The sequence below is a fragment of the Oryzias latipes genome, chromosome 11 (genome assembly GCF_002234675.1).
Source record: "Oryzias latipes chromosome 11, ASM223467v1".
Classification (NCBI taxonomy): domain Eukaryota; kingdom Metazoa; phylum Chordata; class Actinopteri; order Beloniformes; family Adrianichthyidae; genus Oryzias; species Oryzias latipes.
Window position 1 is genome coordinate 21547458 of NC_019869.2, and position 117536 is coordinate 21664993.

Consider the following 117536-nt stretch of genomic DNA (forward strand, 5'->3'; position numbering starts at 1 on the left):
AAGAACACCACCGGCTCAAGTGAAATGTGAACCCCCCCCCCCCATGGAAAGAGCACTACCGGGCCCAGGAAACCGGCACCCAAGGGACACGGCCGCCGTTGCCGAGGGCCCGTACCCCCCACCAGGGAAGGGGCAGGGGACAGATGGTCATATGTCCCACCTTCCTTGCAGAATGTGTGTGCGTGTGTTGGAGAGGATGTGTGTGTGTGTTTATGTTGGGATGTATATATTGAGGGGAGAGGGGTGTGTGTACTAAGGGGGGTGCAGTTAAAATTGGCGGGTCGGGCACTAAGGGGACATCTCCTGATTACTCACAGTGATGTCCCCTCACCCTCCCCACCAAGGGGCCCTAAATGTCTAAGGTGCCGTTAAAATTGGCGGGTGGGGTGCCAGGAGGACATCTGCTGCTTGCTGGCAGTGATGTCCAAGCACCCCCCCTACCAAGGGCCCTACATGTCTAAGGTGCAAATAAAACCGAAAGAGGGGGGGCCCACTCTCATACGGTAACCATAGGAGGGGGGCCACTGCCAAGTAGCCCCCCCAGGCGTATCGCAGGCTAAACCCCCCACCCCCTCACCCTAATATGAGGTTATATGAGGAAGGGGGTAAGTTGGGGACAGCTGGTAGACTGTCCCCCGGTGGTCGAACAACAGTCCCCCAACCCCCCCCCCCAGCATAGGGGCCAGGTCCACCCAGCCCAGGGGCCCCATCCCCGGGGGCGCCGACACCCCAGCACCACCCACCCCACACAGAGAGAGAGGAGCCAGAAAGCGCCGCCCCCCACGGAGCAAGTCCAGGCCCCCACCCCAAACGCCGGCCCTAGAAGAGCTCTGGTCAGGCCTCGACGGGACTAAGGCAGCCAACCGGCCGGGACAACCGCCAATTGCCTCAGCGGAGACCCCGACCCGTCAACCCCCCATGTCCCGTACCAAAAGTGGGCCCCCCCTCCCCCCCAGAAAGGCCCCCCCCAGGACAGGGCCGAAAAGCCCCCCACCCCAGACCCCGCAGCCGAAGCGGATGACACCCAGAGCGACTGGGGGTCCCAAGAGGGTTGTCCCGTCCCGTCCCAGAGCCAGGGAAGGGCTGATCCCAGCCCCAGGTGTAGATGGGCCCATCCAGCGCCGCTGCCCCCCCCCCCCCCCCCCCCGAGCAGGGCCCCCCGCCAACCCCCCCCAGCACAGGCAAAGGGACCACCCCCTCAAGCCAAGCCAGACCACCACCCCACAACCCCACCACACAGCCCCACACCCAAGCCCAGAGGACCATGCAGCGCCCCAGCCCGCCCCACCCAGGCACCGGACCCGACCCCCCGACCAACGGAGCCCCCACCACCCCCCACCAGGCACCGGAGGCCCAGGCCCCCACCCCGAACCGCGGCAGAAGGGCAAGGAGCAGCGACGACCAGGCCCCCCCACCCCCTAAATCACGGAGTTAGCTATGGGAGACCAGAGAGACTGAATTCTTTCAAAGTTACTTGAACTTTGGGCTGACATTTTTTCCAAGCTGATATGATCAAGCAGCAGATTTCTGTGTTGACTTATATTTATATTTTTCCAATTTAATAAAATAGTTTTTATAGCAATACAAAGAGTTATGAAAATGATAGATAGTAATCCTCTTTCTACATCGATGGCACTCATGTCACCAAGCACACAAAGTGATGGTGAAGCCGTGATTGAAACCTTAAGCCAGACTGATAGATCGGCACATACCTGCTGCCAGAGAGCCTGGACAGGCGTGCAGAACCATAGTGCATGCATGTAACTGTCGGGTAGATTACTTTCACAGTGCTCACAAATGTCTGAGTTACTGAAACCCATCTTGACCATCCTCTGTCCAGTGTAGTAAATTCTGTGAAGAGTTTTGAAATGGATTAGCTGCAGATTTGGACTTTTGGTCAGTTTAAAGGTGTTTAGACAAAGTTCTGACCAGAAGCTTTAATCTGTGCTGATGCTCAAATCCGCATCCCATTTTGTTGTCGGAAGTGAAATATTATTATCTAAATTACATAAAAGTTTGTATATTTTGGAGAGAGTTTTTTTCATTGAGAAATTAATCAGAGTGGTAACTACGTCTGGTAGCTTGAAATCGTTGTCTCTGTATTTAAACTTTTTAGTAATAATTGATTTAAGTTGCTGATATTCCAAGAAGTTATTTATTCCATGTTTGTCTTGAAGTTCCTGGGGAGTTATGAATCTACTATCAATAATTATGTGCTCTAGTTGTTTTATGCCCCCTGCTTGCCAATTTATGTCGATTTAAATAGGCAAGCAGGTTGTTTTTATTTTATCAGGTTGTAATTTATTTTTAAAAACCTTGTTTAAATCTAATTTTGTCTTGAGGCTGTGGGCAAAGATATAAATACGGATTAATTGCCTTGTGTGTGAAACTGGAGGCTCAATTTTTTACAGATCGGAATTTAATTACAATTATTTGAGAGGAAACTGCAAAAAACTACATGTAGATATGCAATTGTGGCCAGAAGTACAAACAGGATTTACCAGGAAAAGCATTAATTCCTAGGAAAAATAAAGGAGGCTATTCAATTAAATTGTTGCCAGCTTGAATACTTAAATGCAAAAGCTCCCAGGTGAACTGATAATTCCTAAATTTGCTAAACATCTGAAATTATTAGAAAAACTCAATAATGAACAATGCCACAAATGCAATATTACAAGATAATACTGCTGTGAGAAATAACAAAAAAACAACTAAATATGTTGAGCAACCAAAGGAATTTGATGCAAGCTAAGTGCTTAATTTGCTAAATACATTTTAAAATTATTTTTTTTAAAATAATGGATTTAAAAAGACAGAAAAACCATCAAACATTTGCGAGAAAGGAAACAAAATGACATTTATTAATTCGATTTTTGGCTAACTGAAACATTAGAGGTGAAAATATCTGGATTAAAACACACTTATAAAGTTACAGTAGTCTAAAACCTTCATATAACTTACAACAGTAGTAAGTGATGAATTTATAAGAGTCAACTACGAATAAATAAGGTCTTTTGAGTTGTAAAACGTTGGAACATCCTTAAAATTTAGGGTCAAATGAAGGAAAACTACAATGGTGTCATTCACATTTCTGTCCACTACGAGGCGCTCGTGTTTACGTGACATTACCATCTTCTAGTTAACATGAAGAAGAAGAGCGCACAACAACACCCAATGCGGGCGAGGAGAAAGTAAATTATTGTCTGTTTTTGTGCAAACAGCCATCGATCAGGTAATTATCCTCAAATCACTCCTCCGAGAGCCCGCGCGCGCCCACCCACGTGCCTGCAAGTTAGCATGATGTGTTAGCTATCTGTCTGTCGGACTGTTGTTGTGTCACGTGCTCTGAACATAGCCGCCGCGCTTCCTCAGAACCAGAGCAAATGTCTTCAAACGGCCGCGACCCCAACTTCTGTCAGGATTGTGGCAGCGTCCTGCCGTTGCCAGGACTGTCCGACACGGTGCGCTGCCCTCGCTGCTGTCTCTGCACGCCCGTGACAGGTAAGCGGTCCACGCCGCCATGAGAGTCTGCCTGCTCTGCTGCTGGTTCATGTCCCTCAAGAACCGAATGGCTTTTAAGCACCAAGAGTACAGTCAAAACTACCGGTTTACTGAAAATGAGGCACTCAGTCTGACATTTCCCTCCATTTTTTATTTGTTTTTGATCAGCAACTACCTTTAAGTTCACATTATGTGTAAGTTCTTCCTTGATTTTTTAGTTTCTCTGATTTGACTGCCCTCCTTTCTTAATGACTAGTATGCTTTAACAAGAATGGGAAATAAAAAGCAACCACCTAAAACTGCTCAAATGAAACATTTCAGACAAATCAATTTAGCATATGATCAACATCAGTCATTGAATTTCTTCCTCAGCCGGTCTGTGGAGCAGTGATGAGACAGTAACCTCTGCTGGGCTCACTCCTCCTCCCTGGGAAGGCCTCATATTGGGGTTGGAGATCCACTGGCAGCTCATACATGTGTCCTTTACCACGTGACACTATCACAGGTCATGGGAAGGATGTTGAGGATTCAGAAGAACTCTGTTGCTGAAAGTTACTCTTAATGCTTTCATGAAATTATTTGAGCCAGTCTGCACTGACAAAAGGGTTCTCCTGATGTCTCTCTAACAGGTCTAATCTGTCCAATCCTCTAACTGTGCTGCTTTTGCTCTGCAGAGTTCTTGGGAAGAGAAATTCAGTCTGGGGTTATCTTCAACCCCGCTGAGCAGACCTTGCTGGCTCTGGAGGATGAGGAGAACTCAGAGCTGAAGGGCCCTGTGGTAAAAGCAGCCGTCCGCTCAGCAGTGGAGCGTTCGTTGTCGCGGTAACGCCTCACGGTTTGCTTCTTGCCTTGCTTGCAGATTGACCGACGCTGCACTCGCTGCAATAAGGAAGGCATGATCTACCACACTAGGCAGATGAGATCTGCAGATGAAGGACAGACGGTCTTCTTCACCTGCATCCACTGCAGGTAGGTGGCGTCAGCGTGACCCTCCTGTCCTGCTGTACGGTTCTGGAGCTGACCGGTCTTTGTCTTGTTTCAGGTTCCAGGAAAAGGAGGACTCCTGAGAAAAGCTTTTGCTTACTATCTGATCACAATCACCTCAACTCTGGTTCTGTTTTGATCCAGGGAGCTGCTTTTTTGTAGTGATGAGCTGTTTCTGTTTGTTAAACTGAACTTGTGCATGTTCTGGTGCACGTGTTGGTCCTCTCCACCTTTGTCACACATGACACTGGTCAGTTCATCGGGACTCTACAAGAAAAAAAACAGGAATCGATGTCTCAGATTTAAACTGCAGCCACGGAGGCTCAGGACAATCAGGTATACATTTTACACAAGTCAACTAAAGTGAAGGAGCAGGACAGCAACTCAGCAAACTAACCAGAAACAATAAAACTGTATCAGCTGTTTATATTTATTTTTCCTGAAGCATACCCTGATTCTCAACTGGACAGCTGTTAGTACTTGCGCGCATTTTCTCAGAAAATGATCTCTTTATAGTTTGATTAATTTCTTTAAAACTCTTGTCAAAGACCAGAAAACTGTCATCCTATGTTTTTATAAAGTATTCTACCAAATTTGAACTGTTGTATCCAGTAAGGCTTCAACTTACATCTCACATGGCTGTTAAATTGTTCTTTAAATGATAAAGAACGCTCTTGGTATCTGACATGTTCTTTTTGTTGATTTATTGAAGCAGAATGGTAAACGGCGTATACTTATTTAGCCCCTTAACTATCTTCTTGGAGCATTTTACAGTCACAGTTCCATTCACCCATGAACACACACACTGATTGTGGCTCAGCTACCAAACCATGTTGCCAACCTATAACCCCCAGAAGCAAGGTGGGGTTCAGTGTCTTAACCTTGGACACATGGGCGGGTAGGGTGGGAATTAAACCTGCAACCTCTTGATCAGGGGTTGACCGCTCTACTTCTGCACCACAACTGCCCTGTTAAGTTGCCAGCAGCATTTAGAAAAAAACAGTTCAACCTCCTTGGTCTAGTTTGGTCCTCCTGGGCCTCAGTAGCTCTCCATCATACCTATACCCCCCCCCCCCCCCCAATCTCTCTCTAAAGCCTTTTTAATAACTGCCCCCCTCATCTATTATCCACAGGAGATGCACAAGCAGGCAAGCTATTTGGCATAAAAGTAAACTCTTACAAAAACTCTTCATCTGCAGTGATGCCATAGAGGTAAATGACCTTTGAGTGACCTTTTGAGTCAACATGAATGCTAAGGTGATAGGCCATAGTAACAATTGTATTTTGTTGACTGATCCGGCTAAAAAAAAAAGTGTGTTGATGTCCAAAAACCAAGTTTATTTAACCCCCGCCAATATCATTGAGATTTTTTTTATTTAATTCTGGTCCAGCCCAGGCTTTCAAGCAGTTTTACACAGTTTAAGTCCTGGCTTGTGGGAGACTTAACTTTGGAAAAGAAACAAGTTTGTTTTTTTTTCTTTACATTTTTTATCTGTTTTAAATGATTCTGAGATCATACAAAAAAGCCACAAAGCTGAAGGGTGAAAGCCCCATGTGTTTGAATATGCATGATGTGATTCTTTAGGTTTTAAAAAAGGCTTAGTGACCTCGGCTAGGTAAGAAAGTAGCCTTGAGAGAGTAAACGTTTGGTGGCGCTGTAGAGGCATCTGTGGAGCTGGGTCAAAATCTTTTAAAAATGTATATTTTTTATCAGAGAACATGACTTGTGCAGGTTTTTTGCTATATCTTGTACATGTTGCACTGAAAAAAAACAAAAGATAATTTTCACACCAGCACCAATGAAATAAGCAAACCAAAAAGGTGATCAAATTGTAATTTCAGGTAGGAGAAGAGATATAGTTTACTATTGTGAATTATTTTTTCTAAGATAGTAAAATTTGCAACTTCCGTTTCAAAGGATGGAAATAAACTGAGCAGAAACGCACTGCTGCTACAAACCACCAGAGGGCGCACTATAGCTGCCTTACCAACAAATAAAAAAGATTTAGACCAATGAAAGCTCGCTTTGTTGTTACGTCACAACAACATGGCTGTCGACTAGCATCCGAGTTTGCTTCACTGATGTTGTAATGAATCTTAGTTTATTGTGACTTTGTTTTGAGATCCAGCAGCTCCCCACAGGTTCGGTCCGCGTGCCTGAGTTCTGTTTTATGTTTCCTTTGATCTTTTTTGCTTCCTCAGAATCGGCGAAGATTCAGAACCTGCTGTGATAAGATCAGAACCGGAGTAAGTAACTGGATTCAAACACAACAGGATCAGACTGAAATGTTGTTACTTTGCAATAATAATAACAATAATAATAATAACAAAACAATCGTATTAGTAATTTGTAATAATAAACAACAGTACATTACTTCTAAGTGGAGTATTTATTTTGGCACCAATTAAATGCCTCAAATTCTGACATACTGGATTGTTAACTTTGATGTTTTAAATGCCCCCCACGAGCTTGGGTGCAATTGATTAAATAAGGTATTAAAAACCTTATTTTAAATGTTTTTGTTGTTCATTTTTTCTGTATTTTATAGCAAGCAAGAGCAGAATATAAATGATAATGTAGGAGGAACGATACAAGATGATCACCTTTTCTCCAATATCTGCAGTGGGTTTTTATGAGATATCATAAAATCAAGATAATTTACAGACAATTAAGGCCTAGTCTGTTAGAATCTGTATGTTCCCTTAAGAGAACACACAATATCTCCACATTTGACTAAAGGTTTTGCATTTCTGTTATAGTTTGACACAAAAAAGCAATTCAACATCTTTATATTTTCTTATGTGTCTGAGGAACATTTTGGGCACATAATCAAATCTGAGGAGTTATCGTCCTGTGTCTGACAGAACTATTCAGTCTGCCAGAATGTAACTGTTTGAATGTCTCATGTGGTACAAGTATTTCACAGAACAACAAACTTGGCAAAACCTAATTTGCATATCTGTCCGTCTATCTGGTGACATGCCAATCAAATGATCCATCCGTCTGTGGTCTTGGTGTCTTGTTGCAGGGATGAAGCTGCGTGTCCAGCTGCAGTGCAAAAACCTGCACGAGTACCTGAGAGAGCTGGGCCCGGACGTCCTGGACCGCCTTTACAATCACCCAGCTACCTGCCTGGCTGTGTGCAGGTACCAGCTCCATATCCAAAAGACGGCGTCTCTCTTGAGCACATTAAAATTCCTGCTGGAATGCATGATATTTCTAAACATTTCGGACTACCTCCTGTTTGCAGTTTGTAGCGCTATGCCTGATAAGGCTAGAAGATGCATAAAAAGAGAATAAAAGTTACCTACCACATCTGTATTTTATAAACATAAGTTTCAAATCCACCAAATGCCAAGATTGAACTTTACATTCTCATAAAAAAGCAATACCTAACCTCCTTGACATTTTACTTTTATTATAAAATTTTACATTATATATAATCAGGGCTCTAGATTACCACCTGCCCAGAAAACCAATTTGACTAACCACTTAAAAAGGTGAGGCATTGTTCTGCATCTCTGACAGGGTGGGTCAAAGTCACAACTATGACTTTTAAGTCTCTGCCTCACTCCACACTTAGCTTCAACAAACACCCATCTCAAATTGGTTCAAACATTTAATTCTGACTTTTTTTGCGCAGAGTTAAGTCACATGAGCCGCAACACAAATGACCATGACTAGAAATAAACATTAGAAATTTGGTGCTTTAAAGAAAGGAATGTGTTTATAAAAAGGTTCAGAGATCAGAAGTGTCTTTTGTTAAGATTCAGATTCAGATTCAGAGGGATTTTTATTGCCATGTCAGTGAACGGAACACAACAGTTTCACAGACTAGGAATTTGCTGCAGTGCCAATGTGTCACATACAACACTTAAGAATAATAATAAAATAAACAGTAATGAGCCAAAAACATAGACACAGTGATCAGAACAAGTAAAAAGAAATACAATAGTGCAACAGAGGTGCATTACATTTCGGTATATTATACAACCTGACATAAGAATACACTTTTAATTAGTGTTTTCAAGAGAAAATTATCATCAACTGAAACTTTATAAAAAATGGAATAAATGTGTTTCTTTCAAATACATAACTTATTTTTCCAGAGAAATGTTTGGCTAGTAGAAATCTAACTTGGCTGGTAGACTAGTTACTGGGGACCCCATCTAGTAACCAAAAAAGGTCATTTAGGGCCATGATATATAATAAAATTAAGGATAGTCTGAATATTTACCACAGGGTGATCTCATCTGCTTTGTGTTGGCCCTTTCTCTGCAGAGAGCTCCCCTTGCTGGCTAAGAACTATGTGATGCGGATGCTGTTTTTGGAGCAGCCCCTCCCTCAAGCAGCTGTCGCCCTGTGGGTGAGGAAGGATGGACAGAGGTGAGGCTCCCATGTTCTCCCTGATCTACAATTTTGAACGGTCAGGAGCACAAAAGCTGCTTTTAGGAAGCTGCTGTTGCAGCGCCTCCTGCTGGCGCTTTAAGTGCTCAGCAGCCATCACTGCTGTGGTTCAACGAGAGCAAACTGAGCAAACCGACAGAACCAGGGGGATATTCCAGGAAGCATGTTTAAACTAGCCAGACTTTAAGCCTGAACTCTGGCTGAAATCCGCCTAAACTTGCTTACTCTGGGTATGTCGGTTCCAAAAGACCGGATATGAGTAAGTGTAATTACGCTCGACTTGGTAACCCTGGGTTAATGCTCGTGCACAGGAGGTACATAAAGACATTCTCAATAGATGGCCGATTTCTGGAGTCACCATGGAAACGCGTGGAGAAAAAAAAAGCGGTACACTTGAGACGGAAGTGAGACGGAGTCTGAGATTTTAATGACGGCGGATAGAAATTATAAGTCCATCAAAAAAGTAACACGGCTGCATCAGCAAAAAAAAGAGTTTCTGCTTGGAGAAAAATAACAAAGTTTCTGATCTTGTTTCCATTTTCCTTGTGACGCATATTTATATATAATCTTAAATAAATTTCTTCTATTAGTAACAAATAAATTAGTTAAATGTATTCAACCTAATTTCTTGCGTCTATAAAACTCAATAATTGTTTATACAACTCAATTTTTACGTATTCATCTAGCTAAATATCACATTACTCCATTAATCTTTTTTCAATCTTAATTACTTATATTTCTTGAACTTTCATATGTCTAAGTTTGAGCCGGCAGATATGCTCATTTTTATAACAATAAAAAGGACGGAAAAAAATACACGGAGTGCAAAAGTCCAATAAAGAATTTTCCATCATTGTCATTACAAGCGTGAGTCGTAGGGGTGCTATATAAACTCATCATCCTCTCCCTCCCTCTCACTCATGGTGCAGAGACGTAAGCAGAGTAGGACAAAATAACTCGGCAAAACAGAGTAAAATAGTTAGACAACTAAACACATTCTGTCAAAAACCCACACTTAAACCCAAATCCGTCCAGACAGGCAAAGGGAATGATATCCCAGAATACCTTGCGGTGCTGATCTAACGGCAGCACCAAAGTTACACCTACTTAATTGAATTAATTTGAATGAAAGGAAAATAATTGTTTGAAAACTACGTGTTATTTTTATGGTGACCTAACAAAAAACGATTTATCTTAACTGAAGCAAATAATTAAGTTAGATCAAAGTAAAAATGTTTCTCTTTCCAACATCCATATGTGGTCTTATCATCCTCTCATGGTGGAAAAAGTATTATCTGAGCTTCTTCATCCACTAAATCATCTTCAAATGGACACGTCATGCTGCTTCACCTCTCTGTAAACAAACTAACCTTCAACTAAACCTGCTCCAGACCAGGTTATGTTCAGAGCATGAGTTGCCATGGCAACTTGACCTACCCTGAAACATACCTCCATTTCTGGAACCGAAAGCTGAGGTTATCAACTTCCTTAGCCTCAAACTTATCGTGGGAGCTAGCATAACCTGCTTTCTGGAATACCCCCCAGAGAAAACTCCTCTAGAGATAGACTTATTATTTATAACAAAGAAAGCCTGAAACTTCGGTGCTGTTTCAGGGTTTTTATTGAGCGTTTCTTGGTTTTCTCTTCTGCTGCTGCTTGTGCCGAGGCTGATTGTGTGCTAAAGCCTGGATCTGACGGTGCAGCTGCTAAGTTTGGCTTCTTTTTTCAGGGATCATGACGAATGTGTCTCGGTTCTGACGGGCCTCCGTTTGTGGCACAGTCAGCAGCTGCAGGGGGGTCTGCAGGGATACATCCTGAATCCAGTCTTCAAAGATAACCTGAGGATAGCTCTTCTGGGCGGGTGCGTTCCCCTCACCGCCCTCCACGCTGTCGGAATGAGATCAGCGTGGTCAACAAATCGGAAAGAAAAAATGAACGTTGGCACGTGTTGTGACTTTTTTGTGCATCGCCCACAGGGGTAAGGTATGGGCAGATGAGGGCATCATTCTGGGCCCTGACCGTCATGCCAGGGACATCGAGAGCCTCGACCGCTATGCCATGGAGCGCTGGGAGGTCATTCTGCAGTTCATGGTGGGTTCTCCCAGCGCCGTCAGCCAGGACTTGGCCCAGCTGTTGGTCCAGGCGGGCCTCATGAAAAGGTACAGAGTCGTTTCTTAGCCGCCTTCCCACCAGGGTCTTCCTCATCTAATACGCCACACTTTATAATGTGCTGCCATCGAATGCACATCTCCTCTGCAGCTGATGAGACGCACTGAAGCTGAATACATTTAGAAATGTCAATTTTAGACCAAATAACAAATTACTCAGAGAAGAAAACAAACCTAGATATTAAAAAACAAAAAGAGAAATAAACAGAAGAACCTCTCCAGTTCACCAAACCTGGTCAAAACCTTTAGGATTTAATTTCTTAAGGGTGTGGATTTTGGTGCTTTTGCAGAGAAGTCACTGATGTGTGTTCATGCCTTTATGTGGCTCTGATGTGACCATAAAAACAGAAAAATGCTATTGTTTTTGCAGGATTTTGGTTTTAGGGAGGAATTTGTGGAAAAATCAGCTTTGTATCTCCTCTTAGATATGTCAGTTGTGTCATGTCAGCATATTAGACCTGATTGTTGGCAGAGGCTGTGGTTTCTGCTAAATCTGGAGTTAAAAACGGGAAAAAGGTAATGAAAGTAAAGGAGATGGGATCACAGCAAAGACTGCATTCACTGACATACTGCAGAACAAGAGGAAGATTTACAGGAAACCTGTGTGTAGGTCTCATTTTTTACCTGCCTCATTTTCTCCTAATTGGCAGCGAGGCTGGGGAGGCACCATACATCACCTCAGCTGGGTTCCAGTTCCTGCTGCTGGACACCGCCTCTCAGCTGTGGTACCTCACCCTGCAGTACCTGAACACTGCTCAGGTACTTTGACTAGATAAGTAATGTTTTTGTAATGTAAATAATTGATTTTAAAAATCGACACCCCCCTACTCCCATACCTCCCTCCCCTAGAGCCCATGGAGGTAAACATTATACATCCGGCTGAGCACGGAAAGCCAAACTAAGTCAGTGGGTGGACATGCTAATAGTTGAAACCTCCTTCTCCTCTGAGAGTTGATGCACAGCCAGTGGAGTGCAGCATCCCAGGGGGGAAACCCAGTGTCCCCCACGAAAAGGTGGTGATCCAGGTAGATTTACAGCAGCCGACTCCAAGGGAGACGATCCAACTGTGGAAGCACTGCAAATAACAGTGATGGGGAAAAAAATAGATGAAAAACTAAATGCAGTACAGAAACAAACACTGAGGCAAAAGATGGAAAGTGCAGCTTTCTATCTAAAGCAGTTAAAATGAAGGGGAGAGGAGGAGGGAACTACATTCACCATTTAGGTCTGTAGGCACAGTTCCCATTTATAGTTTGTACATTTTTGGGTGGAAGTTCCCAATGTTGTGGTTGATCTTAGATTCAAGTGTGAAGGGAACAGAGCTGAAGTTAAATGTAACACAGTTTTAGATATTACGGCATAGAAGGCGTCTGTTTCACAGAAGAAGAACCAGATGCTTAAAAGGTCTGCCTCCTGTATTCTCTGGAGCTGTTTATGTGCAAAAATGATTGCAGTGAAACAAGTGTATTTTTTTTTAAGTTGGGACATGATGGCACTTGTTCTGTGTTTTTCAGTCTCGGGGAATGGAGCTTGTGGAGATTTTGTCCTTCTTGTTCCAGCTCAGCTTCTCCACGCTTGGCAGAGTGAGTGCAGCACAGTCGGCGCGTGGAGACATGAACGTTAGCAGCGTTACAGCCATGTGTCTTGTTGTGTGTTTGTCAGGATTACTCGGTGGAAGGCATGAGCGAGTCTCTACTCACGTTTTTGCAGCATCTGCGTGAGTTTGGACTGGTCTTCCAGAGGAAGGTAAGGCCACATAAAACCCCTACCACCCTCCTTTAGAAGAAATGCTCCTTTATTGGTAAAGTAGCAGTTCTGACATGACGGTTGGATTCTGTGTCGTCAGAGGAAGTCCCGGCGCTATTACCCCACCAGACTGGCCATCACACTGGCAGCTGGAGTCTCCAGCAACTCCCCCTCCAACATGACGAACACTCCCGGAACTGGAGACGCGGGGTTTATCGTTGTGGAAACCAATTATCGGATCTACGCGTACACAAGTACTTAAAACTGAATTGCTCTGTGCTGAATGAATAGGATGAGGATTAGGGGTAACCGATCTGAGGGGAAGGATGGTAGGAAACTAAAAACTTTGGGGAGGCAAAATCAACTAAGTAAAAGGTTTATTTTATTAATGCTACCAGAAATACATCCTTCCAATCAAAAATTAAGTATCTCAAATGGCAGCTCAAACATAGAGAAATTTTGTACAAATGATGTTGTCCTAAGTCAAAGTTGCAGAGAAGGCTCTTTAGCACACTTGTGACCATTAGTCTTTACGTGATCAGCTCAGCCCTGCGCTCATGCGGGCTTCCCGTCCTTTCTGTCGACTCGCGACCCTTAAGTTCTGACCCAATTCTGTTCCCCGCTCAGATTCCGAACTCCAAATTGCTCTGGTGGCCCTCTTCAGTGAGATGCTCTACCGCTTCCCCAACGTGGTCGTAGCTCATCTGACGAGGGAGTCGGTGCAGCAGGCGATCGCCAATGGCATCACAGCACAGCAGGTAACGGCGAGAAGCAGGGCGTAAAAACCTGCCGTCTACAGGTCTGAAAGCTAGTACTTGATTCAAACGGTTTGGACTGTGACTTAGTTTGACTTACTTCACATAACGCAGTGTTTTTCAACCTTTTCTGAGCCACGGCACACTTTAACCTTAAAAAAAATCCCGCGGCACACCAGCAACCAAAAAAAAAAAAAAAGAGAAACTCATAGGTCTGTATTGATCTACAGTCCCTCCACAATCTCACATGCATTTTTGAGAAAATTGTGTCAGAAATAGCTGGAAACTGCAGCTGTTTTTTTTCTAAAAAATGCAATAAAAGTTAAGTTAGAAGATTTAAAAACAGATTGATGTGTGTTCGTTGTTTCAAGACGTTTAACAACAAATCTCCTTGTGCGCTGTCAATCTCATGACCCAATGCATCATGGGAGATGTAGTGCATAAAACGGCTGGAGATCGGTTTTCGGAGCTTCATTGTTTTGTTCACTTGTTCCACGGTCTGATACCGGATTCTGTGCAAAGCTACACAGCTAAAGACGAGCTTTAGCTTGTATTTTAGTTAGAACTGAGCGACTTTACGAGCTAAATCGGGACAAGGAAGTGAAGACTTTAACCACTTCTGATTGGTCAGACTGATGACATGTGATTAAGCTCCCCAAGAATGATTGGTGGAGACAGTCAAAGGGACGGGACTTTTCCCAAATACAGCCGAAGGTGCAGCTGAATCGCGGTACTGTACCGTCATTCTTATCAAAATGTCTTTAATAAAATAAAATAAACGCAAAGAAAATGTATTTTACATCTTTTATATTCCTAACTACTCAGTGTTTTATCAGGGCCTGTTTGGATGAACACTGGATGACTGTTTGGATGAACACTCCTGGAGATGGGAAATGTTTTTAGATCAGTTAATGAGGACAATTTCCCACGGCACACTTGACCATCTCCCACGGCACACTAGTGTGCCGCGGCACACTGGTTGAAAAACACTGACATAACGAACTCCTAATCAGTCTATTGCATCCTGTTGTCAGTCTGATTTTTAATAAAATCTCCCCCCAAAATTGACATTTTTCTTAAAAAAACATTAGCCAGTTTTGAGAAAAAAAATAGTTCCTGTTATCTTAAACTTATATCCTAAACTATTTGGATGACATAATACCAGGGTATCTAGTCTTTAAAAAGTGTGTTTTGGTTTGCAAAGTAGGCTGGTTCCTTGTTTGCAAAGGCTGTTTGTACCAGATAGCAGTGGATGCGGTTTATTCCTCGCAGACTGAAAAACAAAGCTGAGCAGAATTTTTTTTTTTTTTTAGCTCGATTTAATAAAAAACTGCTTCTGGAATGAGTTTCAACTGTCCAGGAATCTTCATCAATTTTAGGTGTTTTCTGCAATCTTTTCACTTTTTTTATATAACACCAAAAGTCTTTCACCTATGTTCTTTCACGCAATTTCTTTTTGTGCCAAACAAGAAGCCCACTTAAAAAACTGGCGTCATGGAGACCTCCACCTCTGCTGTGCTGCTTTTACTGCATGTAAGAGGGCCTTACTTTAGATTTAGGCCCATTGCGCCTTGAAAGGGTTTTACTCCTGGGTGTTGGCGCCACAGCACTAATTTATCAAGTGGGGGACTCTGTTTTTTTAAAATTATATTTAAAAGGTTACAAACCCTCTTGTTTGCCTTCTGTTTTGACTCTTGTCAAATCAGATTTACTTGATTTACATTAAATTTGGTTATTGTGATCTTTTGTCAGTGCCATTCTGGTTTAGAAGGAATTTAAACAAGGAGATGTTCCTTCTTGAAGGACACTTTTGCTGAGACATTTTAATGAGACATGTCTATTTATGTACTTAAGTTCAAGTTCTTCTTAAACAAGATGACATAAATATAATTATGGTTCAAGATTATGAGCCGGTCCAGTCTTGCTGTGCACCTATGACCAATAACTGTGTCTGTTGGCTGTCCTCCTCTGTTCAGATCATCCACTTCTTGAGGACCAGAGCCCACCCTGTCATGCTCAAACAGGTACAGCCTCACCATCTGTGCTGCCCTTCCTGGGGGGGATCTGCTTAATCTGACGAAAGCTTCCTCCTCCCTTAACTGTTGTCCTTCAGAGCCCTGCTCTGCCTCCAACCATAACTGACCAGATCCGGCTGTGGGAGCTGGAGAGAGACCGGCTGCAGTTCACCGAAGGTGAGCAGCTCCGCCGGCGGATGTGAGCCTGGCTAAACGTGTGCATGGGGGCGGGGTCTTAACTCTGTTCAAAAGGAATTTTAAGTGTAGGTTGCAATTAAATAAATATCTCAATTTTCAGTCTATGTGTTGAACGTCGGAGTAGAATCAAAGGAAGATGGAAGGAAAGTTTGTCCGGAAATCCTTTGTAGCTTTGTCCCTTCAGCAGAGGTTCTGACCCGTCAGCAGGGCGCCTGTGAACTGGTGTCCTGCTTGTTCTCTGCCTGGTGGTGAGGGTGTGGCAGCGGGGGAGCCGTGACATCCATGCTTTGGCCGGACCGACAAAAAGAAAACACAAAAGCAGAGCTGAGTCTCATATTGTGTCAAACACCTGGCTATAAAAACGTTTTTAAACGAGATTTCTACAACAAATCCATCACAGACTGGCCCAGTGAAAAGTAGTGGATGACCACTGAAGTGTGAGTTCCGCTGAAATCCAGAGAATGAGGGGAATGAAGCGACCTGAGGGGCAAAAACTCTCAAGACGATGAGGAGACCAACAAATCTGTCACAGATTACAAGACCAGTCAACTAGAATTCTGTTCTCCTAAGGGTGGAAGTGAGTTATTTAAGAACAGCATTAACCATTTACATGCCAGGAGTTGGGATCCTCTATCAAGTTTACTGTCATCTGTGTAGCAACACTGCAATGAAATTCTTACTTGCGAACTCCCAAAGCTAGCTACAAAAAATAAAAAAGATGTAGGCAACAAAGATTTAAAAAAAAAAAAAAAAAAGAACTAATACTGTTTGTGAGTTTTACTGATTCATCTCTATCGCATCTGTAGAATATTGTTTGAAATGAGGAAAAAGGATTTGTGACTCTGCAGTCTGGTCACCGCTCCGAGTCTGTGGTCTGCTTTCTTGTCATCACGGTTCTCCTCTTTGTCTCCTGCAGGAGTTCTCTATAACCAGTTCCTGTCCCAGGCTGACTTTGAGGTGCTGCGGGACAGAGCCCAGGTTTGACTCTCGTTATTACAAAAAAAAAACATGTCTCACCGAAACCACTTATGGTTTATTGTTCTGCATATTTTCATGTTTAATATGTAAGCTGATCCATGTGCGCTGCAGATCATGTTCAGTGTATTTGGGGACTCTGAGGGGAGCAGCTTTAAACTGGGGTTAAGAAGGAAAAGTCTTGCTGCAGTAATGCTGCTGAATAAGGAACCTATTAACAGGCTGTAGGGGTCCGTAAAGAAAGTGTGCAGCAGCATTTGTGGCAGTTTGAGACAGTCTGTTGCCTTTTTCAAAAAAGATGGCTAAATTTAAAAAAGTGCAAAAATATGTGTCATGAACAACCAATCAAAGGACGGATGACCGGAGATTAGAAACGCAGATGTAACCCTCACTGCTGCTCTGCCTTCATCGATGACTGTTGTTGTTGGGTCCCATGTTTTACTGAAATAGTATCCACTTTGTTTGTTGGTGCTGAGCAGAGGCTGTTCCTTCTCACTAAAGTGGCTCTTGCTTTGGCGCAGGGTCTGGGCTGCCTGGTCTGGCAGGATGCTTCTCATCGAGCGATGGTGGTGACGCCACAAGGACACAGCGAGGTCAAGAAGTTCTGGAAGCGCCAGCGATCTCACACGTAGACAGGAGGCAACCAGCAAGACACGGGATCAATTCCCTGTCAGCAGGGGAATGATGTTCTGATGGCTCTCAGTTCAGGATGAGCCCCATCTGACTTGAACTTAACGACTGAACTCTGAAAAAGCCTGTGAGGTCCAGTCACAGCAAAAAAAAAAAACAGGAAGAGTCCACATTATTGCACATACTGACGCAATAATATCACAGCAACATTATCCAATGTCTTGAGGAGAACAACAGAGAAAAGGTCTGGAATCTTAAACTTGTGAGTTTCACATTAAGGAGGTTTTTCCAGGAAAATCTGGAGTTAAAGTCGAACTTTATAGTTCTTTAACCCTTCAATGGATTTCCAGCAATGAATAAATCTAAGACTGTCTTTTGAATCTTTGCTAATTAAATATTCTGTCACAAGTCACCCATGGTGAATGAAACTATAAGTAAAGCGTACAGCTGCACTTTCTCATATTTCGGGAACATTTGTTGGCGAATTTAATTTAGACATAAACCTTGGACTTCAAATATGGAGGAAGTCTTAGGTTTTTGATACACTCAGAGGACTGTTGTCGTTTGTAAGATGAACAAGGGAGGGAAAAATCAGGAGAAAGGCGACGATAAACATCATTAGAACAATCCCAAAGCTCTCTGTAACACAATTATAACAATTGTAGTGTAGAATTGTCAACTTTAAAGGGTGGGTAACCCCTTAATGCTTAATGGGCATCAAATCATCTCTGCTCCAAAATTACCTTCATTTAGCATATACATGCTAGCAAAAACTTTTTTTCATAGCTAGATAGAAATTCAAGAAAGAAAATAAACTTGTAAGGCTACAACTGATATGACTGGACAGATTTACCTGATAAAGTGGCCGTTTGTGGTTGTATGAACACGCAAAGAAACATGTAGGTGTGTTATGATATGACAGTCGGTGGAGGTGGAGTAGATCACCTGGTCATCTACACCCAAACACTAGATGGCAGTGGAGCATCTGCATTGTTTCACCATTGGTTATTATTTGACTCCTCACCATATTCTAACACAATTTACATTTGTCCGTCCCCCCCTGTTTAAAAGAACCAATAATAATCCAGATGTTCTATTATTTTATTTGAATTTAAATACCAAAGCAACTTGCACCTTTACATCTATCCTTGTAATTACTACTTGAAAAGTATCCAATTTAAGACCACTTGATTAACAGTTACGCATTAAATAATGGGGTACAGGCATTTAGTTACAGCAGCTAAGTACTAGCCTGAGCGAGTTTAGTGACGATTGTGAACTCTCAGTTGTGTTTGTCTTTTTTCCTCAAATTTGATCTAGACATTCACTTCCATGAACGCTTCTCGTCTTCTCCGTTTATCAAATTATCAGCCACGTTTGCAGCACTCAGCTGCGCAGTGTGTCTTCCTGCACGCTCATTAGAATGACTCCAAAAGCTCTCTCATCTAATCTGTTGGTCACTTGTGCAGACCGTTATTGAACATCTCTAGACTATAACAATCTGTAACCATCGGGCATTCATAGGATGGGAATACTTCCTGCCTTTCTGCCACAGTGAATGCTGAATTGGCACCTTTTAATTAAACTGAATTACATTTATTTTAAGGTAAACTTTTAACTTGGTGTTGGTTGCATATTTTCCTTTTTTTTATTCATATTTGTCCTGTCCAGCAGCTAAGCAAACACAGAGCAAGAGAATTTTCTCAAACATTTTTTATTTTCACTTTTGTCGATGTCTTTTTCTTAGTTCACTTTTTCTCTTAACCCACTTTAATTAAATAATAAATCATTTCTAAAATATTTTTTTTCCCCCTTTGGGTTCTGGACTGGATTTAAAAGAGAAAGGATGAACCTGATTATAATATCAGGATTTTTTTTGTTGATTGCTTGAAATAAACCAATTCCAAGCTTAGGGAGAAATGTTCAAAACTGAAGTGGGAAAGGAGATAAAAGACGAGATGAAAATACTAAAATGGACATTAAAGATTCCCAGAGACTTACTGTTGACATTGTTTGATTAACTCAATTTTGGTAATTGTGGCAGAAGTACATTTGTTTTCATTTTTGTGCTTTTTAAAACTTATTTCTCCCCCCCAATTACATTATTAAGATCATTTACATACAAGTTTGACAAAGTTTTTTGCAAGCATTTCTTACTTCAATCATTCTATATAGTTCGATGGTTTACATGACTTTTTGCAGAAACTGCTGCTATCATTGCAGATTTGCCAAACTAATTTTTCATTTAATTCTTTTGGTTAGAACTCTTTTAAGAAAGACAACACTTTGGTTATGTGTTTTGATAGCATCCCATTCAGTTTAGGGTATGTAATCAGTGCCCCCTCACTGACCTCACAAACACACACACACACACACACACACACACACACACACACACACACACCCACACCCACACCCACACCCACACCCACACCCACACCCACACACACACACACACACACACACACACACACACACACAAAAAGCAGTCCTGGACTACACAGCCCAAATCCTCTTGGTGAGGGTGGTGGCTGGTAAGGGCCAGCTCGCAGGGGCCGCCTCAGGCAGGGCAGGAGTGGTGCCGCCGCCCTCCGCATCGGGTCAGACGTGTTCTGGGCGGTTCGAGAGAGAGCTTCAACAGTTGGCTCGTTCAGCGTCCGCAGCTCTCACTGTCCGGATGGTGCTTCAGCTGGACCCCAGACCGGTTCCCCGTCGGACAGCAGGAGGAGCGCATGGAGCTGTCTGCTGACCGGACGCTGCGGCTCATCTCCTGCTGTGGAGCCGGCATCAGAATGCTGCAGCCCGCTGCCCGGTGCCTCGCCGCTTCCCGGCTGCCGACTCAGGAGCCTGGCACGACTCGGCACAGAACCGATGTCCCCTGAATCCAGGTAAAGTTGAGTGGTGTGAAGCGGTCGGCGTGCGCCGGCTGTCATTGTTTTTACGCATGACGATGGCTCGCGCCTGTCTGCTCTGTGTCTTGCTGAGCCGTTGGTGCCGCAGCTGATGAGGGAGGCTTGTCTGTGGCCGTCTGGTCGGCTCCACCTGCCCCCGTCGCTGGCTCCAAAACACCTTTTTATTGCGATCAAGTGACAGACAACTTGTTGGTTCCAGGGAGCGAGAGGCTTTGGGGAACAAGGGAGCCGCTCATCTGCATCTGCAAACATGAGGAAGGTTCTGTGTCCAGCAGGTGGAAGCCATCCGCATGCGTGGCCCCTCTGATGCTGTCAGTGTTTGGTCAGCTGGAAGTCAAAGTTGGCTCACAGCCGCGGAAGCAGAGCTCTGCCGGGCATGCTGCTGCTTGGCCAGGCAGAGCCCACCACGATCCAGCTTCTCTGCGTGCCCTGCATACAGATCACCCCTGACAGAACACACCGTGGATGCTTGAGCATCATTTCATAAATCACCCCCACCCCCATGTTTATTTTGAAGGGGTGTCAACTTGATGTGGATCAGAGGGTCTGTGAAGGTCAATGTGAAAGGCACAGGTTTTTGTGAGAGCACAAATACTGGGGGGTCAGATTTTTTCCAATACTTTGTTATCCGATTGGATTGAGAACAAGCAAGGAGACCAAATAAATTTACATTAAGCAAGGAACTTAATGTTTTTATGCACACTGTGATGATTCCTTGGTTATGATTGCAATCTAACAAAATGCAGTCATGTCACATTATTTTTGTTACAATTAATGTAAGCCTGCTCGTTTTAAGAGTCTTTTATAGTTGATCTTTTATCTACAGTCAGATTGAAATTTTTAAAAATCCTGTTTTACAGAAATCTTGTGTTTTTTGTGTGCATCTGCTTTAATCTGTTCTTTGTTGCAAAATTATTCTCATGATTCTTGACAAAAATATTTATGGGCTTCCCTCTATTGGGTTGCAACAAACCATTGTCCCTCTTTCTGCAGCGTATGCAGAAACATCACATTTCCCTGTTTCAGGCTTCTCATAGAGGCGCAAACACAAACTCTGGAGAACCCATGAGCAAGTTTTAACCTGAGGTTTTATGGCTCAGTTGGCTGCATGCAGAACTGATTGGTGGGAAACAAGGATTCACTTCCCAGGGGGCGCAACGAGCTTCATCCAGTGTGGGTCCTTTGGTAAGACCCTTTTGCGCTACTGTCTACAACTATGTACTCACAAGGGGGCCTGAGTCTGGGTCTCCCTGAGCCAGTCCCCAGCCCGGATAAAATACGGTGTTGTGTCAGGAAGAGCATCCGGTGTAAAAAAAAATCTCTGCCAAACCAAATGTACTGATCGGTTAAAGCTGATTCACTGTGGCGACCCCTGACAGGATATGCCAAAAGGTGAACAACAACCTTTGAAGAAAATTTTCAACATTTTGTTTGTTCATTATGGGTAGCAGCATTTAACCATAGCCAGAAAATGAATATTAATTTGTAAAAAAAAAGAAAAGAAAAAAAATAGAAATTTATATGAAAAAACTGTGGTCAAATTTGACTTTGTAGGCTTTCAAGGGTTAAAAATGTGTGAATGAGGCAGTGAAGAAGAAGCTGAAATTAACAGCACAGCAAGTATAGCTGAAAATGATAAGACTTTCAGGTTGTCAATTTATCTGTTATGTCAGTCATCGAACAATTTTCGCTCACAGCGGATCAGTGAGCTTTACTAGGAAGTTCTCAGAAGGTCTTGCTCATTTTAGCATGAAAAGCCTCGGGCAGAGATGCATGCAGCAGTCCAGATCTGTCTTGTTGATGGTACATCCAGAGCATAGTGGTTAGAAAAATGTGCATTAGTTGAATTAGTGGATTTGTTTTGAGTCATTTTTGTCTTTTTGATGTTGAGATTTTTACCTGCAGAACAGGAACTTGGTGGTGTCCAGCCGCTTAAGACGTAGTCAATAACTGTGATTAAATTAAACTCTGCTTCTGTCTGCAGGCTTTTGGCATGACTAGACCAGCTCCACAAAGTCTTGAATTGTTTTGGCCATGAAGACTGAAAAGGAACCAAGAGGAACTGCGGGAAAAACCGCATCTCGCAAGGGGAGATCCCTACATTTTTTATGGGGCAGAAAAAAGAAGAATAGGATGATTAAAGGCAAGCTGCGTATGCGTTCTTTGCCGGGAGCGTTCTTAGTGCTCGGGATCATGGTTGTGGCGGTTGGAACTGCCCTGGCTGTTGCAAGTTACTGGCCGTACAGCTTATCCAATCCCCCTGTGATGGGAACAACAGAGGGGGACTGCCTTCCGGGGTCACAGGATTCTGGTTGGAGTCTGGGGGCCAAGGGGCTGTTGTCATCAAGCAACTTCTTCTACACTGAGCGCATGAAGATGCTGGGGCCTATCATCATAGGGGTGGGGCTTTTCATCCTCATCTGTGCCAACACCGTCCTGTATGAGAACAGGGACAGAGAGACTCAGATGCTCCTGGCTCAGATGCGCAATGTCATCTGCTCCGTGTCTGCAGCCGTGCCTTCAGCTGGTCTCAGGGAGATGGCGGCCGCCAACTCCATGGCCAAACGTTATCAGTGGGTGAGCAGTCTGCCTGCTGCTCATGTCAGCCTCTGTGTGCAGCATCTGGCCAGCTCTGAACCCTCGCTGCAAACCAGAGGCTCCACAGCTGGCGCTGTTCTGCAGGCTGAAGCTTTCCACCACTGTGAGACAGAGTCTCCTCCATCCCTCCAATCCTTCAGTTCAGACTTGTTGAATACCAGTCAGACAAAATGTATCGGTAAACCCAAGGAGCTTGCTGAACGAGCCGCCTCCAATCTGCAAGCTGCCTTGCTCCCCAGCTATGACGTCTGTCTTGCCTCCACCAACTCCATGTCTATGCTGGAGTGCGATGGGGTGAACGTCTCAGCTGTCCAGCCCAGGCGCTGCCACAGCATGAGCTGCAGGACTAACCCTTACAGAGCCTTCACCAGACTGCCCCCACTGCCAGTTCCACTGCAAAAACTGGAGATGAGCAAAGCAGAAAGCAGTTCTCAGGTTTGTGTGACCATCACAGAGGAGGCTCAAACCCACAGCAGCTGGCCTTGTCTGAACCTTGGAAGTGGGAGACGATACCTGAAACTGGAGAACAAAGAGGACTCCGTGGACAGGCTGCTAGATCAACAGTGTTCTTCCTGGGATAAGAGCTTTGGCTCTGGACCTTTCCAGTAATGTCTTCATTGATGACCTGCCTGACTTGGATTTTTGATTTAGAATACTCGTAGACTCCACAAACTACGGTTTACAATCAGAAAGCAATATTTCACAGTGAATCTGTCACTGCGACATTCAGGGGACTGAACAGCATCCATTCAAACAAGGTGGAATCATCTTAACTTCTGCAGCAGTGCATGAAATAGACCTATTCTATGGAAACATCAGCTGCAGGAGAATGAATCTTTTTTTTCCTCTGAGAAATCACTTCTGAACTAAAACATCTGGTCGTACAGTGTAGTGACAGCTAACAGCTGATTCACACTCAGTCAGAAGTGTCTTGCGAACTCCTTTGTGCATGACAAGCCATCTTTTTCCGCTGGGACATCATATACTTTGGGTGAGGCTCATCAAAAACCTTCTTGCTGGATATTCTCACTGCTGCACATTCTCTAAGCATTGTGGTGTATCTTCAGTCACAACAATGGTAAAAATGACAAGATTCCTCAGCTCAGATGGTTTGACGGATTTTCTTAACGATTTGCTGGATATTTGAATGCACTTCTTATCAGACCTTTCAATGCCAGTAGATTGGTCTATTCCACCTTCTACATCACTTTCCCTTCCATGCAGATTGTTACCAATGACACAATAATGCTACGTTCACACCTGGCATGTGACGAGTGTTCTTGTGCTTTGAATATGATGTTCACACTGGACTGTCACTACCTGAAACAAGTGCATATCCACCTCCTACAGTTGGAAAAGGCTTGGCGCAAAATGTCAAAGCAGTGTAAATCTTGTGAATCTTGCTTCAGGCTCTTTTCTTTCACTGTTCTTTTCCCATTTATAAAAGATTTGGTGTCATATGATTCTGGACAGGCGCAAATTGCAATTATTAATTTCTCCTTCATGTATAATTTTCAAACAGTTGGCACTTCTGTGAATGAAAAGGGATCCACACATCCCTAGCAAATTTGAGTCCCTGATTGCTTAAAGTTCAACCTGCTTCAACTTTCAGCTTGCATTCAATAGACTCTCATTTTGTATGTAGAAAAACAGCCTTTTAAAAAAATGTATGTAGCGATGCACAGATGCAAGAGTTTTGAATGTGGAAATGCAAAATGGCGTCTATTCTTACAGAGGATGAATCAGCTTTAATGCAGCCACTACAGACAACTATGTCATTCTTACTCCAAATGCAATAAATAGCAACTTTAATGCAGCTTAACACTTATGCAAACTTTTTTGTTGTTGTTTGTGGTGACTCTCCAGTAAATGAATGCATTACAACTATTTCTTCAGAGTTCATGCGCTCAGCACCAATCATGACAACACTGTGCTTTCCTGTCTGCCTGCATGTTTGTCTGTACTGCACTCTAAACATGCTTGAACTTGGTCTCCACTGCATCACATTTGTCTCTAGTGCAGGTGTCTTTGCGTCTACTCACATCAGAGAATCTGTTGTCTTTACTCCAAAGTGTGGTTTGTTTGGCTGCTGTGATTCCTTTGTTTTATATTTGGACTTGTTGACTGGACTCTGAAACAGTACAGATCTGGTATGATTTCTTAAAGGGTGTTATTTGCCAATGCCGTGACATAACTTTTGTTATTCTTGAGTTGCTGACAATGGTTTAGATCTGAAACCATTATTTTTTTTCCATTTAACTCTATATAAATTTTGCATGTTGTCTCTTTCTTTCCATGTACAGACCGATGGTAAACCAGTGCATAGTGCCACCTACTGTTTGGGGGTGTGAGAAACAGTGTCATGTATCATCGTTTTGGACAATGCAAACTCTGGCTAGAGAAACGTCAGAAAAGCTAATTAATTGTGCTCTAGCATAGATATGTATGGATAATGTGGTAGTGTCAAAGTCTTTGTGATCTGTATTTTTTTTTGTCCATCATGCTCAAAGCGTTCATCAGCCCAGTTTTTTATTTCCGCTGTTTGAAGGCCAAACAAAAGTCAGATGGTAAAACCAAAGCAGAGTGTACAGGACTACAGTACAAAAGCTAACAGATACATTATAAATGAAGCATCAGCCATAACAAACAGCTTTGTAGCACGTTCAGCTCGTCACGAGCTAAAAGCTGTTTGTTTCTTGTTTTTCTAGGGTGGTAATTGTAATAAATGTCTCCAGGCTTTAAAAGCTTTTTTTTTCTTCTGCTCATTAAAGTGTGAATGGAAAAGCAGCTGGCTTTGCAGAGGCAGTCTGTGTGTCTCCTTACAGATTAGAGGTTTAACTGTAAACAACTGAATTTAGTTCTGTTTGGTTTATTCCCACAGTAAATAGCCCATTTAATGTCACCTTGAGGCAGACAAAGCAAGCAGATGTTCTTCAAAATCAGGTTAAAATGTTCAAATTCATTCCATTACAAACCAAAGTGTTATAACAAGAAGTTTCCATTTATTTAGTTGCTAGATGAGGAACCAGTAGACTGTGTGAAGCATCGTCATTGCAGCCCCCCTGTGCTGTCTAATCTCACCAATGATCTAATAACACAGTGAGCTTGTTGTGATGTTCAGATAGTTGCCTAAAAGCATTGAAATTTTCGGTTTATGGATCTGCATCTGCAGAAGGTCGACCACTTTCCTGTAGTCCATCATGCAGTCTGATGGCTGCAGAACTGAACACCACCTGTCCCAAATTGCGATTCCTGCTGTTTATTTCTGGGTAGTCTGTTTATGTCAATAGCTGTTGTTCAATCCAGGTACAGGTACAGTTAGCTTGACAGTTTACAACAAATATTTCAATAATTACGGGAATGTATTTGACTAATAACATGCAGACTACTCTCAGAAAAGCCAACCTGTGGCTCAAACTCAGTACTAAAGCAGTGCCAAACCCTAAAAAGAAACTTCCTTCCAAAAGGTATAGTTCAGCGTTAAAACTCCATGAAAGGTTTCTTTTCGCTATAGGGTTGTGTCTGAAGGTGGGGCTTTGTGTCTTTATCCCGTGATTAATGAGGCATTTAGCATGACAAGCTGACTATATTCTGATCTTTAGCGTTGTTCACTGAATGTCAGAAAAGGTGCTGCTACAAACAAGGATAATGAAAATTGTTCTCCAGAAAGCAGTGATGCCGTAGACGGGATGATGCTTTCAAAATATCTTTGGCTCCTCCAAGTGTAAGGGTGGCTTATCACTAATGTGCGTCAGTTTTGAGTATGACCAAGGGTCTTTTTCCTTTCTGAAGATTCAGATTTTGCAGTGTGGGTTTGCTTTTAAAATTTGCAAGTTATTTTTTATCTAAGCATTTCTGCAACACACCTCCATATCCCAAGATCTTCCTTCTATGGTAACAGATTTGTTTCCATGGTGAAAACTTGCCCTTCAACTGTTTTCTTTAACCTTTAAGTCTAATCCATGTTAGTACAATTTAGACAGATTTTTGACCTACTTTTGCTGATTATTTCTATACACAAATTTTTCAAACGTATGAGTTTCTTCATTGAAACAGAGTTATGAGAAGCCCAACAGCTCCACTGTGACTTCACAAGGTCACCAACATGTTTAGTCACCTCTAGTCTGAAGATTATTCCTATTCGATAAATGTGAACTCGACATTTGTCATTTTTCCTTTCTCTTTCCTTTCTTCTCTCTTTAATGAACAATAATTCCTTAATCTGCTATGCCTGTGTTGTGAATCTAATTCAAGGCAAATACAGCTCATGAAGGCTGCCTTTTCAATTATTTGCTAAAATAAGCTCCTGGTAGGTAACATCATGTAACCAGCTGTTGCTCAGTAGACGTAGACGTCAAAGAAGATTTTGGGTCTCACAACAAGCAGCCACCAGGACCCATTCTTAAATAGCATGAAAACAATTTCAATTCCTCTATTGTTCTACAGTGAAACATTTTCAGTTGTAATCATCCCTAGCAGCATGGTGGAGTGGCAGGGGGCAACTTCTCTCATGGTAATTATTCTCAGCAGAGCCTTCTGCGCATTTCCAAACTTTTCCCTTCTTATTAGGTTTTGTGGTCCCCTCAGGGCTGGTATGCAGCTCCTCTTGATTTCTTCTTGTTTAATTGGTCGTCCAAGACCTGCAGGGTTTCTAACAGCTCATAAAGCTGGCAGACTGAAACTTCTCCCCTTTGCAACAGGAGCGAAGGACTGTAATTCACAACAGGAGGCCAAGAAAGGGCAAACATATACAAACTGCTCTGCTTGCTGGTCTAAAATGTTTAACAAAGCACAGACCAGAAGCAGTATATTTAAAGTCCCTCTCTGACCATCTTTTATTAAAAAGTTCTTGTCATTATCATGATGTCGTTTTTTAGCCAATCTCCAGAAACCTGTGTTGTTTTTTGGACATAGTTTCTGCAGAGCAGAAGCTTCTTAGAAATTCCCCTCTGAAAGCACATCCCCATTTCCCATCATCCCTCTGTTTACTGACTCTCCTGCTAGCTTGCAGCCCCTCACAACCCCATGCTATCATTAGCAAACAAAAATATAGGAGCTATCCAGTCGATCCGTTTTAGCCAAATGCCAGCTCAGGCGAGAAAAATGAAGACGTGCATAGATCTATTTGTCTGAAAGAGGATGCATCAGAAAGGAGCGGAGCACGGAGCTTGTTGCCTGCTGACTGGAGCACCTACATCACAACTACAACCTTTTTCAACAACATTTATTTGTCTGCCCCTGATCCATGAAGATTTGAATAAAGAAATATTCAGAAACGCAATTTTAAGCTTAATATTCTTATTATATGTTCTCCATCAGGAAAATGCTACAAAAAGACCATAAACCATTTTCACTTTAAGAAAGTAAGTCGAATGTGAGGACATGGAACTGTTGTCTCTACTGGGAATACCATTTTCATTATCACACTGTCAATGATTTTCCTCAGAAAATATGCAGTCGTGCCAGGAAAACATAGGCTGCTACAAAACATGCTGCAAATCATGATATAAGCCGGTTAGCTGTTACCCCATCTTATCTTTGTTTAAGAGTAAACCTCATATAGTACTTTTTCTTTTTAATTAGCATTTTGGTTTAAATTTGGCAGGTTTTCCTGCTCACAGTTTCAGCTCATTCTTTAATGTTTCAGAGTCCGTGCTTCACAATGTGTTTTACTCACTCACCTATTGTCTTAACTTTGTATCTTTCAAATGAAAAACTCTAGAAACATCGCCGGCTGTCATAAAAATTTGAATCGTCCTAGCTGACAGAAGCAGGATGCGCGTCCTCTCACAGCAAAAGAGTTCCTTGTTCGACTCTTAGGTGGATGCTTTTAGCACGTGTGACGGGGTTCTTCTTAGCAGTGAATAAATAAATCACCCTAAAATAAGATGACCAAGCCAGCTGACTCCAAATTTCAAACAATCGGATTTTATTGATTCCATTACAATAATCAAATAATTTATTCAACTGATTCTGGCAGAGCCTGTTGCCACCACTGCAACCCAGACTGGTCCCCCATAACTGGGAAACGTTCACCCATTATAAAGGCTTAGCCCCTCCCACAGGCCAGTTCACCAAACACTTCCTTAAAACAAATTTCTGCCTTCCAACCTGGAGGATTCTTGAACATAACACCAAAATTACAAATATTTAACAAAAAACAACAGTAACAATTGAAATACAGAAATAGGTTAGAAAAAAAATAATTAGACAGGGAAACAAAGCAAAAAACAATTCTGAAATATGAAGTCACTTCCTGTTTGCTGTGGATATGTATGCTGATTTGCACAAATACTCTGGTTTGGCTGTTTGTGCAGAGAAACTTAAATGGTGAGTAAGATTCTGTTTAAAACCAAGTGTGCACCCTTAGAATCAAACAAAATATGAAATGTGAATGATTTTTTTTTTGCCTGGGCGTGTGCATGTGTCCAGTGAGACAACAGAGACAAGACAAACAATTGAGGCGGGTGTTCAGGCGCTGTCCTGCAACCTCTGACGCTACTTTGTCACAGCAAGTTTTCCCTGTGCATGTGTGGGTTTTCAGTTCAGTTCGGTTTCCTCGCACGGTTCAAAACAAGTGTCGTGTTAAATCAATTGGAATCACAGTTGTCTTTCTCTTTTTACGCCCTGTTATGTCTAGGTGTTGTAAGATGACTACACAAAAAATCACTCAGAACAGATTAAAATGGCATATTTAAAAGACAAATGACTCCAACAAAAGGATGTAAAGCCAAAAAAAAGCTGGCAGAAAAATGACAGGGCAATTTTAGCTTCTTGAAGTCTAAAATATAGGTTTTCTATTGTCAAGAGTACAGGCAAATGGATTTTGACTCAAATCTTAACTGTGCTGATTTTGAGAAAAGCTTGGACACGGCAAAGATAAGTTAAAACAACTTCAAAGGTAACAAACCCTGAATGTCTAAAAATGAGGTTTTAAATCTTTGCAAGTATCAAATAGTTTGCAGTGTGATCTGTTTTGATTGTTCTATATCTGTCCTTAACTGTATCTTAAATCTATCCGCTCTCTCGGCATGATGTTTTCCCATTTTTATGGTCCCAACTTGGATATTTATGAAATAAATCCTGCATTTGTACCTCCTTAATTTATTTTGAGAATGTCTTCAATAAAGTTGTCTGTTTCCCTGATTTCTGGGACCCAAATGCATCACTAATGGCATTAATTCTTTTCTAAGTTACTTCTGAACAGTTTGTGGCGGCCAGATTTATGATAAAAAAATGGAACCACAATTCAAAGTTTTACAATAAGGACTATTGCAAAAGATCACCATGCAGCAGAAAGATGATTCTAAGACTCTTCTTCAGTTCTGGTTAAGACACTTTCTAAGATAAAGGTTGAAAGAGGCTATTTTACCTAGCGGCTGATATCAGCAGCTCTTGGCCCCAACCCCCCGGAGTTCCCAAGCTGGTGTATTGTACTCCATATACTTTGTTTTTTTTTTGTTGTTTTTTATAGCTGAGTTCCATTTTGTCTGCAGCCACGTTTTTGAATTGCTGCAGTTGGCTGTCATCCAGAGCTTTCTAAATCATCCACGTAGAGGCCTCAGAGGATCCGTTTCTTCAGATGGCCAGACAACACTGTATGCTGTGTTTAAATAAGCTCTCCCGGAGGAATGTGGTTGGCAGACTGCTGGTAAACCTCCTCTTGCAAAAGTGAATTTCGTTGGAAAAATAAACACGAAATGCTTACAAAGGACTCCTGGGAAACTGAGGCAAGAGCTAGAACCAGAGAAACCCTGCAAAAGAGGCCTCCTTCATCCGCTCGGGAGTCATTTGAGCCAATCTTTAACATTTTGCACTTATTGAAGTATATAAAATTTGTTAGGCATACATTTTTATTATTTTATATTGACATTCTAATTATAAATTAGAACACAGCATTTTCCCACTGTGGCTGCCCGGTGGCGCGGTGGTTAGCGCTCTTGTCTCACAGCAAGAAGGCCCCCGGTATAAGTCCCAGCTGGGGGACCTGAAACAGGACATCAATGGGGGTCCATTCTGTGTGGAGTTTGTATGTTCTCCCCGTGCATGCATGGGTTTTCTCTGGCTTCCTCCCACTGTCCAAAAACATGCTTCATAGGTAAATTGGTCACTCTAGGTGTGAATATGAGTGTGTATGGGTGTGTGATTGTGGCCCTGCAAAAGACCGGCGACCTGTTCAGGGTGTCCCCTGCCTTTGCCTGCAAGTGGCTGGGATAGATAAGGGAATAAACAGATTATAAAATGAATGGAAGAAAAAATGTTTTCACATTGTGTGTGTTTGGTGTGACGGAAGACAGGGAAAAACATTTTTAAAGGAAGAAACAAGCACTTCTTTGACCTTTCCTGTACCACAATCAAACAGAGCAACAAAATCCGCACAGACGAACAAAAGAAACTGACAAATGAGTTGTGAGTAACTGTCAAATTCTCTACAGTGGTGCTGTCTGTTACCTTTAGCAGAGTCACAGGTGCTGCTTCCTGTGTTTTCAGATGCTCCATTTTTTTATGCAATCTTTCATTGTCATTAAATTTGAAGCCGCGACATGTTTCCTCACTCACAAATCTAGGCTAACAAACATGGCTTGTTGCAAACGCAGTCATCCTAGATAGATTCCCACACAATTATTGTTAGGATACTCATTTTTTAGGATGTAGTTTTGCAGTGAAACCATCATCAAATAATAGATTCACTTTAAAAGAATGGAAAAAAAGTCCTTTACAGCTGCATTTCTTTCTTTGGAAAACAAACTTTCTTCCCCATTGCCTCATTAAAATACTGAAATTATTATTTGCAGCTAAAAAACATCTTCATGATACTAGTTCTTATAAACACTCCATTATCGAAAAACTAAAAAATATCACTTAAATATCCTTTATACTTGGGAATGCAAAAACAATCCCTACTACTAACTGTTGTCAACCATATTTCCTGCCCTCTTTGATGCTAAAAATCCTGGCAGTAGAAACCTTATCATTAAAACAAAATATGTCAGGGGAGAACGTTCTACCTGTTTTGACAAAGACCTTCTAAGAGCTCAAAATGAAGTGGTTCAGTAACTGCAATGCAAGAAAAGCAGACCGGACGACTTTCGTCGGCGCAGCACGCAATGCTCTTTCTGAAGTACCACTGTACAATAGACGGGGGAGATCTATTAACCTTTTTGCATTACCTGTTTAATTGCGTTGCACCCCACCCATGAGTGGCGTGTTGACCAAAAGGAGATCCTCAAGCCTCCTTTTTGGAAGTGGGCAAATGAAAGGGAAGAGTGCTTCTTGTAAATGTGCTCTGTTTACAGCTGTTGTTTGAATGGTCAATGTCTATTATAAGATTTCTATATTAATTGTAACACAAATGAAGTCCAGAAATATTCAACCCCAGTACAGTTGTCATGTCAAACGCAACCAAAGATGAACTATTTTGAAGGCATCTCTGAATCAGTTCATTTTGAATGGTTTTACACTGAAGTTAATTCAATATGACTTAATTGTGCAACAGTGTGCTAATCTGATGTACATGACTTTTCTGCAGATACTTTTTTTTTTTTTTTTTTAATAAAACAGCCTAAAAAAAGAAGTCAAAGTGCTGCCTGGTTTGAGTTTGTTGTGGAAACACTCTTTTATTAAAATGTGTTCTTTCACTCTCACATCTGTTGCTCAATAACACAATCCTAGACTTTGTAACTTTGCTTGGAAACGGTCAAGGTTGGAAGAAAAAATAATCCCTTGGACTCTAAAACAAGTCATGACAGCACAACTTCAACATTTGCTGTTGAGGAAACTGGAGAATTAACTTTAATTAGAATTAAAATTTATTCTAATTTCTAATTAGAATTTTTTTAAACTGGTGCATCGTTAAGGAAATAACTCTCTGTGCTTGGAGTAAATGAGGCAGAATTGTCTCTGAATGTTATTAATATTGAACAGCTGCTATATGTTAATTAGGAGGAACTCAGCTCCATCTTCTGAGTCAGCTTTGTGAGCTTTTGAGTTTGTTGTTTCACTGGGTTTTTGTCTACTCTGAGAACAGTCAAAGTTATAAAAATTGTGGCTAACACTTCTTATTCAGTTTGTGTAAAACATGATATACAGCGATAAATTGAGAGCTACGTTTTCATGCCATAACTGTGAGGAACAGGAAGACACTGTCGCTGAATTGATGACCAGTTTGAGTGAAGTGGAAGCTATTTTCTTTGTGTGTGTGTGTAAGTGCTGCACATTTTTCACAAAAGCTATGTTTGCACCATTTACCAAAAAAGTTACCTAAAAAATGATCATGCAGTGTTCCTGCTTTGAGCTGCAGGAGGTCCAAAAGCAGGCCTCCTCTGTCCAGCACCAGGCTGGTAATGAGGAAGCATATGACATCCATTTACTGCCCTTGCAGCCTTTACTCATAAAAATGGTGAACTATGAATTGCTTGGTCCTTTGTGTCTATTTTAAAGCCTTTCAGAAAACAGACAACTTAAAAAAAACTCCAGGCAGTTCGATTTCGTTTCTGTTTTGAAGGGAGAATATCCACAGTTGCTGCTCTCCAGATTTACTCATTTGTGAGGCAATTTTCTGGGTATCCAATGTTCTGGTGTTTGGAGACACAGCAACTCAACCCTGCTCAGCAAGCTTAGAAATTATGGCCTAGCATGCAATGGCATAAAATAAAGAGACCACAAATCATTGTCGAGCCTATCTGACACTCTTCACCTCCAAAAAGGTCAAGGTCTCTGTCACTCCATTCCTCTTTGCATCCATATCGTGATAAAACAGGTTGAACTCGCTCCCAATCTGTGAGCTTTACTTCCTTTTCATCTGGTCTTTTAAACATGATATTCTGGTAAAAGGCCAAAATGCAGGAGACCAGATTTAATGATAACATGAAATACATAAACCTAAATTGAGCATTATTTTCTAAATCTTTGCTATCACTATAGAGCATGGATAATCCATCCATTAATCTTTAGAACCCACTGAATACCTTTCAGGGTCAAAGGGTTGTTGGAGCCACCCCAGCTACTGTCTGGCAAAGCCGGGGTACACCCAGGTCACCAGTCTTTTCCAGGGCCTCACATTCACATTTAGAGACTATTTAGAGCCACTAATTAACCTGTGAGGCATTTTTTGGGGAATCCGGAGTGCCTGGAGAAAACCCACGCATGCACAGGGAGAATATGCAAACTCCATAGAAAGAACACAGTCAGGATTTCAAAGTTGCTGTCAGATAATTGCATATAGACATTAAAGAAAAACACAATTAGACACAATAGACCACAATTTCCTTCACAGTTGCTCTTATGGATGTTGGGTTTTAGTGTCCTCTTCATGTTCTTAGAGAGTGCCTCATGAAAAGGTTTAGGCGGAGTCCCATGGTGCAGAGATAATGCATGACTCGCAGAAGACTGAGGGAAATCTAACTGATTATTTCCTTTTGAATGCCAGGACGGCCTCAGTGCTCTTTCCTAGTCCACCCCTCCCGTTCTATTTTGCCTCAACTGTTAAATCTTAACTGGAGATCTTCATCACTCGCACTGGACACACACTCTCTAGTATATTACAAATCAGACAGAAATGCTCAAAAACCACATTTATCTCAATGTACTCATTTACGGTAAGTATTGATATGTCTATACTGGGTGGGAGAGATATTTTATAGTGTGATCAGTCTTAGTGGGACATTCCACGTTCCTTTAAAGTGATGTCATGAATGTTCAGATCTTAACAGACAGCCTATTAGAGCAGAGCTGAACATGTGACGGGACATGTGAGACCATAAATTCTCTCTACGCACATGAGGATGACCTTGTCTCCAATAATTATCCCCGCCTTGCATGTCGGCGTGTATCCTGGAGTCAGGAGCGATGGTATGGTTTCAGACATAGAATGGAGTGTCTTTGCCTTCCCTGGGGGCATTCAGAGGACACCGCGCTGGAGACTAAGTACATAGCCGGAAGGTAACTTAGATGAGAAAAAGTAAATAGTCACATACATTTGATAGCGAAATTGATATGGTTCAACAGCAAACTAACTAGACAGCTGACACAGAAACCACTGCCCATAATGGAATAGAATGGAATAGAACGATTCATGATACAAGGAGCGCGGCAAAACTAAAGGCAGCCATCATGACATAAAGCCTTCCCATCTACAATATTTATCCTAATAGGAATGTTGGTGTATTTTCTGCTCAGATTATCTAGAAATTTTCAAAATTTCCTGAGACCCAGCCCTATGCATTTTACACTGTCAAGAAAAAAAACATAGCCCTGGATGCAGACTCAGATCTCTAGGAGATCCCAGAACAGTGACATCCAAAGACTGATCACCTTTGGCTCTTCCTGCAGAAGGCAGAGTTTTAACAATTTTTCTCTTGGAGTTCCAGCAAAAACTTGAAATCTTTAATATGCCAACAGTGCAAAAACTCAGTGGATGACTATGTTCTTCATCATGAAATAATGCATCAAAAGAGTCATTTGAGTCAGCTAGGATGATAGTACAAAAACTGAGTAACCCATTCTAGGACAGTCCATAAACAAAGATGGTGATCAACCCTTTTAATAAGTGTTAACAATTAATAACCTGAAACCAGAGAAAATATTGAGCTGAAAAAACACATTGGACATAATTTAATACTTTAAAACTCATTCCTTAAATCATCAATCGTTTGCTCTGCAGGCGGCTGATCTCAATCTAGTCCCAATCTTCCCAAACAGCTCCATCTCCATGAGCACTAATAGACTCTGGGATGGCTAATGCCTAATGTATTTTGTGTTGAATCGGCTGTGCCCCAGTTAATTGTGAATCAGTGAGACATATTTTACAAAACTTTCGCTTATTTTTAACCCGGATTTTTATGACTTATCTGTGCGTCTTATCTTTGCATGTTTCTCAACCTGTCTCCCACAATCCTAAAACACGTTTCATAGGTTGATTGGTTAAACTAAAGTGGGAATTCTTCTGTGTGGCCCTCACAATAAACTGGCAATCTGCCTGGGGTTTACCCATACCTTCACCCAACAACAGCTGAGATAGGCTCCAGCAACCCTATGACCTCAAAAGGGATTAAGCTTTTGAAAATAGACTGAGGATTTTCAAATAAACACTGATTTTGTTAATTTTCAGAAAATCTCTTCTCATTGATTTATACTTCTAACACCTGTGGAAAGCTATTGTGTAGTCTCATTTGCACATTTGTGTGGTTTTGTGTGTTGCTTGTGATTCTGGTAACACCAAGTTGCTGCCTGGTCGGATCCATTGTTAAAATCTCACAAATATAGTGACTATTTAAAATAAAAACATATACTTGTGCCAATATCTCTTTAAATGTCACGGAAATAATCTGAGTGTTTTGGGGGTTCTGGGTCTATGATATGTCCTGCAAAAGCAAAATAATTTCATTTTGATAAGAACTATAAACTTGTGAGGCTTCATCTCCTACAGCACCAGCTTCATAGCTCCTCTGGGCTTTGCTATGGATTTTTCCTCTCATATCTCATAGCTCTTTGGTCTCACTGAAAATGTCAACCCTCTGAGGCTTTGGAGTGCTTGTTTTTAAACTAGGAACAGGTCCAACCAACGAGGGTAGTTTTCTTTAGCGTGCTTTCACTCTCGCCTTGCTTTTCTCTGTACTTGTGCTCTCACCCAAGCAGAGGAAAGCAAATTATCGAACTGCTGTCAGACATTTCCCCCCTGCTTGAAGGGAGAATCATTATCCAATGCTGCCAAGTGTTTTTTTCCTAAGGGAAATGACAGAAACTGCCTTTCCTTAGTCATTTTGACTGTAAATAACACTATAATGCTGGCCTGTAAGAATGAAAGCAACTTTTTGTGAGACACAAGTTGTTAAAGCCAGGAGAAACATCACCAACTTCAGGAGGTAGACTTTTTCACCAACATTTCACACTACTCTTCTTTTTTTGTCTCTTTCAAGAAAATTTTAAAAACTGTTAATCCAAAGCTACTTTTGGGGTGTTATTGGGTCTAGATAATACATGTAACAGCCTTTAAGTCTTTAACTGCTAGATACTGGCACCTTCAATGTAAGGACACACAAGCCATGTGATGCTTTACCTTAAAAACCCACTTTGTTTAAAACTAAACACTGCAAAAACAAACCTAAATTGTTGTTTGGTCTAGTTTCTTGTTTAAATGTCTTATTAAATTTAATTAAAGACTAAATTAATTTATAAGTAGCTTTTATTAAAAATGTAATGACTTGTTTCTTGTGAATAGATCTCAGAGAGAACCCACGCATGCACGGGGAGAACATGCAAACTCCACACAGAAAGGACCCCCATTGATATTCTGTTTCAGGTCCCCCAGCCAGGACTTCTTGCTGCGAGGCAAGAGTGCTAACCACTGCGCCACCGTGCAGCCCATTTTTCAATTTTTTTTTTATATTTTATTATATTTTTGCTAACAAGCAGTTCTACTTCAAAAGCATCGTTATTTAAATAAGAACAGCAGTACAGCTTTAAACAGTCTGAAGTACAGAGTCTACATCATTTAGCATAACAGCATAATGTGAACGTGCAGTGGAATATTTTCTCTGCAGATATTCACCTCACGGGCTGTTCTGTCCTTTACTGCATGTTCATTTATTAAATGTTGTGTTTCCAGTTTTTGCATCACTTAATGTCCCTCTAAAGTTCTTTGTTCTCCTTTAAACTGTTTCCACATGATGAGTGTTTTGCAAATGACAAGGCATTTATTTTTTTAACAGAACAGAAGTTTTTGTGAAAAATTATCTTACAGTTATATAAGATTAAAATCTGTTTTAAAATTTAGAAGCACAATGAAAAATTCTTTAACGACCCACTCAAATAAAAATGTGTGTTTTTAACATGTTTTTGTGGCATTTTTCACATGATGGTACATTTTAAAAAGAAAGTTGAGATTAAAATAGCATTTCTGGGTATTTATTTATCCAAACTGTGTTCAATCAGGATTAGACAAAATAAAAGACAGTTTTAAAAAGCTTGTAGCTGTTGCGTACAAAGTACAATCGGCCACAAGCTCCCTACTCTGCTCCATTCTGATGCAAACAAATAGATTCATGAAGGTCTTCGTTTTCCTCGTCTGACCTGGCATCTGGTTCCAAACTGTACGGCTGGACAACTCCAATATTTTTTGCCATTTTTTGTTGCACTAGTAGTTGGGGTTGTGAGGGGCTGTAAGCTAGCAGGAGAGAGTGTAAACAAAGGGATGATGGGGTCTGAGGGCAGGCTTACTCCATGTCAGAGGTCTTGGCCGCAACTCCCAACTCAGAGGCTTTTTTCTAGTGAACTACTGCCGCTCTGCAGAAACTATGTCCAAGAAAACAACACATTAAAAAAATTATTTTGCTAAAAAACAGCATAATCGTAAATAAAAGACCACTGGGAACACTTTAAAAATAGATTCAAATATGATCAGAGTGGGTTTTTATAATTTTCAATTAAAAGAAAAAGAAATGGGCAATTATGTAGAAATAAACAAATGTGGATAAATATGGCGCTCTTTCTGCTTTTGGATTTTTAACCCTTCCACTTCATGTCAGTTTTCTGCCACATTGCCCAGCTCTGTGTAACCTCTGGTTCTCTTGCTTCTGAAACACCAGCTCAGCTTCTGGTTTCACTTCTACTGCAGATCCTTTATGGAATCTCTGGCTCCTTTTAACACTATGCAGCTCAGATCCAAGCTTGAGCTCTGGTTCTATGAGAGAAGCCATGCAGAACAAAAGGAATACTGCAAAGCTTAACACTGGTAGATGACAATGAAGCTGTGGGTTTCATTTAAAATTCTAAAGAATGGCTGGTATCAATACCAGAACACTGTTAACGACTCTAAAGAATAGCTGTTATACATCAGCAGAACAAATTTACTATTTAGGAACTTTTTTCTTGGTATTCCAGTGCCTATATCAGCCAGGAAGCACTTTGGACTTCTTAATTGTCAAGGTCACTGAAATAACCTTGTCAGAGCAGCTACATCAGCTCCTGCCTCTGAATCTGTCCATTTTTCAGCTGTATTTAAAAGGTTTGAGCCTGCAAGTCTTATTTTTAGAAGATGTTGTGAGCCACTTTAAGTCATCACGCCTTTCCCATAGATGCTATACCCCCTCCCCTTACTTTTTTAAGCAGATCCTTTTAGGTATGAAGCTGTCAGTTCTGGACGTCTTTAACACAAGTGTGTCTTTTGGTGGAGTAGCTGCAAACTTTCTTTTCTGTGGATTTAGCCGCTCGTCCCTCCAGTGACTCCAGCTGGTCCAGAACATTGCTGCTCCTGAAAGAGGAACCACATCACACCAGTCTTAATTTCCTTTACGCTGCCCATTTAGAGTTACTTAAAAAATCTGTAACCTGATTTTCTCTCTTTCCACACTCTACCTCAACTCATCTGATAAGCTTCTTCTGGAGGTCCATGGAGAAAATCCTCAGATCAATTAAGCCTTTTTGGAAAGGTCTGGACTTAAGCAAATCATAATTGATAAAGATTGATATTGGTCTGTCTTTTTGAGACATCCTCAGATGTGAACTGGTGCTTTAATAATTAAGTAAAATGAACTGAAGACGAGCAACAGAGAAACTCCATCATAAAACCAACATTCTCTTCACGCAGAAAAGTTTAGTGATACTTTAATATAAATATTCAAAATATTTGCTCATCATACTGGCCGGGACAAGGATAAATATTTACTTGTGTGTGTGTGTGCTGAGAAGCTTTCAAGTGGTTTATCTTCTTTGGAGTTGCGTAGCGGCAGACGTGTCCAGAGGCTCTTTTGGACATGCTTGACGGGAACTGACTGGCTGGGTGAGGCAACATAACAACCTACATCATATTTCACAGGTGAGAGAGAAGTTGGAAACTTCTTGAGAAAACGCCAAAGAAAAACACAACTCTATCTAACATGACAAATATGTCAAAGAAGAAGCTTTAAGATGTAAAATGGCAGTAATTGTGTGTTGCAGTAACAACAATGTCAACCTTGCAAGATACTTTTTAAAGGATTAGGAGTAGATATTTGTGTTTTTTATTAGGGGGAAGCCGGTTTAGCTTGTGCTGGTTTGCGGCGCCTTCCGTCCGTGAAACCCAGGCTCGAATCCGGGCTGCTCCCTGTTCCCTTCTCTACTTCTGTGCCGGTCCCAAGCCCGGTTGCTTTGAGAAGGTTGCGTCAGGAAGGGCATCTGGCGTAAAACATTGCCAAGTTTACCATGCGAGTTGTTCGCTGTGGCGACCCCTGATGGGAAAAAGCCGAAAGAGAAACAACAACATTTGTGTTTGTATTAGGTAGAAGACTGTGCTTTATGCAAACCTTTTCTGGTACTTTTAGAAGCATAAAACTTTAAAATCCTTACCGTATGATAAGCACATGCCTATCTTTATTTTCTGCAGATGTAGTAGACAATTTTAGGCCGCCTTGATAAGCTAGTATTTGTAATTAGGGTGTGCTAAATGGTTAATGGGTGGTAAAGTAGTTCTTGGGTGAGTTTTTCTAGGGAATCTGACATTGTTGGTCAGTAACCTAAAGTTACCTGTACCAGGTGTGTCAGAGCAGAGAAAAAAATTAAACGTAGAGGTGTGGGTCCTTTAGGACCAGAAGATTATTGTGCCGAACAAAGCTCAATATAGTCCAGGAGGTTACCTGCCCTGGACACTGACAAATTATGGAGCATGATATAGGTAAGTGATTCCAAAAAAGTATGAGATGGTGATTTTTAAAAACTCTCTGCCTCATCTCTCCATGATACGAATATTTGAATTAATTTATCTGGTGATGTACAGTATAAAGGTTTGGAAATTACCATGCCCTACCCTAATCTGCAAGTTTTGAATAATGTAAATATGCGTATGTATTTTTAGATGTCCATAAGGAGGCATAAAACCATACACCACACTGCAAACAAGGTTGTGCACTGCCAGAAACACCCCAGTAAACATATATTCAAAAAGATGTGCATCTATGAAGCTTCATATTTTATGCATTTGGATCCAATAAAAATATTTCTCACTACCACTTGCTGTACAGGTTGTGTGAAACTATGACATTTGTGCATAGGACCAGATCTTTATGAGGCATATGCTAAAGGACCTTATTCTCATGTTAAGGTCCTTTTTGGATCGAAGGTTGCCCACTGAATTACAGTCCTCTGCACAGACTTCTAATTATTTCCATATTTCCAATAATACCAGCTTATGGGGTAATTCTCATCCTGAATTGTTACCTGAAACAGTTTTTCTCATAAAAATAAGTCTCTCTAATAAAAAAACAGAGTAACTATTCACTACAAAAAAGAGGGCAGGATGGAGCCTTAAAGTAATGAAAAGATGCAGTGATGTACATTACTGAGGATGAGAAAGAGTGCATGTTTACTTCAACGTCTATGGTTGAGAGTTTTATTGTTTCCCTGACATCCATTCAAAACAAATGGGTACAAGCTTCACTTGTCCATTTGTAAAATGGAGTCATCCATCAAGCAGAGAAATATACAACGCAGTGATTATGATGAGTCCCTTCACATACAGTGGGAGCCGATAGAGGTCCTTTTTTAGAGCCAGAGGAGAGCAGGAAATGTCTGAATCAGCATTCTGCAGGAGAACAATTCAGTCTGACAGGATGGAATACGGACATCACCATAACTAATAATATCCAACTGCCAAAAGTCTGCAAATTGTAGAGTACATTTTCCCTGGACCAAATAGCAGATAAAAGTTGGCCACATTAAATGAAAATGATAAATTTATGGTTTTATTGCTTAATTGTTTTGTAAAATGGTGCCTATTAAAAACAATTATTGCTGTTTTGAAGGAAATAACTGATCCAAATTATTCTTAAACACACATATATCTGGTAATGAGGATCTACCTTTTGTTTTATATAAAAGAAATTCTGTGAAAAAGGGGTCCTTTAGGAAAAAACAGCACTGAAAACATTATTGCTAATGTGATGTAAAAATGCAATAAAAATAAATCCTTTTGAAATATTTATTCTTCCTATTTTTCCTAGTTAGAATAAAGTGAAACTATAGACAACTCACTGAGCACAGACTGCAGCTACAGCATGCTGTTTGAGGGAATTTTTGGCTGAAAAATTACAGTAGTCCTCAGCAAGATCTGCACTGAAAATAGCAATGATGATTCATTACAGGATGCATCATGTGACATATGTTCAGTTCCATGAAAACTGCCAAAAATGTTGCAGTTCCTGCACTGAGGAGCGGGGGACCTGCAGAACAGCCCATTGCTAATCTGTAAAAGGTTTGTCCTTGAATTCCTCCGCTTTTCTGACGTGCTGGTCCTTGCAGAATTCACTCAGATAAATCACCTTTAAGTGAGGATCTTAAATCCCATATTTGAACACATTGTCAATTATAATTAGAAATAGAATCAATAGCAGTTTCGGTTGGTCGAATTTGATTAGTTTTGCAACACAGTTTGGAGGCTTAACACTGGCACCAACCTTCCACCAGAGGCAGCGTGGGGTTCACTGTCTTGCCCAAGGACATTCTACACATGCAATGTGTAAGGCGGGAAACATACCTGTGATCTTCCAAACTGAGTCGATCTTTTCAAATTGAAAACCAAGAGACCCTGACGGGGACCTTTAGACAACCCTTCATAATTCTGGTCAGCAACAGATGTGTACGGACGGATGTAGATGAGTGGGGAGTTGGAGCCTTCCTGATGTCAGGAAAAGGCACTGAGAATGGTTAAGTATATGTAACCAGGATAACTTTTATCTTATTTTATAATAGCACAAAATCTGTTCAAGTGTCACCATACCTGAGGGATCTCTAATATACTTCTGCAATACACTCCAAGTCATAGCCCCTCCTTCCTTCTACTTCTTCTTTTGACCCCCCTATACATTCCAAAGGTTGCTGTTCCCCGCCCCTTCTGTACGATCTCCTGTAAAGGAGAAATAAAGGGAGGGTGTTCTCTTCAGGAATTAACGCTGTGTCATGCCAAATAATTAACCAGCACAACGCAGAAAGCGACCGGTTACATATATCCATAGATACCAAACCAAACCCCATCTCATCCCATCCAGTCCAATCCAATCATCTTTATTAAAGTAGCACTTCTCATACCTGGTAAGTCAAAGTGCTTGGAGATACTCAGTCCAGCCTAAAAAGAAAAATTGCAGAGGTGTTAAAGGTGTTTGCCCTTTAACACCTCTGCCTTTAAAGGTCTTGCAGAGGTGTTTTTTTTTATGACTCTGTCTTATCTGTCGCTACCAGGATCTGGTGTGTTTTGATTTTAGGAAGCTGCAAGATGTGAACGACCAATTGGAATACAGTTAATAACCGTACACCTTTTTGATGATTAGTTACAATTTGAAAAAATAAATTAATAAATAATAATAAATTATAAATCAATACATTACATTGATAAATGTTTTGTAATTACACATTTTAGATTAAACTTTAAAAGAGGAAATTTCAAATTTCTCAACTGATTAATTAATGTTGTGATCTGAAAATCTTTAAATCATCTTTAAATGACACCTGGACGCCTCCCTGGGGAATTATTCCAAGGAGGTTGTGCCGGACAGAGGCCCCAGGCTTTTCCTGGGGCCACAACCTTGTGTCTATTTCAACTGACCTGCGAACCCCTGGGTGTCACCATGGCAACACTGGATATCATTTTTGTAAAGAGGATGGTCTGGGCAACTCTGCTTAAACATCTTGCCGATCTACGGAATTCGGTTAACATCTAAACCTTAAGTTGCAAATTTAACTTCAAACGAACTTGTTTTTTTTAGATGTTGAATGTGCAGATAAAATCAAAGAAATTTGTTTTTTCTGTTGAGGTGGACACTCTTTTTGTGGTTATCACTTTTTCCTGGCAATCTTGCATATGTAAATTAGTACCCACCATCATCCTCTTGTTTACATTTCTCTGTTGGATCTCTATGTCTTCACTTCCCCACCTGCCTCAGTTGTTGTTTTTAATGAAAGTCATCTTTACTTGCTTTTTTCCCTCTCTACCTGTGTAGAATTTAGCTGAAACAGACAGAATGACCATCTAAAGCAGGGGTCGGGAACCTTTTTGGCCAAGAGAGCCATAAACGCCACATATTTTGAAATGTAATTTCGAAAGAGCCATACAATAATGTAGTGTCCCTTCCCCACACTGAGGCACGGAGACTTAACCTCTTTTAAAGTTCTTTATTCCGATTACTGCAGACCGCAACAAACGCCCTTCAATTCATTCAGCAACTCCTGAATCTCTCCCGCCGACACGAGAGCGCTTCTCCCAACTTTATATTCCCCTGCTCCCGCTGCAGCCCTCCCATTTCCCTTATTCGGCCCATAGCTGAACCCCATTGGTCCAAACTACCTAACAACAGGCTGAGCGACAGAACTGAGAGCCAATCAGATCTCTGCTTGACGCGTTCAATGAACTCCAGAACTTTTAACGCGGCCCAACAGCCATCCAACTCAGTCCGCGACAATTTGTTTAAAACTAAATATACAAATGAATGTGTGCATTTGATTTAATTTCAACATTATTAAAGTACAATAAGTCTGTGGATTCTTTTTAATAACATTGTTATTCTGTTGCTAATAAATGATGGGTATTTCTCGTGGTAGTTCTGCTGATGGTCTAGTTTGGTTGATGATACGTGGTGAGTTTCTGCTTCGTTCAGGCGTTGAGACTTTAAACGTGATCGTAGGTCTGAATGTTCTGTAGATGTGAGACAGACTGCTCACATGCAGACGGGGAGCCAGACACACTCTCACACGCTGCAGTGAGTGACGGGAAGCGGGTTTTACGTTTTTACAATCCCTGCGCGATTCACCTGCTGCCTGTCCCCACAACACCTCAGCCCCACCCTCTGCTTTCTCCCTCACACATCCCGTCCCCGCATCTGCGCGCTCTTTCTCAGAGACGGGAGCGCGTAGTTTTAGGCACGTCAATTCACAGGTTTCCGGCTGGTACAAACTCTGTGAAATAATAGATAATAGTAACTGATAACGCTGGCGCAGATTTCTCTCTCTAAGCACTGCTACTACTGCGCGCCTCTGGCATCGCATCGCGCCCGAGAAGGACTGGTCTAATGAAAAAAAAAAAACTATAATTAAAGATTTGTCTGCGAGCCACATGTGACCATCAAAAGAGCCATATATGGCTCGCGAGCCATAGGTTCCCGACCCCTGATCTAAAGCATCCCTCTCATTGAAAATGATGGCAGAGCTGCAGATTTGAAGGCAATAACCCATTTCCCTGTCTCTAACAGCTGGCTGCCTCCTGTTGTCCTTATGTAAAATCACTTAGCAAATATTGCTTAGACAAGCACTTCATACCCAAAACATGATCTGCGACTGTTTAGTAGCAGATGCAGCCTGTACCTGCCTGCTAAATGCACCAGAGAAACTGAATATTAATTTCTATGTATGTGAAAACATAGAGATTGACAATAAAGTTTACAGAGAATTGATTGGACTGTTTACAAGCCCATCTTTTATATAAAGTAATATACACAGAATGGGTTCCTCCAAGTGTCTCATGGGAAGCCTTTCCTGAACCAAACCGCACATAAAGTGAACATTCGCTAAATGCTGCAGTCAATTTTCATTTGTGCAGTCATATTTCATGATGATCTTTGCGAGTGTGTGGGAGGAACTACGCATGCCTCTGTTTACCTCCTCTCTCCCTGCTGACATGAAGCTCCAATAGATTGTAAGCTCTGGATCCAGATTTGAGACATTTTACTATTTTTGCTCCTCACTAAAAAAAGCTTTTAATGGAGAAATAGTGTCCAATAAGCAAAAAAAGAGGTCAGAGTCATTAAGAATAGTTTTAATAACTATCTGCTGGACATGAGTAGTGAAAGTTGCAGCACTTGAGGTTTTTTTTTTTTTTGCATTTTACAGAACATTTTTATCATGTTGAACTTAAACATTAGAAAGTAAAACTCTATTTAATTCATCAACATCATCTCATGACTTTCTATTGATGTGAGCTAAGACTAGGTGAGTAAAGCTTCAGCAATTTCAGACAAATACATCTTTTCAACATTTATAGTTTGTTTCAGGTGAAATTATCAAAAAAAAAAAAAATTAAAAAGTTGCTTGAGATCTAATTTTTTAAGCATCAAGGTTAGCCAACATCTTCCCAAATGTATCATTAGACCTTCCAGGTCCGAGGGGACACTTTAACTTGATTTTGTCAAGCTAAAGTGCCCTCTAGCTGCAGCTTGTCAATATAACAGCTCTGCCTTTTTTGAGTGGATATTTGAATGTTTTTCTCTAAACTACAGTCAAATAAACCCAAACTTTCAGTGGAGTCACATTTTTTCGTGCAAATTCCTTTTTTGATGTGAACTTTACTACATGTTCCAACTCTCTTCCATGTTTTCTTGGTACTTCCCCATTTATCATCAGTCAAATCCCAGGTAAATCCTTCTGAAAGTCAGGTCATCAAGGCTTTGGGTCAGCAGGAGGCCATTTTCTGTTCTTTATCTTCGTTGTCACTCACCACCTCACTTGGGCAGGGGATGGAGGTTTTGCATGTGTGGATTTAGGTTCCTTTAGAGTAACATCAACACAACTGTGTCTGGATTAACCCTTGTGCTTAACCCTTAGATGACAAAGGTGGATAAAGGTGGAAAGATTTCATGTAATCCATGGAAACCAGTGAAGATCACAAATCATAGAAAAAAAATGGTTTAGCGCACTGTCTAGTGGGTCTAGATGACCCAACTCCCAATGTTATAGTGCCTAGGATGGCACAAGGGATAAAAGAGGGGGGGTTTCTCAGGATGACTGTGTGAAAGTCACTTGTTGCTGCCTGGGCGGCAGTGGCTCAGGCGGTGGAGCAGGTCGGCCAATGGTCAAAAGGCTCGGCGGTCCTTGCCAAAGGACACAGTCACCCTCCCCGCCTCCAGTGTTGCTCTATTGCTGTGTAAACGCGTATGAATGTCCCGGTGATGGTCAGAGGGGCCGTATGCGCATACTGGCAGCCACGCCTCTGTCAGTCTGCCCCATTGCAGTTGTGGCTACATCAGTAGATTACCATTACCAAGTATGAATGAGGAGTGAATAAATAATGGACACATTGTAAGTGCTTTGAGTGTCTGAAAAAGTGCAGATCCAATCCATTATTATTCTCATGGGTTTTATTTCCTATGCTTTTATCAGTTTAGCTCAAAGTTTATCTAACCAAGCCCCCTTTAGTTTATCACTACTTAGCTCATAACTGAAAACCACCCAAAGCACTTGTCACAGGTTTAAAAAGGGATGCATCTACATTTATCAGTCATGGTTTTATGAAGTCAAGGTAATAGACAACTGACCAACCAAAGCTGCAACAAAACCCAAATCTGTGATCTTTCATTATTAAGAAGCCCACCGGCTCAGATTCTGTCTGATTTCAGAAGATCAGCAGAGATGGATCCGATTGCCACTTGTCGGGACAACCAATTAGGAATAGAAACTGAACGCTAATTAAATATTTATTTATAATTAGTTCATCATTGTTTTGATCCCCCACATCAGCCAGATAAATATGAACGGGTAAGAATTTTATGGATTATTCAATTTCTCAGGCCAGGCTGGAAAGTGCTCACCTGTAGACCAACGAGAGAGGTCCACAGGTAAAAGCTTTGTCCAGTTGTCCTGCTGGCCAGATGTGATGATGATTGTGATGATGCTTGCACTGTATTAGGAATTTGGGCAAGAAGATGCCTCTTGATTTCCTAGTGCACGTCCTTTACCTTTTTTGCTCTCCTGGCTTGTCATAATCTTTAAATTTAGCAATTAACTTTATATCCTCCACCTCATGACTTGTAGTTCTTTCCCTGCCCTTTTCAGTCGTATGATTGGGAAAGCAGGTGAATTATGAAGCCTATTAATGGGCTTCAGCCTGTTGTGGAAATGAATTCCCAATCCTTTAGCCTCATCCACATTCAAGAAGGAAACATTTACCTTCACATATTAGAAGTTTATTAGAAGTACAGCAGGTGAAGTTATGATCAGTACACATGGATATCAAAGACAATACGTGAAGAAAATTTACTAACACTCAAGTCAAAGAGGGTGACCAGGATGTCCTGCTCGGTGGAAACGATCTTAACTGATAATGAGATGCTCTGGATCCAAAACAATGCAGTCCTACATTGTACTGAGTCTAAAGCAGCAAATAGGGGACAGAAAGTGGAGGAGTGAAGAAAAGGAAGGCTGTCCTGATGAGAAGACACAGGCACTAAAACAGCAACAGCTACAACAACTGAGAGATGTATAAATACTCCACTAAAGCAGAAATCATAGTTAAAACAGTGCGAAACCCCTCCCAACCCGCTTTGATAAAACCGATCTATTTATAGACAAATTGAAAAAATACTTTGTTCACACTTAAAAGGGAAAATAAAACATTTCCTGTACAAGAAAGGACACCAAACCGCAGATAGGAGAGGGAAGTTCCAGTCCCAGCGTGCACAATGCAAGAATGACTCGATTTTAACCCCTTTTTAAAAAACGTTTGAATTTCAAGATAGTTAAAACCAAATCCTGGTGCTAAGAAAAATTGTAGAAAAATAAAGTACCAGTAATCTAAAGATTAAAAGACCAAATGCCATTGATTGTTTTTTTTTTTCCTTTTCGGTTTTGTTAAAATCTCCTTACAAATGGGAGCTCGATAAATGCACAAATGCTGCTGATTCTTGGTTATGCTAAAAAAAACAACTTTCTTTTTCTTTTGGTTTTCTTTAAAATCCAGCAGTATTGTATTTGCGGTAAATGGAACACGATGGGGTTGAAGGAATCTGGAGAATTTTTTGTGACTGTCTCCCTCCAGTTATGTGCCTTCGCTGCATCAGGTTGAGTGAGGGATCTTGTCCGAGGGCAGGCAAGCTGGTTGTGACGTTTGTCGGGTGTTCAGGTCAAATCGAGAGATGGAAACAAAAAGAAGAAGAAGGAGGACTGGCTGAGAAGGTAACTGGAAGAAGAGAAAAAGAAAACAGCAAATATTAGAGGGTTTTAATTCCACTTAATCCAGAGAAAACCCAGATGCCCACAAATATAAAGCAAAAGGAAAAATACACAGTCAGGACCATAAATATTTGTACAGAGACATATTTTTTCTAATTTAGTTTTTTGTACATTACCACAGTGAATTTTAAATAAAACAACTCAGATGCCATTGAAGTGCAGACTTTCAGCTTTTATTCCATGGGTTGAACAAAAAGATTGCATAAAAATGTGAAAAACTGAAGAATTTTTTAAAACAAATTCCTTCATTTCATTGGCTCATAAGTAATTGGACAAATGATATAACTGAAAACACAATGGTCATTACTAATATTTGGTTGAAAAGCCTTTGTTGGCAATGACAGCCTGAAGTCTTGAACTCATGGACGTCACCAGATGCTGGGTTTTCTTCCTCTGAATGCTCTGCAAGGCCTTTACTGCAGCAGCTTTCAGTTGCTGTTTGTTTGTGGGCCTTTCTGTCTAAAGTTTAGTCGTCAACAAGTGAAATTCTGCTCAATTGAGTTAAGATCAGGTGACTGACTTGGCCAGTCAAGAAGATTCCACTTCTTTGCTTTAATAAACTCCTTAGTTGCTTTGGCTGTATGTTTTGGGTCGTTGTCCATCTGTATTATGAAACGCCGCCCAATCAGTTTGGCTGCATTCACCTGGATCTGCGCAGACAGTTTGTCTCTGAACACCTCAGAATTCATTGGGCTGCTTCTGTCCTGTGTCACGTCATCAATAAACACTAGTGTCCCAGTGCCACTAGCAGCCATGCACGCCCAGACTATCACACTGCCTCCACCGTGTTTTACTGATGATGTAGTGTGCTTTGGATCAGGAGCTTCTCCACGCCTTCTCCATACTTTTCTCTTGCCATCATTCTGGTAGAGGTTGATTTTGGTTTCATCTGTCCAAAGAATGTTTTTCCAGAACTCTGCTGGCTTTTTTTAGATGCCTTTTAGCAAAGTCCGATCTAGCCTTCCTATTCTTCAGGCTTATGAGTGGCTTGCATCTTGCATTGTACCCTCTGTATCTACTTTCATGCAGTCTTCTTTTTATGGTAGACTTGGATATTGATATGCCTACCTCCTGGAGAGTGTTGTTCACTTGGCTGGCTGTTGTGAACGGGTTCCTCTTCACCATGGAAATGATTCTGCCATCATCCACCACTGTTGTCTTCCATGGACGTCCAGGTCTTTTTGCGTTGCAAAGTTCACCAGTGCTTTCTGTCTTTCTCAGGATGGACCTCACTGTTGATTTTGTCACTCCTAATACTGTAGCAATTTCTCACATGTTTTTTTTCCTGTTTTCTCAGCTTAATGATGCCTCCTTTCACCTGCATGGAGAGCTTCTTTCACCTGCATGTTGTCTGTTCACAGCAGTATCTTCAAAATGCAAGCACGAGTCCTCTAATCAACTCCTGGCCTTTTATCTGATTATAACTTAATGACATAACAAGGGAATTGTCCACACCTGCCCATGCAATAGCATGGAAGTCAATTGTCTTATTACTTACGAGGGATTGTGTTTCAAAAATGCTTTAGTTTTTCACATTTTCGTGCAATCTTTTTGTTCAACCCATGGAATAAAAGCTGAAAGTCTGCACTTTAATGGCATCTGAGTTGTTTTATTTAAAATTCACTGTAGTAATGTACTGAAAAATAAATTAGAAAGAATGTGTCTCTGTCCAAATATTTATGGTCCTGACTGTAAATACATGAAAATGCTGCTGTTCAACTAATGATGCTATGCACAACATCTTGAAAAATTCACATTTGCATTGAAAATTTTCAACAATTTTCTCTTTACGGTAGGAATAATTCTTTTCTAAAATCCTCTACTGCCTGTCTGCGGGAAATTATTTTAGCATCACACTAAAAGCAGCTAAACAATCTGGAATAACCAACCCAAACGTTCATAAATATTAACAATACTAAAATTAGTATATCCTGTATTTTGGTCAAATTATAACAAAAATTCTATTAATGTACAAATTTGAACAATCTGTCAAACACAAATTTTTAACAGTAAAGAACAGTTCCATTTAAAGCACCTTTCCGACCATCTTATAATTATGATTATTATTTTAGCCAAAATTATAAACCTGTGTAGTTTTCCGGGACACAGCTTCTGCAGAGGTGCAGAAGTTCATTAGAAATTCACCTCTGAGTTGTGGGCAGAGCAACTCCACCCCCACTTCCCCTCCCCATTGCTGAGAGCTTGGGGCTCGTATTTTCTGATTTAAATAAAAAAATACTCAGAAATGCAATTTTAAGCTTACTTTTCTATCATACATATGTCCTTCATCTTAAAAAAGGCAACAAGAAGATGTTAAAAACACCAAAAACAATATTTTCATTGCAGTGGGTCTTTAAAGGGAGCAGCTGAAAAACTGATCATCCTCAGATCCCTACAAAAGCTGAACATCTGTCGGTTTGCAGATTTGGAGCAACTGCTGTGCATTAACACAAACCCTGGGTGAAAGACATGGGTTGTGTTGCTACACAGAAATTTGAGAAGTTAACACAAATATTTTCATACAAGCTGGAGTTCATTAACCTTCTCTGCTTCCTTCTCCTGGTTTCCAAGCAATGTTTTAAGGAGCAGATGTTCCAGAATGAAACTAGAACATACACCAGAAATTTTGAAGAGAAGGAAGCTCCTTTGATGATATGGGTGTGTTGTTGCAAACACAGGTCACCTAGAATTTGGTGAGTGGAGGATGGTCTCCTCTTTATTTAAGATCAACTTTGTTACTCCCTGTAGGGAAATGTAGTAGTTTTTATGACACTACATTACACAGCAAGCTGGAGTCCATCCACTCTGATGTCACTTCAAAATAAAATTCAGCCAAACGAAGCCATCCTGAATCCTTTATTTTCCGTTTACAGACTCCGCCATTGTTATTTTTCTATTTTGTAGAAGCCGATCATCTGAATGTCACAAAGATGCATAGCAGAGGATGTCAGGTCAGGATTTTTGAGGCTTACCTTCTTACTCCGGAGTGATCTCTGTCTCCTGATGCACAACCACTTTGGTCACAGACATGTCAGGGTGCTGCTCTTTGGCCTCTTTAATCGCCCGAGCCAAAGCCTGGAAGGAGGAACGTCAGCGTGCAAAGCAAGAGTACAATTACAGAATAGCTTCTATTGTACAGATTAAATAGACAACAGCTGTAATCCAACTTTTGTTGTATGGGAACATGGTAGCAATGATATATCCTCTATAAATATTTGCCAACACAGTACACCTGCACACATGGGCAGAATGGGAAAGAAATTGAATCATTTTCACAAGCATATACCTAATGTCAAACCACCTTTTTCAGTTTTAAAAATGTGATTTTACTTCTATCCTAATAAAAAAAGTAATTTACATCAGTTAGAACATTTTCAAGCCTTTCCTTTTTTTCTATTTTCCTCTACGAGGCAGACTGAGCCTTTAGAATATTACAGACTGTTGATCAACCATCTGAAATATGTTTTCCTGCAGTGGATTTGACTGGTAACTACATATTTGATGCTGAAATGTGATAGAAAAGTTTAATTTAAGTATATTTCTGCAATCCCTTTTTTCTTTTTCTTTCAAATGGCATTTTTGTGATTGTTTTTTAATCTATTTTTGGCTTATCTATAAACTGATAAATATTTTACTTCTGTCAGAACATCCATTCTTCACCTTATCGTGATCAATCTCTGTGTCCCCGGTGATGACAATTCTCTTCTCAATACGAGTCTCAGAGATCCCACCTTTCACCGTCTGCAACAGGGCACCAGATAATAAATAAAAAAAGGCATCTCTGTTTAACAAATATTATATTTACAATCATGTTTGGGGAGGAAAAGCTCAATCAGAAGGAGGGGTTTAGATTTCCTCATTAGGCTTGAAGCCAAACTTCTTACAGTTTATCTGATACTTTTTCTTTTACAGTTAAAGTGGGAATTAGAATGAATACTTCCTCTTGCTGTGGTGTGGTGTTTTGGTGTCTTTTATTTTCTCAGCCTTAAACCTTACAGCTTGAGTGCAGTAAGGAGACATCTAGTCAGTCTATATACTGATAAAAATATTCATAATGAAAAATTAAGATTGTATCCAATTCAAATACTGCCCTCTAGTGACCTAATGACCTCTTGACCTCTACGGTGGTTTTGGTAAAAGCCTGCTATCCAAACGTGCATTTTATAATATTTTAAAACTAAGTTTTACGTCAGTTATTTAAATTTGTATTGCAGTATATCCTCAATGGTGAATACTGTCTAGTAAGGAATAAAACACCACAAATAAAAACTATTTTCAGGAACATTTTGCAAAAATGAACACCTTGTGCTTGTGACAATGTTTAAAATAAATCTCAAGAAACTATAATTGGTAAATAAGTTATTTGCAAGAGATAGTTGAATAAGGAAACACAATCTTTCAGTTTTCTTGAGATCTTTGCTTCACTGAGCTTGTATCTTTATTGGTTTGATTGGATTTGACTGAGTCAATTCACAAGTTTAATGAGAACAACTGTTGGTTTCTTTTACTAACACACAATGTCAAATCTGAGGATGTTTCAGTGCCTAAATTATGTCTTTTTTTTTACACATTTACTGTCCTATTCTAGAACTGTGTTTTAACTATAGATTTGTTTTGTATCTGTTTTCATTGTAAACTGTGTCAGTATAGAACCATGTGATCTGCCCCCTACTGCCCCCGGATTAGGTAATCAAAACTGCCTTAACCTTATACTCTTAGTCAAAATATTGTTTTCTTTATCTAACATTTGTTACAAAACTGTAGCAAAAAAGTAAAAAGTGTCACTCCAGCTGTTTCTTCACTGATAAGATGTGTAAACTGCAGTTATGATGATAACTAAGGATTCTTTTTTCTTAGCAAGACAGCAAAAAAACTTTAAAAGGTTACCACTTTTTTAAAGTGAAAATTCACTTTTATAAGTAAGACAGATATGGGTTATCATTAAGATGAGAGGTTTTCTGTCAGAATCTTAATTATTATGGAGAAGATGGAAAACAAAAAACCGCAAAGCATGTAGACCTTTGTGATTTGGGTGGTGGTGGTGGTGCTGATGGTCTCAGAGGTGATGGTCTGGGCGCTCAGCAGCATTCCTGACTCCCTCTCAGCTGGGCTGTCCATGGGCTGCATGAGAGACAACTCTTTAGCGTTGTGCAAGAACAGTAAAAAGCACCAGACTCTTATCTGTTAGACCTTAGGGAGCAGAACCTGTCACTTCCTCAGAACTGTGCAATGCAGATGATTGCAGTGTAGTCATTCATTCATTCCTCTTCTAATCCGTTTTACCCCTTTCAGGGTCACGGGGCTGCTGGAGCCTATCCCGGCCACTTGTGGGTGAAGGCAGGGGACACCCTGTACAGGTGGCCAGTCTGTCGCAGGGCCACAATCACACACTCATGCACACTCACATTCACACCCTATGGACAATTGAGTGACCAATTAACCTATGAAGCATGTTTTTGGACGTTGGGAGGAAGCCAAAGTCCCCGGAGAAAACCCACGCATGCAGGGAGAGAACATGCAAACTCCACACAGAAAGGTCCCATTGTTGTTCTGTTTCAGGTCCTCCAGCCGGGACTTGAACCAGGGGCCTTCTTGCTGTGAGAGCGCTAACCACTGCTCCACCGTGCAGCCTCACTGCAGTGTATTTGAAGTCAAATTTATTGTAGGTAAACCCACAATAATTAGATATTTGTGTTAAATTTAGATTTTTTTTTAACAACTCATATTTTGAACATCTTGTATAATAGGATGATAATTTCAAGTATTTAACCTCCTTCAGCAAAGGAGGCAGATCCCAAAAAAGCATTAAATGTCAATTAAAACGTTTGATTTAAATAAAACTGAGAATAACAATTGGTTGGAAAACAAATAGAATACAGAACATTCCAAATCTGATAATATTTTTCACCTCAGTTCTGTTACTGTATATGTGTCACTCATCACTTCATATAAAAGATATGAGCTTAAATGAACACCAGTGGACTTTGGAAGCAAAACTGAGTTAAAGGTAGAAGATAAAATGTTCTTTTTAAATAGGTTAGGAATGGTTAGAAAAAAAACACACAACTGTGTTTATTCTAACAGACCATCAGTGGTTCTCAGATCACGATGGAAGTTCTGCTGACCTGTGCTGACTCATAGGTGATGGTCTTGGTCTCTGTGTGGACCAGCGGGACATCCTTATAGACCACAGTTCCTCTGAGGGAGTTGGTGACGTCTGAGATGGTGACGGTCTGGGTCTTTAGCACAGGAGACTAAAGAGATTAAACATACAGAGATAAATTAACCAAACTGGTTTCAGATTCCTAAAAACTGCTGTGTTTACAATAAAAATTAATTTGCAGGTTTTTAACCTCCTCTGTCACTCAAGCTGCTTAAAACAGGTGTCCATAACCCCTGTAAATTGTTTACTAAAGCCTTCCTAAAAGTCTGCAAAGAATTTACCCTCTGTGCTTCCTGTAACTCTTTCAACGGCACCTAACTCCACTGAAACAGTTGTTGCCTCGTGGGCAATATCTGCACAGACTCACAGCTGGCTGCAGCTGCCCATTGATGTTCAGCGTGCGAAGCGGCGAGTTGGTGGAAAGACGCTTGTCCCACTCGCTGGGCCGAGGCTCCGGCACCGACTCCATGAAGCTCCTCTTCAGCTCGCTGATGCTCGTGTGGTGACGCATGATCTCAGTCTGGGTTTTATCGACGTCCTTGAACAAGAGAAGCGAATACTCATCAAAGAGGGAGGGGAGAGGGGCGGGGCAATAGCATGACAACACCAAAAGAAAAGTACAAACACTGAAGAAGGGAAAGAATGACAGCTGATTGACTGGTTGAATGATTAGTTTTTTTTTTCCAGTGGGTAAGTCAAAGCAGGGAGTCCGTGTTTCTCAATGATCTCCAGAGGCACAAAGGACCACCTCTAAAAACATCTTCTTTCAGTCTGTATAAATACAGGATAAGAGAAGACGAAAATGAACAAAACCAATAGTTGCCTGGGAGGCTGGCTGGTAGATTTGGTCGTTGATTGCCAACAATTTTGTATAATTTTGACAGGTGGTGAGAGGGATGACACAAACTGAGCTTGGAACAAAAGTCGGCTTCAGTTGTTCATCCAACTGCCAGCATGTTCATCGCACCACCATCCAATTTCAATGCAAATATAGCTGCAGTAAACTGACGTCATCCGTCTCTCTCTGGACCCAAAATAAATAAACACGGACTACCGTAGTTAAAGCCATCAACTTTTTGGTTCACATTGTTAGGGATAAGCATTGCAGGGATGAAATGATGCAAGAACCAGAATGTCTGAATGATGATCAGTGTGGAACAATAGATCTAGTGCTGAGACAGCCTCATCACTGCACCTGCAGCTCCTAACATGAGGAATGTCTCACTGAGTGAAAGTTATCACACAGCTGACAGGTTTTTGATGATTTGTTAAAATGCTTCTTTCCACTGCAAAAACAGGCCCCTTAGAAAAATGTCAAAAATGTTTACCCCATTGGCAGATTTTCTTTAAATAACCAAAAATATCTGCCGATTGGGTAAGAAAAACCAAGAATTCTTATTTTAAGAAAAAAAATACTGTCACTAAAACATCTTTTCCTAAACTTAGATTATTTTTCTATTGAATAACTTTCCCGAAAATGTTGTTTTTTCTTGCAAGACAAAAAAATAAGACATTTGTTCTTGAAAAGGGGCTCTTTTGTGCTTTCTTAAGATCCCGTTTTTGCAGTGTGCTTACTATCTATTGTCTGATAAGCAATCATGTATATTTTTAGAATATCTGAATTATTCTAATCCTCCAAAATCTTCCGCTTCCTCCCTTCTATTGAGGTAAAGTATGTCTCACTGCGGCCTAATGGCTCCAAAAAGGGTACTCACAATCCTGTGTTGGCCACCAGCGGTTATGTGACACATCTGACAAGTCCCTGGTTCTACACTAATCCTCATTTAATTATTTTGAGTCTTGATGAAAGCAGAAGTGACCAGAAGGAGAATGAGCCTGATGGGATCAATTCTAAGGGCTTTGATGCCATTAAGCACCCTCTTAATGACTTATTTTGATGTCCATGATAAAATCGTGACAGCAAAATGAAGCAAACACAACATTAAAATTAGGTAAAGCTACTTGCATGCGAATCTGAGAGGTAAATGGTGCATGACAACCCCTTTGGGTTCAGCTAAGAAGGAAGCAAAAAAAAAAAAAGACATGCAAAGGTTCAACACAACATTCATGCAGCCACAAACACAGCAAACAGCAACTTAGTTATCTTTGAAGTCACAATACCAACCTCCAGCATTAAATTGCTATGTCTGATATAAATAGTTTCACCTTCAAGTCTCTTAGCTCTTTTCTGTAAAGAACAGGGGGATATGGAGAAGCTGGTTGTTAGCAGAGTGGAGTTCAGAGTTTCATTTAAAGTTTAAGTTCATGCAGCAGCTTTCTCATCTGCGTGATATTCCAATTAAATACACGGTCTGGTCCACACAGCTCACACACTCCCATGTGATTATGTATGATCCAAAGCAGCACTGACCAATACTGTGGCATGAACCGAAAAAAGCTGACCAGCTGTAAAAAAACACACAGCCTACCTTTTAACTGAGAACTTCCAGCTCAGTTTGAGATCTAGAGGCGAACACACGCAAGCAGCTCCTTTTGTTCTAAATATGGGAACTGGTTCCTTAAGTTCATGATAGATTTCTGCTGTCGAACAAGCTCTGTGCTGGATCTTACACCAGCTCAGAGCTGTTTGTAGTTCCCAGTTTGGTGGAAAAGACAAAATGCAACTGGACTGAACATGTAACAGTGAGGAAATGCTGGTGGATCCCATGCAGTGGGTGCAGAGATGCTGTATGGAGACATGCATAAGTGCGTCTACGTGCCAGCCACTCTGCTCCATCAGCTCCTCACAAACATGGCTGAGAAAAACCTTCTATATCACAAAACAAAAAAGGTCAAACAATTTAGTTTATTTATTTATGTTTTTTAAAGGTTAAACTGTAAAATTGCAATTTTTCCAAACCATAAAATAAGTTTTTTTCTATGAGCATCAAGAAGGTCTGTATGAAATATTACTTTAAAAGTGAACTGACTATGAGGTAGAGAGTTGTTGATGGTGGGTCTGCATAAGCTTCCACATGATGACAGATGACCGCATGAGCACACAGCTCATGATGCCACAAAGCATCATGGGCCGACGCGGTGGAAAACTGTGCCGCTAAAAAGAAAAGTGAATGCAGTCCGCTGCTATGTGGCAAGAGAAAACTAAGCTTAAAACCTTTGCTAACCTTCCTCACTCGAACCATTTCCATCTTACAGTCCTTCAGAGGGCGCTGTTTCCCCCTCAGAAGAAACACAAGTTAGCATCTCCACAGAGGGAGCAGTACAACATATTCATGAAATGAGACAGATGTTTGAGGCTGTCTAAAAGCAGCCTTTTTGGATAGAACGACTACAATTAGTGAAAATCCAAAGCAACAGGAAATAGCTAAAATAAGGGATGGACACCATTGGGAGCTAAAAAAAAAAAAGCAGCCTTAATCTTCAAAACTTTTGGGAAGGAAATCACAAAGTCTTTGATCAGTGAATCCCATTTTTAAAACTCATTGACTGACTTACTTGTCAAATCCACCCAATTCATATAAAATGTTGCCAGATTTGTTTGAGAAAATGGCATCTGTAGGGATGTAACTATGGACTGGAATAGTCCTATCAGAATGTGTGGGGAGGACAGACCACCAGTTAACTACTGTTCCTTTGGCTCAACAAGGCAGGTGTAAATGTATGATAGACTGTGGCCTTGTGGTAGAGTGTCCATCCTGAGACTGGAAGGTTGTAAGTTCAAATCTATTGTCAAGTCATACAAATGACACTAAAAATTGTACAGATGCTGCTTGACAGTCCGTATTAAAGGGTTGGATGGGGGGGGGGTCAAACCACCGAATGATTCCAGAGAGCGGCTGTGTCTGCAGCTCACCGCTACCCCAGCAGATGGGTTAAACAAAGTTAAAGTTTCACTCACTCTGTTTTATTTATTTATGCATTTGTTAATAATGGCGTTATAACATCTAATAGGACATTAACTTTTTAGCTATTTAGCTAAATGTTTGGGGCTCTGGTATTTAATGAATGATTGCATCGTGATGCAATCAAGACTTCTGATTGAATCAACACTTTCATGTCCTGGCAAAGGCTGGTTTCAAAATAAAAATAAAAATTCTATTTTGTTGTGTAAGATACTGCATTACATAATTTAGATGGTTTCTATTTACTCCAATTTAAGACAATTACACTGTGCCTTCAACACTTTTCTACCTCTGTCTGTCCAATTAACAGAATTAATGTCTAAATTATCATAGTGATTTCTAATTTTCTCTTCAAATCATAGTTTTGCTAAACTGAGGTGTGGCTTTTTTGATTGACAGTTAAATTTAGCAAAACTGACATTTTTTCCTACTTTGATGGCATAATTGACCTAAAGCTTAGCTTCATATCAGCCAAACCAACAGGGCACATGACTACAGGGTTTTTTCCATCTTATAATTATTGGTGGTTTTTGAGACAACATAATTTGTACAAAGACGCATCTGTACAACTGGTCTTCTTAAAAAACATATACTCTTTTCTTGATTTGGCATGTTTATCACAGCCTGACATCCACAGTTAAACCTGTGCACTAATGAGCAACAAGACTGTTTTGTTGAATGTACAGCAAAGGTTCAAAAAACCTACAAACTACATAAAAAAAGCTGGTTTCCTGAAGGACTCTAATTCCACCTGGAGAACCCAATGATCCACTGTCACTTTTCTGAGCTGGACACTTCTGCGTATTCTCTGAGTGTCTGTGTCCTCAAAGACACTGGTGTCCAGTGACAAGAACACGTGCATCATGTTTTAAAAAGATGTGAAGCAGTTCAATTCTACAAAAAAAAAAATCACTGCTTATCTCAGTTTTACATAAGTGTCTCCCTGACTCAGTTCTAACAATCAGAGGGAACATACAAAGTTCCCCTAAATTTAAATGCTTTTATGTATATCATTTAATGAAATAGTCACTCTCCATCCAAGTTGATCATGCATGGAGTGCACAAACCTGGCTCTTCTTTTCTCGCCCACCGCTGGTCACAGAGGGGGAGGACCTCCTTTCCTTCTTGGCCACAGTCTGCTAGCAGACACAGAGCTCATGTACCAAAAGTGACAAAAATAGCTGCAAGTCGCCAAATTGCGTCTGTTTGCACCTATTTCTTAAGCTACAACACTTCTTTGTTCAGTTTATCAGTCATGCTCCTTAACTGTGACTGTAAACGGACTTTAAAACACATGAATGTCTGTGTGTAAAGTTTGTGCTGGTACGATATGGCACTTTCTTTAAAACGACACTATGAAGCAGGTTTTTATGATGTTTTTTGAGCTGTTAACAGCTTGAAGAGACTGTTGAGGACAGTGCATGCAGACAGCCTTCTGCAGAGTTCACACAGCTTGGGTGTGCAGGAGTGAATGTTAGAAAGAAGAAGAAACTGTGCTCAGCATGAAAAGCTTTGTCCAGCTAACCACCATGGTTGGCGGCTGCTGGAGCTCAAACAAGAGGTCACCTTGATCTCGGCAGTGGGAGTTCCTTTAGGGCTTTGGCTCTTGGCGTTCTCCAGTCTGCACTCTGTCTTCCTGTCCCCCCTCCTGTCTGTGGAGCGTTGGCTTCTTGGTGTAGAGCCCTCGTTTTGATTAGCGCGGAGCAGGGCTGGAAGCAACGGCGAGGGCGCCGCCTCCCCAGGCGACACGGGGGACATGAGTGGCGCGCTGACCGGACGGCTGGATTTGTTGTCAGGAGTTGATGCCATCGCTGAAATAAAGAGGAGACATAGTGTCACTTTTAAAAAACTCTTGATGGTGAAGATGCTTCCATCAGGCTCTGAACAGGTGAAGTGATGAGCATAAATATTGTAAATAAATAAAGATCTTCACTGCTTTCTCTTGTTGAGCTAGTGCACAGGACTAAAGCATAGAAGGTTTATGAAGATCGGTGTGCTTCTTGCATTAAAATCATCACAGGCGTACCTTCGTCCAAACTGCGTGAGTTCCTCTTGCTGGAGGAGCGCTGGAAGCAAGGAGCTGGCCTGTCGATCAGAGAGCTCGCTTGTCTGGTCTGAGCCTGAGTCCTGCCGCTGTAACGAAACTTGGACCCAAGAGCGAGGAACTTCCGCGGAGTGGTGGCCATCTCGGTGGAGGTTAGCCTGCACATGAGGAGTCAGTCCACGTGAGTGAGCAGGAAGGCAGCCACACTGGGATGTTTGGCAGAGACCCACCTGAAGAAGGTATGGTGCTCAACACACACTTTCCACAGCTTCTTGGCCGCCTTGTAGTTGGGCAGCTTAAAGCCGATGGCGCTCTCATAATGCTCCACCTGTTTAAAGCACAAAACAACCCAATTAAGCTCAGGATTATGGTCAGGTTGGGATGTGTGGAGTCGTAGTCATCTACCTCAGAAGGTCGTATTTTAATGAAGAAGCTGCTGCGCTTGTATGACACCTTGAGGACTTTGGGCCAGGGAAATCGATTGATTCTCAATTTGTCTTTGTAAACCATCAGACCGCTGGAACATACCCCGAGCATGATGTCGACACCTTCCAGATCCTGATAGATTAAAAACAAAGATTTGTTTAAAAAGTTACAGAATGCCTTTGAAAGGGTTCCAGTTCTCTGAACAACCACCCTACTGAGTCACATTATTGGTGAACCTCACATAGAGTGATTCAGAACAGTGCAGTTTTAGACTGTGCTAATTGTCCTTACTGTCCCACTGATGAGTGATTAATCCAACAAACCCAACACTAATTCCCTAACAGCACTTTCCATTCACGGTGTCTGTTTATGCTCCTCCAGATGCTGTTTGATATTCTACCGCTAACAGTAAAATCTGCTTGGTACTGCTTGCAGTTGTCCAAAGGGGGGCAGTGGAGTTTGCTCATTAGCAAACAGGAGCAAAGCTGACCTGATTTTTGACTGAAGCCCTCCAGTTTTTCAGTTCAGCAGTCCTGTGCAACAGACTCCAACCAAGATCAGCAGGTTGAACTCATTAATTTGAAGACTTCCTGCTGCTGGCTTATTGAATAACACTGTGTCATTACATAACTGTACCCCCCCCCCCCCCCCCAACACACACACATTCCTATTATTGTAATGATGTTAACATTTTTGTTAATGTGGCTTAGGATGTACTTGACTAATCACATATTGAAAAGTCTACAGAAATTAGAATAAAAAGGTGGAAATTGAGTTCTGAATCATTTCAGTAATATCCTTTCTGCTTATTATTTCCTGCTTATGCTAAAAATGTGCAGAGATTTAGATGGGCTAACAGCTAATGTCTAAAAATCACTTAGAGCAATGCCTTTAATCATGCTGCTTCAGGTTTAGACTGAAGGCTGAAGGCCCACCTATTGCATCCTGAGAAAATTTTAGATTTTTACTCCAGTGCAAAGGTCCAAAATATCCAAATATGAACTTTTAGGCACACAAATAGGCACTCTACTTCTCTCAACACTAAGAATAAAAGCTCCTCAAAGAAGAAACTGAATTTTAACAGAAGGCTGCAGGTAAAGAGCAGCTAACCGCTTTTGGTTTGGTTTTTGTTGATGTTGATGAACTTCACAAAGTCATGCATTTGTGCTCTGATGGTTTAAAGGACGGAAAAACAAAGACAAAACTTGGGTAAAAGCCAAGGAAACACAAACAATGATTACCTTTGCCTGGTGAAGGTCCACGCCATACATGGAGAGTTTCTTGGCATTCTCCAGAAACATGAGATCTGCCTGTGCTGGAGTCATTGACCTGCCAAAAAGCCAGATTCCTAAAGCTGAACTGGCAAACTCATGACAGTTCTGCTACTCCTAAATCCCTGCAAACTCCACTTTTGCATTATTTCAGTCTACAGAGGTTACTCAGCATTTGAGCAAGTCAATTTTACATAAAACCTGTATATGTAAACGCAGAACAACTTTAGGTAAACTTCTTATTGGCTATTTAAACTCTGACCAGCCTACTGACCTGTATGTACGATGCAGCTCCATCATTTTGTCCTCCAGCTCTTTCGTCTGACCCGGGGCTATCTTCATTTCTTTGCCGTAGTCGTTGCCATGCACCTCTGGGTCATACTCGCCCAGCTCCGACTGCAGGGCATAGGAGCCCAGGAGTGCCAACGTGACGAAGGAGCAGGGGAGGCGGCCCTGCAGGATGTCCTTCCGCAGCTGCAGGCACAGGTAGTACCTGCAGGGTTTGAACAGGAATCCTCTTTGTAACATGTCAAACACCTTCCCATAGCTCCCACAACCTCATAGAGAAAGAACGAACTGCTGCAGTGAGGACTTCGCATGTTGGTACATTTTATTAGATACATTTAAAAGTTGCTAACACCCTGTGCCTGCTGTGTGAAATATCACTAAATCATCCTCGATACAGGATATTGGAAGAATTGAATACACACAGAGAAGATGTTTGAAGTGTGCAGAAAGATGCATTCTGATCATTTTAAATCTTCCTCTGTCTGCATATCCACAGAACCTTAAAATCTTTAGACTGACATCCACCTGAACGAAGAAGAACAAACAATGGCTCCTCTTTATTGGCTTTTTTTTTATCTGTTAAATTGGTGCTTGAAGAGACGGCACTTGACGGCATTAGTTGGCAAGGTAAGTTAAAGGCTGCCATGCAGGAATCCAGAGTTCGACTGACAGAGTAAACAATGGTACTGGGGGCAATTAACATCACCCAGTGGGGGCCCTTGGGCAAGACCCTTAATGCTACTGCCTCCCGAGCCCAGTTCAGCTGCACCTCACCGCTCCCCCAGGAGATGGGTCAAATGCGGAGAAGAATTTCACATTGTGGGATAAATAAAGTATCAATTATTATTATTATTATTATTATTATTATTATTATAAAGTAAGTAAGTAAGGTTCCACTTCATACAACAGGATTTGACTTCCTTTCTCCAATCAATCTTCTTTTATGTCTCCATGTTAAGCATCCAGCAAGTCTATTTTTTCCAAAGGTAATCTTGAGGAAAAGCAGACAGTACCTTGTTATGTCTTCTGACAACTGGGCTGGGTCTGCTGGATAGAATTTCACGTTGAAAGTGAAATTATAGTTGTTGCCTTAAGAAGTAAAAGACAAACATTTAAGAAGAAGAAAACAAAGGTTAAAAAAATGTGGAAGAAAACGTTTGGTGGGGGGAAAGCCATAGAAGTGGGTAAAGCTTACCATGTACCTGCCGGCGGATTTCCTTGTTCAAATCCATCCAAGTCTGATAAAAAGGGTCAATAAAACTGATTACTGAGTGCTTTTACATTGAAAAACTATTCTAAAGGAAGTAAAAAAATATATATTTATGAATAAAACTGCCAAGAAAACTGACCAGGAACAGTAAGGATCAAGCTCACCTTCATAGTGGGCGTCTCCCAGATGGCAAGACCATAGTAGTCTTTCTCCAGAAGGTTTAGATGGTCACAAACTCTTACGAACAGCTCCTGGCCTTTGGAGTGTTTCTGATCACACGCACAGAAATAATACAACTACCATTTAAACATCAAAATAAAGTCTTTAGCCACAGCTGTTTTGCTTGTTCAGCCCATTAGAATGACCTCCATGCCATCAGATGTGAAGACACTTAAACTCAAACTTATTTGGTAAACACCTTTCCCAGATTTATTTTTGTTATACTTTAGTTACAAAATTCAGTCTACCTCTTCACATTTTTAAGTGCTGATGATTGAAAATCTTTTGGATTAAACCAATAAAGAAACATATTAAACTGCAGAATGAGTTAAAAAAGAAACAACAACAAAAAAACACTTACATCCAACTGGCACTCGTATGTGGTATCATCCAGCAGGGTCACCTTGATCTGCATGGTTTTGGGTCGCCGTGGAGGTCGGGGTGCTTTGACTTCGTCGTCTGCAGTCTTCTCCTTGTCGGGTTGGCCCTCGCCTTCAGGGTCGCCCTCCTTTTCTTCGTTTTTGACTTTTTCCTCTTCCTGGGCCACCTCTTCACCCGGTTCCTCTGTGTTTTCAGTTTCTTTTCCGCACTTCTCATCCTCGTCTTTTTTCTCCTCTGCCTGCAGGGCCTAATAAAGTCACCGTGAAGACATTAAAGACCCACTCCAAAGTTTTTAGTGTGTTTAACATGTTCTTGTGGCATTTTCCTGATGATGGAGGACATCTATGAAGTAAATTAAGCTTAAAATTACATTTCTGAGTAATTCTTTATTCAAGTCGTTGAGAATCAGGAGCAGGTGAAAAAAGCTCAACAATGGGGAGGGGAAGGGGGAGCGCCAACGGTCCCGCTCACAGCTCAGAGGTGAATTCCTAATGAACTTGTGCTGGTCTACAGAAAAAATGTCCTAGAATATAAAACAGTTTTTTTTATTTGGAGTCCAAATTGTTGCAGATGCACAATTTCCAATCAACCACTTCCACACTGTGGGGCTGCCAAAGCTTTCAGCCAGACTTTGTTGTCATCTTCACTGGTAGCAATCCACCTTAAAATCAATTCTTCTATTAATAAAATAAATTCTCAGATCGTTCTGAGTTAAACATACCATTGCGATTTTGGACGGAGTAAACACAGATCCTGAGATACTAGCAGAACATACTTGAATATAACCTTCTATCATGTTTTAATAATATCATTAAACTCAGGTTAATTTGGGTTTTCTCAAGACGCAAAAAACAGTGTGTCAAACATTATTAATTACAACCCTATTTCAATTCATGCCAAACATTCAAGAACATTACAATCTGTTTCAATCTAGATCATTCAAATAAGGTCAGATGGTCTTAACTGTATATAAGTAGCATAAGGGTTTTTGCTGTGAAATGTAGCCCTGTATATGAGACTGTCGTTTTTCATTTGCAATTAACATTTATTGTTGTCTATAAAACTATCAAATCAACAACCCTCCTCGTTTTTCATATTAAAAAAACAATATTAACAAATGTACTTGACATTTCCAAGCATAAAAATCATGCTGACCTGACCCTCGGTGCTGCTGACCGAGTGTTGATCCGGAGCTGCTTCTCCCTCCACCCTCAACTCTGGCTCAGGGTCAGCTATGGGAGCTTTAGCCTCTACTTCCTCCTCCTTCCCCCTGTCTCCGCCTTCACTCTCACACTGCGAACGCCTTTTGAGGAATGACGAGAAGAGGCGCGAGAGGCCGCGGCCAGCTGAGTTGCGGTTTCGAGGTCGTAGATGGTCATCATCTGGCGACGGCAGCCGGTTGTCATGGCCTGTTTCCTCTTTCTGACTCGCGCTCTTCTGGTGACTTTCTACCTCGTCAGTTGTCATGGTGCAGCCACTGAAATACAGAGAAACATCAGGTTAGAGACTAAACTAAACATTTGTCTGTTAATAGTCTATGCAAGGGGGGACATTGCAAAAGATAAATTAAGTGCTGTTCCTGTCTTTTTCTGAAATGTCTGCTTCTAGACACAGATCTTGGATATTGTTCCTGGACTCTGCTAGAGCCATTCTCACATCTCTGGATCACTGTTGCCTACACCTTTCACGTGTTTTTCCATTCTTCCTGTTATTAATATTTCTTGATCTTCTTATATGCCTTCTCCCAGATGTTGCTTGACTTGGGATTGCCATATCCATCACTCTGACTTTCTTCTTCTTATAGTCTAGCACTACTATGTCTGGTCTATTAGTCAATACCACTTTGATCCTAACTTAGTCATTCTCAAATTCCCATCGCAGGTGTTTTACATATTGATCTTGCGGCTTGCAGCCCATAGTCACCACAGATGTTTCTGAATTCTACGCCAGCCTCTTGGTAATGGTGTCTTAGCAGTCTGGACATGGAGTCCTGTCTGATGTGGTAGATCATGGTCTCTAATGATTGTGATCTTGTTATTAGCCCTTGTGCTATCCTAGGCACTTTGACATTGGGAGTTGGGTCATCTAGACCCACTAGACCAGGGGTCTGCAACCTGAGGCTCCGGAGCCACACGTGGCTCTTTTATTCCTCCACTGTGGCTCTTTGGCTTCGAAGACAAATATTAAATACATTATTTTTTTGTAGTTTTAGTTCTTGTTGTTAAGTTTTTTAGGTTTTGTGGTGGAATATCATTAGAATATGCTTAAAACACACAGTGTGTTCTGCAGCACAACAGTATAGTTGCTGTCCAGAGGCAAAGTACTTGAAGTATAGAATTGGATTTATACTTATTTAGATTTGTTTCTAAAAGTGGAATTTTACCTTAATTTTTGACATGCTTATATTTAATAGTAAAAGGAGAATAAGGATGAAGATTCACCAAAGTTATATTCAAGTAAATCTGTTGCAGTAGATTTGTGACACGGGGTGTATTTTATTTTGAAAGGAACTTGCTGTTAAGAGTCAAATAAAATATTTATTGTTAGCAAAAATATAACATTGATATACTATTGTAAATATCACCAGTTGAGTGTATTTTTCTAAACAATAACGTGGGAGTTTGTGGCTCTAGCTGGGTTTCAGTCCATAAGAAACTGACCTAAATGGCTCTTTTAATGTTATAGGTTGCAGACCCCTGCACTAGACAGTGCGCTGAACCTTTTTTCTTCAATGATTTTTGAACCTCACTGGTGTCCATGGATTACATGAAATCTTTCCACCTTTATCTACCTTTGTCATGGTAGGGAGAACACGTCAATGTACAGTAAGGGTGGCGTCATCTAAGATAGCACAAGGGTTAGAGTCTGCTCCTCTGTTTAGGGGTGTGTCTTCCCATGTCAGTTCCTGCTGTTCCCTCTCTTCCTTTTGAGTTTGCTGGTTCACTAAAGCCATCACTTGAAGCCACCATCTTTCCCACCATCACGATCATTTGATGCACTAATTACATCAGACCTTGTTTGTTTTTTATGATTAAAAAAACATCTGCACCAGCAAATTTCACTGCACCAGCGCGGACATGCAGATGCATCGGTTTGCAGCAGAAAACAGTGTTGTTGTTGTGGAAAGAACAATCTGGTGGACTAAAGCTAACGTGGACTAAAAGAGTGAGTGCCTGTTGAATGCCTGTTGAATGATTCATCATTTCATTTAGTCAATCTGACAACTGTAGACTTTTTTTGTAATGTTTGCTTTTCACTTAAAAGACTTTTCACTTTGAGAATTCAACAGAAAAGATAAAACAATCAAAATGTTAAATTGTCTCAGTCTGTTATCAAACCATTCAAATCAAACTTTATTTACATGGCACTTTTCCTATAAAAACATAACACAAAGTCCTTTACAATGAGACAAAACAAAATAGATAATCAAAAATTAAAATAAAGCCCCCTGTCCCAGACCACAACCCCCCCCCCCCCCCCCCCCCATCCTTTCACACCTCCCACACCCTATAACTGATGGGGATAGACAATAGGAAATAGGCTGAGCACAAAAACAAAATTTTGTTTGCTTAAACACTATTATTTGGGAGTTCCCTCTCCGTGAATAACTGCATAAACAGCTATTCACGGAGCATCACAGACAGGGAAAAGCCTAAGCGCTGCTGCAGGCCCCCATCTAGAGCTGCAGCGGCTGAACAGCAGCCGACCCAGAGGGAGAGGATCCAGCTGAGGAAGCACCAGAAATAAAAATAAAAAAGAGAATTAAAAAGTAAACATATTGATAAAAGTAATAAACAATAAAACATCGAAATAAGGAATATTAAAATTAATTATTAATAAGCCAGTTTAAATTCATACAGCAAGATAAAATAGATAAATTAAATAAATAAATAAAATAATAAAAGTAGTAAAACTAGCTAAAAGCCAGTTTAAAAAGGTGCGCCTTAAGCCTTTTCTTAAAAGCAACCATGCTCTCTGCGGCCCTCATGTCCTCTGGCAGACTGTTGCATAAATGAGGCCCTAGTGCTGAAAAGATGCCTCTCCATAAGTTTGGGTTTTTTAAAGCTGGAATGGTTAGAAGACCAGAGCCAGAAGATCTCAGGGTCTGTGAGGGTTCATATTTGACTAAAAGTTCTGAAAGATAAGAAGGTGCAAGACCGTTTAAAAACTATTAAAAGTATCTTAGACTCAATCCTGAAGCATATGGGGAGCCAATGTAGGGATTTCAAAATTGAGTGATATGAGCCTGCCTCCTGGTTTTGGTGAGAACATTTGGAATCTGCTGATCTTTTGGAAGATCAGCAAGCAGGTCATTACAATAATCAATTTTTCTCATGATAAAAGCATTAGCATCTTCATATTAGCAAGTGAGAGTAGTGGGCGCACCCTAGCCAGATTTCTAAGATGATCAAAACCATTTTTAACCCCATGTTTTATAAGAGGGACAAAAGTTAGCTTAGAGTCAAAAATAACGCCCAGGTTTCTGACTGTTTCTCAATGGTTTAGTGAAAGTTGTTTTAGCTTCAGAAACTGTTTCTCTCTCTTAGCTTCAGGACCAATAACTAAAATTTTTGTTTTTTCCTGCTTGAGCTGCAGAAAATTATTTGCCATCCATGATTTTACATCGATTTAACATTGCCATCACTGATTTTTCTTTTTCAATGCTTTTAATGACTTAATAAAAACACAGTTTCTGTTTTATATCATGACTAATAATTATAAAAGGACATTATTTCTTTACTGAAAACAGGGCTAAACTAAAAAGTATCTGAGAGGAATTCATTAAGAACGTAAGCATGCTCTGACATGGGTTAACTTCATAAAGCCCATAATAAATTCTTGACTCAACAATAAGTCAACAATATGTTTGAAAAAAGTTCTTATTCTGGTTTTGTATAACACTCCTCTGGCAAGAAAACTGTGTGAACTTTCCTTTTATGAAAAAACAAGTACCGGTAATTTAAATTAGGCTATTATTTATTTTTAATCTGGGGCTCTGTTAAAAAATATTTTGGTTCTTAACATGAAAACTATGGAAATGTTTTGTTTTTAATTAAAAGTACAAATTAACTTGCTCTGCTGCTTTAATGTTTTTTCAAAATAAGAGACATGATCGGTTTGTTTGCAAAGAAACAAATTTTATACATATGTGCAATCTAATGTTTTAAATGACCATCCTGATCATTTTGAATTTTATTTACAAAATTTTACCAGAGTAAGCTGTTTTCATGACACTTAAAGGAGCAGGTTTGTGGTTTCCATTTCGTAACTGCTGCACCTAAAGAGGCCACTTCTTTTACGCAGAGCTGCCTTTGAGACACTTTCTGTGCTGCAGATGAAGTGAGAGCTGCCCAACTTACTAATAAAGCAAAAAAGAAGGAGCTTTTATCATTTCTTCAGCTATCCAGGAGAAGTGCAGCTCAGTTCCCAGCTGGAGTCTAAGGACTAACTGTTCCTGTTCAGGTCACGGCATGTTTTGAGTATCCCCAAACTCAAGCAGCTACTGAAACTGCAGGATTTTTCCAGGTGGTTTCATCTGCTTCCATTTTAGCCCCTTTGATTGAGTTGTTGAAAAAAGGCGCCACTTAGATTGTTTTTTTGCTCCCCGGATGATTCAGAGTGATGGTACAAACCCTTATCATAATGCCGTATGGAAATATTTCCCATATAAGTCCTTATGGTTAAAGCAGTTGACATGTTAGAAATCAGGTGGGAATTCAGAGGAGGTGATGGTTGAACACTTGTGATGTCCATAAGCAGCGATCAGCCATGATAACTGCTTACAAAAGAACAAATACAAGAAAGGTTGCAAGGGTGCCGACCTGTGTATGGAGATATTAACGCCAGCTTGTTGTTGATAAAAAAGAAGACTGTATCAAACGGATCTTACAACTTGGGAAAAATGTATTGACAAAGGATATTTGCTGCAGTTGTGCACTAACACAGCACACCACAAGCAACATTTCATAACAGAACAAGGTCGTAGCCTCATCTGTCATTGCAGCATCACCATATGTTGTATGTTTACGTGCTCCGCCTCTTGACTTGTCTCTGAAGGCAGATTAGAGGCTTTTGAAGAAAACCAAAGACCGGGCAGCAGCACAACTGTTGCCTTGATGCTCTCTATTTTTGGGATATGGTAACAAATAAATGTGAAAAAGTTGTCACATTCTCATATTTGAAGTGTTCGGCCACTACAGTGAGCCTATTTTGAGACGGGATTTGGAGATAATTGAAATTCTACTCAAACCAAGGTGATTTGTGTATGTGTGTGTGTGTCTAGCTGCATGTAGAGCAGGGGTCGGGAACCTTTTTGGCCAAGAGAGCCATAAATGCCACATATTTTGAAATGTAATTTCGAAAGAGCCATACAATAATGTAGTGTCCCTTTCCCACACTGAGGCACGGAGACTTAACCTCTTTTAAGGTTCTTTATTCGGGTTACTGCAGACCGCGACAAACGCCGAACAATTAATTCAGCAACTCCTGAATCTCTCCCGCCGAGACGAGACGAGAGCGCGTCTCCCAACTTTATATTCCCCTGCTCCCGCTGCAGCCCTCCCCTTTCCCTTATTCGGCCCATAGCTGAACCCCATTGGTCCAAACTACCTAACAACAGGCTGAGCGACAGAACTGAGAGCCAATCAGATCTCTGCTTGATGCGGTCAATGAACTCCAGAACTTTTAACGCGGCCCAACAGCCACCCAACTCAGTCCGCGACAATATGTTTAAAACTAAAATACAAGTGAATGTGTGCATTTGATATAATTTCAACCTTTTTAAAGTACAATAAGTCTGTGGATTCTTTTTAATAACATTGTTATGCTGTTTCTAATAAATGATGAGTATTTCTCGTGGTAGTTTTGCTGATGGTCTAGTCTGGTTTACGTGGTGAGTTTCTGCTTCATGCAGGCGTTGAGACTTTAAACGTGATCTTAGGTCTGAATGTTCTGTAGATGTGAGACAGACTGCTCACATGCGGACCTGGAGCCAAACACACACTCACACGCTGCAGTGAGTGACAGGCAGTGGGTTTTACGTTTTTATAATCCCTGCGCGATTCACCTGCTGCCTGTCCCCACAACACCTCAGCCCCACCCTCTGCTTTCTCCCTCACACATCCCGTCCCCGCAACTGCGCGCTCTTTCTCAGAGACGGGAGCGCGCAGTTTTAGGCACGGCAATTCACAGGTTTCCGGGTGGTACAAACTCTGTGAATTAATAGACAATTTTAAACTTATACTAGTGCTGGCGCAGATTTGTCTCTCTAAGCACCGCTACTACTGCGCGCCTCTGCCATCGCATCGCGCACGAGAAGGACTGGTCTAATGAAGAAAAAAAATTTGAATTAAAGATTTGTCTGCGAGCCACATGTGACCATCAAAAGAGCCATATATGGCTCGCGAGCCTTAGGTTCCCGACCCCTGATGTAGAGGGAAACTGTTTCATAAAAATTGCAGCTTAACAAATGAAGAAGTGGAGCAGTTGAGCAGCTCATGAAGCTCCAGGCGCTGCTGGTGGCCGACAGTGCTGAATCAGCAACAACAAAAAAACGCTGATGGGTCAAAATCAGGGCATCCTGTACTCCAGGTGAGCTGAGTTTGGGAAATATGGAAGGAGATGGACCAGCAGCAACTTTTCCTGCAAGGAGATCATTGAGCTTAGCAGGGCTGCATCTCCTCTCTGACAGGGTTCAGGTAAAGTTGTCTGTTTTTTAGACACTTCTACATTACATAATCACTGTTCCTCCTCTAAACAAAACCATCTCAATCTGGCTTCCTTGCATTTATCTCCAAAAAGTTACGAGGATCATTTCCTCTGATGGATTCATTCCTCAGCTCTGTGTCCTCCAGCTCTGCCTCATGTCTCTGCATCAGAGTCTCAAACCAACATTCAGTGGCTGCACTGACCACAGTCTTCTACACTTTTCCCTTTTTGTCACACATCACCTCTTACACACATTCTCTGTTATTCTGGACTAAGTACTTCAAGTCCTCTACCTTCTTCATCACTATCCTCTCTAACACTTAGTGCACTTCCCCATTCCTCAGCCATCTTCTCCAAGGCTTTATTAATCAGTCCAGTCAAAAACTCTACTGCCACCTCTCCTAGACACTTTTCCTCCTCTCCACTGTCTTCCTCGCTTCATCGTCACTGATCTTGCTGCTTTCTGCTCATCCCTCTACTCTTTGCTCTCTAGCATTTTCCTCATTCACCAGCTCTTCAAAATACTCCTTCCAATCTTCCATCACACTTGCTGAACCTTTTAACACATGTCCATCTCTCTCCCTGATCACAAACACATGCTGTACATCCTTCTATATCCGTTTTCCATGCCTCACATGGACAGATCCACCTTTCGCTCCTTTGTGCCCAACCTGTCATACAAGTCCTTATACAACCTTTGTTTGACCATTGCTACCTCCACCTTCACCAAGTGCTGCATCCCTCTGTACTTTTGTCTTCATTGCCCCACTTATTCTTTGGCAACCTTTTCTTCTGTAGACTTTTTCATTCCACCACCATCACCTTATCTCTATTTTCATTTTAGAGGACACACTAAAGTACCTTTCTGTCCTTCTGTCCTGAACACCAAACTTCTCCATCACTTTGATGTTACTTTTGCTCCCTTCACCTACATGTCTGTTAAAGTCTGCCCCAATCACCACTCTCTCCACTCTACAGCGATTCCCTGGCTCACCTCATCCATCTCCCTCAGCCCTCAATGACATAACCACCAACAACATTAGAGTTAGAGATACAGACTGACACCACTTGGATGAATGATGAAATGTTTCAATAAAAAAGATTTTAAGTCCAGATGCCCAAGACACCACCTCGGTGAATGAAAACCTTCACCTGCATCTTATTGACAACATTCACCCTCACAGCTTCAACTTCCAGCTTCAGAACATTTTTGGCAAACTTCTCCTTCAGGATCACTCCTACTCCATTCCTCTTTCCATCCACACCATGATAAAACATCTTGAACCTGCCCCCAATCTACAGTATAATCCCTGTTTCCTTTCCATTTGGTCTCTAGGACAAACAAAATATCAACTCTCTAGTTTTCACTGTCAAAGTCCCCACAATCAAAGTCCCTCCACTAAGCCCTATGCTTCTGTCTTTCCTTTTCTCATTCTGCCAAATTCATCTCCTCTTTCAACCATCAGTAATCCAATCTCTAGTAGGTCGACAACACCGGTGGTGGTCATTGTTAACCAGGGCCACTACTCAAATTCTAACCGTCCTCGGATTCTGTCAATCAGTTGATGAGACAACCGATCATTTCTTCTTATAAGGAAGCAGCGCGTGCCTCACAGAACCAACATGCATCACATAACATAATTCTTCCTTATTTTTGTGAAGACTTTTCCCTGCTCTTTCCTCCAAAAAAGAGCTCTATATTCATTTTTTCCTCCAATTTCCATGGGTTGGTTGGTTGGTTGGTTGGTTGGTTGGGTGGTTGTTATGCAACATACAATTTCTCACTGACTTCTGTTAGAAATTGAATGTTGCATAACAACCACCTGAACACACCCACTAGAAAAAATTGCATTTGTTACACGAGGCACCACTCGCACAACAAAGACGATGCATGGGTTCATAGTATTTTCAGCTGGGAGGAGCAGTACTCTCAGATTATTACAAAAATGTTTTTAGCATTATCCTGTACCTCTCTGTGTCTTTACAACTCAGAATGTCAAAACCATTTTCTGTTTTCTTATAGGAACCCATCATGTCATCTTGTCTATTATTCTCATTATTTTCCAGATGTTCTTCATCTGTTTTTTTTTTATATATTTTTCTTTCGGAAAAGTCCTTGAAAAAGTTGTCTACCAACAGCTCACTGACTTTCTCTTATTAAACAATTCGTTTGATGTTTTCCAGTCAGGTTTTAGACCCCATCATAGCACAGAAACTGCTCTTATCAAGGTAACCAATGACATCCGCCTGAACACTGATGATGGAAAAGTCTCTGTCTTAATCCTGCTAGACCTGAGCGCTGCCTTTGATACTGTTGATCATGGGATCCTTTTGCACAGACTCCAAGACTGGGTTGGCATCTCTGGATCTGCCCTAAGTTGGCTCAAGTCTTATCTAGAAGACAGGAAATATTTTGTTGAAATTGGGAGTTGTGTCTCAGACTACATGGGCTTGAATTGTGGTGTGCCCCAGGGATCGATCCTGGGACCCCTTCTGTTCAACCTCTACATGCTGCCACTAGGGCAGTTAATACGCAGTAATAACATATCTTATCACAACTATGCAGATGATACTCAGATCTATGTGTCACTGACAACAGGTGAATATGGGCCGGTGGATTCTCTCAACCACTGCCTCCAACAGATCAGCGCGTGGATGCAGAACAACTTTCTCCAGCTAAACTCAGACAAGACCGAAGTTATTATTTTTGGCCCACAGAAACAAAGAGAAATTGTCAGCAGCTACCTTCATTCTCTGTCTCTTAAACCCTCAAATCAAGTCAGAAATCTAGGGGTAATCATGGACTCTGACCTAAACTTTAACAGCCATGTCAAGTCAGTAACATCAGCGGCATTTTACCACCTGAAAATCATTGCCAAAATCAAAAACATAATCTCAAAGCGAGACCTGGAGATACTTATCCATGCATTTGTCTCCAGTAGGTTAGACTACTGTAACGGCCTGCTCACCGGCCTCTCCAAACGAGCTGTAAAACAGCTTCAGTACATCCAGAATGCTGCTGCTCGAGTCCTGACCAGAACCAGGAAGTATGATCACATTAGTCCTGTGCTCAGGTCTCTGCACTGGCTCCCTGTACCTCAAAGAATAGACTTCAAAGCAGCTCTGCTTGTGTACAAGTCTCTCCATGGCCGAGCACCAAAGTACATCTCTGACATGTTAGTGCCATATGAACCATCTCGTACTCTGAGGACCTCAGGGACCGGCCTCCTGTTGATTCCCAGAGTCAGAACTAAACAAGGGGAATCAGCGTTTCAATATTCTGCAGCTAAAATCTGGAACAGCCTCCCTGAAGGCGTAAGACAGGCCTCTTCTGTGTTCATGTTCAAATCTAGACTTAAAACATTTCTGTTTAGCCGTGTATATGACTGAAAGGTCCTATCTGCACCTTTCTTTCCTTCCTTTCTTTTTAAATCTTTTTTTTTTTTTTTTTTTTTTTTTTCTCCTTTTCTTTTAAAGTAAATTTTATGTTGATTATTTCTATGATGTATTGTGATTTTAATGCATTTTTCTGTTTTGTGAAGCACCTTGAATTACTTTGTGTACGAATTGTGCTATACAAATAAACTTGCCTTGCCTTGCCTTGCCTTCTTTCCCACATGACAAAAGGCTTTTTAAGAATTTTAAGCACTTTATGTTTAACATTCGAAATGTTTTCAGTTCTGACTAAAGTATAGATTAGAATAGAACCCCAAGATTATCATATGGTTGTCTTATTTTTGCATTTATTTCTTCAGAACAATGATCTGAGAGACAGAGGACAGAAGAAATGACATTAAACATTAATCTGGCAAACAAACAGGTAAACACCAACAGCAAAAATTCTAATTATTACCACGTTTCATCATTGACAAACACATGCTTGTGTCATACAACAAGCAGCGCACATCTACATGTCTGTTTGCAGCTGCACGGTCGCTCTAGTCAGAGCGCTGAGGGTCAATCTAAGCTCTAAAAAGCGGCTTTAAAATTAATCTGCAGCTGTGGGATTAAAGGCTGTTGTGTGCAGATGTGGCGACTAGAAAATGTCGGTTGACTCCTCCCCACCCCTACTCCATATTGGTCCGCCATCCAAGACGTTAATCTGAGAATTGGCATGATCCCAGGAATCCAATGCAGACACCATGTCAGTATTATCAATAAAAGACAGAAAATGAGTTAATGTAATTAAAGGGAAAAAAATAGGCAACCTCTGAATGGAAGAAGGCAAAAATATTTTTAATTCTCTTTTTTCTTTTCTTTTTTTGCCACAACCCAAAATGTTTCTAAACTGTGGATTGTTGAAAGAATAATGTTAAATCAGTACCAAATCTCAATAACTGAGGAAATCATATGCTCAACATTTGTGGGTAAGTAAAGGCACCAGGCTGGTTTCAGGTGATGTTGAGCTGCAGCAAGCCTCAAATATCCCAAATTATTCTGTTCTACTTGATAATTATTCAAACTATGCTGCAAAACTGGATATTAAGAAAGTAAGAAAGTAAAAAAAACATATTTTTTTCTGTTTTGCAAGAAAATACTCTTATCAAGAAAACTTTTCAAAACCCAAATAATCCTAGTTTGAGAAAACATGTCCCAGTGACTAGAATTGTTTTCTTAAAATAATATTATTTTGTAAGACCATTTTCTTTCCCACGTGAGATCTTAATGCTTATTTGAAGAAAATCTGGGATTGGGCTAGAAATGTTTTACATACAAAAGTTTCTGAATGCATTAAGTAATCACATTAAAAGTATTTATTAAGATTTAATAAAATTATCCAGAGATCAAGGTAATAGCATCAGAACTGAAACAATATTTGCCCTAATTTTAAGGATTTCAGAGGTTAATAAAGATGTTCTGCCAAACACCCTGTTTAATTCACCCACATGTAAAAAAAAAAAAAGCATAAGTAACAAACAACAACTCTCTAATAATTAGCTAAATCACATATCATTGTAGATCATTAGTCAAGGACGAAGTTCCAATCAGATGCTTTAAAGGCAGAAACATTATTTTCTGGAAAAAACAATCCTCCTCATTTTGTTGGGTCCCAACTTTTTTAAGAACTGGTCCTTTGTTCTAATACATGCTTCAAATATGTCAAAGATTTGAGGGGGAAAATGGAAGAAAAAATGGAAGAGCCCATTATGCAGACTCCTTTCAACTATATTGAATTGTACAAATCTGAACTATTTTTAGCATCCTGAAAAATAAGGCTCTTTAATGTGCGGTGGGTAAAAAAAAACAACAGCACAGTGTTTTCACGAGGGAATAGAAACACAATTTCAACGATTGGACTTGATGTGTTAAACCGTACAAAAACTCAGTGTAAACTAGAGCATTTCTATCGTAGGGCAGGAAGGGGGCAGAAGGGTAGGTTCCTGTTCACTCCTGGAGGTGTAATCCAGCTGTGTGTGCTGGTCTTTCTCTGAGTTTGACTCAATGCAATCATACAGACATCCTCCTTGCAGTGCTCAGGGCACAGCAGCAGGGAGCTGGTCTCAGTGTTCAGCAGCAACAGTACAAAAACAGGTCAGAGCAGCCGTTCAATCAAAGTCCGTTCTGTTTGCAGCACAGCTGGCTGTCCTCACACAGACGGCAAAGCATGCAATCCAAACCGACTTCGTGTCTGTTGTTGTTTAACTGTGTGATAAATTTGTGTTACTTTAAAATATTTTATCATAATTATCTAAACAGAAAGATTATTTGTACATTCGGAATCCGAAAACATTATTTGATGATGCTACCTGCACCGGGCATGTGATGCGCATTCAAGAATGTATAGGTTCTTAAATGTGCTTTTCCTTTTTAAGCTCTTTTCCGATATATGAAGGACTTGGTGTCATATAATTCTGACCAGACACAAACCGCAATTAATCATTTCTCCTTTATGATCAATTATGAAACAGTTGGCACTTTCGTGAATTAAAAAGGACGCCACCCTTACGAGTTCTTGATTGGTCAAAGTTCGACTTGATTTAACTTTCAATGCACATTGAATGGCCATACATATTGTAAGTGAATAGGAGAGTTTTGAACGTGGAAGCCTAAAATGTGCCTTTAAGCACACTGTCATAAACTTTTTTAGTGGAAGTTGGCCGCTTGAACGTGCATTGCCAAGGCTGATGAGAGCATAGCGTCAGAGTTAGTATGCTGTCAGCTCCAGCTACAACAACAGCAAAACTTGTGATACAAACAAATATAAATGCCAACACGTTCTTATAAGCCCTGTTTTTCATCCCTTTGTAATGTTGAGCTCCACATTAACATCACTGTCACCCAAAAGGAAACAGAGTAAGGCTTAATCATCTGTGGTCTTTTTAAATAGTCAGATAATGCGCTGAACTTTCCTTCAAAGCTATTTTCAGATGTGCAAATAGGGTCAACACTCAGCAACAACAAGCAATTAAATATTACCAATTAATTCTGATATATATATATATATATATATATATATATATATATATATATATATATATATATATATATATATATATATATATATATATATATATATATATATATATATATATCAGAATTAGAGTTCCAAAATGATGTTAAAGGTGTGCTGTGAGGAGAAATGATAACTGTTTCAGCACATTTCCAAATGTTGCACATGCGCCTTTCAGAGCGTCAACATCTTCATCTTGTTTCTACCTTCTGGTGGGAAGCTATGGTCCAGGCGGTGGTGGGCGGATACTGTGGCGGGATGCAGCACCGCAGCATCCATCAGCTCACATCCATCCCTCCACCATTGTGTGAGCGCAACGTGATACTGGTACCGCGGGACCGCAACACCGGCCTCACCCTCTGAGCACTCTGTGGTTCTGGAAACCGCGGATCTCAAACCAGCAGCGCGCTTTTTTCATTTAAAGTGTGGGGAGGCGGGGGTAGAGTAACCACTGCGCACATAAACAATCCTCTCCGCCTTAGCGTCTGTCTTTAAGGATATTTTTCCAAAGAAAAACCAGGGGAGCAGAAGCGCGCCAGTAGGAGCGCCTGTAGGCAAATGGCGCCGAGCGTGTGCGCAGAAACGCGCTCGCGGACTCACCGGCTTTGTTTAGAACATCCAGCAGCACAACGATCAGAGCCGACGTGGACGCACAGGAGAACCGCTCACTGGTCCGTCCAGCATCCGCGGCAGCACGCAGCGTTATAAAACCTGCGGCGGGCAGCGGTGTGTTTGGGTACCAATAGCGCAGCGCCAGGTTTTCCCTCAGTGAGGTCTGACAGGCAGCGAAGCACCTGCCTCTGCTCTATATGAAGAAAAAAAAAGCCTGGAGAGCATTTTTGACAGTCATTTACAACTGATGACACGTCTAGACTTAAAGTAACTTAAGTTGAAATACGTTTTCAAAAACGTAAAACCTTAATAATAAAACGGTGCATTGAAATTGAACTAAAACTGCAGTTTCCGACACATTTAGCTTCCAAGCTAAAAGCTGTGTATAAGAAATAAAATAAATTATCGATGCATAAATATTTATTTTTATTTTTATTTAAAAAGTATTTTTGCTTTAAATAAAAGTATTTTTTTTCCTGCTGTCATCTGCTAAAAAAATGTTTATTCGAAATGAATGAAGTTAGAGGCTTATGGGCCTATTTGAGCCAAACAATTTGAGCAATAGTTTTTATATAAATGAATTTAAAAAGATTTAAATACAATTCCATAGAGAGTGAGTGAATCCGTTGTTTTCACACATTGTATACAAATAAGGCATAAAAATAATCATACATTACATAGAAATGTTTTCATTAACATATATTTAAACATAACAGACAGATCTTGGACAAATTCAGGATTGGCTGCAGCTATAGAACCTTCAGCAGCATTGCAAATAGATATATAGAAAATAGATGAATAGATGCAATTTTCACTTACCGTAATTTCTCTGATATCTGCTAAAACAAGAACAATTTTTGGCCCCACCCGATATCGAATATGAGGGGCTCATATGAGAAATGGATATAATCTTATGCTATTGTCTTTTTTTAAATGACTTTTTAGTTGACTGTCATCTAACATGATGCTTTCTTAAGGGTTTGAGAAAGCATCATGTTAGATGACAGTCAACTAAAAAGTCATTTAAAAAAAGGGTTTGAATTACAAAGGTTGTTTTTATGCAGGTTCCGTCACATCCTTTTACTTAACTGTCGCAAAATGATACAGAGGAAGTCTGATATAAAACTATCACCTATGTAAAAATTTGATTAAGAAGATGATATGCAAAACCTCCTCATAATCATAATCTATACATAATTTAAAATATACTTTAACAGCAACAGCCCACACCCTTTTTAAATTGTGTTTAAAAAAAGTGCTTATTTAAAGTAATACACATTGGAACTTTTTACTTCATTTTCATAAAATATTTTTTGATGAAATTATAATAATAAATGTTTTTCATTTGTTACCATGACAACCTGTTCAGTCTGAGCTCTGCTGATGCTGGCGTCTTGCTTTCCTTGTACACATAACAAACTTAAATATGCTTAAAGCTTAAATATGAAAAACACAAAAGTAGAAAATAGGATCTGGAAAGTTTGATTGATTTTAAGCATTCAAACAAACAAACCTGTGGCAGATCACGTAGCCTGCAAGACTAATCTCTGGGCTTCACTCAGTAAACCAGTACCTCTGACTCCCCCCTCATTTCATAAAAAAGGATGGAGATTTATTTATTGTAGAAAATGCAGCCAATGAGAAAACGTTCTCACAGCTTCTGCTCCTTACAGAGATGCACCATTGGGTACTAAGAGCAGCTGAACACAAATATCCAAGCACCCAGCAATGTAAAGCAGGTACAAGAATTGTGAGACCACTTCAGTGGCAAATTGTTTTTTATTGATTGAACATAAACAGATACTTCTACAGACTAACAATCTCTTAAAAGGAAATCCTCAGTTTGACATTTTAATAAATTGTCTGGTAGAATCCTGTAGATAACAGTTAGATGGAGGTTTGAATTGGCTTGATGTCTCCAAGAAGCCAAGACGGAGTCAACCTGATGAGCAACTCTGTCATTTTTTTAGAGCAGCAATTCCATAACCAGAGACTGAATGAAGCTGATTGAAGGGGCTGGTTCTGTGCTGGAGATACTTTTTTACACTTCGATTATATATTTTTATGATGCTCAACATTGTCGCACATCCCCCTGCACAGCACAAATCTTGCAGAACACCTTACTTCGGTACTAAAGGCCCTTTGTGCCACTGTGGACCAACTCATGCCAAACTGGCATGAGTGGCATCCTAACACCCCCTCCTAACTTGACCAGTGCAACAAAAATGGCGAGCAATATTGGAGCTATCCAGCCGTACAGTTTTGAGCCAGATGTCAGCTCGGATGAGGAAAACCAAGATGTAAAAGGATCTATTTGTCTGCAAGTGGATGCATGAGAATGTGGTGCCGCAGGATGCCTGTAGCCCACCAATTGTAGTTTGTACATCACAACCAGCTTATTGATGTGGCATTGTTTTTTATCTGCTCCTGACTCACAATGATTTGAATTAAGAAAAAAACAGAAATGAAATTTCAAGCTTAATTTTCTTTATATATGTTCTCCATTGTAAGAAAAATATCAATTTTTATTGGAGTGATTCTTTAACTTTCTGTTTTCCTCCTGGCGAAGCGGCGGTTGCTGTTGCCAACCCAAGTACTAGACAGGGTACACCCAGAACAGTTATGCATATGAGTTTGCGGCAGTTATATGAGAAATGGATGTAATCTTGTGTTGTTGTCTTTGACGTATGTGTGTTTTAGCACTTTGCATGAGTTTGTGGCCTTGTGACATACTTGCACTTTTTTTATGATGTTTCTCAGCTTCATACAACAGTAGCAGAGTTGGCTCCAAAATCCCAGTGACCTCAATTAAGATTCCTTGGGATGGATTAAAACAACAAGAGTGCGTGAAATTATTTTGTCGCACAAATTGTTGGAAGTTCAGTTTGTTTGGGTTTAGACTCTTTAGAGCATTAGGTTGATAATTTGGAAAGTATGACAGGTTTATTTAGAAATGTTAAAACACCTGGACGGAGGACATCTTTAAAAATCTAGTAGAATTTTAAATAATATCAAAGACAGAAATTAAACTATACTTTAGCAAAAGAGCGGTTCCCACAGACAATAAAACAAAAAAAGCAGTACCGGTAAGTGAAACTGGTCGTAAAGTAGGCCTCCACACATGAAGCAGACAATAATCGGCATATCTAATCCACTGTGAACGCTTTGTGCTTGGATCAGCACAATGCTCTCGGTTCATCATCAAGTTCCAGCGCCTTCACACACTCCTTCCCCCATCACTTTACAAAAGGACACCCTCCGTGCCCCTCCCCCCCCCATCTGTGAGATCCTCCACCTCCCCAGCGATGAGGCTCGGAGCAGGTGCTGCACCAGTCGGACGGCCGACGTGAAGGGGCAGCGTGTAGTGGAGCCGCTCCCCAGAGACAAACGTGCTGTGGGCCAGCTCTTCTGCCATTCCTCGCCTTGCAGCTGCTGCACAGCTTCACACACCCCATAAACACGTTAAGTACATACAGAAAACATCAGCGCATGTAAGGAATGTCATGCAATATAAAAAGAATGTCCTAAAAAATTTTATAAAAGGTTTGGGTCAAATCATGCCTATAATAAAATAACCATTCCTGTCTGCACAGACGTAATTAAAGCATCCAATACTGTATTGTGTAATTGGCTGACTGTAGTAAAGTCAATTGAAGGGACCTGCAAAGATTTGTTTTTTAAATGTCAGTCTGGATTTATTCATGGAGGACATGAAAGTTGCTCATTGACACCCTAAACAAGGACGATAAAACGCAAACGGATATTGCTGAAAAAGCTGTCTTCATTGATCACAGCCATTGAAACATAAAGAAAGGAAGAAACAAAGCCTGGAGGAAGACATACAAATATCTGAGGAAATTTATGAGCTGTGGAAGATTTGATACATTTAAGAACGTCATTCATGATCAGATAAATCCAGAACGTTGACTTCAACAGCCACATTAGTTATTCAGGCCAAATTATCATTGGTGCTGCTTGGTGCTGATTCTTTTTTAAAAAAAAAAGTAAACTTTTATTTCAAAGTCTTAAAGAAGGAAGAAAGAAGAAAGCTTCTATTACAGTTTTTGTTCAATTCAAAGTCTTTATTGATCAGTCACTCATTCATCTGAAGTCATTGGTGGTTTAACCCCACTATGACTCCATCAAGATAATAGGGGTGATTACCGGTAATTCTTTTTTTTTGTTTAACTTTGCCAAAAGTACAAGTCTCTGATTTAAAGACTGACGTATCTGTATGTTATGATAATCGCATGAAAAAATACCTGTAAACTGTATCTGCGTTTCGGTCTTCTACAAAAGTGAAATGTTTGCACAGTGGAAGTAATCAAACTCTGAAAAGTTGTGCCCAGGGTCCTCAACACTTCAAGTGACCCTGGGCAACTGCCCAGTTGCCCGTATGGCTAATCCGGTCTTGCTTACCCTTTTTATACTGACCCCATTTTGCCTCCAATTCACCTCTGAGACAAAGAGCAATCTTGGTTAAGTGCAAAGAAGCCTGACCAATTCCCTCCAATGGTAAACCACACTCCTGCTCTATCTGTACTAGAATAGATGGTCTCCGACAGCAGGCCATCTATTCCACACTCCCATCACACCCTCCATAAAATATCTTGTGGGACAGGGTTGCATTTTTTTCCTCAAGTACACAAAACTCTCTTGAACGTGATGTGCAAACTCTATATTTGTAGAGGATCAAGCAAGGAAAACAAAAAAAGATCTAGTGTTTATTGACCAAGAAAGAAGCAATAGAGCTCTGAGGTTTGATAAACAGCTACACAGCAGATGTGATCTTTTCTCATGAAGCATCACTGAGGAAAAAGTAGAACCTCCACAGAACAATTTCACAAGAAAATAGTACTAACATGTGCCCTTAACTATACCCCTACTATTTTGGAATGAACCATCGTGTCACTGTACAGTGAGAAGATAAAGGCGTCTCCCTTGCCTCATCAGGACACCATGATTATCTCTGTCTACAGGATTGTTGCTGGAGGAAACACTTAGCTCTCTTCTCTCCCTCAAATCAGCAGGCAGACATGTGCAGAGAATAATCCACCCAAAGTCAAAGACCACCTGTTTATGTATTTCTGCTGACTTGCTCTCTGCTGCCCTCTGCTGATCCACTCTCTTTGATGTACAAGGCTGTGTGGCCAAAAGTGATTGACAATTGATACATTTCAGAAATGACATTGTTGACATTTTTACATTTTCTAAAATCTCCTTTTAAAATTTAGGATGTCATAAAATTGATTATTTTATTTTTGATGGGGTAGTTAAAAAAAGTAACACAAATACAACAAATTAATTAGAATCTTTTTACCAACTCTTACTCTTTTTACTATAAATTAGTTGAAAAAGAAGTAAATACTTGCAACAGGAAAATGGTGGGGACCAATTTTAACAAATAACGAGTCCAAATATGCAGACATCAATATGTTTAGCTGAAATGTACTTTGTGATAGAATAATCATACATAATTACATAAAGAAAGAAATTATAAATGATTTGTACAATATTTATAACACTTTATTATTTTTTTCACAAGAAATACATTTTAAAGAAATGAAATGCAAAACAGTCCACACAACTTTATTAAGATATATTTTTTAAATATTATTGTTTTCTAAATTTGTTTGGTAAAAAAAGATGTCCATAATTGCATGGCTTCTTATATTTGTAACGAAGGGGGTCTTTCTTACTGACGTTGATTTCAAATTTGTACAACACATGTCACATAATTGCACATTAAATGATAAATTTCCAGATTAAAAAATGACACATGCCCTTTTTGAATAATTTATTAGGTTTTTATATATCTGGTGGTTCTTTTTCAAATTACTTATTGTTGCTGTAGGCTGCAGTGATTAACACAGCCCATGTAGAGAGAATCCTGTTGACTTATGAAGACCAATGCAGACCTACTTCTTATTGGTCTGTATTTGAGCTGCCTGCCTAAATGAATGAAGAATTTCAGGACTCAGTAATGTGTTTGGAGAAAAATTTTAGCTAAGAAAAGGTTTTTTTTCTGAGAGGACAGAATACACCTGACAGCGATACAAAGAGATGCAGCGCAAGGTGAAAGTGGCAACAAACAGGACTTTTATGACAGGTGGGACACAAAGGAAGAAGAGTTGGGTCTGTCTGGGTGAGGCAAAAAAACAACAACAAGGATGAACAACAGGTTAGGGTGATCAGGGACAGGGATGGAAATGTGTTGACAAGTTCAACAAGTGTGATGGAAAGATATAAAGAGAACTTTGAAGAGCTGATGAATAAGGAAAATAACAAGAAGCAGATAGTAGAAGAGAGGGCTGTTGTGCAGCAGGAAGTAGCAAAGATCGGTAAGAATGACATGAGGAAGACACTGAAGATGAAGAAGTGTAAAAAAAGATAATTGCCCCTGTTAAAAAAAACTGAGGAGGTATGGAGGTGTTTGCGAGAGATGGCACAAGAGTTTCTGCTGGAGCAAATGGAAAAATATTGTTAAGCCCATTTTTAGGTCTCGTTTACATATTATTTTACAGGGAAGTAAATTCAAAATCAGTTTATTATTGTCACCTCTTTCGATACCTTTATATATTTTTTATAATACAAAAGGAAGCAAGACAACGTTTTTCCATCTCGGTGCTATGGTGTCCTCACACGTACACACACACAACATTAAATTACCTTTATTTACATTTTGATTAAACAGAAACAACTTTTACAATCAGAAACGGTATTTTTCTTAATAGCATGTTCACAAATAAAAATCAGACATTATAGTCAAAAGCAGCAAATCAACTGACATATTATTTAAACTTTGTAACCTTTGTTGAATATCATGAGTCTATTTGAACTATTTTAGTACTTTAGATTTCATGCTAGATCCATCTATATGTGATGACTACATTTCCCTCACCTTTTCTCTTAACCGCCAAATTGGAAGCTAAAAACTGGACATTTTGGGCTATATGTAAACCTATGGATTTCAACAATTCCGGCTTCAGAGTATCTGCCTGCCTCGGCCAGGTCCAACTTGCTCAGACCCTTGTAGATTTGCTTAATTTTTCATTTAGCTGTTTTCTTGCAAAGACCACAGTCAGAAATACTTCAAATCATTCTCCCTTGTATGACATGGCAGCTTTGGAGAGGTTGTCCATCTGAAAACTTTCCATTTGGGGCAGAGAGACACAAACAAGCTCCAAAACTGGAATTAGGCCAAAAAGCTCAAATAATTCAGGGGTTTACTAATGTAATTCTACCATGTATGTATGTATTTCTGTGTATTTGTCTGTCAATCATATGTGTGAGTGTGTCAACTGAAAAAGATTGAGAACCACTGCTTTGCCTCATCAACTTGTTCTGGAGAGTTTTCATCAGGGTGTGCCGTTTTTTTCTGAGAAGGTACACTCCTTGAACATCTATTTACACATTTTGACCACATCTTTTTGCTAAGGTTTACTGATTTATAGCCTCCCCAAACCTTGTTCAAGTCAGTAAAATTTTAGTAGCTGTGTTTTTTGCTCCCTTGTGTATACAAGTGCCATGTTCACTACATACTTTACCAATCTGATGGCACTGTACGCGAACTCTGAAGGGTCCAGGAGGGGTGCAGTTTTGTTATGTCTACCTGCTTGTGCCCAGGTTTTCCTTATGGCAGTTCAAGGCTAAACTATCACCAGTCAAAATATACCATAGTCAGGGACGTTTGACCCCAAAAATGCAATTTGTTTGGCTAGTTTTATTGCTCCACTCTGTGTTTGGGCAAGATGAAGTAAACCATGCCGTGTCAGGTTGCAGAGGTGATCCAGAGAACAGTTCAGTGAACTATGGGGTTATACTGGTTTTGTGTGAAGCATGCCTCCTCGTTCTTGCAAACCCCAAACTAGAAGTGAAGTGGAGCCTTTTCTGAGATTATTAGGATTCTATTAAAGTTCCACTCTAATCATCTTTTGATCTATTTTGAAAGCGTTCCCAGTGAACTTTTAATTATGATTATGCCGTTTATTGGCAAAATTAAAAATCTGTGTCGTTTTCTAGGACATACTAGTGTCTGCAGAGCGGCAGAATTCACCTCTTAGTTGTGGGTAAGTGCGCCCTCACCCATCATCCATCTGTTTCTACACTCTCCCCTTACAGCCCCACACAACCTCAACTTAACATTACTGGCGAAACAAAATTGGTAAATGGCGTATACTTGTAAAGCGCTTTTCTACCTACAAGGCCCAAAGCGCTTTACAGTCACAGACCCATTCACCCAGTCACACACACAGTCACACACTGGTGGCGGCTCCGCTGCCGAACACTGGCGCCAACCTACCACCAGAGGCAAGGTGGGGTTCACTGTCTTGCCCAAGGACACTTCGACTCATGGGTGTCCAAGGCAGGAATCGAACCTGCAATCTTACGATCATGGGTCGACCGCCCTACCGCTGCAATATAGGAGTTATGCAGCTGTACAGTTTTGAGCCAGATGTTAGCCCGGACGACAACAATGTACAAATTGTCTGCAAGTGGATGCATCAGAATGGAGCGGAGCAGGGAGCTTTTGGCCTTTCAACTGTAGCTTCTATGTCACAGCTACAAGCTTTTTCCAATGGCATTTTTTCGTCTGCTCCTGATTCACAATAATTTGAATAAAGAAATACTCAGAAATGCAATTTTGGGCTTGATTTTCTATATGTGTCTTCCATTATGAGAAAATGGCACAAGAACCTGTAAAAAAAAAGATGGTTTTCACTGAAGTGGGTCTTTAACTACTGTAAAGATGAAGTAGTGGAACTTGAAATATTTGTGCATAAACGTGGGAACAGATTTTTTGTCCTTTTATCCTAAAATTTTGTCTGTACTTTTAATGAGCGGACAGTTTAACACCCTCAGATACTTCATTCCCACGTGTAAAGCCTTCTGTTATGGTGGCAGTGCAGCCATTTTTTTTAAACCCACACACTTGACAGTGTGAGGAAGTGGGTTTGAGAATTTCTAATTATGCCCAAAGCAAATCCAGCAAATCCATCACTTATTGAAATCAAGCCCAGGCCCTTGGCTGTTTGATCAGGTGAATAACACGTTCTGGGCAAGATGAAAACAGTTTGACAAAAACGGGGCACGCCCAAGTGCCACTTGCCTGCATCCATGCAGACACCACGATCTTCAAAATAGTACTCATTGTTTTTAGCTTCAATTTAGGTAACATGGCTCTCTATCCAGACACAGACAACAACAATACTTCCTACGCCAATCAGCTTTCCCCATTTCTCCACCGCGGATATTAGTAGCCAATCAGCTGTCAGTCTGGGTCTGCTGTGAAAAGGAGCAGCCAATCAGGGGCGAGTCTTGATTTCACGGAGTGAGAAGCTAACCAATAGGAACCACTTGTGGCAGCGACCAGGGGAGGGGGGCGCGTGCGAGCCCAATCAGCGGTTCAGTGCTGCCTGCCGGTGCCTGGTGGTTAGAATCCGCTGCAGCGCGACAGTAGGACCGGACCGTGAACCCGGAGACGGTACACACTGAGGAGAAAGAAAATACAGGTGAGTCCGAGGATTTGCGTAAGGCCTTAGTCGGAGATGATTTGAAGCGGCGTGGCGGCGCGTTAGCCGCGTGCTGGTTTTCCTGTCAGCAGAAATGCTCATAACAGTGTCAGACAATAGAGCTCGTTGTGTTTGCTTTTATTGATGTGGGCTGACATGTTGGCGAACGGACCGTTAATTTGCCTAAAGACGCGAGGCTGTAGCGCTAACGTGAATGGTTTGCGGGGCCTCTGTGTTTAAAAAATCCGCTAATAAATGAACATTAGTTCCCTTTATGTCGACGTGTGATTAAGATGCGATGAAGGCGTTCTTCGGAAAAGCCTCCGATCCTGCTCATTGTTTGATCCGGAGTCTCAAGGGGTTAACTCGGCTGGAGGGGGAGTGAAGAAAAAAAAAAAACTCCGCTCCTTCAAATATCTTCTTCCAAATGGTCTGTTTGAGACGTAACGGGGTTTTTATGTGATGTTTAGCGGCGTTATCCCGGTGAAGACGGCGAGAAGTGGTCGTCTGCGAGGCGTCAGGGGGGGAGGCCGGCGGTAGTGATGGCCCTCAGCAATTAGGAAGAAAAATCCGAAATGCATCAGCCATTTACGTGGAGACTCCGCTTGTTCCATATGCACCTAAATGGCTGCCTGGCGCCTGGCAGCAGAACCAACGCATTTACTGTAAAAGGGCAAGGCTTGAGCCGGGGCCTGGCAGCTGATTGGGTATTGATCTGCGGATTAGCAGAAGGAGATGTCTGCCGAAGGGAAGTAACCGTCCAAACGGGGTTAAAACCCTCATATGTGCAGCTCTTCTTCTGGACTTGGACCGGAACGCTTTGGAGTTCTTGGTTGCAGCCCTGCACCTCAGACATGGCAGCACGTTTTGACTGGCTTTGCATCAATGCAGAGTTTCAGTGTTGCTCATTTTCTGACTGTCTCATCTTCATAAGAAAATCTGATGACACCACAAAGATGTTCTTTTATTACTTTTTTTTTTCTTCTTTTCTATTGGTGACTCATGTTCAGGACTGTTTCTGCTCCTTCTGTCACAAACCTTTAAGCGTGTACAACAGAAATCTCTCATTTTTGTGTATTAGTTTTAAAAACCCACAACATTTTGGACAAAGATTGCTCACTAAAATCTTTCATTTTTCCACTAAATGAGTTTTTTTCCAAACTCCAACAGGTCGGAAAGAGGTATAGCTTATCAGTTAAAAGAAACCTTACATTATATCCTTCAAAATAAATTCATCGGCCCCTCGCCTTTTTTAAATTGAAGTGGATTTATGATCCTAAAATTCATTTTAAAGTAATAAATCTAAAATGTGTAGGATTTCTTCTTCTTCCCTGTAAACAAGGTTTAGGGGTTAAAGTCCAGAAGAAGGGGTTTTCTGGCAATAAAGCAAAAAGCCAAATCATCAGTCAGTTACCTTGGCTGTTCCTCACTTTCAGAGGTAATCACAACAAACTCACAATTTGAAAGAAAAAAAGTGAACAGAAATATATTAGTAAAGCAGTTATTTGCTGCTGCTTTTGAAAACATTCAAACAAAACCACATCTAATGGACGATAATAACAACACTTCCGGGTTCTTCAACATCGAATGGTTTCCAGCGGCACCTTTTATGCTGCATGATTTGTGTCAAAAACACAAGTCTATGGACGGCTTTACATTACATGTCAAAGCCACATTTAATGATTTTTTTTTGTCGTGAAATAATTAAACTCGTTTTTTGTAGGGCAAACAGATAATAATGTAAAGTCTCAATACGTATAGATCCAGAATAATGTAAGTGGCAGGGTTAAAAGAGGTACTGGAAGTGTATTTCTTTTCTCTCATTGTCTTTACTGTTTACCTCCTGGTGGTGATGCTGAGGACGGAAGAAAACAAATTGGTGAGAAGCCAAAGAAGAACAAGTAGACGTAGACCATAACATGATTAAAGCAGATGTTAAGAAAATAAAGTTTCTGTTGTGAAACTGCAAATGCTCCATGTCTGACGTTTGGACACTGCGCCTTCAATGTCTAACAAGGATTTTCACTGGGTTTTATTCCTCCTATTTTTGGATGTAATTATTGTTAGTCAACTAAAATGCCAAATCAGCATTATTATCATCATAATATTAGAAATCAAATACACTGAGGTATATAAATACATCTTTTAGACATGAAGGAAGTTTTACTTTTATTGCAAAGAACTTTGGACTATTTTTATCTAGGATCTAGAACAGCACACCATCTGCAGTGACAGATGATGCTGATCTTCTGTCAAATCTGTAAGTCTTAGTCTGTAAGTAAGTAAAGAGATTTTAGTTGACTTTTAAAATAATTCACAGAGTCCAGGAAACGCAGGGACAACGGGAGCCCATTCCAGAGTTTAGGAGCAACCGCCTGGAAGGATCTGTCTCCTCTGGTTCGGAACCGTGTGTGGGTTCTGATCCACAGACCTCGGTGCACGAGATGGTCTGTAGGGGGCGATCAGATCACAAACATATAGAGGAGCTTGAGAATGGAGGGCCCTAAAAGTCAAAACTAAGATTTTATATTGAAAATGGTAAGCAACAGGAAGCCAATGAAGAGCTTTAAGGATAGGGGAGATGTGATTTCTTTTCTTAGTGCGGGTCAAGATCCTCCCAGCCGAGTTCTGGCTCAACTGCAGGCGAGAAAGCTCCTTCTTATTCAGACAAGAAAACATACTGTTACAATAGTCTAGCCGTGCAGAAACAAAGGCATGAATAAGGAGTTCAAGATCTTCATATGACACAATTTTCCTTAGCTTAGAAATATTCCTTAACTGGAAGAAACAGTTCTTGGTCAGCTGTTTGGATTGCTGATCCAGCGAAATATCTTTGTCAAAAATGACACCCAAATTTCTAAGGCTGGGTTTGACAGCCTTGCCAAAAGAACCCAAGTGCTGCTTAATCCCTGGTATAGGGGCAATAATTAGTGTTCCTGTTTTCTCTGAGTTTAGCTGCTAAGAGTTTTTACAGAGCCATTGTTTTATCTGCATCAAGCAGTTCATCAGAGAATCCCGCTTGTGTGTCTCAGAGGGCTTAAAAGAGCAATATAGCTGGATATCATCAGCAAAGAAATGGTAGGAGAAATTCCTGAACTCCTGAATAAACTGTCCTGTCAGTACATCTGACAGGACAGGCGCACAAATATATGGTGGAGGAAATGTTTGTCTGTAGCCATCCCATGTTTCAAAGAGAAACTCCATTTGCTCTTTGATGTGAAGGAGAAAGTCCCGGCCATCAGTCAGCAAAGCAGCAACATATCTATTTGTTAATGGGGCTGACATGATCACATACGTAGTAAAAACAATCACTATTAATCAACACAAAATGAAACGAGCAGAGGCATTGCCGAACGCAGGCGCCATCTTGCTTTTCAGCATGGATGAGTCCACTGAGCACACTGTCCCTTGGCTTACTTTGTAACGGAAAGCTGAAAACTCAGGAACGTGGTTCCAGACCCTGAACCAAGAAAACCAGAGTCTGCTGACAGCTTCTGCTGGATTTCTTAGAAATCAGAAGGTTTGAGCTCCTTTGAACTTCTATTAGTTCTACAGCTTTCCTTCAGCTTTGGAGTGAAGAGCCTCTGCATCATTTTCCACTCAGTAGTTGCATAGATGTCTATTAGGGTTGTGCCGATGGACGATATCATCGTCCATCGTGATGGGTGACTGACATCCCGATGGAGAGACCACCATCGTGATGCCACGCCCCCGCCACGTTGCGCGTCGACACCATAAGCCGCGGTTACATGTACAAAATATCTTGATGGGATCAATGGTCGGATTAGAATCCAACCGTGTAGATGGGCCCAGAAAAATGTTTTCAGAATATAAAAACGTTCACTAAGGTCACAATTTCGGTCGGAATAAATCATTCGCACATGCGCAGTATTCGCACATGCGCAGTTTGAAAACCGGAAGGGGATACAACTTCCGCCGAGCGGCTTTTTTTTCCAAACTTGATTGAATGTAACAATTCAATACAAAACGATAACAGCGCCGAGCGGCTATATACATTGACATGTCAGCTCGGTAAAATACGAGAGGATCTTCTAAACGTGCTTTTAATGATGTTACGGTTATTATGAAACACCTGTTCGCTCATCATTTGAATTTTAATCCGTGTGGTCAGTGCTTTTTCTGAACGAAGCCAGGATTAGCAGTATGCTAACACGGGCTAACAACATTAGCTTTGGGTGGCGCTGCATCCTGTGAATAACATCAGCCTTTATTTAGTCGGGACACGACTGGAAACACAAATCCACGTGATTGCTTGAATGTTTTCTAAGGACTGAGCGACATTTCTGCTTTGATGCTCAAACCTCTGTCTGCTGACGATCCGTGCTGTGCTCAGACACACACTTTGACTTAGACCCGGTTCTGAGTTCGGTAGCTAGTACCCCTAGAGCTGCGGGACGGATCGCAGTCTTAAATCTCTCACACATACCGCTCATGTACCCCCCCCCCCCCCTTCCCATCAAACACAAAGCTGTAAATCCGCACTCCGCCGGTCCACTCCGCTAAGTGCGGGAGTGGACTACTTCTTTTCTATTTTGTTTGTTACTTTTTCTGTTAAAGTCACTTCCCTCAGTTTATACTGGATCATCGCGGATTAACCATTAGTTGGGAAATAAAATGAAAAAAGCAAAATAACGAATAGCAGTTATATAAGAACGAAAAATGTAAAAAAAAAAATACCCCCCCCCCGACGATGTCATCGTCCATCCCGATGGTTGACAGCAAACATCGTCAACGGCCAAATTAGGGGACATCGCCCAACCCTAATGTCTATATTAGATTTTTTCATTTTAATGGGGGTGTACAAAGAAAAGTATTGATAGGACTCAAAGATAAATGTTCTGAACTAAAAAAAAAATATATTTTTATTTTTTTAGGTCTTCAGTTGTCATATGGTTCTTCTTTGCTCTGTTTTTGATGCGTCTTCTTTTAGCCTTGGATCTTTTGGGAATTTCTTTCTTCAGGTTCTGCAGCAATTCATCCTAGCTGTGGTTCTGCAGAGGTTCCTCTAAGGTGTGGTTCTGCCGATATTTTCTGCAGTTGGGGTTTAGCTGTGCCTCTTGCAAACTTTAGCTCTAAAGTATTCTGTCTTCAGTCAGGGTTCTGCTGTGGTTCTCCTCAGATGTGGCTTTGCAGGAGTTGTCTTTATACCCAGGCTCCTTTGCAAGCCTTTACAATCATGGTATTCTGTGTTCAGCACTGATTCTACTCGGTTACTGGACTTCAAGGGTTCGGCATGTCAGCCTGACCCAGAGCTTCATATCCAACGTCTGTTTTAATTTACTAACCTGAAACCTGTTAGCAGTGAAGTGAATAGTAACTTTGAATTTGGTGATGATGCCTCAATGGATTTATTTCAAATTTGGAAGGTGATGACTATTCAAGAATAAAAACGTGTTTTTTTTTAATTCCAAATACAGTTTTTTTTTGGGATACTTGATTTGATTTGAAATGGTTTATTTCAAGCAATTAAGTAGAAATAATACACAAGAGCAATATAATCATCAGTTATACATTCATACAGTAACTAATCAAACTTAGGATAATTAGACATAATAATAAATATTGCTTGAAAGGGAGTGGAAGGAAGCGAACTTATATAATCCCACCCCGTTATCCTATAACCATTTTATTACATGATTTATCAATATCCGGTTCCCAGTTTTTATCAGACAGAATTAAAAATCATAAGATATCGATAAAGCACACGAAAAAGATGAATTACTTAAGTATTGCGTCAAAAATAACTATTTTAGAAATCAACAGGGCAAATGCAGATCAGTCATCTGAAATAGATTATACTTGCTGTTCCACATCGTCCAGTCTTTTCTCCAGAATCTCGACCCGGTTTTCTCGCTGCTTGTTTTGAGCCCGAAATCTTCGGAACTCTTCCATCATTTCCCAAAGTGGCGTTAGCTTAGCCGACACTTGTTCCATAAAACTTTTCAGCGTTTCTTGAATAATGTCAAGAGTCTTTTTGAGGTCTTCGTATTCCTGGGGTTTCTTCGAGGGCATGGTCAGCTCTCTTTTTTTGGGGAAAATCAACCTTTTAAGTAATTTGAAGATAGTTGTATTCGCAGAGAGGCACGCCACGCGTCCTGCTGTGTAACCCGGAACCGGAAATCCCAATACTTGAAAATACTTGAAAACCTGAAAAACCAGGAAAGAGAAGATCTAAAAGAAAAGTTTCTGAAATTAACTAGAAACTATTGTTGAAATCTAAAATGTTTTACGTCTATTTTATCCTCTTATGCTCTTTCAACTAGCATCAATCACCTTTTGATATTAGGGTTTATGTAAACCTTTCTTTCTTTCTCTAAAATTCTTGAGAAAACTTTTGCAACTTGTTTGCAATCATTTTATATTAAATTTCGGGAAATCTATTGCTTATGGAGTTTTAGTCTGAATATTATAGCACTAAAAAAAACACATTTTTTTAGACAATTCTTCTCACACGGTGTGCTTTTTTGTACTTCTTTGAGGTCACAGGGCTACGTTAGACACAGTTAATTCTATCGTTGTTGTTGTTGATTTGAACTATCGATTATTTGTTACAATTAGCTGGAATTATTTTAAAAACATCTCTTTCTGGTTTCATCCAATCACAACAGTTTCTCTAAAGCATTCAAATTGCAGTTATATCTTTAGATAAATCTGCGTTATTTAGGCTATGGCAAATTGTGTCCATATATAAGGTTTTTTTAGAGGCACTTTATGTGCTTCTAGTGCATCTTTCAGGTAGTTCCAAAAGCAATCTGACAAGATGTGAACCAGTGAAAATCCACATGCTGGAATTATTGGCAAAAGTAGACAAATACTAAAGTCCAAGATATTAGATTGCAGGCAGAAATTCAAGGACCAAAGGAAATGCTCTCCCCATTTTGTGTTTTTAGTTACCTCGTTTCATCCTTTTTTTTCTAAGCCTTCTAAATCTCTTTTGGGGTCACTGGGTTGCTGGAGCCTATCCCAGCCACTGTTGGGCGATGGGAGAGTATGCCCTGAATGGTTTGCAAGTCCATTGAGAGAGGTTAATTCCCTTGTTGTTCCTTTAAAATTCATGCTTTTTTGTTTTTCTTTGTCTAGAAATATGGATCCGTTTGTTCAACATGAAGCAAAACTAGTTAGCAGTATTTTCTATTATTTAAATAAATTAAGAGGAGCGTCAGTCAGTAGATTATAAAGTTATAGAATTGTCGCTATCACTGTGCTACTATTTCTAATATTAGAAATTATGTACAATACCTAAAGCTGCCTTTTACGTTCTAATTTAAACAACGTAAGTCTAATTTTGCAAAGTCTTGACTCTTTTCATAGACATGTTTCTTAAACCGATAAAACCATCTTTAAGTGTAATGCAAAGCGTTGTTTTGCTGTCAGAAGACCCTTGTACCTTGGTTCTAGAGCAGTTGGCATGAGCTTTGTAGGGGGATTAATCACGTTTTTCCATTTAATGCAGGAATCTGCTGAAGGAGCTAGTCTTAGGAAAAGGCAAAAAACTGTAGGAAGCTTTTGGAAAATTTTATCTGACCAATTTAGGAGGGTACAGTTTTAGTACACAAAGTGAGGTCCATAAAGATATAGAAGGCCAAGCGAGGCTTTTTTGAACAACTTTAACTCATGACCATGACCCTAACCTGCAAAGGTTAATCTTAGACGAATTTAAAGCTCGAACAACAGCTCAAAAAAGTGTTTGACACTGTAGTGACAATAGATGGTGAGATGATCCCTTCTATTTGTTTAAACACCGATTTGATTAAACATAACCGCTGGAGATTTTTTTTTTAATTCAACATAAATGATTTTTTTGACCCATAAACACCTTAATAAAGATATTTCATGTAGTTTGCATCATGCTTTTATATGTTTAGATAGAAATCAAGAGTTTGTGCGTAGGTTCTGTGTGTCTATGCCTGCTGTGCTGAATGATCAGAGTGACATCATGGAGATTATTTAAAAATATTGTGTAATTTATTTTTGCTCACATCAAGCTAAATTTCAGGTCAAGTCCGCTCACCTGTCAGCGGCTACCTGCCTGCCGTAACTCTTTAAAAAGTTATCACAAATGCTGAACGCTGCTTATCTTCATTAGAAATGGTAAATAATCACAGAACAGACAATGCACAACTGTGTTAGCATTGTTATCAATAATATTGAATTGAGTTATGTAGACATGTACATTGTTTTTTGCCTATGTTCATCGTGTTTTTCACCTTGATCGGTAACAATTTTTTCTTTATGATTTAAAATATTCATTTTATGTAGGCGTGTGTTAGCCTTTTTCACTTGGCAATCAATATAAAGGCTAAAAAAAGTTATTTGCTGTTTAAAAAATATGTTGGTCCTTGTAAAAAGGCTCTTCTGCAGTTGTGCAGACAGTATAAGAAGTTAACCCAAAAATCTGGTCAATAACTGCCAGTCATATTGAAACATTGAAGCATTTTAGAACAAGACAGCATAATTTGTCACTGCAGTAGCACTGCATTAGTCGTCCTATGGGAAATTCCATTATATGGTAGCATCGAGCTAGCAGACGTTGGCTTTACTGCTGTTATTGTTCAAATTACTCTGTAGATGTATCACAGTATATTAGAAATGCTCCATGAACCTTCAAATTATATTTTGTAAACTGTCTAGCAGTTTTACAGTTGTGCACCATGATTGTTTCAAAGCTTGTTTCAATATACAAAATCTCACGAGTAGCTTTAGGTTACTGGAAAAGGAAAGGCAAAAAAGATCGATCTCTACTTTTATGGATCGTTATGGATTTATTAAGCTTGGATCAGTTTCTGTACATTACTACAGTGAATTTTAAATAAAACAACTCAGATGCCGTTGAAGTGCAGACTTTCAGCTTTTATTCCATGCGTTAAACAAAAAGATTGCATAAAAATGTGAAAAACTGAAGAATTTTTTAAGCAGAGTTCTGGAAAAACATTCTTTGGACAGATGAAACCAAAATCAACCTCTACCAGAATGATGGCAAGAGAAAAGTATGGAGAAGGCGTGGAGAAGCTCATGATCCAAAGCACACTACATCATCAGTAAAACACGGTGGAGGCAGTGTGATGGTCTGGGCGTGCATGGCTGCTATTGGCACTGGGACACTAGTGTTTATTGATGACGTGACACAGGACAGAGGCAGCCCAATGAATTCTGAGGTGTTCAGAGACAAACTGTCTGCGCAGATCCAGGTGAATGCAGCCAAACTGATTGGGCGGCGTTTCATAATACAGATGGACAACGACCCAAAACATACAGCCAAAGCAACTCAGGAGTTTATTAAAGCAAAGAAGTGAATATTCTTGAATGGCCAAGTCAGTCACCTGATCTTAACCCCATTGAGCATGAATTTCACTTGTTGAAGACTAAACTTCAGAGAGAAAGGCCCACAAACAAACACCAACTGAAAGCTGCTGCAGTAAAGGCCTGGCAGAGCATTCAGAACGAGAAAACCCAGCATCTGGTGATGTCCGTGAGTACAAAACTTCAGGCTGTCATTGCCAACAAAGGGGTTTCAACCAAATATTAGTAGTGACCATTTTGTTTTCAGTTATATCATTTGTCCAATTACTTATGAGCCAATGAAATGAAGGATTGTGTTTAAAAATGCTTTAGTTTTTCACATTTCTATACAATCTTTTTATTCAACCCATGGAATAAAAGCTGAAAGTCTGCACTTCAATGGCATCTGAGTTGTTTTATTTAAAATTCACTGTGGTTATGTACAGAAACAAAATTAGAAAGAATGTGTCTGTGTACAAATATTTATGGTCCTGAGTGTATGTCACATGTTGCAATTCCTCAAATGACCACTGAAAGCTGGTTTCCCAAAAGAACAAATTCCCTTTGACTTACATGATTAATAAGTCAGTTTAAAGAAAAATATAGACTTATCTCCCGTGTGGATTGTTTTCTATGAATCCTAACTGCTTTTGGGACAGGGGTATTGATAACTATTTTTTGTATGATTGATTTTATTTGAGCTTACCGGTAAATGTGCACATTATTTCAACATCTTTTTTGGGAGGGTAGTGTAGGCAAACTAATCAAAGCTCATACAATTCTTGCACATCTTGGAAATGTTCGGATTAAACTCTACTTTATGTACCCATTCCATTTCAATCCTTTAGAGTCCTATGGATAACGGCAGAGATTTTTGGTCCAGGGCATTTGTCTATGGTCTGCCCCTCATAGAGGGCACTGATCTAGACTGAAACTCCTGAGACTACCTCTGGAGGCTGATCATAAATGAAATGAAACATTAAAGCTCAGGGGCAGAAAGGAAAAGGAATTAAACCCATCAACCATAAATAATGTGCAAATACTACCGATAAGAAGGTAAAATAACCACTTAGTTCTTTTTTTTTTAGCCCTTAAGAACCCATGGTGACATCAGACATGTGTTCTGTGGTCCACTTGGTCTGAACATATCCCACACAATTTTTGTTTAAGGAAAAATGGGTCTGGGCTCTTATGGGTTAAAGCTTAAAACTCAAGTTTGCCTGCAGGAAAGTGATGGCTCTTCGTTTTTCAAACTAGAGGGACATAAGGAATAACTGTGTTGTCAGAGCATGGTGTTGAGGCCTGATGACGCGTTGCTGTGAACAATGGCTGAATCAAGTCAGGGAATCCAAGTGCTGGAGGGCGGAGCAGACGGTCAAATGTTCAAGTGCCTGCAGATGCTCAACAAGTTCACATGATCTGCTTATCTAAGGAACCACATACTCAATGTCTCGAGGTTTTGTGTGTATTCTGCTGCTGTTTTCCTCAAGAGGTTGTTTTGCTATTGATCTTTGCTCCTTTTGGGCGGGTGGTCCTGGATGTCTTCTGTGCTTGTCCTCTTTGCTGTGGAGGCTCGTAGGATCTAAAGCTTTTTTAGTCCTCAGAGCCACAGTCCCATTACAGTTGATACACAATACTTTTTATCAATGAGAACCTACTCGATGTTTGTGACATCAATTCCTTTTGGATAAATCCTTGCCTTTTGTTATCACACAATAGGCTAATGTCGATAGATTTATCTGCTTTGTAGCAAAATCGGAAAACAGGGATCTTATTTTATTTTTTATTTTTATTTCAAGCACTTTGGCATTGTCTCTTAATTCCCCCACCACTTCTTAACCCCTAAAAAAACTATCAAGTGGACTTTAATGCAAATTCTGACATATATTCACGACTTTTCTTTTTTTGTGTGCTTATTTTTAAACAGCAAATGACATCACTTATTTGCCGTAGTAAAATCCTAAAAAAATGAACATTTTCCTTGGACTATTTATGAATCGGAAAACCTTCCCATTTTTAATGATTTGTTTAAACACAATGCATTGTGTTCCATTTTGCCAATTGATGCACACTAACATTTTAGATTGCGAGATTTAGATTCGGACACCTCAACAAAATGGTAATACTGAAGGAACTCAGTCAAAGCTTGAGAGAAACCCTGATTAGACCAACTAGAAACTCTTCATACAATTTTACCCTTTTCATAAAATAAGTGGGTATAAGCGATAAACCTGACAAGTGACCCATGTCACCTATAAGTGTGACTCTACACAGGGAAAGATGGCATTATAAGCAGTTTGAGCGTGAAAACAGACATATGTACACATTCTGCAAGCTTAGATGTTGAGTTGTAATGTCAGAGAACTGTGAATGAACTGCTCGTGTCCTGATCAGGTCCTCAGATCTGTAGATCTCCTTGTTTTTGTTCTTGACCTGAAGAAATGCACACCTCTATCTGCAACCTTTTCTCTTACATGTCAGTCAGAAGCAAAAGGAGGAATGCTGAAACTGATGGCAGATGAAGCCTGTTTGCGTTTCTCCAGCTCTCCCTGCTTTGTTCCCCATTTTCTTTGAAAATCTGAATTTATTTACAGTTTTAGTAAGTATACATTCCATCTTTTTGTGTGTCTCACTGTGTTTGTTAAATTGCTGCAATTAATGAATTAAATATGCACCCACAAAGCAAATGAGGTTAGTGGACACAAGAGCGCCTTCTGCTGGCTTTGCGGCAGCGATGTGGGCGTCAGCAGAAGCACTTAAAATTCTAAGGAGGACATTTTAGTAGCAGCCATTTGATTGGCAGGTCCTTGCATAGAGAACATGGTGTGTGTGTGTGGGTGTGTGTTTGTGTGTGCCACCCAAGTGCTGGCGTGTTTATGTGTGAGCGAACTCTGGTTGGTGGGGGGTTGGGAGGGAGAAATTAGGAGCTGCTGAATGGGGGGGAGGGGGTGTGCAGCTCCGCCACAAGTCTGCACACCTCGCGTTGCGACGACGGTTCGTAGGTGCAGGCGTCACCGTCCGCCATGATTCAAGCGTAACGGTTTAGCCCGAAGGGGGGGGGGGGGGGGACTCTTAAAGGCCAAATGCTTTTTTTTTAAAAGTGCCTTTTGGCTATTTTTGTTGCACAGCTGTGACACAGTAAATTATTCATAAAGTGTATGAACTTGAACCAAAAATCAAAAATAATTACAAGTTTTGTTTTATTTCTTTTGTTCTTATTTTTAACTTTTGTATATTCAAGAATAAAATGTTACTACTTTAAGCTTTTTATGTTGCCTTTTTTCCATTTTTCAGTCATTTGGACTGTTCCAGATATTTATGTTTGTGGCATTGGCATTTAGGAGCCATGTTGGCACTTTTTTTTAACATTACACACCATGTGAGTATGCTAATTAGCCATGTTAACTGTCCTATGACTTCCTTTGGTTTAGGAATCGTGGCAGACTGAAAGCGAGGAGCAGCCATCCCTTCATTTGTTCACCTTGATTAGCTGGTTTCATGTCATTCTCCATCTTGACACTCTGAGAGGGAAGTGTTTACCTTTCATGGCAAAAATGGCGGGCTACGGCGAGGGTACGGGAGCACAAAGTGGAGTGCGGGTGGAAGTGTGGGTGGTGGAAACAAATGTGTGTGATGGAGACTGTAACTGCCTTCACGTTATGTAAAAAGCTGGCAGCCGCCTGGGCGAGCAGGAGGGGAGGGGAGGGGAGGGGGGGGTGGCAACGCTGACACAAAGCAGCGGGCCGCCTCTGATTGGTCCGGTGGCGCCATTCACATTACAGCTATGTGGCTCGTTAAAGGTGGAGGCTTGGCAGAGATTTTTCAGGAGCTGCTCCTGTTTTTTATTTATCTATTTTCAAGCAACAGGAGGTGCATGCTCGTCTGCTGTGATGGTGCTGCAGCTGCAGCTGCTGCTGCTGCAGCGGGTTGCGGCTGGAGAGACAGCGGCATGTTAAGAATATTTTTACCGGAATGGCTGAGAGCCAAAAAGGTGGTTACAGGGCTTTTGTGGGGCGGTTATAACCAACTGTAAGAAACTAAAAATGTACATTGCAGAACGGAAACAAAAAACCTTATGTTCAATAATTATGGTGACATATTTTAGCAAATAGGGGTTAAAAAACATAATTTCAGATCAGGAGCTTTAATCCATGCATACATTTATATAACTGAAAGATATTAAGGGGTTTTATTAAAAGAAAAAATACATTTGCTCAACTGCTCCAAGATAAAAAAAAAGCTTCTAAAAGGGCGGTGGATGAGGATTATTTTGAAGATCAAATTATTATTTTTATCCTAATTAACCTATATAATAATTAGAAAATTCTTTTAAAGTTGTATATTTTTCTTCCATCATATTTAAGGTTTCTCTTATCTTCTGGTGCTGCTAAGTTTTTTTTAACAAACAAAAACTGCCGTTTTTTTTGTTGTTATTTTTACTCTGATGTAGTAGTTTTTCTGAGCCGTTTATTGAAAAACATCAAAAGCACGTAAAGCGAATAAAGCAACCTTTTTCTTGTTTCAGTCCTTCTGCTGCTGGACCGACTATGCCAGGGGTGCTCATTACGCAAATCGTCATCGACCGGTCAATCTTCAACGACATGAGGGTAGATTGCATGCCAGGAAAGAGAAATAAATAAAAAAAAATACAAATATATTTCTATATTTCAGCGAATCAAAATCCTCTCCTCTCTGATACATACGTCCCTGCACATCCGTGTTTAAATACACTGAGCGCAAACTCTCTGTCATCAGAAAGTCGCTAATTGCCCCGCGGCACGTCAAGTCCCCAGTAGAAGACGTTTTATTGAGGCCCGGATCGGCCCGCGTGCCTCTGCAGTTCCCGCCCGATGGATCTGAGCCCACTAAGGCAGCAGTGTTTTCCTGTAGCACGCGCTGCTCATGGAGCCAGCCCCGCTTTAGAAATGCCATGCTCCCCCCATTGCACGGTTTACAGCAGAGCATGAAATATGATGGTCACTGCTTTCTGATTTTGTAATAAAACCCCTCATCTGTTAATACAAAAATATCTCCTCACATAAATTTGTGTGCTCTTACGGTTTTGTTTTTGAATTATCAGTACATAAAAAATGTATGTTTCTATACATTGTAAACAAATGTAAACAAATATGTTTATTAAACAGTATTTTAGTCTCAAAATACCATCTATAAGTAGGTAGATCTTTAAGACATAGTTGTCTCAAAAGTAGCTTACATGCCAAAAAAGTGTGGCCCCCCCAGGTCTGTGCCGTTTGAAAAACAGGCATTACATTTGATGACATATTAGATTTTGTTATGGTTTATCAAAGTTTAAATCTATAGCAATGGAAACCAAATCTCACGCTCTACAATCTCAATCACTGATAAGAGTTGGTCCAAATAACTTAGATTAGTCATGAGCAATTTTATACTTATTTTTAAATTGCATAAAATGACTTTATTTGATCATAGATTTATAAAATAAAATGAATAGTTTTTTTGTTGTTTTTTTATTTAATCAGTGAAATATGTTTTAATGGTTTTGGATTAACTTTACAGAAATAGTTAAAATAGTGTGAACACACCATCAGATTGTGTTTGACAGTCTGATTGATTTACCATTTAAAAAAAAATTAAAAATTATGATTATTGTGTAAGTTGTTATTTGTAAGTATATAAAATTTGCTTATTTCATTAAGTTAAAATCAAACTGGCTCTAAAAGTCTTTTTCCAGAACGGCAGTGGCATGTTTTTTTTGTTTTCCATAAATAGGATGCTCAGAAAGTGACTTTTTTTGAACAGCTCCTTAAGAGTAAAGTGCTTCCACCTCAAGACGATTTCCATAAAATTTGTCTCACTTGAACGTTGCTCTCTCCGGGCTTTCCATTACAGCTTAATCCTCTTCCTGTGTTGCCATGTTGACACAAAGCCTGCCAATTGGCTGATTCTTCCCTTCGCTGAAACACGAAACTGCTTTAAAAAAAATCCTGATCATAATTTTAGGAGAATTAGAGTTAATTTATGCATTTAGTTGTTGCAGCCCCTTTTCAGGGAACACTCTCCGGACTGTTATTTTTACCTCCCATTTCTGTGAAAATTGTTCTAATGTTAATCATTTAACATTTTTAGTTCGGATTATAATGGAAATGGTTACCCTGAATCATAATTTAGGCATTTGTTTGCTATGTGGCTGTATATGGTTGATGGACCTACCAAACCCTGAGTTTTAGGGGTGGCCATGTTGAGATGTTCAGATGTATTGTAGAAGTCATGGAAGGATTTCTGAGCAACAATATTTGGACCACATTCTCCCGAGACTCAAAGGTTTGCAGCTATGGTTCGTCTCCTTCCATCACAGGTGTTAGCCGTGCTCAGAAGCTCACTCATGCCTCGTGCAGTAACGTTATGTGGTATTAAACCTTCATGAGAAGGAGCAGCACAGTTTGTCATTCTAACAGTGTTTTATGTGTGGCGCCCTCACACCCAGCCCACACTCGTGGTTCTGTTTTCAAACACACACTCATAGCACAAAATCTGTCAACACAAAAAGCTGTACCAAGAACAATTTCATTAATCTGACTCAACCTTGACTAGATGCAGCTAAGAACAGCAACAGAACTCCCACAATCCCATCATTGACTGAACTCCCACGATACACACTACACCCACTCAAGAGTGGGCGGAGTCATTGTGCTCTTTCTTTTAGCTGATTTTAACAAGCCATAAAAATAAGTTTTGTTCTTTTTTTTCTGAAATGATTTTCATATCAAAACAATAAGATAAACGTCAAATATTTTGAAGCCCACTTTTTGCATTCTAGGTTATTTGAGGTTGTTGGTAAATATGTGAGGTAAAATAATGAACCTAGTAATGTAGTAATCTCTTTTTAAAATAACGCTCATGAACAAAATTATATATTTTAGATGGGTTTTAAAAGCAGATCATGATTATGTTGTTTTCCAGACAATATTAAAAAAACGTGTCCTCAATGTAGGACATAGTTCCTGCGGAGCGGCAGTAGAGTTGTGGGCGGGACTTTTGCTTCGGAGAAACACCGCTCCCCCTTCCTCTCCCTGTCTCTTTTTTTATAAGAAAAAAATGAATGCTAACATTGATATATTTCTCTTATAATTGCCACCTACTACTACAGCACATAGGTGTTGATTCTCTATCATCTCTACTTCTCACGTACACCTGAGCATTTTCCATGTCACTAATAAACTCTTTTTTTTTAGACAGCATTTGTTTTTGTCTGCTCCTGATTCACAACGATTTGAATAAGGAAATACTCACCAACACAATTTTAGGCAAAGACTAACTGTAGTCCTGCCTGCTGCTGAAGTCCATAAAAACTGCTCCAAAAGTTGTATTTTTGTCCTGAACCTTGTGTCTCTGTTCATTCTTGCTTCTTTCTGTTGCTAATTGGATGGTATTAGACTGCGTATACAACATCTTCTGAAGAAATATTAAAGTTTACTGTATTGTTGATGTTTATGCTATTCGGGTAAATGTGTGAATAAACTTTTATTTGTTCTTTTTAAACATTTTTACTTCAAAATGGTGTCACTTATAATCTGGGAAAAAAATACATTTTAATGTTTGTTTTGTGTTTGCTTCATCCCCTCCTTACCTCGTTTTTGTCTCTGATTTTTCCTCAGAATGGAGCGGATGTCTGAGGAGGCGCTTAGACTAAACCTGTTGAAGCGAGGACTAGAATCGCCCAGCGAGCGCGACGAGGCGCTGGCCAAGCGCTTGAAAATGGACGGTCACGAGGCGATGGAGCGCCTCAAGATGCTGGCTCTGCTCAAGCGCAAAGACTTGGCGGACCTGGCGGCCCTTGAGGTCCCGGTGACTCTGGGAGACGGGAACGGCTCTGTCGCCAGCACCATCCACCACCAGAACCTGATGAGCGCCGTGTACGAGGAGAAGCTCAACGGCAGCCTGCGGTTCGGAGGCCACAGCGCTCATGTTGGATCTAGTAAAACTGGGAAGGAGAACATCATGGACGAGCCGGTGGACATGAGTGCCGGGAGGAGATGGTACTCCCTTTACAGCTTTAAAAATGTCTGCATGCATTAAGATTTAAAGAAGTTTTTCTTCTCAAAACATTGACAAATGCTTTTATTTTGGGGGGGGTACAGCGAGGCGGAGGCAGAAAGACAAACCCCGTCTCCAGACGTCATCGTCCTCTCAGACAACGAGGCATCCAGTCCTAGAACCACACCGAGGCCCGACGAGCGTACACACCACACCAACCTGGACATTTTCAAGGTTGAACACCATTAAACACAAATACTAAATTGTAGAAACCCCCTATAGTTATTTAGACAAAAAACCTCTACAAGTATTACTGATCGTTATTCTGTTGGGAAAGCCATGAGGTCACGCTTTCTGAAAATCAACAAAGCACCCCAGACCATAACCAAGCCTCCCCTGTGTTTCACAGCCTTTTCCAGAGTGGAGAGTGTTCAGTAAATTCATCAAGTCTCGTTAAGTTTGCTGCTCTAAATGTTTGTTGTCGCCGTGCTGCAGGGGAAGACGGGAGAGGAGAGGCAGCAGATGATCAAAGCTCTGAGGGAGGAGCTGCGTCTGGAGGAGGCCCGCCTCGTGCTCCTCAAGAAGCTCAGGCAGAGCCAGATGCAAAAGGAGAACGTGGTGCAGAAGGTGAGTGCCCCCACCCCCACAAGAAAAAAGAAAAAAAATCTGCAGGCTTCTGAACAAATTTCCTGCTTAAACAGCTGCACTCACACCAGCTCCACAAACTGCAATGTTGTGACACACCTGAACGCAGCACAAACCGCATGACTGCTGTCTGAAGTCAGATCTTTAGTCGCCTCCTGCTGGTCCTCCACAGTCAGTCCTGTTCCCAAGTGCTGCGTGCTGCAGCCCCCCATTAACACCCATCCAGAGCATTCAGCATTGCTTTTCACTAATACTGCTATTTTGGACTGTAACAGGCCACGTGTGCATGATTACTTATATGAGGCTGCAGACAAAGCTGCTTTTAAGAGCAATTTACTACTAATGATACAAATGTTAAATCAAGATCTCTCTAAAAAGCCATGTTTTAAGTAACATAGGAAAAATCAAATAGTAAAAAGCAAGAAAAGGGTTGCAACTATTCTGCACCACTTGAGTTTCATATTTTCTTTTTCTTATGTGGCATTTATAACTGTTTTAACACAGGTGTCGGTGGTCCAGAGCTCCACCTCCTCTGTCCAGCCTCCTCCTATTAACAGCTCCACCAGCTTGGGCAAACTTCCTGTGAGGCCGGGCCTCCACAACCCCGAGCCCCAGAACCTCCGCACTGCACAGGTGTGTGCACATGCAGAATTTTGTTTTATTTATTAACAATACAGTTCACATATCATATTATTTTTGTTTATATTGTTGCATGGTTGTCTTTGAGTTTAGAATGATTTATTCATTTATTTTTTCATTTCCTTATGAGAAAATGTGTGATGTTCTAGTTTAATTCCCGCCCCTCTACCTGCAGGTAGCTTCTTGGGCGTTCACCCTCACAATGAGCTAACCCGACATCTCAGAAGAAAATACAATTCAGTTCTGCAATATCAGATTTCTTGGCCCTAGCAATGCTGGCTTACCTGTGTAAACAAAAAATGCAATCTTTTAAAGGACATTTTCTGAACAAACTCTCACCCTTTTTTCTTTTAAAACAAACCTTGAACTGCATATGAAAACAGTGGATCAACGTTCCAAACTCAACTGCACCTGCTGCCTTCGTGGCAGCTTATGATGTCGTAAGACAGGATGTTGACATACAAAAAAGCGATAAAGAAACACACAAAAAAAGTAATATAGAAATGTAAAGAAATTCTTCTCTCTGCAAAGATCAGACCCTGTTACAAAGTGACAATCATCCCCAGTGAGCAAAATAATTTAGTTCAAGCGTTTTCAGTTGTCTATGAGTCCAGTGATCAAATACTGATCAGGCAGCTTTTTAAGTTAAAAGCCCGACAACGTTTTTTTGAAAAAATGTTCATTAGAAGGCCAGTAACGCTAAATGCTTTGATATATAACACCTACATAGAAATTCGACAAATCATTCTTGTACCTTTTGATTTTCTGACTAGTATAGTAACATAAAAACAATGTATTTGGAGTGCAGTCCATCTTTGGCTCAACATAATTATTTGAACAAATTCTCCTAAATATAAACTTTATAAAGTCCAATAATCAGTCACAAACAAGATTAAATGTGGATCTCACAACTTTGACAAAGAAGGTTACCATATCATTGCCTTAATAAACAGCCAAGAACATTTAATAGAATTTTAATTTTCAGAAAGAGAAAAAACAATCTATACCATCTGACATGGTTGTTATTGTATCTTCAGGTTCTTTGATTAAACACTGAGGAAATGCATCAAAATAAGATGAGAGCATGCTGAAAAATCCAATTTATGTTTCCATTTCCACACCAACTAAATGTTTGTTTATTAAAAAAGTAAGCTGTATTATTTATTTTTTATTTCACTCCAAATGTGGGAAGTAATCAAACAGAACAGCATAATTCAGGGATAATACTGATAAAATGGAAGTTTATTATCAGGTTTTGCCTATTCATTGTTAAAAAAAATGTTCACACCTATATTTAAACAAATTCAAGGGTCTGTGTTGCTCTGCCCCTCACTCCTGACCATTTATTTTAAAGGAAACTGGTACACATCTTCCTCCTTAAACACAGGAGTAGGGCAGAGAGGTTAAAGGTTAAAAGTCACAGCTAAACGATGCAAAGCCCCCTCAGAGCTGCCTTCTGCCTCTTCTGGGTTATCTTCAGGTCTAATTTTTAAAACTGTTCATGTTCAGAGTTAAAGAAAACATTTCAATTCTACTGGAGGACAATTGCAAACTCAGATTGTGAACCAGGTTTTTTCCGCAGTAACACTTTGTTTTTTTTAGGGTCATACAGTCATCCGGTCAGCTAATACCAGCCTGCCTTCCATGCTGATGTCCCAGCGAGTGATAGCTCCCAACCCCTCCCACCTGCAGGGACAAAGAGTTTCCTCCAAACTAGGCATGTCCCGTTCAGGTTCCGGCACCATACCCAGCGCTGTCAGTTACCAACAGGTAAGAAAATGACTGTTTAGTAGACTTTTTTTTGTTGGAGCAGCTCAAATAAATCCTCTCTTTGTTAATGCAGATTTTTACAAATGGCACCACATTATCAGGAAACACGTGTTTGTGGAATTCATGATTTCTTTTTTTCTTTCCTCTTTTTTTTTTTTTTTTATCCCATTAGGGTTGTTCGATTACTCAACATTTTGCCTCTGAATCTGTTTTTCTTCAGGCCAGCCAGCAGGTGGCAGCCTCGCAGCACTCTGGCTCCAGTGCCATGTACATGAACCTGGCGCACATGCAGGCAGCAGCAGCAGCGGGGGCCGGCGGTGTGTCGGGCGGCCTGGGCGGAGCTTCGGCCGTCAGCCCATCCACCCTGTCTGCTGCCGCCGGAGCGGGGGTGGGCTCCATGGCCGACCAGGCCAGCAGCCAGGCAGCAGCCAAGCTGGCTCTCAGGAAGCAGCTGGAGAAGACCTTGCTGGAGATCCCTCCCCCCAAACCTCCAGCACCGCTCCTCCACTTCCTGCCCTCTGCTGCCAATAGCGAGTTTATCTACATGGTGGGCCTTGAGGAGGTGGTGCAGAGCGTGCTGGACAGTCAGGGTAAGGATGATCACAGTAGAGGAAGAAGCATGACAAATCCACTCACAATGACATCCCCGGAGCAAAGCTGCATGAGTTTAGCCTGGTGTTGTCTGCAGGTAAACTCCGAGGCGCGTTGGCTCGCATGGAGCCCTTCTTCTGCGCCCAGTGCCGAACTGACTTTACTCCCCACTGGAAACAAGAGAAGAGCGGGCGAATCCTCTGTGAGCAGTGCATGACATCCAACCAGAAGAAGGCTTTGAAGGCAGAGCACACCAACCGGCTGAAGAACGCTTTTGTGAAGGCCTTACAGCAGGAGCAGGTCAGGAGGGGGAAAAGAAATACATCTGTCATCAGGATCTAGTCAAACATTTCAAATCTTAGTTTATCTTCCTAAAAACACAGAGAGCATGAAGCACTGAACGTGGATGTGTTTTCATGTCAGGAGATCGAACAGAGACTTCAGCAGCAAACGACTCTTTCTCCGAGCGCCGCATCCGCTGGTTCTAACGTCTCCAAAGCAGACACCATGATCCGACAGCACGCCCTCCGGCAGGTAAGCAGCCCGATGAGCTGTGTGAGGTGTACATGGCGTCTACACCATTTAGGTATAAATTACAATTTACACCAGACAGGAACACAGAACTGCCGAGCAGCAGTCCTCCAAAAACAACCTACGTCATGTACACCCAACATCGTAGCAACAACACAAATGAAGACAAGCAGATGCTAAAAGTCTCACTCCAATCATATTTTGATCTAGTTTAAAATCGTTCCCAGTGGTCATTTATAGGGATGGGTATCGTTAAGGTTTTAATGGTACTACTACTCTTATCGATACTGCTTATCGATCCGGTATTTTAACGGTACTCTTATCGATACATTTTGAGGACGAAAAATGGATAAATAAATAAATAACAAATTAAGAACATAAAGTTTTTTATTTCCTCATTATGCAACACACTGTTTTTTTAACAAAAATTTTTACTTTATACATGAGAATGTTCCAGACAGGATATTCATTTTAATTATTTAATCTAATTATTTTTATTCTTCATGAGCGTGATGTTTTCTTTGATCTTTCGTCCATTTTCCACAACCTTGAATAGACTTTTCTGTCTGTCAAACACCAGAGTTAGGCTTGAGTGAGATGATGAAAACAAATTCACTTTGATGCAGACTCCTTTCTATTTATTTATTTTTTGTTTAAATCAAGTTAACCCAATAAATTATATTAATTTTACGGATGACAACTATCATTAGTCATTATTATTAAGTATTAGGAAGCAGCTGATAGTTTGTCACGGGTCTGGCATCATAAGCGGTGAATCTAAGCCCCGCCTCTCTACCTGTTTGTTTTGTGTAGAACACGCCACCCCAGCGTGTTCTACACAAACAGCGCAACATACGGTCATCGTAGCAGCAAGGTGACAGCATGGTAGGGGCTCCTTGATGCAAACTTCATTAATTTTACGCAGAAACTGGTGTTCTTAGTCTAGGGCACTCACGTGTCCCCTACGAGAACGCCACTGACTGTGTGTGCGCTGCCTTGTCTTGTGTGTGTGTGTGTGTGTGCGCGCGGCGCGTGCTGTCTGAACAACAGCCCCGCCCCCCTTGCACACAAATAGACAGACAGAGCTCTCTGCTTCAACGAGAATACCGAAATTAATATCATCATTAATTAACGGAAAATTGACTGACTTGGTGATTTAAATATGGCAGATAACGATTGTGGGACACAAAAAAAAGAAAAAGTAACTTCTCCAGTACCGATAGCAGAACCGTTCAGGTCAGATCTTAACGATACTGCGGTCTTGAAGAATGTGGCCCCGGGGCTGGTTCAATACCGGGGCACGGTACCCATCCCTAGTCATTTATTTATGATTATGCTGTTTTTAGCCAAAATCCAAAAATCTGTGTTGTTTTCCGGGACATACTTTCTGCAGAGCAGCAGTAGTTCATTAGAAATTCACCTCTGAGTTTTGGGTGGGACATTTCGGAGCAAAAAAAAAATGATGAGCAATATTGGAGCTATCCAGCCGTACAGCTTTGGGCCAGATTCCAGCTCAGACGAGGAAAACGAAGACACACGTGACATTTATTTTGAAAAACGATCAGATTCTTCCAGCCTTGATCCCTATTTTAACTTCTCTCCCACAAGGCCCTTCTGTCTAGTCAATCTTAATGACTCTCAATTAACTGAAAAACATCTATGTTTATTTAACCCCACTAACTCCCAACCACAGAACCAGGACACGCCCACTTTCACCCTACATTTCCCAGATACTGTAGAAGTCTCAGCTTGGTTCTGGTGCAGAGACAGGAATTGATCACATGAACTGCTGCTAATGGTTTTTTTTATCTTAATGTCTCCAGTAGTAACATGTAGGTGTGCGCATGGGTAACAGGATTAGCAAACAAGATAATCAGACTTGAAATTCTTGAATGAAAACAGTAAAGTGCCTGTTGTTTTTCAAGAAAAGGGAACCAGTGGATCAAGTTTTTTTGTTTTCTTCTTCCTGTAATTAGTTCAAAGTTGAACACAAGCGATAAACAAAGCTAACTTTAGATTTCTCCCATTTCCAGGCTCCGCAGCCTCAGGCCTCTCTCCAGCGAGGTCTGTCGAACTCTGCAAGAGGCGTCCTCTCCAACTTTGCCCAGGCCTCCCAGCTGTCAGTGGCCAGCAGCCTCATGGGAATGACTGGTGGCAAGCACTGTGGCAGCACCAGCGGCAGCAGCAACAGACTGTTGCACGACAGCCGCCGCCAGATTTACAACATCCCAGGTACACGCTTCTGCCAGCTAGCAGCACTAAAGAAAGCAAATATTAAGGGTGTAACAGTTCCTTTTAACTATTCGATTGGTATCATAAGTTGTGACAAACGGGATTCATAATATCTATTTGAACGAACCGATTCACTAAAATGGATCCAGGACGTCTTTAGCCAAAACTTCAACCAGTGTGACTCAGACATAAATACCTGGGTAATGAACAGTGCAGGTGAATCAATTGATTTCAATTTGAGACTATTTATTATGGTATAGTCCAATTTGAATAACAACTTCCCTCAGACAAATTCAACTGGATGGATTGTTGGAATAACAATCATTCATCGATTAGGTCTATTAATGCTTACACCCCTAGCAGATATGTAGAAAAGCAGCATCCATCACTGAAACTACAAGCGGTTTTAGCCCTCCTCCTGAAATTCCATCAATTTATAGAGAAATGGAGGTGAGACAATGTAACAAAAGGGTTCATCTTTTTCAAAACATAACTAACTTTAACCTTTGACCTCCCCTCCCCAGCTCTCATTCATGTGGTTTTCTTCATTTGCAACCATCAGGCAACAAACGCTTCAGCAGCCGTTCTGTGTTTGCTCCTCAGGGTTAAATATTGCCTACCTGAATCCTGCCGCCGTGGGAGCCCATAAGACATCCAGCTTAGCGGACCGACAGAGGGAGTACCTGTTGGACATGATCCCGCCTCGGTCCATATCGCAGTCCATCAGCGGACAGAAATGAGCTCAGCACCCCACCACCCCACTCTACCTTGTCCCCGGGCTCTGCAGTTTACCCACAGGCCCTGTTTGGAAGCGTTCCCAGATCACCCGTTGTTTCCATTTCACAACTCCCTCATCGCATGCAGTGCCTGTCCTTGTGCCTACTCTCAGCCGACCCATCAGAACCTGCCCAGTTGGACAGCTAAAGCATCTTACTCGTTCTTCAATTTTATTACGTACTTTTCTTCGGTTTTCACTGGTGGTGGCACTCCCCCAAACCCGCAGCTGCCATGTTTGCTCCAGTTGGCGAGACCCGTTTCTTTCCTGTGTTTGCTTCACCTCTCTGCGTCTGAATTCCCCGTGTCCATCTTTTACTTTTGCCCAGCTCCAAATTTAGACTATTGCTACACACACACACGCACACACACATGCATTAAAAAAAAAAAAATAACAGGGTGCACTCTGGTTGCTATGCAACATGACGTTTAAGACCTCTGCGGTTTTAAAAAGTTTGACACTAGCTGTTGACGAGGTGGAGGATGCTGACCGGAACAACGGTGTGTTCAGAGGACGCCACTTGTCCCCACAGCTCTTCATCAGCAGCTTCTTTTTTTTTTTTTATCACGTCACCTTTAAGTTTCAGAGGCTGCAGTCGGGAGGTTCTCTGCAGAGGAACGGGGATGCAGACGTCGTCAGCTCTTCAATGCCTCCTTTTTTTTTCATCTTTTTTTTTTTCGATTTGGCCTAAGGTCCAACATTTTCTTATTTTGATGTTCTTATTTTTGAAATGCCGTCTCTGACTGAACTTGGCGGCAAACCTGAGAGGTTTCCTGCCGCTGGAGACGATAATAATCAAAAGAAGGAAACTGCTGAGATTCTGGTTCCGAGAACGAAGGATAATGTTTGGGAGAGACGCGGATCAATCATTGTGTGCACACGTCTGCACACAAGTTGCCTCACTCCAGAGGAGCACTTTTCATGTTTCCAATGGGAAATTTTTTTGTTACAGAGAAGAAGAAATGAATGTCGAGGCTGAAAGTGAGTGAGGCCAGATGAATATTGTAAAAGGCAAAGAGGCTGAATTTGTTTTTTGTTTTTATTTTACATGAATGATTTCATGCTGGTTTTATGATTGCGGGCTGGAGTGACTGCCGGGTTTAAATGTGGCAGCTGGATGGGAGAGCGTCAAAGTAGGGTGAGCAGTCGGCTGTGGGGGAATCGTGTCATTTCGACTTTAATTTCATAGTGTTTAGTGTGGGTTGAAGTTTCGTGTCAAAACACAAAGCAGACTCGGATGCGTGTCACCGACCCGACCCTCAACAGGACGGTCGGTTCTCTGCTGCTCTTCTCTGACAGTTTAGACCAAGCAGCATGGCTTCCTTCCCATGTTTCTCAGTCATCTTTTAATGCACGTGACTGTCAGTTTCTGCTTAAAAAAGCTGCAGAACATGAGAGGAGGGGAGACTCCTCCCTCCCCACAAGTGTACCAGAAGGAGGCAGCAGTCATCTCTGCCTAAGCCCCCGCCCTCCTCCAGATCAGAGCCTTTTGGGAAATGAGAGTAGGAGAAGGCCGATAATGTGAACGATGTGACCAAATAGTTGCCAAAGAAAGTTGTCAGCAACAATCAGAAAGTTTCCTCCGCGTTTCTTGCCTGTCTGGAGGCAGAAACCCAGCCTTCATCCTGGAAACAGGGTAGCATCTGAATTCTGGAGCAGGTTGCAGGCTGGATTAGCAGTCGCGTTCTGTCACGGTTTTGTGTCGTGGAGCCAAGTCTAGATATGCATTTGGCAGCTAGATGAGTCCAAACTTGAAACACTCATGTCAGCTTCACTTCTGCTCTGTTTTTGGTGTTTTTACATTGTAAAAACTGGTGACTCCTCCTTTTTTGTTTTTAGTTTCTGTCCCTGTCAGCATGTCATCATCATGAGATAAAAGCAGTAAACGGCAGCAGTTTAAGTCCATTCATGATACTCGTGACTTATGGTCATTCTGCTAAAAAAAGCCCGAAAACTTTGGTTTGGTGGACACGTGGCACAGATGCTGCAGTTCTGTTGTTCTTAGATTGAAATACTTTTTGTAATCCTCCCAGCAGTGAGTCTTAACTAGTTGAAGCTGCCTTTATGAACAACACTTTTCCATTTTGGGCCTCATTGGTTCTGAAGCTACATGATGTGTAAAAGGGTGTTTAAAGCAGCAGAGGCAGTGCTGAAGGTGATGCAATAAATGAGTCATTTTTTGTTTTAGATGCTTCTCCTGCATCAGCGTGAAGTTAGCAGCTCTTTGCTCCTCTGTTTTCTGTCAAAGGTTCAGCCATAGAACAGTAGTATTGTAGGTCTTGAGGATTTATTGAAAACCCTGCAAGACATAATTCATCCGATTGACACTTTGATGCAGCATTGACTCTCCTCAATAGATGATGTTTGCGTTTGTTTCTCACGGCTCCACTGAGAGGCAGAGCTGCAGTCCTCCTGTACACGGGGAGGAGCTGTGGTGGAGGGCTGCCCCCTGTGCACATCTGTCAGTCCCGTGAGTGGTGGTGTTTTGTTGATGGAGTGGCGAAAGCGGCTGAGGTTTGTTTCAGCGATGCAGTATTCCATATTTCTGGACTCCCTAGCTCCACATTCGAAGCCCGCTGGTCACGCGTGCACTGCAGGGTTGGACGGGAAGAGGACGCTCCTGTCAGCCAGCTGTCTGCAGATTCGCCCGCACATAGCAGTTTTTAAAATTAAGATCCTTTTTCAAGTTTTGGGATTCTCAGAAGTCACTTTTATTCCGATGGCTCAGTTCAGTTCTTTTTGTTTCTGTTAAACAACTAAATGTTTAAACTATGAAATAAATGACACGATATTTGCTAGGTTTGAAGTAATAATGACTTATTGTACAGAAGCATTCTTTTTTTTTTTCCTCCTGTATCCTGAAAACAAAAAAAAAGAACTTAAATGGTTGTACATTGTGTAGAAAAGCAAACAAAAAGCCATGAATATTGTGAAGCTTGTCATTTTGTTTTGTGATCACTGTGTATTACTGTGTAACAAATGTGCAAAATGTTTGGGGACTATCCCCGCCCCCTTTTTTCCTGGTCCTGCTCAGTGCATTTGCTTCATTTTGGACTGAAGTTTGCAGGACAATGATCACTGAAGACGTTTTCACGGCGGCTTAATCCGAGGATCATCTTGGACTGACACAGCATTTCTCGAATGTTTGTGTGTCTTCATCTACCGATGACTAATAAATGGACAGAGTTTTTTTTAAATATATCAGGAATTTTAAATGAACTCATTTTAATTTTCTTTTTCCTCACAAAGAGCATAGATGTTCTTTTTTTCCCCAGTGTTTCTGCAGCGACGAGCTTTGTCCAGTCAGTATAAGAGAGGAAGTGAATCAGTGATCAGTGTCCCTGCTGACACCAGCATACCACAGTGGTTGCTCCTGTACCGTCCAGCTTTATCTTCTTTTCAATTTTGCTGCTGATGCAGGGAAATAATTAAGTGCAAACCCAGGCTTTACAAATTCTTCAACATGTTAAAAAAAAAAGATCTGAGAAAAATTGAAATCAAGCAGAGCTTAATTTTTTTGCTTATGTCAGTCCTGACCTTTTGCACATACTTGATATTAAAGTATCTTCAAAAGTTAAAAAAAAGTTATAAGAAAAATAATGCTGTTTGAATACTGCCAGTTGATTGACAATTATGCATTGATTAAAAAAAATAAGCTAATTTTCAAGGAAATATCTTTGTAATATTTATCTCTTGCAAGCTATGTTTAATAAAGGTTGAAACAATTTGCTTCAAAGTGTGACACATTTAATCTTTTGGGAGCAGTGCATTGTGGGTAATGTAGTTCAGTGTTCTTTTGCAGATCTAAGCTTCAGCCCTGCCCTCTCCACAAAGTAAAACTGGATTTTATCATCTCAAAAGCATTGCCAGAGTCCGTCCATTTCTGTCTCTTTTCCACACGGAGATGCTGACGTATACTTTTATTTCTAGTAGATAGTGGTCTGCTGGCTCCTCTTCCCAGACGGAGGCTATCAAACCTTCAATTACTTGAGAAGTCAGCTGCACGTGAGCTGACGAGGAGCCTGATGAAGGCAAAGCAGA

The 117536-nt window shown here is 40.7% G+C and overlaps 5 protein-coding genes across 11 annotated transcripts; 4 read left to right on the forward strand and 1 right to left on the reverse strand.

The window, feature by feature from the left end:
• Positions 1-3110: 3110 nt before the first annotated feature.
• On the forward strand, positions 3111-5170 carry znrd1 (zinc ribbon domain containing 1). 3 transcript variants are annotated; one of them, XM_004074172.2, is made up of 5 exons: positions 3111-3232; positions 3373-3501; positions 4176-4279; positions 4361-4470; positions 4544-5170. In XM_004074172.2, the coding sequence occupies exons 2-5, from the start codon at positions 3384-3386 to the stop codon at positions 4566-4568; spliced, it is 357 nt and encodes a 118-aa protein (XP_004074220.1). In that variant the 5' UTR covers positions 3111-3232; positions 3373-3383; the 3' UTR covers positions 4569-5170. The 3 variants fall into 3 exon arrangements, with proteins under 3 accessions (XP_004074220.1, XP_004074221.1, XP_011479475.1); XM_004074173.4 differs by having other exon boundaries at positions 3130-3232; positions 3356-3501; XM_011481173.3 differs by having other exon boundaries at positions 3133-3501.
• A 1042-nt stretch (positions 5171-6212) lies between these two features.
• Positions 6213-19371, forward strand: gtf2h4 (general transcription factor IIH subunit 4). Its single transcript, XM_011481174.3, has 15 exons — positions 6213-6569; positions 6688-6732; positions 7515-7632; positions 8768-8872; positions 10623-10754; positions 10870-11052; positions 11712-11820; positions 12576-12644; positions 12724-12807; positions 12908-13061; positions 13435-13565; positions 15539-15586; positions 15676-15754; positions 16692-16753; positions 17272-19371. The coding sequence occupies exons 3-15, from the start codon at positions 7517-7519 to the stop codon at positions 17380-17382; spliced, it is 1383 nt and encodes a 460-aa protein (XP_011479476.1). The 5' UTR covers positions 6213-6569; positions 6688-6732; positions 7515-7516; the 3' UTR covers positions 17383-19371.
• A 446-nt stretch (positions 19372-19817) lies between these two features.
• LOC105355131 (transmembrane protein 200A) lies at positions 19818-30036 on the forward strand. Of its 4 annotated transcripts, none has more exons than XM_020707292.2 (3): positions 19818-20268; positions 20492-21477; positions 22277-30036. In XM_020707292.2, the coding sequence occupies exon 3, from the start codon at positions 22327-22329 to the stop codon at positions 23497-23499; it is 1173 nt and encodes a 390-aa protein (XP_020562951.1). In that variant the 5' UTR covers positions 19818-20268; positions 20492-21477; positions 22277-22326; the 3' UTR covers positions 23500-30036. The 4 variants fall into 4 exon arrangements, with proteins under 4 accessions (XP_020562951.1, XP_020562953.1, XP_011479477.1 ...); XM_020707294.2 differs by having other exon boundaries at positions 21319-21477; XM_011481175.3 differs by having other exon boundaries at positions 19818-21477.
• Positions 30037-47782: 17746 nt separating this feature from the next.
• On the reverse strand, positions 47783-79614 carry epb41 (erythrocyte membrane protein band 4.1). 2 transcript variants are annotated; one of them, XM_011481177.3, is made up of 21 exons: positions 79473-79612; positions 65870-66191; positions 64695-64961; positions 64279-64383; positions 64100-64142; positions 63918-63993; positions 62891-63109; positions 62587-62674; positions 61325-61477; positions 61150-61247; positions 60902-61077; positions 60442-60686; positions 59943-60011; positions 58138-58182; positions 57138-57200; positions 55380-55550; positions 54975-55103; positions 53869-53970; positions 52510-52590; positions 51822-51924; positions 47783-48796 (listed from the first exon to the last, which is right to left on the reverse strand). In XM_011481177.3, the coding sequence occupies exons 2-20, from the start codon at positions 66179-66181 to the stop codon at positions 51826-51828; spliced, it is 2541 nt and encodes an 846-aa protein (XP_011479479.1). In that variant the 5' UTR covers positions 66182-66191; positions 79473-79612; the 3' UTR covers positions 47783-48796; positions 51822-51825. The 2 variants fall into 2 exon arrangements, with proteins under 2 accessions (XP_011479479.1, XP_011479481.1); XM_011481179.3 differs by lacking the exon at positions 52510-52590 and having other exon boundaries at positions 79473-79614.
• A 9254-nt stretch (positions 79615-88868) lies between these two features.
• gatad2b (GATA zinc finger domain containing 2B) lies at positions 88869-117227 on the forward strand. Its single transcript, XM_023960077.1, has 11 exons — positions 88869-88996; positions 105934-106314; positions 106417-106546; positions 106808-106939; positions 107462-107590; positions 109199-109366; positions 109587-109956; positions 110055-110257; positions 110381-110491; positions 112522-112720; positions 113324-117227. The coding sequence occupies exons 2-11, from the start codon at positions 105935-105937 to the stop codon at positions 113458-113460; spliced, it is 1959 nt and encodes a 652-aa protein (XP_023815845.1). The 5' UTR covers positions 88869-88996; position 105934; the 3' UTR covers positions 113461-117227.
• Positions 117228-117536: the final 309 nt, after the last annotated feature.

What these genes read in the sequence shown, in the direction of transcription:
- znrd1 (XM_004074172.2), top strand. Translation starts at nt 3,384, where the DNA reads ATGTCTTCAAACGGCCGCGACCCCAACTTCTGTCAGGATTGTGGCAGC. An exon ending in CAGAGCTGAAGGGCCCTGTG is followed by an intron (nt 4,280 to 4,360) that starts GTAAAAGCAGCC and finishes CCTTGCTTGCAG; the next exon opens with ATTGACCGACGCTGCACTCG. An exon ending in TTCACCTGCATCCACTGCAG is followed by an intron (nt 4,471 to 4,543) that starts GTAGGTGGCGTC and finishes GTCTTGTTTCAG; the next exon opens with GTTCCAGGAAAAGGAGGACT.
- LOC105355131 (XM_011481175.3), top strand. Translation starts at nt 22,327, where the DNA reads ATGAAGACTGAAAAGGAACCAAGAGGAACTGCGGGAAAAACCGCATCT.
- gatad2b (XM_023960077.1), top strand. Translation starts at nt 105,935, where the DNA reads ATGGAGCGGATGTCTGAGGAGGCGCTTAGACTAAACCTGTTGAAGCGA. An exon ending in CCAACCTGGACATTTTCAAG is followed by an intron (nt 106,547 to 106,807) that starts GTTGAACACCAT and finishes GCCGTGCTGCAG; the next exon opens with GGGAAGACGGGAGAGGAGAG. An exon ending in CCAGATTTACAACATCCCAG is followed by an intron (nt 112,721 to 113,323) that starts GTACACGCTTCT and finishes TTTGCTCCTCAG; the next exon opens with GGTTAAATATTGCCTACCTG.
- gtf2h4 (XM_011481174.3), top strand. Translation starts at nt 7,517, where the DNA reads ATGAAGCTGCGTGTCCAGCTGCAGTGCAAAAACCTGCACGAGTACCTG. An exon ending in GACTGGTCTTCCAGAGGAAG is followed by an intron (nt 12,808 to 12,907) that starts GTAAGGCCACAT and finishes CTGTGTCGTCAG; the next exon opens with AGGAAGTCCCGGCGCTATTA. An exon ending in ACCCTGTCATGCTCAAACAG is followed by an intron (nt 15,587 to 15,675) that starts GTACAGCCTCAC and finishes GTTGTCCTTCAG; the next exon opens with AGCCCTGCTCTGCCTCCAAC.
- epb41 (XM_011481177.3), bottom strand. Translation starts at nt 66,181, where the DNA reads ATGACAACTGACGAGGTAGAAAGTCACCAGAAGAGCGCGAGTCAGAAA. An exon ending in TCAGCAGCACCGAGGGTCAG is followed by an intron (nt 64,962 to 65,869) that starts GTCAGCATGATT and finishes TGACTTTATTAG; the next exon opens with GCCCTGCAGGCAGAGGAGAA. An exon ending in GGCGAGAAAAGAAGAGCCAG is followed by an intron (nt 58,183 to 59,942) that starts GTTTGTGCACTC and finishes AGGGGGAAACAG; the next exon opens with CGCCCTCTGAAGGACTGTAA.